The sequence below is a fragment of the Schistocerca americana genome, chromosome 9, assembly GCF_021461395.2.
Source record: "Schistocerca americana isolate TAMUIC-IGC-003095 chromosome 9, iqSchAmer2.1, whole genome shotgun sequence".
Lineage (NCBI taxonomy): Eukaryota > Metazoa > Arthropoda > Insecta > Orthoptera > Acrididae > Schistocerca > Schistocerca americana.
This window is the reverse complement of record NC_060127.1, coordinates 225,074,245-225,218,423: the sequence shown is the minus strand read 5'-3', so window position 1 is coordinate 225,218,423 and position 144,179 is coordinate 225,074,245.

Genomic DNA, 144,179 nt, shown 5'->3' with positions numbered 1-144,179 from the left:
ACTTAAGTAAAAGAGGACTGACACTCTCACTTTCTATGATTTGAACCTCTCCTGTGAGTCCAGTCTTAGATTCCGATGCTTCACTCCAGGTTTACTGTATCCCTTTGACCTTCTTATTGACGATGAAACACAGAAATTGCATCGGAATTTAATTCAAAAATCACAATGCCGACTTAAGTACAAGATGACTGACACTCTAACTTTCTATGATTTGTACTTCTTCTGTGAGTCCAGTTTTAGATTCCGATGCTTCACTTCAGGTTTACTGTATCCCTTGGACCTTCTTATTGACGATGAAACACAGAGTTTGCATCCGAAATTAATACAAAGGGCACAATGCCGACTTAAGTACAAGAAAACTGACACTCTAACTTTCTATGATTTGAACCTCTCCTGTGAGTCCAGTTTTAGATTCCGATGATTTACTTAAGGTTTACTGTATCCCTGGGACCTTCCTATTGACGATGAAGCACAGAAATTGCATCCGAGTTTAATACAAAAGGCACAATACCGAATTAGGTAGAAGAGGAGAGACACTCTAACTTTCTATGATTGGAATCTCTCCTGTGAGTCCAGTTTTAGATTCCGATGCTTCACTTCAGTTTTACTGTATCCTTTGGACCTTCTTATTGACGATGAAACACAGAAATTGCATCGGAATTAAATTCAAAAGGTACAATGCCGACCTAAGTAGAAGAGAACTGACACTTTCACTTTCTATGATTTGAACCTCTCCTGTGAGTCCAGTTATAGATTCCGATGCTTCACTTCAGGTTTACTGTATCCCTTGGACGTTCTTATTGACAATGAAACACAGAAATAGCATCGGAATTAAATTCAAAAGGCACAATGCCGACTTAGGTACAAGAGGACTGACACTCTAACTTTCTATGATTTGAACCTCTCCTGTGAGTCCAGTTTTGGATTCCGATGCTTCACTTCAGGTTTACTGTATCCCTTGGACCTTCTTATTGACGATGAAACACAGAAATTGCATCCGAATTTAATACAAAAGGCGCAATGGCGACTTAAGTACAAGAGGACTGACACTCTCACTTTCTATGATTTGAACATCTACTGTGAGTCCTGTTTTAGATTCCGACGCTTCACTTCTGGTTTACTGTATCCCTTTTACCTTCTTATTGACGATGAAATACAGAAATTGCATCGGAATCAAATTCAAAACGCACAATGCCGACTTAAGTAAAAAAGGTCTGACACTCTCAGTTTCTATGATTTGAACCTCTCCTGTGAGTCCAGTTTTAGATTCCATTGCTTCACTTTAGGTTTACTGTATCCCTTGGACCTTCTTATTGACGATGAAACACAGAAATTGCATCAGAATTAAAATCAAAAGGCACAATGCCGACTTAAGTACAAGAGGACTGACACTCTAACTTTCTATGATTTGAACCTCTCCTAGGAGTCCAGTTTTAGATTCCGATGATTCACTTCGTGTTTACTGTATCCCTTGGACCTTCTTATTGACGATGAAACACAGAGTTTGCATCCGAATTTAATACAAAATGCACAATGCCGACTTAAGTACAAGAGGACTGACACTCTAACTTTCTATGATTTGAACCTGTCCTGTGAGTCCAGTTTTGGATTCCGATGCGTCATTTCAGGTTTACTGTATCCCTTGGGCCTTCTTATTGACGATGAAACTCAGAAATTGCATCCGAATTTAATAAAAAAGGCACAATGGCGACTTAAGTACAAGAGGACTGACACATTCACTTTCTATGATTTGAATCTCTCCTGTGGGTCCAGATTTAGATTCCGATGCTTCACCTCAGGTTTACTGTATCCCTTGGACATTCTTATTGACGATGAAACACAGAAATTGCATCCGAATTTAATACAAATGGCACAATGCCGACTTAAGTACAAGATGGCTGACAATCTCACTTTCTATGATTCGAACCTCTCCTGTGAGGTCAGATTTAGATTCCGATGCTTCACTTCAGGTTTACTGTATCCCTTGGACCTTCTTATTGACGATAAAACACGAAAATCGCATCCGAATTTTATACAAATGGCACAATGCCGACGTAAGTACAAGAGGACTGACACTCGCACTTTCTATGATTAGAACCTCTCCTGTGAGACCGATTTTAAATTCCGATGCTTCTCTTCAGGTTTACTGCTTACCTTGCACCTTCTTATTGACGATGAAACATAGAAATTGCATCGGAATTTAATACAAAAGGCACAATGCCGACTTAAGTAAAAGAGGACTGACACTCTAACTTTCTATGTTTTGAAACACTCCTGTGAGTCCAGTTTTAGATTCCGATGCTTCACTTCAGGTTTACTGTATCCGTTGGACCTTCTTATTGACGATGAAACACAGAAATTGCATCCGAATGTAATACAAATGGCACAATGTCGACTTAAGTACAAGAGGACTGACACTCTCACTTTCTATGATTTGAACCTCTCCTGTGAGTCTAGTTTTAGATTCCGATGCTTCACTTCAGGTTTACTGTATACCTTGCTCCTTCTTATTTACGATGAAACACAGAAATTCCATCCGAATTTTATACAAAAGGCACAATGCCGACTTAAGTACAAGAGGACTGACAGTCTAACTTTCTATGATTTGAACCTCTCCTGTGAGTCCAGTTATAGATTCCGATGCTTCACTTCAGGTTTACTGTATACCTTTGACCTTCTTATTGACGATGAAACACAGAAATTTCATCCGAATTTAATACAAATGGCACAATGCCGACTTAAGTACAAGAGGACTGACACACTCACTTTATATGATTTGAACCTCTCCTATGAGTCCAGTTTTAGATTCCAATGCTTCACTTAAAAAAAAAGAGGACTGACACTCTGACATTCTATGATATGAACCTCTCCTGCGAATCCAGTTTTAGATTCCGATGCTTCACTTAATGTTTACTGTATCCCTTGGACCTTCTTATTGATGATGAAACACAGAAATTGCACCCGAATTTAATACAAAAGGCACAATACCAACTTAAGTACAAGAGGAGTGACACTCTCACTTTCTATGATTTGATCCTCTCCTGTGAGTCCAGTTTTAGATTCCGATGCTTCACTTCAGGTTCACTGTATCCCTTGGACCTTCTTATTGACGATGAAACACAGAAATTGCATCGCAATTAAATTCAAAACGCACAATGCCGACTTAAGTAAAAGAGGACTGACACTCTCACATTCTATGATATGAACCTCTCCTGTTAGTCCAGTCTTAGATTCCGATGCTTCACTCCAGGTTTACTGTATCCCTTGGACGTTCTTATTGACGATGAAACACAGAAATTGCATCGGAATTAAATTCAAAAATCACAATGCCGACTTAAGTACAAGAGGACCGACACTGTAACTTTCTATGACTTGAACTTCTTCTATGAGTCCAGTTTTAGATTCCGATGCTTCACTTCAGGTTTACTGTATCCCTTGGACCTTCTTATTGACGATGAAACACAGAGTTTGCATCCGAAATTAATACAAAAGGCACAATGTCGACTTAAGTACCAGAGGACTGACACTCTAACTTTCTATGATTTGAACCTCTCCTGTGAGTCCAGTTTTAGATTCCGATGATTTACTTAAGGTTTACTGTATCCCTTGGACCTTCTTATTGACGATGAAACACAGAAATTGCATCCGAATTTAATACAAATGCCACAATGCCGACTTAAGTACACGAGGACTGACACTCTCACTTTCTATGATTTGAACCTCTCCAGTGAGTCAGTTTTAGATTCCGAAGCTTCTCTTTAGGTTTACTGTATACCTTGCACCTTCTTATTGACGATGAAACTCAGAAATTGCATCCGAATTTAATACAAAAGGCACAACGGCGGCTAAAGTACAAGAGCACTGACACTCTCACTTTCTATGATTTGAACCTCTCCTGTGAGTCCAGTTTTAGATTCCGATGCTTCACTTCAGGTATACAGTATCCCTTGGACCTTCTTATTCACGATGAAACACAGAAATTGCATCCGAATTTAATACAAATGGCACAATGCCGACCTAAGTACAAGAGGACAGACACTCTCACTTTCTATGATTCGAACCTCTCCTGTGAGTCCAGTTTTAGATTCCGATGCTTCACTTCAGGTTTACTGTATCCCTTGGACCTTCTAATTGACGATGAAACACAGAGTTTGCATCCGAATTTAATACAAAAGGTACAATACCGACTTAAGTACAAGAGGACAGACACTCTAACTTTCTATGATTTGAACCTCTCCTGTGAGTCCAGTTTTAGATTCCGATGCTTCACTTCAGGTTTACTGTATCCCTTGAACCTTCTTATTGACGATGACACTCAGAAATTGGAACGGAATTAAATTCCAAAGGCACAATGCCGACTTAAGTACAAGAGGACTGACAATCTAACTTTCTATGATTTGAACCTCTCCTGTGAGTCCGGTTTTAGATTCCGATGCTTCACTTCAGGTTAACTGTATCCCTTGGACCTTCTTATTGACGATGAAACATAGAGTTTGCATCCGAATTTAATACAAAAGGCACAATGCCGATTTAAGTGCAAGAGGACTGACACTCTCACTTTCTATGATTTCTACCTCTCCTGTGAGTCCAGTTTTATATTCCGATGCTTCCCCTCAGGTTTACTGCATCACTTGGACCTTCTTATTGACGATGAAACACAGAAATTGCATCCGAATTTAATACAAATGGCACAATGCCGACTTAAGTACAAGAGGGCTGACACTCTCACTTTCTATGATTCGAACCTCTCCTGTGAGGTCAGATTTAGATTCCGATGCTTCACTTCAGGTTTACTGTATCCCTTGGACCTTCTTATTGACGATAAAACACAGAAACCGCATCCAAATTTAATACAAATGCCACAATGCCGACTTAAGTACAAGATGACTGACATTCTAACTTTTTATGATTTGAGCCTCTCCTGTGAGTCCAGTTTTAGATTCCGATGCTTCACTTCAGGTTTACTGTATACTTTGCACCTTCTGATTGACGATGAATCACAGAAATTGCATCGGAATTTAATACAAAAGGCACAATGCCGACTTAAGTAAATGAGGACTGACTCTCTAACTTTCTATGATTTGAACCTCTCCTGTGAGTCCCGTTTTAGATTCTGATGCTTCACTTCAGGTTTACTGTATCCCTTGGACCTTCTTATTGACGATGAAACACAGAAATTGAATTCGGAATTTAATACAAAATGCACAATGCCGACTTAAGTAAAAGAGGAACGACACTCTGACATTCTATGATTTGAACCTCTCCTGCGAGTCCAATTTTTAGATTCCGATGCTTCACTTAATGTTTACTGTATCTCTTGGATCTTTTTATTGACGATGAAACACAGGAATTGCATCCGAATTTAATACAAGAGGCACAATACCGATTTAAGTTCAAGAGGAGTGACACTCTAACTTTCTATGGTTTGAATCTCTCCTGTGAGTCCAGTTTTTGATTACGATGCTTCACTTCAGGTTTACTGCATCCTTTGGACCTCCTTATTGACGATGAAACACAGAAATTGCATCGGAAGTAAATTTAAAAGGCACAATGCCGACCTAAGTAGAAGAGGACTGACACTCTCACTTTCTATGATTTGAACCTCTCCTGTGAGTCCAGTTTTAGATTCCGATGCTTCACTTCAAGTTTACTGTATCCCTTGGGCCTTCTTATTGACGATGAAACACAGAGTTTGCATCCAAATTTAATACAAAAGGTACAATGCCGACTTAAGTACAAGAGGACTGACACTCTTACTTTCTATGATTTGAACCTCTCCTGTGACTCCAGTTTTAGATTCCGATGTTTCACTTCAGGTTTACTTTTTCCTTGGACCTTCTTATTTACTATGAAACACAGGAATTGCATCCGAATTTAATACAAATGGCACAATGCGAACTTAAGTACAAGAGGACTGACACTCTCTCTTTCTATGATTTGAACCTCTCCTGTGAGTCCGGTTTTAAATTCCGATGCTTCACTTCAGGTTTACTGTATACCTTGCACCTTCTTATTGACGATGAAACATAGAAATTGCATCGGAATATAATGCAAAAGCCACAATGCCGCCTTAAATAAAAGAGGACTAACACTCTACGTTTCTATGATTTGAACCTCTCCTGTGAGTCCAGTTTTAGATTCCGATGCTTCACTTCAGGTTTACAGTATACCTTGCACCTTCTTATTGACGATGAAACACTGAAATTGCATTCGAATTTAATACAAAAGGCACAATGCCAACTTAAGTACAAGAGGACTGACATTCTAACTTTCTATGATTTGAATCTCTCCTGTGAGTCCAGTTTTAGATTCCGATGCTTCACTTCAGGTTTACTGTATCCCTCGGACCTTCTTATTGACAATGAAACACAGAAATTGCATCCGAATTTAATACAAAAGGCACAATGCCGACTTAAGTAAAAGAGGACTGACACTCTAACATTCTATGATTTGAAACTCTCCTGCGAGTCCAGTTTTAGATTCCGATGCTTCACTTAAGGTTTACTGTATCCCTTGGACCTTGTTATTGACGATGAAACACAGAAATTTCATCTGAATTTAATACAAAAGGCACAATACCGACTCAATTACAAGAGGAGTGACACTCTCACTTTCTATGATTTGAACCTCTCCTGTGAGTAAAGTTTTAGATTCCGATGCTTCACTTCAGTTTTACTGTATCCCTTGGACCTTGTTATTGACGATGAAACACAGAAATTTCATCCGAATTTAATACAAATGCAACAATGCCGACTTAAGTATAAGAGGACTGACACTCTCACTTTCTATGATTTGAACCTCTCCTGTGAGTCCAGTCTTAGATTCCGATGCTTCACTCCAGGTTTACTGTTTCCCTGGGACCTTCTTATCGACGATGAAACACAGAAATTGCATCCGAAATAAATTAAAAAATCACAATGCCGACTTAAGTACAAGAGCACTGACACTCTAACTTTCTATGATTTGCACCTCTCCTGTGAGTCCAGTTTTAGATTCCGATGCTTCACTTAATGTTTACTGTATCCCTTGGACCCTCTTATTGACGATGAAACACAGGAATTGAATTCGAATTTAATACAAAAGGCACAATACCGACTTAAGTACAAGAGCAGTGACACTCTAACTTTCTATGATTTGAATCTCTCCAGTGAGTCCAGTTTTTGATTCCGATGCTTCACTTCAGGTTTACTGTATCCTTTGGACCTTCTTATTGACGATGAAACACAGAAATTGCATCGGAATTAAATTCAAAAGGCACAATGCCGACCTAAGTAGAAGAGGACTGACACTCTCACTTTCTATGATTTGAACCTCTCCTGTGAGTCCAGTTTTAGATTCCGATGCTTCACTTCAGGTTTACTGAATACCTTGCACCTTTTTATTGACGATGAAACATAGTAATTGCATCGGAATTTAATGCAATAGGCACAATGCCGACTTAAGTAAGAGAGGACAGACACTCTAACATTCTATGATTTGAACCTCTCCTGTGAGTCCAGTTTTAGATTCCGATGCTTCACTTCAGGTTTATTGTATCCCTTGGACATTCTTATTGACGATGGAACACAGAAATTGCATCCGAATTTAACACAAATGCCACAATGCCGACTTAAGTACAAGAGGACTGACACTCTCACTTTCTATGATTTGAACCTTTCCTGTGAGTCCAGTTTTTGATTCCGATGCTTCACTTCAGGTTTACTGTATCCCTTGGACCTTCTTATTGACGATGAAACACAGAATTTGCATCGGAATTAAATTCAATACGCACAATGCCCACTTAAGTAAATGAGGACTGACACTCTCATTTTCTATGATTTGAACCTCTCCTGTGAGTCCAGTCTTAGATTCCAATGCTTCATTCCAGGTTTACTGTATCCCTTGGACCTTCTTATTGACGATGAAGCACAGAAATTGCATCGGAATTAAATTCAAAAATCACAATGCAGATTTAAGTACAAGAGGACTGACACTCTAACTTTCTATGATTTGAAACTCTCCTGTGAGTCCAGTTTTAGATTCCGATGCTTTACTTAAGATTAACTGTATCCCTTGGTCCTTCTTATTCATGATGAAACACAGAAATTGCATCCGAATTTAATACAAAAGGCACAATGCCGTCTTAAGTACAAGAGGACTGACACTCTAACTTTCTATGATTTGAAACTCTCCTGTGAGTCCAGTTTTAGATTCCGATGCTTTACTTAAGATTTACTGTATCCCTTGGACCATCTTATTGATGATGAAACACAGAAATTGCATCCGAATTTAATACAAAAGGCACAATACCGACTTAAGTACAAGAGGAGTGACACTCTTGCTTTCTATGATTTGAATCTCTCCTGAGAGTTCAGTTTTAGATTCCGATGCTTCACTTCAGGTTTACTGTATCCTTTGGACCTTCTTATTGACGATGAAACACAGAAATTGCATCGGAATTAAATTCAAAATGCACAATGCCGACCTAAGTAGAAGAGGACTGACACTCTCACTTTCTATGATTTGAACCTCTCCTGTGAGTCCAGTTTTAGATTCCGATGCTTCACTTCAGGTTTACTGTATCCCTTGGACCTTCTTATTGACGATGAAACACAGAAATTGCACCCAAATTTAATACAAATGGCACAATGCCGACTTAAGTACAAGAGGACTGACACTCTCACTTTCTATGATTTGAACCTCTCCTCTGAGTCCAGTTTCAGATTCCGATGCATCACTTCAGGTTTACTGTATCCCTTGGACCTTCTAATTGACGATGAAACACAGAGTTAGTATCCGAATTTAATACAAAAGTCACAATGGCGACTTAAGTACAAGACAACTGACACTCTCACTTTCTATGATGTGAACCTCTCCTGTGAGTCCAGTTTCAGATTCCGATGCTTCACTTCAGGTTTACTGCATACCTTGCACCTTCTTATTGACGATGAAACACAGAACTTGCATCGGAATTAAATTCAAAAGAACCTCTCCTATGAGTCGAGTTTTAGATCCCGATTCTTCACTTCAGGTTTACTGTATCCCTTGGACTTTTTTTTGACGATGAAACACAGAGTTTGCATCCAAATTTAATACAAAAGGTACAATGCCGACTTAAGTACAAGAGGACTGACACTCTTACGTTCTATGATTTGAACCTCTCCTGTGAGTCCAGTTTTAGATTCCGATGTTTCACTTCAGGTTAACTGTATTCCTTGGACCTTCTTATTGACTATGAAACACAGGAATTGCATCCGAATTTACTACAAATGACACAATGCCAACTTAAGTACAAGAGGACTGACACTCTCTCTTTCTATGATTTGAACTTCTCCTGTGAGTCCGGTTTTAAACTCCGATGCTTCACTTCAGGATTACTGTATACCTTGCACCTTCTTATTGACGATGAAACATAGAAATTGCATCGAAATGTAATGCAATATCCACAATGCCGACTTAATTAAAAGAGGACTAACACTCTAACTTTCTATGATTTGAACCTCTCCTGTGAGTCCAGTTTTAGATTCCGATGCTTCACTTCAGGTTTACTGTATTCCTTGGACCTTCTTATTGACGATGAAACACAGAAATTGCATCCGAATTTAATACAAAAGGCACAATGGCGGCTTAAGTACAAGAGCACTGACACTCTCACTTTCTATGATTTGAACCTCTCCTGTGAGTCCAGTTTTAAATTCCGATGCTTCACTTCAGGTTTACAGTATCCCTTGGACCTTCTTATTGACGATGAAACACAGAAATTGCATCCGAATTTAATACAAATGGCACAATGCCGATCTAAGTACAAGAGGACTGACACTCTCACTTTCTATGATTCGAACCTCTCCTGTGAGGTCAGATTTAGATTCCGATGCTTCACTCCGGTTTACTGTATACCTTGCACCTTCTTATTGATGATGAAACACAGAATTTGCATCGGAATGAAATTCAAAAGGCACAATGCCGTCTTAAGTACAAGAGGACTGACACTCTCACTTTCTATGATTTGAACCTCTCCTGTGAGTGCAGTTTTAGATTCCGATGCTTCACTTCAGGTTTACTGTATCCCTTGGACCTTCTAATTGACGATGAAACACAGAGTTTGCATCCGAATTTAATACAAAAGGTACAATACCGACTTAAGTACAAGAGGACAGACACTCTAACTTTCTATGATTTGAACCTCTCCTGTGAGTCCAGTTTTAGATCCCGATGCTTCCCTTCAGGTTTACTGTATCCCTTGGACCTTCTTATTGACGATGAAACACAGAAATTGCATCCGAATTTAATACAAAAATCACAATGGCGACTTAAGTACAAGAGGACTGACTATCTCACTTTCTATGATTTGAACTTCTCCTGTGAGTCCAGTTTTAGATTCCGATGCTTCACTTCAGGTTTACTGTATCCCTTGGACCTTCTTATTGACGATGAAACATAGAGTTTGCCTCCGAATTTAATACAAAAGGCACAATGCCGACTTAAGTGCAAGAGGACTGACACTCTCACTTTCTATGATTTCAACCTCTCCTGTGAGTCCAGTTTTAGATTCCGATGCTTCCCCTCAGGTTTACTGCATCCCTTGGACCTTCTTATTAACGATGAAACACAGAAATTGCATCCGAATTTAATACAAATGGCACAATGCCGACTTAAGTACAAGAGGGCTGACACTCTCACTTTCTATGATTCGAACCTCTCCTGTGAGGTCAGATTTAGATTCCGATGCTTCACTTCAGGTTTACTGTATCCCTTGGACCTTCTTATTGACGATAAAACACAGAAACCGCATCCAAATTTAATACAAATGCCACAATGCCGACTTAAGTAAAAGAGGACTGACACTCTCACTTTCTATGATTTGAACCTCTCCTGTGAGTCCAGTCTTAGAGTCCGATGCTTCACTCCAGGTTTACTGTATCCGTTGGACCTTCTTATTGACGATGAAACACAGAAATTGCATCGGACTTAAATTCAAAAATCACAATGCCGACTTAAGTACAAGATGACTGACACTCTAACTTTCTATGACTTGAAATTCTTCTGTGAGTCCAATTTTAGATTCCGATGCTTCACTTCAGGTTTACTGTATCCCTTGGACCTTCTTATTGACGATGAAACACTGAAATTGCATTCGAATTTAATACAAATGGCACAATGCCAACTTAAGTACAAGAGGACTGACATTCTAACTTTCTATGATTTGAATCTCTCCAGTGAGTCCAGTTTTTGATTCCGATGCTTCACTTCAGGTTTACTGTATCCTTTGGACCTTCTTATTGACGATGAAACACAGAAATTGCATCGGAATTAAATTCAAAAGGCACAATGCCGACCTAAGTAGAAGAGGACTGACACTCTCACTTTCTATGATTTGAACCTCTCCTGTGAGTCCAGTTTTAGATTCCGATGCTTCACTTCAGGTTTACTGAATACCTTGCACCTTTTTATTGACGATGAAACATAGTAATTGCATCGGAATTTAATGCAATAGGCACAATGCCGACTTAAGTAAAAGAGGACAGACACTCTAACATTCTATGATTTGAACCTCTCCTGTGAGTCCAGTTTTAGATTCCGATGCGTCACATCAGGTTTATTGTATCCCTTGGACATTCTTATTGACGATGGAACACAGAAATTGCATCCGAATTTACACAAATGCCACAATGCCGACTTAAGTACAAGAGGACTGACACTTTCACTTTCTATGATTTGAACCTTTCCTGTGAGTCCAGTTTTTGATTCCGATGCTTCACTTCAGGTTTACTGTATCCCTTGGACCTTCTTATTGACGATGAAACACAGAATTTGCATCGGAATTAAATTCAATACGCACAATGCCCACTTAAGTAAATGAGGACTGACACTCTCATTTTCTATGATTTGAACCTCTCCTGTGAGTCCAGTCTTAGATTCCAATGCTTCATTCCAGGTTTACTGTATCCCTTGGACCTTCTTATTGACGATGAAGCACAGAAATTGCATCGGAATTAAATTCAAAAATCACAATGCAGATTTAAGTACAAGAGGACTGACACTCTAACTTTCTATGATTTGAAACTCTCCTGTGAGTCCAGTTTTAGATTCCGATGCTTTACTTAAGATTAACTGTATCCCTTGGTCCTTCTTATTCATGATGAAACACAGAAATTGCATCCGAATTTAATACAAAAGGCACAATGCCGTCTTAAGTACAAGAGGACTGACACTCTAACTTTCTATGATTTGAAACTCTCCTGTGAGTCCAGTTTTAGATTCCGATGCTTTACTTAAGATTTACTGTATCCCTTGGACCATCTTATTGATGATGAAACACAGAAATTGCATCCGAATTTAATACAAAAGGCACAATACCGACTTAAGTACAAGAGGAGTGACACTCTTGCTTTCTATGATTTGAATCTCTCCTGAGAGTTCAGTTTTAGATTCCGATGCTTCACTTCAGGTTTACTGTATCCTTTGGACCTTCTTATTGACGATGAAACACAGAAATTGCATCGGAATTAAATTCAAAATGCACAATGCCGACCTAAGTAGAAGAGGACTGACACTCTCACTTTCTATGATTTGAACCTCTCCTGTGAGTCCAGTTTTAGATTCCGATGCTTCACTTCAGGTTTACTGTATCCCTTGGACCTTCTTATTGACGATGAAACACAGAAATTGAACCCAAATTTAATACAAATGGCACAATGCCGACTTAAGTACAAGAGGACTGACACTCTCACTTTCTATGATTTGAACCTCTCCTCTGAGTCCAGTTTCAGATTCCGATGCATCACTTCAGGTTTACTGTATCCCTTGGACCTTCTAATTGACGATGAAACACAGAGTTAGTATCCGAATTTAATACAAAAGTCACAATGGCGACTTAAGTACAAGACAACTGACACTCTCACTTTCTATGATGTGAACCTCTCCTGTGAGTCCAGTTTCAGATTCCGATGCTTCACTTCAGGTTTACTGCATACCTTGCACCTTCTTATTGACGATGAAACACAGAACTTGCATCGGAATTAAATTCAAAAGAACCTCTCCTATGAGTCGAGTTTTAGATCCCGATTCTTCACTTCAGGTTTACTGTATCCCTTGGACTTTTTTTTGACGATGAAACACAGAGTTTGCATCCAAATTTAATACAAAAGGTACAATGCCGACTTAAGTACAAGAGGACTGACACTCTTACTTTCTATGATTTGAACCTCTCCTGTGAGTCCAGTTTTAGATTCCGATGTTTCACTTCAGGTTAACTGTATTCCTTGGACCTTCTTATTGACTATGAAACACAGGAATTGCATCCGAATTTACTACAAATGACACAATGCCAACTTAAGTACAAGAGGACTGACACTCTCTCTTTCTATGATTTGAACTTCTCCTGTGAGTCCAGTTTTAAACTCCGATGCTTCACTTCAGGATTACTGTATACCTTGCACCTTCTTATTGACGATGAAACATAGAAATTACATCGAAATGTAATGCAAAATCCACAATGCCGACTTAATTAAAAGAGGACTAACACTCTAACTTTCTATGATTTGAACCTCTCCTGTGAGTCCAGTTTTAGATTCCGATGCTTCACTTCAGGTTTACTGTATTCCTTGGACCTTCTTATTGACGATGAAACACAGAAATTGCATCCGAATTTAATACAAAAGGCACAATGGCGGCTTAAGTACAAGAGCACTGACACTCTCACTTTCTATGATTTGAACCTCTCCTGTGAGTCCAGTTTTAGATTCCGATGCTTCACTTCAGGTTTACAGTATCCCTTGGACCTTCTTATTGACGATGAAACACAGAAATTGCATCCGAATTTAATACAAATGGCACAATGCCGATCTAAGTACAAGAGGACTGACACTCTCACTTTCTATGATTCGAACCTCTCCTGTGAGGTCAGATTTAGATTCCGATGCTTCACTCCGGTTTACTGTATACCTTGCACCTTCTTATTGATGATGAAACACAGAATTTGCATCGGAATTAAATTCAAAAGGCACAATGCCGTCTTAAGTACAAGAGGACTGACACTCTCACTTTCTATGATTTGAACCTCTCCTGTGAGTGCAGTTTTAGATTCCGATGCTTCACTTCAGGTTTACTGTATCGCTTGGACCTTCTAATTGACGATGAAACACAGAGTTTGCATCCGAATTTAATACAAAAGGTACAATACCGACTTAAGTACAAGAGGACAGACACTCTAACTTTCTATGATTTGAACCTCTCCTGTGAGTCCAGTTTTAGATCCCGATGCTTCCCTTCAGGTTTACTGTATCCCTTGGACCTTCTTATTGACGATGAAACACAGAAATTGCATCCGAATTTAATACAAAAATCACAATGGCGACTTAAGTACAAGAGGACTGACTATCTCACTTTCTATGATTTGAACTTCTCCTGTGAGTCCAGTTTTAGATTCCGATGCTTCACTTCAGGTTTACTGTATCCCTTGGACCTTCTTATTGACGATGAAACATAGAGTTTGCCTCCGAATTTAATACAAAAGGCACAATGCCGACTTAAGTGCAAGAGGACTGACACTCTCACTTTCTATGATTTCAACCTCTCCTGTGAGTCCAGTTTTAGATTCCGATGCTTCCCCTCAGGTTTACTGCATCCCTTGGACCTTCTTATTAACGATGAAACACAGAAATTGCATCCGAATTTAATACAAATGGCACAATGCCGACTTAAGTACAAGAGGGCTGACACTCTCACTTTCTATGATTCGAACCTCTCCTGTGAGGTCAGATTTAGATTCCGATGCTTCACTTCAGGTTTACTGTATCCCTTGGACCTTCTTATTGACGATGAAACACTGAAATTGCATTCGAATTTAATACAAAAGGCACAATGCCAACTTAAGTACAAGAGGACTGACATTCTAACTTTCTATGATTTGAATCTCTCCAGTGAGTCCAGTTTTTGATTCCGATGCTTCACTTCAGGTTTACTGTATCCTTTGGACCTTCTTATTGACGATGAAACACAGAAATTGCATCGGAATTAAATTCAAAAGGCACAATGCCGACCTAAGTAGAAGAGGACTGACACTCTCACTTTCTATGATTTGAACCTCTCCTGTGAGTCCAGTTTTAGATTCCGATGCTTCACTTCAGGTTTACTGAATACCTTGCACCTTTTTATTGACGATGAAACATAGTAATTGCATCGGAATTTAATGCAATAGGCACAATGCCGACTTAAGTAAAAGAGGACAGACACTCTAACATTCTATGATTTGAACCTCTCCTGTGAGTCCAGTTTTAGATTCCGATGCTTCACTTCAGGTTAATTGTATCCCTTGGACATTCTTATTGACGATGGAACACAGAAATTGCATCCGAATTTAACACAAATGCCACAATGCCGACTTAAGTACAAGAGGACTGACACTCTCACTTTCTATGATTTGAACCTTTCCTGTGAGTCCAGTTTTTGATTCCGATGCTTCACTTCAGGTTTACTGTATCCCTTGGACCTTCTTATTGACGATGAAACACAGAATTTGCATCGGAATTAAATTCAAAAGGCACAATGCCGACCTAAGTAGAAGAGGACTGACACTCTCACTTTCTATGATTTGAACCTCTCCTGTGAGTCCAGTTTTAGATTCCGATGCTTCACTTCAGGTTTACTGTATCCCTTGGACCTTCTTATTGACGATGAAACACAGAAATTGCACCCAAATTTAATACAAATGGCACAATGCCGACTTAAGTACAAGAGGACTGACACTCTTACTTTCTATGATTTGAACCTCTCCTGTGAGTCCAGTTTTAGATTCCGATGTTTCACTTCAGGTTTACTGTATTCCTTGGACCTTCTTATTGACTATGAAACACAGGAATTGCATCCGAATTTAATACAAATGACACAATGCCAACTTAAGTACAAGAGGACTGACACTCTCTCTTTCTATGATTTGAACTTCTCCTGTGAGTCCGGTTTTAAACTCCGATGCTTCACTTCAGGATTACTGTATACCTTGCACCTTCTTATTGACGATGAAACATAGAAATTGCATCGAAATGTAATGCAAAATCCACAATGCCGACTTAATTAAAAGAGGACTAACACTCTAACTTTCTATGATTTGAACCTCTCCTGTGAGTCCAGTTTTAGATTCCGATGCTTCACTTCAGGTTTACTGTATTCCTTGGACCTTCTTATTGACGATGAAACACAGAAATTGCATCCGAATTTAATACAAATGGCACAATGTCGACTTAAGTACAAGAGAACTGACACTCTCACTTTCTATGATTTGAACCTCTCCTGTGAGTCCAGTTTTAGATTCCGATGCTTCACTTCAGTTTTACTGTATCCTTTGGACCTTCTTATTGACGATGAAACACAGAAATTGCATCGGATTTAAATTCAAAAGGCACAATGCCGACCTAAGTAGAAGAGAACTGACACTCTCACTTTCTATGATTTGAACCTCTCCTGTGAGTCCAGTTTTAGATTCCAATGCTTCACTTCTTGTTTACTGTATCCCTTGGACCTTCTTATTGACGATGAAACACAGAAAATGCATCCGAATTTGATACAAATGCCAAAATGCCGACATAAGTACAAGAGGACTGACGCTCTCACTATCTATGATATGAACCTCTCCTGTGAGTCCAGTTTTAGATTCCGATGCTTCACTACAGGTTTACTGTATACCTTGCACCTTCTTATTGACGATGAAACACAGAGTTTGCATCCGAATTTAATACAAAAGGCACAATGCCGACTTAAATACAAGAGGACTGACACTCTAATTTCTATGATTTGAACCTCTCCTGTCAGTCCAGTTTTCGATTCCGATGCTTCACTACAGGTTTACTGTATCCCTTGGACCTTCTTATTGACGACGAAACACAGAAATTGCATCCGAATTTAATACAAATGCCACAATGCCGACTTAAGTACACGAGGACTGACGCTCTCACTTTCTATGATTTGAACCTCTCCAGTGAGTCAGTTTTAGATTCCGAAGCTTCTCTTTAGGTTTACTGTATACCTTGCACCTTCTTATTGACGATGAAACACAGAAATTGCATCCGAATTCAATACAAAAGGCACAATGCCGACTTAAGTACAAGAGGACAGACATTCTAACTTTCTATGATTTGAACCTCTCCTGTGAGTCCAGTCTTAAATTCCGATGCTTCACTCCAGGTTTACTGTATCCCTTGGACCTTCTTATTGACGATGAAACACAGAAATTGCATCCGAATTTAATACAAATGGCACAATGCCGATCTAAGTACAAGAGGACAGACACTCTCACTTTCTATGATTCGAACCTCTCCTGTGAGGTCAGATTTAGATTCCGATGCTTCACTCCGGTTTACTGTATACCTTGCACCTTCTTATTGATGATGAAACACAGAATTTGCATCGGAATTAAATTCAAAAGGCACAATGCCGTCTTAAGTACAAGAGGACTGACACTCTCACTTTCTATGATTTGAACCTCTCCTGTGAGTCCAGTTTTAGATTCCGATGCTTCACTTCAGGTTTACTGTATCCCTTGGACCTTCTAATTGACGATGAAACACAGAGTTTGCATCCGAATTTAATACAAAAGGTAGAATACCGACTTAAGTACAAGAGGACAGACACTCTAACTTTCTATGATTTGAACCTCTCCTGTGAGTCCAGTTTTAGATCCCGATGCTTCCCTTCAGGTTTACTGTATCCCTTGGACCTTCTTATTGACGATGAAACACAGAAATTGCATCCGAATTTAATACAAAAATCACAATGGCGACTTAAGTACAAGAGGACTGACTATCTCACTTTCTATGATTTGAACTTCTCCTGTGAGTCCAGTTTTAGATCCCGATGCTTCCCTTCAGGTTTACTGTATCCCTTGGACCTTCTTATTGACGATGAAACATAGAGTTTGCCTCCGAATTTAATACAAAAGCACAATGCCGACTTAAGTGCAAGAGGACTGACACTCTCACTTTCTATGATTTCAACCTCTCCTCTGAGTCCAGTTTTAGATTCCGATGCTTCCCCTCAGGTTTACTGCATCCCTTGGACCTTCTTATTGACGATGAAACACAGAAATTGCATCCGAATTTAATACAAATGGCACAATGCCGACTTAAGTACAAGAGGGCTGACACTCTCACTTTCTATGATTCGAACCTCTCCTGTGAGGTCAGATTTAGATTCCGATGCTTCACTTCAGGTTTACTGTATCCCTTGGACCTTCTTATTGACGATAAAACACAGAAACCGCATCCAAATTTAATACAAATGCCACAATGCCGACTTAAGTAAAAGAGGACTGACACTCTCACTTTCTATGATTTGAACCTCTCCTGTGAGTCCAGTCTTAAATTCCGATGCTTCACTCCAGGTTTACTGTATCCGTTGGACCTTCTTATTGACGATGAAACACAGAAATTGCATCGGACTTAAATTCAAAAATCACAATGCCGACTTAAGTACAAGATGACTGACACTCTAACTTTCTATGACTTGAAATTCTTCTGTGAGTCCAATTTTAGATTCCGATGCTTCACTTCAGGTTTACTGTATCCCTTGGACCTTCTTATTGACGATGAAACACAGAGTTTGCATCCGAAATTAATACAAAAGGCACAATGCCGACTTAAGTACAAGAGGACTGACACTCTAACTTTCTATGGTTTGAATCTCTCCTGTGAGTCCAGTTTTAGATTCCGATGCTTCACTTCAGTTTTACTGTATCCTTTAGACCTTCTTATTGACGATGAAACACAGAAATTGCATCGGAATTAAATTCAAAAGGCACAATGCCGACCTAAGTAGAAGAGAACTGACACTCTCACTTTCTATGATTTGAACCTCTCCTGTGAGTCCAGTTTTAGATCCGATGCTTGACTTCAGGTTTACAGTATCCCTTGGACCTTCTTATTGACGATGAAACACAGAAATTGCATCCGAATTTAATACAAATGGCACGATGCCGACTTAAGTACAAGAGGACAGACACTCTCACTTTCTATGATTCGAACCTCTCCTCTGAGGTCAGATTTAGATTCCGATGCTTCACTCCAGGTTTACTGTATACCTTGCACCTTCTTATTGATGATGAAACACAGAAATGGCATCGGAATTAAATTCAAAAGGCACAATGCCGTCATAAGTACAAGAGGACTGACACTCTCACTTTCTATGATTTGAACCTCTCCTGTGAGTCCAGTTTTAGATTCCGATGCTTCACTTCTGGTTTACTGTATACCGTGCACCTTCTTATTGACGATGAAACACAGAAATTGCATCCGAATTTAATACAAAAGGCACAATGTCGACTAAAGTACAAGATGACTGACATTCTAACTTTCTACGATTTGAAAATCTCCTGTGAGTCCAGTTTTAGATTCCGATGCTTCACTTCAGGTTTACTGTATACCTTGCACCTTCTGATTGACGATGAAACACAGAAATTGCATCGGAAATTAATACAAAAGGCACAATGCCGACTTAAGTAAATGAGGACTGACTCTCTAACTTTCTATGATTTGAACCTCTCCTGTGAGTCCAGTTTTAGATTCTGACGCTTCACTTCAGGTTTACTGTATCCCTTGGACTTTCTTATTGGCGATGAAACACAGAAATTGCATCGGAATTTAATACAAAATGCACAATGCCGACTTAAGTAAAAGAGGACTGACACTCTGACATTCTATGATTTGAACCTCAGCTGCGAGTCCAATTTTTAGATTCCGATGCTTCACTTAATGTTTACTGTATCCCTTGGACCTTCTTATTGACGATGAAACACAGGAATTGCATCCGAATTTAATACAAGAGCCACAATACCGATTTAAGTACAAGAGGAGTGACACTCTAACTTTCTATGATTTGAATCTCTCCTGTGAGTCCAGTTTTTGATTCCGATGCTTCACTTCAGGTTTACTGTATCCTTTGGACCTTCTTATTGACGATGAAACACAGAAATTGCATCGGAAGTAAATTTAAAAGGCACAATGCCGACCTAAGTAAAAGAGGACTGACACTCTCACTTTCTATGATTTGAACCTCTCCTGTGAGTCCAGTTTTAGATTCCGATGCTTCACTTCAGGTTTACTGTCTCCCTTGGGCCTTCTTATTGACGATGAAACACAGAGTTTGCATCCAAATTTAATACAAAAGGTACAATGCCGACTTAAGTACAAGAGGACTGACACTCTTACTTTCTATAATTTGAACCTCTCCTGTGACTCCAGTTTTAGATTCCGATGTTTCACTTGAGGTTTACTTTTTCCATGGACCTTCTTATTGACTATGAAACACAGGAATTGCATCCGAAATTAATACAAATGGCACAATGCCAACTTAAGTACAAGAGGACTGACACTCTCTCTTTCTATGATTTTAACCTCTCCTGTGAGTCCGGTTTTAAATTCCGATGCTTCACTTCAGGTTTACTGTATACCTTGCACCTTCTTATTGAAGATGAAACAGAGAAATTGCATCGGAATATAATGCAAAAGCCACAATGCCGACTTAAATAAAAGAGGACTAACACTCTACGTTTCTATGATTTGAACATCTCCTGTGAGTCCAGTTTTAGATTCCGATGCTTCACTGCAGGTTTACAGTTTACCTTGCACCTTCTTATTGACGATGAAACACTGAAATTGCATTCGAATTTAATACAAAAGGCACAATGCCGACTTAAGTAAAAGAGGACTGACACTCTAACATTCTATGATTTGAACCTCTCCTGCGAGTCCAGATTTAGATTCCGATGCTTCACTTAAGGTTTACTGTATCCCTTGGACCTTGTTATTGACGATGAAACACAGAAATTGCATCCGAATTTAATACAAAAGGCACAATACCGACTCAAGTACTAGAGGAGTGACACTCTCACTTTCTATGATTAGAACCTCTCCTGTGAGTCAAGTTTTAGATTCCGATGCTTCACTTCAGTTTTACTGTATCCCTTGGACCTTCTTATTGACGATGAAACACAGGAATTGCATCCGAATTTAATACAAAAGGCACAATACCGACTTTTGTACTTCAGGAGTGACACTCTAACTTTCTATGATTTGAATCTCTCCAGTGAGTCCAGTTTTTGATTCCGATGCTTCACTTCAGGTTTACTGTATCCTTTGGACCTTCTTATTGACGATGAAACACAGAAATTGCATCGGAATTAAATTCAAAAGGCACAATGCCGACCTAAGTAGAAGAGGACTGACACTCTCACTTTCTATGATTTGAACCTCTCCTATGAGTCCAGTTTTAGATTCCGATGCTTCACTTCAGGTTTACTGAATACCTTGCACCTTTTTATTGACGTTGAAACATAGTAATTGCATCGGAATTTAATGCAATAGGCACAATGCCGACTTAAGTAAAAGAGGACAGACACTCTAACATTCTATGATTTGAACCTCTCCTGTGAGTCCAGTTTTAGATTCCGATGCTTCACTTAAGGTTTACTGTATCCCTTGGACCTTGTTATTGACGATGAAACACAGAGATTGCATCCGAATTTAATACAAAAGGCACAATACCGACTCAAGTACAAGAGGAGTGACACTCTCACTTTCTATGATTTGAACCTCTCCTGTGAGTCATGTTTTAGATTCCGATGCTTCACTTCAGTTTTACTGTATCCCTTGGACCTTCTTATTGACGAGGAAACACAGAAATTTCATCCGAATTTAATACAAATGCAACAATGCCGACTTAAGTACAAGAGGACTGACACTCTCACTTTCTATGATTTGAACCTCTCCTGTGAGTCCAGTCTTAGATTCCGATGCTTCACTCCAGGTTTACTGTTTCCCTGGGACCTTCTTATCGACGATGAAACACAAAAATTGCATCCGATATAAATTAAAAAACCACAATGCCGACTTAAGTACAAGAGGACTGACACTCTAACTTTCTATGATTTGCACCTCTCCTGTGAGTCCAGTTTTAGATTCCGATGCTTCACTTAATGTTTACTGTATCCCTTGGACCTTCTTATTGACGATGAAACACAGGAATTGCATCCGAATTTTATACAAAAGGCACAATACCGACTTTTGTACTTCAGGAGTGACACTCTAACTTTCTATGATTTGAATCTCTCCAGTGAGTCCAGTTTTTGATTCCGATGCTTCACTTCAGGTTTACTGTATCCTTTGGACCTTCTTATTGACGATAAAACACAGATATTGCATCGGAATTAAATTCAAAAGGCACAATGCCGACCTAAGTAGAAGAGGACTGACACTCTCACTTTCTATGATTTGAACCTCTCCTGTGAGTCCAGTTTTAGATTCCGATGCTTCACTTCAGGTTTACTGAATACCTTGCACCTTTTTATTGACGATGAAACATAGTAATTGCATCGGAATTTAATGCAATAGGCACAATGCCGACTTAAGTAAAAGAGGACAGACACTCTAACATTCTATGATTTGAACCTCTCCTGTGAGTCCAGTTTTAGATTCCGATGCTTCACTTCAGGTTTATTGTATCCCTTGGACATTCTTATTGACGAAGAAACACAGAAATTGCATCCGAATTTTACACAAATGCCACAATGCCGACTTAAGTACAAGAGGACTGACACTCTCACTTTCTATGATTTGAACCTTTCCTGTGAGTCCACTTTTTGATTCCGATGCTTCACTTCAGGTTTACTGTATCCCTTGGACCTTCTTATTGACGATGAAACACAGAGTTTGCATCCGAAATTAATACAAAAGGCACAATGCCGACTTAAGTACAAGAGGACTGACACTCTAACTTTCTATGATTTGAAACTCTCCTGTGAGTCCAGTTTTATCTTCCGATGCTTTACTTAAGGTTTACTGTATCACTTGGACCTTCTTATTAATGATGAAACACAGAAATTGCATCCGAATTTAATACAAAAGGCACAATGCCGACTTAAGTACAAGAGGACTGACACTCTTGCTTTCTATGATTTGAATCTCTCCTGAGAGTTCCGTTTTAGATTCCGATGCTTCACTTCAGGTTTACTGTATCCCTTGGACCTTTTTATTGACGATGAAACACAGAGTTTTCATCCAAATTTAATACAAAAGGTACAATGCCGACTTAAGTACAAGAGGACTGACACTCTTACTTTCTATGATTTGAACCTCTCCTGTGAGTCCAGTTTTAGATTCCGGTGTTTCACTTCAGATTTACTGTATTCCTTGGACCTTCTTATTGACGATGAAACACAGAAATTGCATCCGAATTTAATACAAATGGCACAATGTCGACTTAAGTACAAGAGGACTGAGACTCTCACTTTCTATGATTTGAACCTCTCCTGTGAGTCCAGTTTTAGATTCCGATGCTTCACTTCAGGTTTACAGTATACCGTGCACCTTCTTATTGACGATGAAACACAGAAATTGCATCCGAATTTAATACAAACGGCACAATGCCGACTTAAGTACAAGAGGACTGACATTCTAACTTTCTATGATTTGAACCTCTCCTGTGAGTCCAGTTTTAGATTCCGATGCTTCACTTCAGGTTTACTGTATCCCTTGGACCTTCTTATTGACGATGAAACACAGAAATTGCATCCGAATTTAATACAAAAGGCACAATACCGACTCAAGTACAAGAGGTGTGACACTCTCACTTTCTATGATTTGAACCTCTCATGTGAGTCCAGTTTTAGATTCCGATGCTTCACTTCAGTTTTACTGTATGCCTTGGACCTTCTTATTGACGATGAAACACAGAAATTTCATCCGAATTTAATACAAATGCAACAATGCCGACTTACGTACAAGAGGACTGACACTCTCACTTTCTATGAGTTGAGCCTCTCCTGTGATTCCAGTTTTAGATTCCGATGCTCTACTTCAGGGCTACTGTATCCCTTGGACCTTCTTATTGACGATGAAACACAGATATTGCATCCGAATTTAATACAAAAGGCTAAATGCCGACTTAATTAAAAGAGGACTGACACTCTAACATTCTATGGTTTGAACCTCTCCTGCGAGACCGGTTTTAGATTCCGATGCTTCACTTAAGATTTACTGTATCCCTTGGACCTTTGTATGGACGATGAAACACAGAAATTGCACCCGAATTTAATACAAAAGGCACAATACCGACTTAAGTACAAGAGGACTGACGCTCTCACTTTCTATGATTTGAACCTCTCCTGCGAGTCCAGTTTTAGATTCCGATGCTTCACTTCAGATTTACTGTATCCCTTGGACCTTCTTATTGACGATGAAACACAGAAATTGCATCCGAATTTAATACAGAAAGCACAATGCCGACTGAAGTATGAAAGGATTGACACTCTCACTTTGTATGATTTAACCTCTCCTGTGAGAAAAGTTTTCGATTCCGATGCTTCACTTCAGGTTCACTGTATCCCTTGGACCTTCTTATTGACGATGAAACACAGAAATTGCATTCGAATTTAATACAAAAGGCACAATGCCGACTTAAGTAAAAGAGACCTGACACTCTAACATTCTATGATTTGAACCTCTCCTGCGAGTTCAGTTTTAGATTCAGATGCTTCACTTAAGATTTACTGTATCCCTTGGACCATCTTATTGACGATGAAACACAGAAATTGCATCCGAATTTAATACAAAAGGCACAATACCGACTTAAGTACAAGAGGAGTGACACTCTAACATTCTATGATTTGAATCTCTCCTATGAGTCCAGATTTAGATTCCGATGCTTCACTTCAGGTTTACTGTATCCCTTGGACCTTCTTATTGACGATGAAACACAGATTTTGCATCCGAATTTAATACAAAAGGCACAATACCGACTTAAGTACAAGAGGAGTGACACTCTCACTTTCTATGATTTGAACCTCTCCTGTGAGTCCAGTTTTAGATTCCGATGCTTCACTTCAGTTTTACTGTATGCCTTGGACCTTCTTATTGACGATGAAACACAGAAATTTCATCCGAATTTAATACAAATGCAACAATGCCGTCTTACGTACAAGAGGACTGACACTCTCACTTTCTATGAGTTGAGCCTCTCCTGTGAGTCCAGTTTTAGATTCCGATGCTCTACTTCAGGGCTACTGTATCCCTTGGACCTTCTTATTGACGATGAAACACAGAAATTGCATCCGAATTTAATACAAAAGGCACAATACCGACTTAAGTACAAGAGGAGTGACACTCTAACATTCTATGATTTGAACCTCTCCTGTGAGTCCAGTTTTAGATTCCGAAGCTTCACTTCAGGTTTACTGTATCCCTTGGACCTTCTTATTGACGATGAAACACAGAAATTGCATCCGAATTTAATACAAAAGGCACAATGGCGACATAAGTACAAGACTACTGACACTCTCAATTTCTATGACGTGAACCTCTCCTGTGAGTCCAGTTTCAGATTCCGATGCTTCACTTCAGGTTTACTGCATTCCTTGCACCTTCTTATTGACGATGAAACACAGAAATTGCATCGGAATTAAATTCAAAATGCACAATACCGACTTAAGTACAAGAGGACTGACACTCTCACTTTCTGTGATATGAACCTCTCCTATGAGTCCAGATTTAGATCCCGATGCTTCACTTCAGGTTTACTGTATCCCTTGGACCTTCTTATTGACGATGAAACACAGATTTTGCATCCGAATTTAATACAAAGGGCACAATACCGACTTAAGTGCAGGAGGAGTGAAACTCTAACTTACTATGCTTTGAACCTCTCCTGTGAGTCCAGTTTTAGATTCCGATGCTTAACTTCAGGTTTACTGTATCCCTTGGACCTTCTTATTGACGATGAAACACAGAAATTGCTTCCGAATTTAATACAAATGGCACAATGTCGACTTAAGTACTAGAGGACTAACACTCTCACTTTCTATTACTTGAACCTCTCCTGTGAGTCCAGTTTTAGATTCCGATGCTTCACTTCAGTGTTACTGCATACCTTGCACCTTCTTATTGACGATGGAACACAGAAATTGCATCGGAATTAAATTCAAAAGGCACAATGCCGACTTAAGTGCAAGAGGACTGACACTATAACATTCTATGATTCGAACCTACCAGTGAGTCCAGTTTTAGATTCCGATGCTTCACTTCAGGTTTGCTGTATCCCTTGGACCTTCTTATTGACGATGAAACACAGAAATTGCATCCGAATTTAATACAAAGGGCACAATACCGATTTAAGTGCAGGAGGAGTGACACTCTAACTTTCTAGGATTTGAACCTCTCCTGTGAGTCCAGTTTTACATTCCGATGCTTCACTTCAGGTTTACTGTATCCCTTGGATCTTCTTATAGACGATTAAACACAGAAATTGCATCCGAATTTATACAAATGACACAATGAAGACTTAAGTACAAGAGGATTGACACTCTCACTCTCTATGAGTTGATCCTCTCCTGTGAGTCCAGTTTTAGATTCCGATGCTCTACTTCAGGGCTACTGTATCCCTTGTACCTTCTTATTGACGATGAAACACAGAAATTGCATCCGAATTTAATACAAAAGGCACAATACCGACTTAAGTACAAGAGGAGTGACACTCTAACATTCTATGATTTGAATCTCTCCTATGAGTCCAGATTTAGATTCCGATGCTTAACTTCAGGTTTACTGTATCCCTTGGACTTACCTATTGACGATTAAACAAAGATTTTGCATCCGAATTTAATACAAAGGGCACAATACCGACTTAAGCACAGGTGGAGTGAAACTCTAACTTTCTATGCTTTGAACCTCTTCTGTGAGTCCAGTTTTAGATTCCGATGCTTAACTTCAGGTTTACTGTATCCCTTGGACCTACTTATTGACGATGAAACACAGAAATTGCATCCGAATTTAATACAAAAGGCTCAATGCCGACTTAATTAAAAGAGGACTGACACTCTAACATTCTATAATTTGAACCTCTCCTGCGAGTCCAGTTTTAGATTCCGATGCTTCACTTAAGGTTTACTGTATCCCTTGGACCTTCGTATTGACGATGAAACACAGAAATTGCATCCGACTTTAATACAAAAGGCACAATACCGACTTAAGTACAAGAGGAGTGACAGTCTAACCTTCTATGATTTGAATCTCTCCTGTGAGTCCAGTTTTAGATTCCGATGCTTCACTTCAGGTTTACTGCATCCCTTGGACCTTCTTATTGACGATGAATCACAGATATTGCAACCGAATTTTATACAAATGGCATAATGCCGACTTAGGTACAAGAGGACTCATACTCTCACTTTCTATGTTTTGAACCTCCCCTGTGAGTCCAGTTTTAGATTCCGATGCTTCACTTCAGGTTTACTGCATACCTTGCACCTTCTTATTGACGATGAAACACAGAAATTGCATCGGAATTAAATTCAAAAGGCACAATGCCGACTTAAGTACAAGAGGACTGACACTCTAACTTTCTATGATTTGAACCTCTCCTGTGAGTCCAGATTTAGATTCCGATGCTTCACTTCAGGTTTACTGCATACCTTGCACCTTCTTATTGACGATGAAACACAGAAATTGCATCGGAATTATATTCAAAAGGCACAATGCCGACTTAAGTACAAGAGGACTGACACTCTAACTTTCTATGATTTGAACCTCTCCTGTGAGTCCAGTTTTAGATTCCGATGCTTCATTTCAGGTTTACTGTATCCCTTGGACCTTCTTCTTGACGATGAAACACAGAAATTGCATCCGAATTATATACAAAAGGCACAATGCCGATTTAAGTACAAGAGGACTGACGCTCTCACTTTCTATGATTTGAACCTCTCCTGCGAGTCCAGTTTTAGATTGCGATGCTTCACTTCAGATTTACTGTATCCCTTGGACCTTCTTATTGACGATGAAACACAGAAATAACATCCGAATTTAATGCAGAAAGCACAATGCCGACTGAAGTATGAAAGGATTGACACTCTCACTTTGTATGATTTGAACCTCTCCTGTGAGTCCAGTTTTCGATTCCGATGCTTCACTTCAGGTTCACTGTATCCCTCGGACCTTCTTATTGACGATGAAACACAGAAATTGCATTCGAATTTAATACAAAAGGCACAATGCCGACTTAAGTAAAAGAGGACTGACACTCTAACATTCTATGATTTGAACCTCTCCTGCGAGTTCAGTTTTAGATTCCGATGCTTCACTTAAGGTTTACTGTATCCCTTGGACCTTCTTGTTGACGATGAAACACAGAAATTGCATCCGAATTTAATAAAAAAACCACAATACCGACTTAAGTACAAGAGGAGTGACACTCTAACATTCAATGATTTGAATCTCTCCTATGAGTCCAGATTTAGATTCCGATGCTTCACTTCAGGTTTACTGTATCCCTTGGACCTTCTTATTGACGATGAAACACCGATTTTGCATCCGAATTTATTACAAAGGGCACAATACCGACTTAAGTACAGGAGGAGTGAAACTCTAACTTTCTATGGTTTGAACCTCTCCTGTGAGTCCAGTTTTAGTTTCCGATGCTTCACTTCAGGTTTACTGTATCCCTTGGACCTTCCTATTGACGATGAAACACAGAAATTGCATCCGAATTTAATACAAATGGCACAATGTCGACTTACGTACAAGAGGACTGACACTCTCATTTTCTATGATTTGAACCTCTTCTGTGAGTCCAGTTTTAGATTCCGACGCTTCACTTCAGATTTACTGTATCCCTTGGACCTTCTTATTGACGACGAAACACAGAAATTGCATCCGAATGTAATATAGAAGGCACAATGCCGACTGAAGTAAAAAAGGACTGACACTCTCATTTTCTATGATTCGAACTTCTCCTGTGAGTCCAGTTTTAGATTCCGATGCTTCACAACAGGTTCACTGTATCCCTCGGACCTTCTTATTGACGATGAAACACAGAAATTGCATTCGAATTTAATACAAAAGGCACAATGCCGACTTTAGTAAAAGAGGACTGACACTCTAACTTTCAATGATTTGAACCTCTCCTGCGAGTTCAGTTTTTGATTCCGATGTTTCACCCAAGGTTTACTGTATCCCTTGGACCTTCTTATTGACGATGAAACACAGAAATTGCATCCGAATTTAATACAAAAGGCACAATACCGACTTAAGTACAAGAGGAGTGACACTCTAACATTGTATGATTTGACCTCTCCTATGAGTCCAGATTTAGATTCCGATTCTTCACTTCAGGTTTACTGTATCCCTTGGACCTTCTTATTGACGATGAAACACAGATTTTGCATCCGAATTTAATACAAAGGGCACATTACGACTTAAGTACAGGAGGAGTGAAAATCTAAATTTCTATGATTTGAACCTCTCCTGTGAGTCCAGTTTTAGATTACGATGCTTAACTTCAGGTTTACTGTATCCCTTGGACCTTCTTATTGACGGTGAAACACAGAAATTGCATCCGAATTTAATACAAATGGCACAATGGCGACTTAAGTACAAGAGGACTAAAACTCTCACTTTCTATGACTTGAACCTCTCCTGTGAGTCCAGTTTTAGTTTCCGATGCTTCACTTCAGTGTTACTGCATACCTTGCACCTTCTTATTGACGATGAAACACAAAAATTGCATCGGAATTAAATTCAAAAGGCACAATGCCGACTTAAGTGCAAGAGGACTGACACTCTAAGTTTCTATGATACGAACCTCCCAGTGAGTCCAGTTTTAGATTCCGATGCTTCACTTCAGGTTTGCTGTATCCCTTGGACCTTCTTATTGACGATGAAACACAGAAATTGCATCCGAATTTAATACGAAGGGCACAATACCGATTTAAGTGCTGGAGGAGTGACACTCTAACTTACTAGGATTTGAACCTCTCCTGGGAGTCCAGTTTTACATTCCGATGCTTCACTTCAGGTTTACTGTATCCCTTGGATCTTCTTATAGACGATTAAACACAGAAATTGCATCCGAATTTAATACAAATGGCACAATGCCGACTTAAGTACAAGAGAATTGACACTCACACTTTCTATGATTTGAACCTCTCCTGTGAGTCCAATTTTAGATTCCGATGCTCTACTTCAGGTCTACTGTATCCCTTGGACCTTCTTATTGACGATGAAGCACAGAAATTGCATCCGCATTTAATACAAAGTTCACAATACCGACTTAAGTACAGGAGGAGTGACACTCTAACTTTCTATGGTTTTAACCTCTCCTGTGAGTCCTGTTTTAGATTCCGATGCTTCACTTCAGGTTTACTGTATCCCGTGGACCTTCCTATTGACGATGAAACACTGAAATTGCATCCGAATTTAATACAAATGGCACAATGCCGACTTAAGTACAAGAGAACTGACACTCTAACTTTCTATGATTTGAACCTCTCCTGTGAGTCCAGTTTTAGATTCCGATGCTTCACTTCTAGTTTACTGTATCCCTTAGACCTTCTTATTGATGATGAAACACAGATATTGCTACCGAATTTAATACAAAATGCACAATGCCGACTTAAGTACAAGAGGACTCACACTCTCACTTTCTATGATTTGAACCTTTCCTGTGAGTCCAGTTTCCGATTCCCATGCTTCACTGCAGGGTTACTGCATACCTTGCACCTTCTTATTGACGATGAAACACAGAAATTGCATCGGAATTAAATTCAAATGGCACAATGCCGACTTAAGTGCAAGAGGACTGACACTCTAACTTTCTATGATTCGAACCTCCCAGTGAGTCAAGTTTTAGATTCCGATGCTTTACTTCAGGTTTGCTGTATCCCTTGGACCTTCTTATTGACGATGAAACACAGAACTTGCATCCGAATTTAATACAAAGGGCACAATACCGATTTAAGTGCAGGAGGAGTGACACTCTAACTTTCAATGATTTGAACCTCTCCTGTGAGTCCAGTTTCAGATTCCGATGCTTCACTACAGGGTTACTGCATACCTTGCACCTTCTTATTGACGATGAAACACAGAAATTGCATCGGAATTAAAATCAAAAGGCACAATGACGACTTAAGTACAAGAGAACTGACACTCTCACTTTCTATGACTTGAACCTCTCCTGTGAGTCCAGTTTTAGATTTTGATGCTTCAATTTAGGTTTACTGTACCCCTTGGACCTTCTTATTGACGAATAAATAAAGAAATTGCTTCGGAATTAAATTCAAAAGGCAAAATGCCGACTTAAGTACAAGAGAACTGACACTCTAACATTCTATGATTTGAACCTCTCCTGTGAGCCCAGTTTTAGATTCCGATGCTTCACTTCTGGTTTACTGTACACCTTGGACCTTCTTATTGACGATGAAACACAGAAATTGCATCCGAATTTAATACAAAAGGCACAATGCCGACTTAATTACAAGAGGACTGACACTCTCACTTTCTATGATTTGAACCTCTCCTGTGAGTCCAGTTTTAGATTCCGATGCTTAACTTCAGGTTAACTGTATCCCTTGGACCTTCTTATTGACGATGAAACACAGAAATTGCATCCTAATTTAATACAATAGGCACAATGGCGACATAAGTACAAGACTACTGACACTCTCAATTTCTATGACGTGAACCTCTCCTGTGAGTCCAGTTTCAGATTCCGATGCTTCACTTCAGGTTTACTGCATTCCTTGCACCTTCTTATTGACGATGAAACACAGAAATTGCATCGGAATTAAATTCAAAATGCACAATACCGACTTAAGTACAAGAGGACTGACACTCTCACTTTCTGTGATTTGAACCTCTCCTATGAGTCAGATTTAGATCCCGATGCTTCACTTCAGGTTTACTGTATCCCTTGGACCTTTTTATTGACGATGAAACACTGAGTTTGCATCCAAATTTAATACAAAAGGTACAATGCCGACTTAAGTACAAGAGGACATACGCTCTTACTTTCTATGATTTGAACCTCTCCTGTGAGTCCAGCTTAAGATTCCGATGTTTCACTTCAGGTTTACTGTATTCCTTGGACCATCTTATTGACTATGAAACACAGGAATTGCATCCGAATTTAATACAAATGGCACAATGCCAACTTAAGAACAAGAGGACTGACACTATCTCTTTCTATGATTTGAACCTCTCCTGTGAGTCCAGTTTTAAATTTCGATGATTCACTTCAGGTTTACTGTATACCTTGCACCTTCTTATTGACGATGAAACATAGAAATTGCATCGGAATTTAATGCAAAAGCCACAATGCCGACTTAAATAAAAGAGGACTAACACTCTAACTTTCTATGATTTGAACCTCTGCTGTGAGTCCAGTTTTAGATTCCGATGCTTCACTTAAGGTTTACTGTATCCCTTGGACCTTCTTACTGACGATGAAACACAGAAATTGCATCCGAATTTAATACAAATATCACAAAGCCGACTTAAGTACAAGAAGACTGACACTCTCACTTTCTATGATTTGAACCTCTCCAGTGAGTCCAGTTTTAGATTGCGATGCTTCACTTCAGGTTTACTGTATATCTTGCACCTTATTATTGACGATGAAACACAGAAATTGCATCCGAATTTAATACAAAAGGCTCGATGCCGACTTAATTAAAAGAGGACTGACACTCTAACATTCTATGATTTGAACCTCTCCTGCGAGTCCGGTTTTAGATTCCGATGCTTCACTTAAGATTTACTGTATCCCTTGGACCTTTGTATTGACGATGAAACACAGAAATTGCATCCGAATTTAATACAAAAGGCACAATACCGACTTAAGTACAAGAGGACTGACGCTCTCACTTTCTATGATTTGAACCTCTCCTGCGAGTCCAGTTTTAGATTCCGATGCTTCACTTCAGATTTACTGTATCCCTTGGACCTTCTTATTGACGATGAAACACAGAAATTGCATCCGAATTTAATACAGAAAGCACAATGCCGACTGAAGTATGAAAGGATTGACACTCTCACTTTGTATGATTTGAACCTCTCCTGTGAGACCAGTTTTCGATTCCGATGCTTCACTTCAGGTTCACTGTATCCCTCGGACCTTCTTATTGACGATGAAACACAGATATTGCATTCGAATTTAATACAAAAGGCACAATGCCGACTTAAGTAAAAGAGGACTGACACTCTAACATTCTATGATTTGAACCTCTCCTGCGAGTTCAGTTTTAGATTCCGATGCTTCACTTAAGTTTTACTGTATCCCTTAGACCATCTTATTGACGATGAAACACAGAAATTGCATCCGAATTTAATACAAAAGGCACAATACCGACTTAAGTACAAGAGGAGTGACACTCTAACATTCTATGATTTGAATTTCTCCTATGAGTCCAGATTTAGATTCCGATGCTTCACTTCAGGTTTACTGTATCCCTTGTACCTTCTTATTGACGATGAAACACAGAAATTGCTTCCGAATTTAATACAAATGGCACAATGTCGACTTAAGTACTAGAGGACTAACACTCTCACTTTCTATTACTTGAACCTCTCCTGTGAGTCCAGTTTTAGATTCCGATGCTTCACTTCAGTGTTACTGCATACCTTGCACCTTCTTGTTGACGATGGAACACAGAAATTGCATCGGAATTAAATTCAAAAGGCACAATGCCGACTTAAGTGCAAGAGGACTGACACTATAACATTCTATGAGTCGAACCTACCAGTGAGTCCAGTTTTAGATTCCGATGCTTCACTTCAGGTTTGCTGTATCCCTTGGACCTTCTTATTGACGATGAAACACAGAAATTGCATCCGAATTTAATACAAAGGGCACAATACCGATTTAAGTGCAGGAGGCGTGACACTCTAACTTTCTAGGATTTGAACCTCTCCTGTGAGTCCAGTTTTACATACCGATGCTTCACTTCAGGTTTACTGTATCCCTTGGATCTTCTTATAGACGATTAAACACAGAAATTGCATCCGAATTTAATACAAATGACACAATGCCGACTTAAGTACAAGAGGATTGACACTCTCACTTTCTATGAGTTGATCCTCTCCTGTGAGTCCAGTTTTAGATTCCGATGCTCTACTTCAGGGCTACTGTATCCCTTGGACCTTCTTATTGACGATGAAACACAGAAATTGCATCCGAATTTAATACAAAAGGCACAATACCGACTTAAGTACAAGAGGAGTGACACTCTAACATTCTATGATTTGAATCTCTCCTATGAGTCCAGATTTAGATTCCGATGCTTAACTTCAGGTTTACTGTATCCCTTGGACTTACCTATTGACGATTAAACAAAGATTTTGCATCCGAATTTAATACAAAGGGCACAATACCGACTTAAGCACAGGTGGAGTGAAACTCTAACTTTCTATGCTTTGAACCTCTTCTGTGAGTCCAGTTTTAGATTACGATGCTTAACTTCAGGTTTACTGTATCCCTTGGACCTTCTTATTGACGATGAAACACAGAAATTGCATCCGAATTTAATACAAAAGGCTCAATGCCGACTTAATTAAAAGAGGACTGACACTCTAACATTCTATAATTTGAACCTCTCCTGCGAGTCCAGTTTTAGATTCCGATACTTCACTTAAGGTTTACTGCATTCCTTGGACCTTCGTATTGACGATGAAACACAGAAATTGCATCCGACTTTAATACAAAAGGCACAATACCGACTTAAGTACAAGAGGAGTGACAGTCTAACCTTCTATGATTTGAATCTCTCCTGTGAGTCCAGTTTTAGATTCCGATGCTTCACTTCAGGTTTACTGCATCCCTTGGACCTTCTTATTGACGATGAATCACAGATATTGCAACCGAATTTAATACAAATGGCATAATGCCGACTTAGGTACAAGAGGACTCATACTCTCACTTTCTATGATTTGAACCTCCCCTGTGAGTCCAGTTTTTGATTCCGATGCTTCACTTCAGGTTTACTGCATACCTTGCACCTTCTTATTGACGATGAAACACAGAAATTGCATCGGAATTAAATTCAAAAGGCACAATGCCGACTTAAGTACAAGAGGACTGACACTCTAACTTTCTATGATTTGAACCTCTCCTGTGAGTCCAGATTTAGATTCCGATGCTTCATTTCAGGTTTACTGCATACTTTGCACCTTCTTATTGACGATGAAACACAGAAATTGCATCGGAATTATATTCAAAAGGCACAATGCCGACTTAAGTACAAGAGGACTGACACTCTAACTTTCTATGATTTGAACCTCTCCTGTGAGTGCAGTTTTAGATTCCGATGCTTCATTTCAGGTTTACTGTATCCCTTGCACCTTCTTATTGACGATGAAACACAGAAATTGCATCGGAATTATATTCAAAAGGCACAATGCCGACTTAAGTACAAGAGGACTGACACTCTCACTTTCTATGAGTTGATCCTCTCCTGTGAGTCCAGTTTTAGATTCCGATGCTCTACTTCAGGGCTACTGTATCCCTTGGACCTTCTTATTGACGATGAAACACAGAAATTGCATCCGAATTTAATACAAAAGGCACAATACCGACTTAAGTACAAGAGGAGTGACACTCTAACATTCAATGATTTGAATCTCTCCTATGAGTCCAGATTTAGATTCCGATGCTTCACTTCAGGTTTACTGTATCCCTTGGCCCTTCTTATTGACGATGAAACACCGATTTTGCATCCGAATTTAATACAAAGGGCACAATACCGACTTAAGTACAGGAGGAGTGAAACTCTAACTTTCTATGGTTTGAACCTCTCCTGTGAGTCCAGTTTTAGTTTCCGATGCTTCACTTCAGGTTTACTGTATCCCTTGGACCTTCCTATTGACGATGAAACACAGAAATTGCATCCGAATTTAATACAAATGGCACAATGTCGACTTACGTACAAGAGGACTGACACTCTCACTTTCTATGATTTGAACCTCTTCTGTGAGTCCAGTTTTAGATTCCGATGCTTCACTTCAGATTTACTGTATCCCTTGGACCTTCTTATTGACGACGAAACACAGAAATTGCATCCGAATGTAATATAGAAGGCACAATGCCGACTGAAGTAAAAAAGGACTGACACTCTCATTTTCTATGATTCGAACTTCTCCTGTGAGTCCAGTTTTAGATTCCGATGCTTCACAACAGGTTCACTGTATCCCTCGGACCTTCTTATTGACGATGAAACACAGAAATTGCATTCCAATTTAATACAAAAGGCACAATGCCGACTTTAGTAAAAGAGGACTGACACTCTAACTTTCAATGATTTGAACCTCTCCTGCGAGTTCAGTTTTAGATTCCGATGCTTCACCCAAGGTTTACTGTATCCCTTGGACCTTCTTATTGACGATGAAACACAGAAATTGCATCCGAATTTAATACAAAAGGCACAATACCGACTTAAGTACAAGAGGAGTGACACTCTAACATTGTATGATTTGACCTCTCCTATGAGTCCAGATTTAGATTCCGATTCTTCACTTCAGGTTTACTGTATCCCTTGTACCTTCTTATTGACGATGAAACACAGATTTTGCATCCGAATTTAATACAAAGGTCACATTACCGACTTAAGTACAGGAGGAGTGAAAATCTAAATTTCTATGATTTGAACCTCTCCTGTGAGTCCAGTTTTAGATTACGATGCTTAACTTCTGGTTTACTGTATCCCTTGGACCTTCTTATTGACGATGAAACACAGAAATTGCATCCGAATTTAATACAAATGGCACAATGTCGACTTCAGTACAAGAGGACTAAAACTCTCACTTTCTATGACTTGAACCTCTCCTGTGAGTCCAGTTTTAGATTCCGATGCTTCACTTCAGTGTTACTGCATACCTTGCACCTTCGTATTGACGATGAAACACAGAAATTGCATCGGAATTAAATTCAAAAGGCACAATGCCGACTTAAGTGCAAGAGGACTGACACTCTAAGTTTCTATGATATGAACCTCCCAGTGAGTCCAGTTTTAGATTCCGATGCTTCACTTCAGGTTTGCTGTATCCCTTGGACCTTCTTATTGACGATGAAACACAGAAATTGCATCCGAATTTAATACAAAGGGCACAATACCGATTTAAGTGCTGGAGGAGTGACACTCTAACTTTCTAGGATTTGAACCTCTCCTGGGAGTCCAGTTTTACATTCCGATGCTTCACTTCAGGTTTACTGTATCCCTTGGATCTTCTTATAGACGATTAAACACAGAAATTGCAACCGAATTTAATACAAATGGCACAATGCCGACTTCAGTACAAGAGAATTGACACTCACACTTTCTATGATTTGAACCTCTCCTGTGAGTCCAGTTTTAGATTCCGATGCTCTACTTCAGGTCTACTGTATCCCTTGGACCTTCTTATTGACGATGAAGCACAGAAATTGCATCCGCATTTAATACAAAGTTCACAATACCGACTTAAGTACAGGAGGAGTGACACTCTAACTTTCTATGGTTTTAACCTCTCCTGTGAGTCCTGTTTTAGATTCCGATGCTTCACTTCAGGTTTACTGTATCCCTTGGACCTTCCTATTGACGATGAAACACTGAAATTGCATCCGAATTTAATACAAATGGCACAATGCCGACTTAAGTACAAGAGAACAGACACTCTAACTTTCTATGATTTGAACCTCTCCTGTGAGTCCAGTTTTAGATTCCGATGCTTCACTTCTAGTTTACTGTATCCCTTGGACCTTCTTAATGACGATGAAACACAGATATTGCATCCGAATTTAATACAAAATGCACAATGCCGACTTAAGTACAAGCGGACTCACACTCTCACTTTCTATGATTTGAACCTCTCCTGTGAGGCCAGTTTCAGATTCCCATGCTTTACTTCAGGGTTACTGCATACCTTGCACCTTCTTATTGACGATGAAACACAGAAATTGCATCGGAATTAAATTCAAATGGCACAATGCCGACTTAAGTGCAAGAGGACTGACACTCTAACTTTCTATGATTCGAACCTCCCAGTGAGTCAAGTTTTAGATTCCGATGCTTTACTTCAGGTTTGCTGTATCCCTTGGACCTTCTTATTGACGATGAAACACAGAACTTGCATCCGAATTTAATACAAAGGGCACAATACCGATTTAAGTGCAGGAGGAGTGACACTCTAACTTTCAATGATTTGAACCTCTCCTGTGAGTCCAGTTTCAGATTCCGATGCTTCACTACAGGGTTACTGCATACCTTGAACCTTCTTATTGACGATGAAACACAGAAATAGCATCGGAATTAAAATCAAAAGGCACAATGACGACTTAAGTACAAGAGAACTGACACTGTCACTTTCTATGACTTGAACCTCTCCTGTGAGTCCAGTTTTAGATTTTGATGCTTCAATTTAGGTTTACTGTACCCCTTGGACCTTCTAATTGACGAATAAATAAAGAAATTGCTTCGGAATTAAATTCAAAAGGCAAAATGCCGACTTAAGTACAAGAGAACTGACACTCTAACATTCTATGATTTGAACCTCTCCTGTGAGCCCAGTTTTAGATTCCGATGCTTCACTTCTGGTTTACTGTATACCTTGGACCTTCTTATCGACGATGAAACACAGAAATTGCATCCGAATTTAATACAAATGGCACAATGCCGACTTAAGTACAAGAGGACTCACACTCTCACTTTCTATGATTTGAACCTCTCCTGTGAGTCCAGTTTTAGATTCCGATGCTTAACTTCAGGTTAACTGTATCCCTTGGACCTTCTTATTGACGATGAAACACAGAAATTGCATCCGAATTTAATACAAATGGCACAATGTCGACTTAAGTACAAGAGGACTAAAACTCTCACTTTCTATGACTTGAACCTCTCCTGTGAGTCCAGTTTTAGATTCCGATGCTTCACTTCAGTGTTACTGCATACCTTGCACCTTCTTATTGACGATGAAACACAGAAATGGCACCGGAATTAAATTCAAAAGGCACAATGCCAACTTAAGTGTACGAGGACTGACACTCTAACTTTCTATGATATGAACATACCAGTGAGTCCAGTTTTCGATTCCGATGCTTTACTTCAGGTTTTCTGTATCCCTTGGACCTTCTTATTGACGATGAAACACAGAAATTGCATCCGAATGTAATACAAAGGCCACAATACCGATTTAAGTGCTGGAGGAGTGACACTCTAACTTTCTAGGATTTGAACCTCTCCTGGGAGTCCAGTTTTACATTCCGATGCTTCACTTCAGGTTTACTGTATCCCTTGGATCTTCTTATAGACGATTAAACACAGAAATTGCAACCGAATTTAATACAAATGGCACAATGCCGACTTAAGTACAAGAGAATTGACACTCACACTTTCTATGATTTGAACCTCTCCTGTGAGTCCAGTTTTAGATTCCGATGCTCTACTTCAGGTCTACTGTATCCCTTGGACCTTCTTATTGACGATGAAGCACAGAAATTGCATCCGCATTTAATACAAAGTTCACAATACCGACTTAAGTACAGGAGGAGTGACACTCTAACTATCTATGGTTTTAACTTCTCCTGTGAGTCCTGTTTTAGATTCCGATGCTTCACTTCAGGTTTACTGTATCCCTTGGACCTTCCTATTGACGATGAAACACTGAAATTGCATCCGAATTTAATACAAATGGCACAATGCCGACTTAAGTACAAGTGGACTCACACTCTCACTTTCTATGATTTGAACCTCTCCTGTGAGGCCAGTTTTAGATTCCGATGCTACACTTCTAGTTTACTGTATCCCTTGGACCTTCTTAATGACGATGAAACACAGATATTGCATCCGAATTTAATACAAAATGCACAATGCCGACTTAAGTACAAGTGGACTCACACTCTCACTTTCTATGATTTGAACCTCTCCTGTGAGGCCAGTTTCAGATTCCCATGCTTTACTTCAGGGTTACTGCATACCTTGCACCTTCTTATTGACGATGAAACACAGAAATTGCATCGGAATTAAATTCAAATGGCACAATGCCGACTTAAGTGCAAGAGGACTGACACTCTAACTTTCTATGATTCGAACCTCCCAGTGAGTCAAGTTTTATATTCCGATGCTTTACTTCAGGTTTGCTGTATCCCTTGGACCTTCTTATTGACGATGAAACACAGAACTTGCATCCGAATTTAATACAAAGGGCACAATACCGATTTAAGTGCAGGAGGAGTGACACTCTAACTTTCAATGATTTGAACCTCTCCTGTGAGTCCAGTTTCAGATTCCGGTGCTTCACTACAGGGTTACTGCATACCTTGCACCTTCTTATTGACGATGAAACACAGAAATAGCATCGGAATTAAAATCAAAAGGCACAATGACGACTTAAGTACAAGAGAACTGACACTGTCACTTTCTATGACTTGAACCTCTCCTGTGAGTCCAGTTTTAGATTTTGATGCTTCAATTTAGGTTTACTGTACCCCTTGGACCTTCTTATTGACGAATAAATAAAGAAATTGCTTCGGAATTAAATTCAAAAGGCAAAATGCCGACTTAAGTACAAGAGAACTGACACTCTAACATTCTATGATTTGAACCTCTCCTGTGAGCCCAGTTTTAGATTCCGATGCTTCACTTCTGGTTTACTGTACACCTTGGACCTTCTTATTGACGATGAAACACAGAAATTGCATCCGAATTTAATACAAAAGGCACAATGCCGACTTAAGTACAAGAGGACTCACACTCTCACTTTCTATGATTTGAACCTCTCCTGTGAGTCCAGTTTTAGATTCCGATGCTTAACTTCAGGTTAACTGTATCCCTTGGACCTTCTTATTGACGATGAAACACAGAAATTGCATCCGAATTTAATACAAATGGCACAATGTCGACTTAAGTACAAGAGGACTAAAACTCTCACTTTCTATGACTTGAACCTCTCCTGTGAGTCCAGTTTTAGATTCCGATGCTTCACTTCAGTGTTACTGCATACCTTGCACCTTCGTATTGACGATGAAACACAGAAATTGCATCGGAATTAAATTCAAAAGGCACAATGCCAACTTAAGTGCACGAGGACTGACACTCTCACTTTCTATGATTTGAACCTCTCCTGTGAGTCCAGTTTTAGATTTCGATGCTTCAATTCAGGTTTACTGTACCCCTTGGACCTTCTTCTCTACGATGAAACACAGAAATTGCATCGGAATTAAATTCAAAAGGCACAATGCCGACTTAAGTACAAGAGAACTGACACTCTAACTTTCTGTGATTTGAACCTCTCCTGTGAGTCCAGTTTAAGATTCCGATGCTTCACTTTTGGTTTACTGTATCCCTTGGACCTTCTTATTGACGATGAAACACAGATATTGCATCCGAATTCAATACAAAATTCACAATGCCGCCTTAAGTACAAGAGGATTCACACTCTCACTTTCTATGATTTGAACCTCTCGTGTGAGTCCAGTTTCAGATTCCGATGCTTCACTTCAGTGTTACTGCATACCTTGCACCTTCTTTTTGACGATGAAACACAGAAATTGCATCGGAATTAAATTCAAATGGCACAATGCCGACTTAAGTGCAAGAGGACTGACACTCTAACTTTCTATGATTCGAACCTCCCAGTGAGTCAAGTTTTAGATTCCGATGCTTCACTTCAGGTTTGCTGTATCCCTTGGACCTTCTTATTGCCGATGAAACACAGAAATTGCATCCGAATTTAATACAAATGGCACAATACCGATTTAAGGGCAGGAGGAGTGACACTCTAACTTTCAATGATTTGAACCTCTCCTGTGAGTCCAGTTTCAGATTCCCATGCTTCACTACAGGGTTACTGCATACCTTGCACCTTCTTATTGACGATGAAACACAGAAATTGCATCGGAATTAAAATCAAAAGGCACAATGACGACTTAAGTACAAGAGAACTGACACTCTCACTTTCTATGATTTGAACCTCTCCTGTGAGTCCAGTTTTAGATTTCGATGCTTCAAGTTAGGATTACTGTACCCCTTGGACCATCTTATTGACGAATAAATAAAGAAATTGCTTCGGAATTAAATTCAAAAGGCAAAATGCCGACTTAAGTACAAGAGAACTGACACTCTAACATTCTATGATTTGAACCTCTCCTGTGAGCCCAGTTTTAGATTCCGATGCTTCACTTCTGGTTTACTGTACCCTTTGGACCTTCTTATTGACGATGAAACACAGAAATTGCATCCGAATTTAATACAAAAGGCACAATGCCGACTTAAGTACAAGAGGACTGACACTGTCACTTTCTATGATTTGAACCTCTCCTGTGAGTCCAGTTTTAGATTCCGATGCTTCACTTCAGATTTACTGTATCCCTTGGACCTTCTTATTGACGATGAAACACAGAAATTGCATCCGAATGTAATACAGAAGGCACAATGCCGACTGAATAAAAAAGGACTGACACTCTCACTTTCTATGATTTGAACCTCTCCTGTGAGTCCAGTTTTAGATTCTGATGCTTCACTTCAGATTTACTGTATCCCTTGGACCTTCTTATTGACGATGAAAGACAGAAATTGCATCCGAATGTAATACAGAAGGCACAATGCCGACTGAAGGAAAAAAGGACTGACATTCTCACTTTCTATGATTCGAACTTCTCCTGTGAGTCCAGTTTTAGATTCCGATGCTTCACTTCAGGTTCACTGTATCCCTCGGACCTTCTTATTGACGATGAAACACAGAAATTGCATTCGAATTTAATACAAAAGGCACAATGCCGACTTTAGTAAAAGAGGACTGACACTCTAACATTGTATGATTTGAACCTTTCCAATGAGTCCAGATTTAGATTCCGATGCTTCACTTCAGGTTTACTGTATCCCTTGGACCTTCTTATTGACGATGAAACACAGATTTTGCATCCGAAATTAATACAAAGGGCAAAATACCGACTTAAGTACAGGAGGAGTGAAACTCTAACTTTCTATGATTTGAACCTCTCCTGTGAGTCCAGGTATAGATTCCGATGCTTAACTTCAGGTTTACTGTATCCCTTGGACCTTCTTATTGACGATTAAACACAGAAATTGCATCCGAATTTAATACAAATGGCACAATGTCGACTTAAGTACAAGAGGACTAACACTCTCACTTTCTATTACTTGAACCCCTCCTGTGAGTCCAGTTTTAGATTCCGATGCTTCACTTCAGTGTTACTGCATACCTTGCACCTTCTTATCGACGATGAAACACAGAAATTGCATCGGAATTAAATTCAAAAGGCACAATGCCGACTTAAGTGCAAGAGGACTGACACTCTAACTTTCTATGATTCAAACCTCCCAGTGAGTCCAGTTTTAGATTCCGATGCTTCACTTCAAGTTTGCTGTATCCCTTGGACCTTCTTATTGACGATGAAACACAGAAATTGCATCCGAATGTAATACAAAGGGCACAATACCGATTTAAGTGCAGGAGGAGTGACACTCTAACTTTCTATGGTTTGAACCTCTGCTGTGAGTCCAGTTTTACATTCCGATGCTTCACTTCAGGTTTACTGTATCCCTTGGATCTTCTTGTAGACGAATAAACACAGAAATTGCATCCGAATTTAATACAAAAGGCACAATGCCGACTTAAGTACAAGAGGATTGATACTCTCTTTTTCTATGAGTTGAGCCTCCCCTGTGAGTCCAGTTTTAGATTCCGATGCTCTACTTCAGGTCTACTGTTTCCCTTGGACCTTCTTATTGACGATGAAACACAGAAATTGCATCCGCATTTAATACAAAGTTCACAATACCGACTTAAGTACAGGAGGAATGCCACTCTAACATTCTATGGTTTGAACCTCTCCTGTGAGTCCAGTTTTAGATTCCGATGCTTCACTTAAGGCTTACTGTATCCCTTGGACCTTCCTATTGACGATGAAACACAGAAATTGCATCCGAATTTAATACAAATTGCACAATGTCGACTTACGTACAAGAGGACTGACACTCTACTTTCTATGATTTGAACCTCTCCTGTGAGTCCAGTTTTAGATTCCGATGCTTCACTTCAGATTTACTGTATCCCTTGGACCTTCTTTTTGACGATGAAACACAGAAATTGTATCCGAATTTAATACAGAAGGCACAATGCCGACTGAATTATAAAAGGATTGACACTCTCACTTTCTATGATTTAAACCTCTCCTGTGAGTCCAGTTTTCGATTCCGATGCTTCACTTCGGGTTCACTGTATCCCTCGGACCTTCTTATTGACGATGAAACACAGAAATAGCATGCGAATTTAATACAAAAGGCACAAAGCCGACTTAAGTAAAAGAGGACCGACACTCTAACATTCTATGATTTGAACTTCTCCTGCGCGTTCAGTTTTAGATTCCGATGCTTCACTTAAGGTTTACTGTATCCCTTGGACTTTCTTATTGACGATGAAACACAGAAATTGCATCCGAATTTAATACAAATGGCACAATACCGACTTAAGTACAAGAGGAGTGACACTCTAACATTCTATGATTTGAATCTCTGCTATGAGTCCAGATTTAGATTCCGAAGCTTCATTTCAGGTTTACTGTATCCCTTGGACCTTCTTATTGACGATGAAACACAGATTTTGCATCCGAATTTAATACAAAGGGCACAATACCGACTTAAGTACAGGAGGAGTGAAACTCTAACTTTCTATGACTATGAACCTCTCCTGTGAGTCCAGTTTTAGATTCCGATGCTTAACTTCAGTTTTACTGTATCCCTTGGACCTTCTTTTTGAAGATGAAACACAGAAATTGCATCCGAATTTAATACAAATGGCACAATGTCGACTTAAGTACAAGAGGACTAACACTCTCACTTTCTATGACTTGAACCTTTCCTGTGAGTCCAGTTTTAGATTCCGATGCTCTACTTCAGGTCTACTGTTTCCCTTGGACCTTCTTATTGACGATGAAACACAGAAATTGCATCCGCATTTAATACAAAGTTCACAATACCGACTTAAGTACAGGAGGAATGCCACTCTAACATTCTATGGTTTGAACCTCTCCTGTGAGTCCAGTTTTAGATTCCGATGCTTCACTTCAGGCTTACTGTATCCCTTGGACCTTCCTATTGACGATGAAACACAGAAATTGCATGCCAATTTAATACAAAGGGCACAATACCGACTTAAGTACAGGAGGAGTGACACTCTAACTTTCTATGATTTGAATCTCTCCTGTCAGACCAGTTTTAGATTCCGATGCTTAACTTCATGTTTACTGTATCCCTTGGACCTTCTTATTGACGATGAAACACAGAAATAGCATCCGAATTTAATACAAAGGGCACAATACCGACTTAAGTACAAGAGGAGTGACACTCTAACTTTCTATGGTTTGAATCTCTCCTGTGAGTCCAGTTTTAGATTCCGATGCTTCACTTCAGGTTTACTGCATCCCTTGGACCTTCTTATTGACGATGAAACACAGAAATTGCATCCGAATTTAATACAAAAATCACAATGCCGACTTAAATACAAGAAGACTGACACTCTTACTTTCTATGATTTGAACCTCTCCTGTGAGTCCAGTTTTAGATTCCGTCGCTTCACTTCAGGTTTATTGTATATCTTGCACCTTATTATTGACGATGAAACACAGAAATTGCATCCGAATTTAATACAAAAGGATCAATGCCGACTTAAGTAAAAGAGGACTGACACTCTAACATTCTATGATTTGAACCTCTCCTGTGAGTCCAGTTTTAGATTCCGATGCTTCACTTCAGGTTTACTGCATATCTTGCACCTTCTTATTGACGATGAAAAACCGAAATTGCATTCGAATTTAATACAAAAACCACAATGCCGACGTAAGTAAAAGAGGACTGACACTCTAACATTCTATGATTTGAAACTCTCCTGCGAGTCCAGTTTTAGATTCCGATGCTTCACTTAAGGTTTACTGTATCCCTTGGACCTTCTTATTGACGATGAAACACAGAAATTGCATCCGAATTTAATACAAAAGGCACAATTCTGACTTAGGTACAAGAGGAGTGATACTCTAACATTCTACGATTTGAACCTCTCCTGTGAGTCCAGTTTTAGATTCCGATGCTTCACTTCAAGTTTACTGTATCCCTTGGACCTTCTTATTGACGATGAAACACAGAATTTGCATCCGGATTTAATACAAAGGGCACAATACCGACTTAAGTACAGGAGGAGTGATACTCTAACTTTCTATGATTTGAATCTCTCCTGTGAGACCAGTTTTAGATTCCGATGCTTCACTTCAGGTTTACTGTATACCTCGCACCTTCGTAATGACGATGAAACACAGAAATTGCATTCGAATTTAATAAAAAAGGCACAATGCCGACTTAAGTAAAAGAGGACTTACACTCTAACATTCTATGATTTGAACCTCTCCTGAGAGTCCTGTTTCAGATTCCGATGCTTCCATTAAGGTTTACTGTATCCCTTGGACCTTCTTATTGACGATGAAACACAGAATTTGCATCCGAATTTAATACAAAAGGCACAATACCGACTTAAGTACAACAGGAGTGACACTCTCACTTTCTATGATTTGAACCTCTCCTGTGAGTCCAGTTTTAGATTCCGATGCTTCACTTCAGGTTTACTGTATACCTTGCACCTTATTATTGACGCCGAAACACAGAAATTGCATCCGAATTAAATACAAAAGGCTCAATGCCGACTTAAGTAAAAGAGGACTGACACTCTAACATTCTATGATTTGAACCTCTCCTGCGAGTCCAGTATTAGATTCAGATGCTTCACTTAAGGTTTACTGTATCCCTTGGACCTTCTTATTGACGATGAAACACAGAAATTGCATCCGAATTTAATACAAAAGGCACAATAGAGACTTAAGTACAAGAGGAGTGACACTCTAACCTTCTATGATTTGAATCTCTCCTGTGAGTCCAGTTTTAGATTCCGATGCTTCACTTTAGGTTTACTGCATCCCTTGTACCTTCTTATTGACGATTAAACACAGATATTGCTTCCGAATTTAATACAAATGGCATAATGCCGACTTAAGAACAAGAGGACTGACACTCTCACTTTCTATGATTTGAACCTCTCCTGTGAGTCCAGTTTTAGATTCCGATGCTTCACTTCCGGTTTACTGTATCCCTTGGACATTCTTTTTGACGATGAAAGACAGAAATTGAATCGGAATTAAATTCAAAAGGCAAAATGCCGGCTTAAGTAAAAGAGGACAGACACTCTCACTTTCTATGATTTGAACGTCTCCTGTGAGTCCAGTTTTAGATTCCGATGCTTCACTTCAGGTTTACTGTATCCCTTGGACATTCTTTTTGACGATGGAAGACAGAAATTGAATCGGAATTAAATTCAAAAAGCAAAATGCCGCCTTAAGTAAAAGAGGACTGACACTCTAACTTTTTATGATTTGAACCTCTCCTGTGAGTCCAGTTTGAGATTCCGATGCTTCATTTCAGGTTTACTGTATCCCTTGGACCTTCTTCTTAACGATGAAACACAGAAATTGCATCCGAATTTAAAACAAAAGGCACAATGCCGACCAAAGTACAAGAGGACTGACACTCTCACTTTCTATGTTTTGAACCGCTCCTGTGAGTCCAGTTTTAGATTCCGATGCTTCACTTCAGATTTACTGTATCCCTTGGACCTTCTTATTGACGATGAAACACAGAAATTGCATCCGAATTTAATACAGAAGTCACAATGGCTACTGAAGTAAAAAAGGATTGACACTCTCACTTTCTATGATTTGTACCTCTCCTGTGAGTCCAGTTTTCGATTCCGATGCTTCACTTCAGGTTTACTGTATACCTTCTACCTTCGTAATGACGATCACACACAGTAATTGCATTCGAATTTAATAAAAAAGGCACAATGCCGACTTAAGTAAAAGAGGACTGACAATCAGACATTCTATGATTTGAACATCTCCTGGGAGTCCAGTTTTAGATTCCGGTGCTTCACTAAAGGTTTACAGTATCCCTTGGACCTTCTTATTGACGATGAAACACAGAAATTGCATCCTATTTTAATACAAATGGCACAATGCCGACTTACGTACAAGAGGACTGACACTCTCACTTTCTATGATTTGAACCTCTCCTGTGAGTCCAGTTTTAGATTCCGATGCTTCACTTCAGGTTTACTGTATACCTTGCACCTTCTTATTGACGATGAAACACAGAAATTCCATCGGAATTAAATTCAAAAGGCACAATGCCGACTTAAGTGCAAGAGGACTGACACTGTAATTTTCTATGATTCGAACCTCTCCTGTAAGTCCAGTTTTAGATTCCGATGCTTCACTTAAGGTTTACTGTATCCCTTGGACCTTCTTATTGACGATGAAACACAGAAATTGCATCCGAATTTAATACAAAACGCACAATACCGACTTGAGCACAAGAGGAGTGACACTCTAACATTCAATGATTTGAACCTCTCCTGCGAGTCCAGTTTTAGATTCCGATGCTTCACTTTAGGTTTACTGTATCCCTTGGACCTTCTTATTGACGATGAAACACAGAAATTGCATCCGAATTTAATATAAATGGCACAATGCCGACTTAAGTACAAGAGGACTGACACTCTCAATTTCTATGATTTGAACCTCTCCTGTGAGTCCAGTTTTACATTCCGATGCTTCACTTCAGGTTTACTGCATACCTTGCACCTTCTTATTGACGATGAAACACAGAAATTGCATCGGAATTAAATTCAAAAGGCACAATGCCGACTTAAGTACAAGAGGACTGACACTCTTACTTTCTATGATTTGAACCTCTCCTGTGAGTCCAGTTTCAGATTCCGATGCTTCATTTCAGGTTTACTGCATCCCTTGGACCTTCTTCTTGACGATGAAACACAGAAATTGCATCCGAATTTAAAACAAAAGGCAAAATGCCGACTTAAGTACAAGAGGACTGACACTCTCTTTTTCTATGTTTTGAACCTCTCCTGTGAGCCCAGTTTTAGATTCCGATGCTTCACTTCAGATTTACTGTATCCCTTGGACCTTCTTATTGACGATGAAACACAGAAATTGCATCCGAATTTAATACAAATGACACAATGTCGACCTAAGTACAAGAGGACCTACACTCTCACTTTCTATGACTTGAACCTCTCCTGTGAGTCCAGTTTAAGATACCGATTCTTCACTTCAGGTTTACTGTATCCCTTGGACCTTCTTATTGACGATGAGGCACAGAAATTGCATCCGAATTCAGTATAAGTGACACAATGCCGACTTAAGTACAAGAGGACTGACACTCTCACTTTTTATGATTTGAACCTCTCCTGTGAGTCCAGTTTTAGATTCCGATGCTTAACGTCAGGTTTACTGTATCCCTTGGTCCTTCTTATTGACGATGAAACACAGAAATTGTATTCGAATATAATACAAAAGCCACAATCCCGACTTAAGTAAAAGAGGACTGACACTCTAACATTCTATGAGTTGAACCTCTCCTGCGAGTCCAGTTTTAGATTCCGATGCTTCACTTAAGGTTTACTGTATCCCTTGGACCTTCTTATTGACCATGAAACACAGAAATTGCATCCGAATTTAATACAAAACTCACAATACCGAATTAAGCACAAGGGGAGTGACACTCTAACATTCTACGATTTGAACCTCTCCTGTGAGTCCAGTTTTAGATTCCGATGCTTCACTTCAAGTTTACTGTATCCCTTGGACCTTCTTATTGACGATGAAACACAGAATTTGCATCCGGATTTAATACAAAGGGCACAATACCGACTTAAGTACAGGAGGAGTGAAACTCTAAATATCTATGATTTGAAACTCTCCTGTGATTCCAGTTTTAGATTCCGATGCTTAACTTCAGGATTACAGTATCCCTAGGACCATCTTATTGACGATGAAACACAGAAATGGCATCCGAATTTAATACAAATGGCACAATGTCGAATTAAGTACAAGAGGACTGACACTCTCACTTTCTATGACTTGAACCTCTCCTGTGAGTCCAGTTTTACATTCCGATGCTTCACTTCAGGTTTACTGTATACCTTGCACCTTCGTATTGACGATGAAACACAGAAATTGCATTCGAATTTAATAAAAAAGGCACATTGCCGACTTAAGTAAAAGAGGACTTACACTCTAACATTCTATGATTTGAACCTCTCCTGAGAGTCCTGTTTCAGATTCCGATGCTTCCATTAAGGTTTACTGTATCCCTTGGACCTTCTTATTGACGATGAAACACAGAAATTGCATCAGAATTTAATACAAAAGGCACAATACCGTCTTAAGTACAACAGGAGTGACACTCTAACATTCTATGATTTGAACCTCTAGTGTGAGTCCAGTTTTAGATTCCGATGCTTCACTTCAGGTTTACTGTATCCCTTGGACCTTCTTATTGACGATGAAACACAGAAATTGCATCCGAATTTAATATAAATGGCGCAATGCCGACTTAAGTACAAGAGGACTGACACTCTGACTTTCTATGATTTGAACCTCTCCTGTGATTCCACTTTTAGATTCCGATGCTTCACTTCAGGTTTACTGTATCCCTTGGACCTTCTTATTGACGATGAAACACAGAATTTGCATCCGAATTTAATACAAAGGGCACAATAACGAATTAAGTACAGGAGGAGTGAAACTCTAACTTTCTATGAATTGAACCTCTCCTGTGAGTCCAGTTTTAGATTCCGATGCTTCACTTCTGGTTTACTGTATCCCTTGGACCTTCTTATTGACGATGAAACACAGATATTGCATCCGAATTTAATACAAAAGGCACAATGCCGATTTAAGTACAAGAGGACTTACACTCTCACTTTCTATGATTTGAACCTCTCCTGTGAGTCCAGTTACAGATTCCGATGCTTCACTTCAGGGTTACTGCATACCTTGCACCATCTTATTGACAATGAAACACAGAAATTGCATCGGAATTAAATTCAAAAGGCAGAATGCCGACTTAAGTGCAAGAGGACTGACACTCTAACATTCTATGATTTGAACCTCTCCTGCGAGTCCAGTATTACATCCAGATGCTTCACTTCAGGTTTGCTGTATCCCTTGGACCTTCTTATTGACGATGAAACACAGAAATTGCATCCGAATATAATACAAAGGGCACAATACCGATTTAAGTGCAGGAGGAGTGACACTCTAACTTTCTGAGTTGAACCTCTCCTGTGAGTCCAGTTTTAGATTCCGATGCTTCACTTCTGGTTAACTGTATTCCTTGGACCTTCTTATTGACGATGAAACACAGAAATTGCATTCGAATTTAATACAAATATCACAATGCCGACTTAAGTACAAGAAGACTGACACTCTTACTTTCTGTGATTTGAACCTCTCCTGTGAGTCCAGTTTTAGATTCCGATGCTTCACTTCAGGTTTACTGTATACCTTGCACCTTATTATTGACGCTGAAACACAGAAATTGCATCCGAATTTAATACAAAAGGCTCAATGCCGACTTAAGTAAAAGAGGACTGACACTCTAACATTCTATGATTTGAACCTCTCCTGCGAGTCCAGTATTAGATTCAGATGCTTCACTTAAGGTTTACTGTATCCCTTGGACCTTGTTATTGACGATGAAACACAGAAATTGCATCCGAATTTAATACAAAAGGCACAATAGCGACTTAAGTACAAGAGGAGTGACACTCTAACCTTCTATGATTTGAATCTCTCCTGTGAGTCCAGTTTTAGATTCCGAGTCTTCACTTTAGGTTTACTGCATGCCTTGTGCCTTCTTATTGACGATTAAACACAGATATTGCTTCCGAATGTAATACAAATGGCATAATGCCGACTTAAGTACAAGAGGACTGACACTCTCACTTTCTATGATTTGAACCTCTCCTGTGAGTCCAGTTTTACATTCCGATGCCTCACTTCAGGTTTACTGCATACCTTGCACCTTCTTATTGACGATGAAACACAGAAATTGCATCGGAATTAAATTCAAAAGGCACAATGCCGACTTAAGTACAAGAGGACTGACACTCTTACTTTCTATGATTTGTACCTCTCCTGTGAGTCCAGTTTCAGATTCCGATGCTTCATTTCAGGTTTACTGCATCCCTTGGACCTTCTTCTTGACGATGAAACACAGAAATTGCATCCGAATTTAAAACAAAAGGCAAAATGCCGACTTAAGTACAAGAGGACTGACACTCTCTTTTTCTATGTTTTGAACCTCTCCTGTGAGCCCAGTTTTAGATTCCGATGCTTCACTTCAGATTTACTGTATCCCTTGGACCTTCTTATTGACGATGAAACACAGAAATTGCATCCGAATTTAATACAAATGACACAATGTCGACCTAAGTACAAGAGGACCTACACTCTCACTTTCTATGACTTGAACCTCTCCTGTGAGTCCAGTTTAAGATACCGATTCTTCACTTCAGGTTTACTGTATCCCTTGGACCTTCTTATTGACGATGAGGCACAGAAATTGCATCCGAATTCAGTATAAGTGACACAATGCCGACTTAAGTACAAGAGGACTGACATTCTCACTTTTTATGATTTGAACCTCTCCTGTGAGTCCAGTTTTAGATTCCGATGCTTAACGTCAGGTTTACTGTATCCCTTGGTCCTTCTTATTGACGATGAAACACAGAAATTGTATTCGAATATAATACAAAAGCCACAATCCCGACTTAAGTAAAAGAGGACTGACACTCTAACATTCTATGAGTTGAACCTCTCCTGCGAGTCCAGTTTTAGATTCCGATGCTTCACTTAAGGTTTACTGTATCCCTTGGACCTTCTTATTGACCATGAAACACAGAAATTGCATCCGAATTTAATACAAAACTCACAATACCGAATTAAGCACAAGGGGAGTGACACTCTAACATTCTACGATTTGAACCTCTCCTGTGAGTCCAGTTTTAGATTCCGATGCTTCACTTCAAGTTTACTGTATCCCTTGGACCTTCTTATTGACGATGAAACACAGAATTTGCATCCGGATTTAATACAAAGGGCACAATACCGACTTAAGTACAGGAGGAGTGAAACTCTAAATATCTATGATTTGAAACTCTCCTGTGATTCCAGTTTTAGATTCCGATGCTTAACTTCAGGATTACAGTATCCCTTGGACCATCTTATTGACGATGAAACACAGAAATGGCATCCGAATTTAATACAAATGGCACAATGTCGAATTAAGTACAAGAGGACTGACACTCTCACTTTCTATGACTTGAACCTCTCCTGTGAGTCCAGTTTTACATTCCGATGCTTCACTTCAGGTTTACTGTATACCTTGCACCTTCGTATTGACGATGAAACACAGAAATTGCTTTCGAATTTAATAAAAAAGGCACAATGCCGACTTAAGTAAAAGAGGACTTACACTGTAACATTCTATGATTTGAACCTCTCCTGAGAGTCCTGTTTCAGATTCCGATGCTTCCATTAAGGTTTACTGTATCCCTTGGACCTTCTTATTGACGATGAAACACAGAAATTGCATCCGAATTTAATACAAAAGGCACAATACCGTCTTAAGTACAACAGGAGTGACACTCTAACATTCTATGATTTGAACCTCTAGTGTGAGTCCAGTTTTAGATTCCGATGCTTCACTTCAGGTTTACTGTATCCCTTGGACCTTCTTATTGACGATGAAACACAGAAATTGCATCCGAATTTAATATAAATGGCGCAATGCCGACTTAAGTACAAGAGGACTGACACTCTGACTTTCTATGATTTGAACCTCTCCTGTGATTCCACTTTTAGATTCCGATGCTTCACTTCAGGTTTACTGTATCCCTTGGACCTTCTTATTGACGATGAAACACAGATATTGCATCCGAATTTAATACAAAAGGCACAATGCCGATTTAAGTACAAGAGGACTTACACTCTCACTTTCTATGATTTGAACCTCTCCTGTGAGTCCAGTTACAGATTCCGATGCTTCACTTCAGGGTTACTGCATACCTTGCACCATCTTATTGACAATGAAACACAGAAATTGCATCGGAATTAAATTCAAAAGGCAGAATGCCGACTTAAGTGCAAGAGGACTGACACTCTAACATTCTATGATTTGAACCTCTCCTGCGAGTCCAGTATTAGATTCAGATGCTTCACTTAAGGTTTACTGTATCCCTTGGACCTTGTTATTGACGATGAAACACAGAAATTGCATCCGAATTTAATACAAAAGGCACAATAGCGACTTAAGTACAAGAGGAGTGACACTCTAACCTTCTATGATTTGAATCTCTCCTGTGAGTCCAGTTTTAGATTCCGATGCTTCACTTTAGGTTTACTGCATCCCTTGTGCCTTCTTATTGACGATTAAACACAGATATTGCTTCCGAATTTAATACAAATGGCATAATGCCGACTTAAGTACAAGAGGACTGACACTCTCACTTTCTATGATTTGAACCTCTCCTGTGAGTCCAGTTTTAGATTCCGATGCTTCACTTCAGGTTTACTGTATCCCTTGGACATTCGTTTTGACGATGAAAGACAGAAATTGAATCGGAATTAAATTCAAAAGGGAAAATGCCGGCTTAAGTAAAAGAGGACTGACACTCTCACTTTCTATGATTTGAACGTCTCCTGTGAGTCCAGTTTTAGATTCCGATGCTTCACTTCAGGTTTACTGTATCCCTTGGACATTCTTTTTGACGATGGAAGACAGAAATTGAATCGGAATTAAATTCAAAAGGCAAAATGCCGCCTTAACTAAAAGAGGACTGACACTCTAACTTTTTATGATTTGAACCTCTCCTGTGAGTCCAGTTTGAGATTCCGATGCTTCATTTCAGGTTTACTGTATCCCTTGGACCTTCTTCTTAACGATGAAACACAGAAATTGCATCCGAATTTAAAACAAAAGGCACAATGCCGACCAAAGTACAAGAGGACTGACACTCTCACTTTCTATGTTTGAACCTCTCCTGTGAGTCCTGTTTTAGATTCCGATGCTTCACTTCAGATTTACTGTATCCCTTGGACCTTCTTATTGACGATGAAACACAGAAATTGCATCCGAATTTAATACAGAAGTCACAATGGCGACTGAAGTAAAAAAGGATTGACACTCTCACTTTCTATGATTTGTACCTCTCCTGTGAGTCCAGTTTTCGATTCCGATGCTTCACTTCAGGTTCACTTTATCCCTTGGACCTTCTTATTCACGATGAAACACAGAAATTGCATCCGAATTTAATACAAATGGCACAATGTCGACTTAAGTACAAGAGGACCTACACTCTCACTTTCTATGACTTGAACCTCCCCTGTGAGTCCAGTATTAGATTCCGATGCTTCACTTCAGGTTTACTGTATACCTTCCACCTTCGTAATGACGATGACACACAGTAATTGCATTCGAATTTAATAAAAAAGGCACAATGCCGACTTAAGTAAAAGAGGACTGACACTCTGACATTCTATGATTTCAACATCTCCTGGGAGTCCAGTTTTAGATTCCGATGCTTCACTAAAGGTTTACTGTATCCCTTGGACCTTCTTATTGACGATGAAACACAGATTTTGCATCCTATTTTAATACAAATGGCACAATGCCGACTTACGTACAAGAGGACTGACACTCTCACTTTCTATGATTTGAACCTCTCCTGTGAGTCCAGTTTTAGATTCCGATGCTTCACTTCAGGTTTACTGTATACCTTGCACCTTCTTATTGACGATGAAACATAGAAATTGCATCGGAATTAAATTCAAAAGGCACAATGCCGACTTAAGTGCAAGAGGACTGACAATCTAATTTTCTATGATTCGAACCTCTCCTGTGAGTCCAGTTTTAGATTCCGATGCTTCACTTAAGGTTTACTGTATCACTTGGACCTTCTTATTGACGATGAAACACAGAAATTGCATCCGAATTTAATACAAAAGGCACAATACCGACTTCAGCACAAGAGGAGTGACACTCTAGCATTCAATGATTTGAACCTCTCCTGCGAGTCCAGTTTTAGATTCCGATGCTTCACTTCAGGTTTACTGTATCCCTTGGACCATCTTATTGACGATGAAACACAGAAACTGCATCCGAATTTAATACAAAGGTCACAATACCGACTTAAGTACAAGAGGAGTGACACTCTAACTTTCTATGATTTGAATCTCTGCTGTGAATCCAGTTTTAGATTCCGATGCTTCACTTCAGGTTTACTGTATCCCTTGGAGCTTCTTATTGACGATGAAACACGGACATTGCATCTGAATTTAATATAAATGGCACAATGCCGACTTAAGTTCAAGAGGACTGACACTCTCACTTTCAATGATTTGAACCTCTCCTGTGAGTCCAGTTTTACATTCCGATGCTTCACTTCAGGTTTACTGTATACCTTGCACCTTCTTATTGACGATGAAACACAGAAATTGCATCCGAATTTAATACAAAAGGCACAATGCCGACTTAAGTACAAGAGGACTGACACTCTCACTTTCTATGATTTCAACCTCTCCTGTGAGTCCAGTTTTAGATTCCGATGTTTCACTTCAGGTTTACTGTATACCTTGCACCTTCTTATTGACGATGAAACACAGAAATTGCATCGGAATTAAATTCAAAAGGCACGATGCCGACCTAAGTGCAAGAGGACTGACATTCTAACTTTCTATGATTCGAACCTCTCCTGTGAGTCCAGTTTTAAATTCCGATGCTTCACTTCAGGTTTACTGTATCATTTGGACCTTCTTATTGACGATGAAACACAGAAATTGCATCCGAATTCAATACAAATGTCACAATGTCGACATAAGTGCAAGAGGACTGACACTCTAATTTTCTATGATTCGAACCTCTCCTGTGAGTCCAGTTTTAAATTCCGATGCTTCACTTCAGGTTTACTGTATCATCTGGACTTTCTTATTGACGATGAAACACAGAAATTGCAACCGAATTTAATACAAAGGGCACAATACCGACTTAAGTACAGGGGGAGTGAAACTCTAACTTTCTATGATTTGAACCTCTCCTGTGAGTCCAGTTTTAGATTCCGATGCTTCACTTCAGATTTACTGTATCCCTTGGACCTTCTTATTGACGATGAAACACAGAAATTGCATCCGAATTTAATACAAATGGCACAATGTCGACTTAAGTACAAGAGGACCGACACTCACACTTTCTATGATTTGAACCACTCCTGTGAGTCCAGTTTTAGATTCCCATGCATCACTTCAGGTTTACTGTATACCTTGCACCTTCTTATTGACGATGAAACACAGAAATTGCATCCCAATTTAATTCCAAAGGCACAATGCCGACATAAGTACAAGAGGGCTGACAATCTAACTTTCTATGATTTTAACCTCTCCTGTGAGTCCAGTTTTAGAATCCGATGCTTCACTTCAGGTTTACTGCATCACTTTGACTTTCTTATTGACGATGAGACACAGAAATCGCATCCGAATTTAATACAAATGGCACAATACCGACTTAAGTACAAGAGGAGTGACACTCTAACTTTCTACGATTTGAACCTCTCCTGTGAGTCCAGTTTTAGATTACGATGCTTCACTTCAGGTTTACTGTATCCCTTGGACCTTCATATTGACGATGAAACACAGAAATTGCATCCGAATTTAATACAAATGGCACAATGCCGACTTAAGTACAAGAGGACTGACACTTTCATTTTCTATGATTTGAACCTCTCCTGTGAGTCCAGTTTTAGAATCCGATGCCTCACTTCAGGTTTACTGCATCACTTTGACTTTCTTATTGACGTTGAAACAAAGAAATTGCATCCAAATTTAATACAAAAGGCATAATACCAACTTAAGTACAGGAGGACTGACACTCTCACCTTCTATGATTTGAACCTCTCCTGTGAGACCAGTTTTAGATTCCGATGCTTCACTTCAGGTTTACTGAATACCTTGCACCTTCTTATTGACGATGAAACACAGAAATTGCATCCGAATTTAATACAAAAGGCACAATGCCGACTTAAGTACAAGAGGACTGACACTCTCACTTTCTATGATTTGAACCTCTCCTGTGAGTCCAGTTGTGAATTCCGATGCTTCACTTCAGGTTAACTGTATACCTTGCACCTTCTTATTGACGATGATACACAGAAATTGCATCGGAATTAAATTCAAAAAGCACAATGCCGACTTAAGTGCAAGAGGACTGACATTCTAACTTTCTATCATTCGAACCTCTCCTGTGAGTCCAGTTTTAAATTCCGATGCTTCACTTCAGGTTTACTGTATCCCTTGGACCTTCTTATTGACGATGAAACACAGAAATTGCATCCGAATTTAATACAAAAGGCACAATACCGACTTAAGCACAAGAGGAGTGACACTCTAACATTCTATGATTTGAACCTCTCCTGTGAGTCCAGTTTTAGATTCCGATGCTACACTTGAGGTTTACTGTATCCGTTGGACCTTCTTATTGACGATGAAACACAGAAATTGCATCCGAATTTAATACAAAAGTCACAATACCGACTTAAGTACAAGAGGAGTGACACTCTAACTTTCTATGATTTGAATCTCTCCTGTGAATCCAGTTTTAGATTCCGATGCTTCACTTCAGGTTTACTGTATCCCTTGGACCTTCTTATTGACGATGAAACACAGACATTGCATCTGAATTTAATATAAATGGCACAATGAAGACTTAAGTACAAGAGGACTGACAGTCTCACTTTCAATGATTTGAACCTCTCCTGTGAGTCCAGTTTTACATTCCGATGCTTCACTTCAGGTTTACTGTATACCTTGCACCTTCTTATTGACGATGAAACACAGAAATTGCATCCGAATTTAATACAAAAGGCACAATGTCGATTTAAGTACAAGAGGACTGACACTCTCACTTTCTATGATTTCAACCTCTCCTGTGAGTCCAGTTTTAGATTCCGATGTTTCACTTCAGGTTTACTGTATACCTTGCACCTTCTTATTGACGATGAAACACAGAATTGCATCGGAATTAAATTCAAAAGGCACAATGCCGACTTAAGTGCAAGAGGACTGACATTCTAACTTTCTATGATTCGAACCTCTCCTGTGAGTCCAGTTTTAAATTCCGATGCTTCACTTCAGGTTTACTGTACCATTTGGACCTTCTTATTGACGATGAAACACAGAAATTGCATCCGAATTCAATACAAATGTCACAATGTCGACATAAGTGCAAGAGGACTGACACTCTAACTTTCTATGATTCGAACCTCTCCTGTGAGTCCAGTTTTAAATTCCGATGCTTCACTTCAGGTTTACTGTACCATCTGGACTTTCTTATTGACGATGAAACACAAAAATTGCATCCGAATTTAATACAAAGGGCACAATACCGACTTAAGTACAGGGGGAGTGAAACTCTAACTTTCTATGATTTGAACCTCTCCTGTGAGTCCAGTTTTAGATTCCGATGCTTCACTTCAGATTTACTGTATCCCTTGGACCTTCTTATTGACGATGAAACACAGAAATTGCATCCGAATTTAATACAAAAGGCACAATACCGACTTAAGCACAAGAGGAGTGACACTCTAACATTCTATGATTTGAACCTCTCCCGTGAGTCCAGTTTTAGATTCCGATGCTTCACTTCAGGTTTACTGTATCCCTTGGACCTTCTTATTGACGATGAAACACAGAAATTGCATCCGAATTTAATACAAAAGGCACAATACCGACTTAAGCACAAGACGAGTGACACTCTAACATTCTATGATTTGAACCTCTCCTGTGAGTCCAGTTTTAGATTCCGATGCTTCACTTCAGGTTTACTGTATCCCTTGGACCTTCTTATTGACGATGAAACACAGAAATTGCATCCGAATTTAATACAAAAGTCACAATACCGACTTAAGTACATGAGGAGTGACACTCTAACTTTCTATGATGTGAATCTCTCCTGTGAATCCAGTTTTAGATTCCGATGCTTCACTTCAGGTTTACTGTATCCCTTGGACCTTCTTATTGACGATGAAACACAGACATTGCATCTGAACTTAATATAAATGGCACAATGCCGACTTAAGTACAAGAGGACTGACACTCTCACTTTCAATGATTTGAACCTCTCCTGTGAGTCCAGTTTTACATTCCGATGCTTCACTTCAGGTTTACTGTATACCTTGCACCTTCTTATTGACGATGAAACACAGAAATTGCATCCGAATTTAATACAAAAGGCACAATGCCGACTTAAGTACAAGAGGACTGACACTCTCACTTTCTATGATTTCAACCTCTCCTGTCAGTCCAGTTTTAGATTGCGTTGTTTCACTTCAGGTTTACTGTATACCTTGCACCTTCTTATTGACGATGAAACACAGAAATTGCATCGGAATTAAATTCAAAAGGCACAATGCCGACTTAAGTGCAAGAGGACTGACTTTCTAACTTTCTATGATTCGAACCTCTCCTGTGAGTCCAGTTTTAGATTCCTATGCTTCACTTCAGATTTACTGTATCCCTTGGACCTTCTTATTGACGATGAAACACAGATATTGCATCCGAATTTATTACAAATGGCACAATGTCGACATAAGTACAAGAGGGCTGACAATCTAACTTTCTATGATTTTAACCTCTCCTGTGAGTCCAGTTTTAGAATCCGATGCTTCACTTCAGGTTTACTGCATCACTTTGACTTTCTTATTGACGATGAAACACAGAAATCGCATCCGAATTTAATACAAATGGCACAGTACCGACTTAAGTACAAGAGGAGTGACACTCTAACTTTCTACGATTTGAACCTCTCCTGTGAGTCCAGTTTCAGATTACGATGCTTCACTTCAGGTTTACTGTATCCCTTGGACCTTCATATTGACGATGAAACACAGAAATTGCATCCGAATTTAATACAAATGGCACAATGCCGACTTAAGTACAAGAGGACTGACACTCTCACTTTCTATGATTTGAACCTTTCCTGTGAGTCCAGTTTTAGATTCCGATGCTTCACTTCAGGTTTACTGTATACCTTGCACCTTCTTATTGACGATGAAACTCAGAAATTGCATCGGAATTAAATTCAAAAGGCACAATGCCGACTTAAGTGCAATAGGACTGACACTCTAACTTTCTATGATTCGAACCTCTCCTGTGAGTCCAGTTTTTGATTCCGATGCTTCACTGAGGGTTTACTGTATCCCTTGGACCTTCTTATTGACGATGAAACACAGAAATTGCATCCGAATTTAATACAAAAGGCACAATACCGACTTAAGCACAAGAGGAGTGACACTCTAAAATTCTATGATTTGAACCTGTCCTGCTAGTCCAGTTTTAGATTCCGATGCTTCACTTCAGGTTTACTGTATCCCTTGGACCTTCTTATTGACGATGAAACACAGAAATTGCATCCGAATTTAAAATAAATTGCACTATGCCGACTTAAGTACAAGGGGACTGACACTCTCACTTTCTATGATTTGAACCTCTCCTGTGAGTCCAGTTTTCGATTCCGATGCTTCACTTCAGGTTCACTGTATCAATTGGACTTTCTTATTGACGATGAAACACAGAAATTGCATTCGAATACAATACAAAAGCCACAACGCCGACTTAAGTAAAAGAGGACTGACACTCTGACATTCTATGATTTGAACATCTCCTGGGAGTCCAGTTTTAGATTCCGATGCTTCACTAAAGGTTTACTGTATCCCTTGGACCTTCTTATTGACGATGAAACACAGAATTGCATCCGAATTTAATACAAAAGACACAATACCGACTTAAGCACAAGAGCAGTGACACTCTAACATTCTATGATTTGAACCTCTCCTGTGAGTCCAGTTTTAGATTACGATGCTTAACTTCAGGTTTACTGTATCCCATGGAACTTCTTATTGACGATGAAACACAGAAATAGCATCCGAATTTAATACAAAGGGCACAATACCGACTTAAGTACAGGAGAAATGAAACTCTAAATTTCTATGTTTTGAAACCCTCCTGTGAGTCCAGTTTTAGTTTCCGATGCTTCACTTCAGGTTTACTGTATCCCTTGGACCTTCGTATTGACGATGAAACACAGAAATTGCATCCTATTTTCATACAGAAGGCACAATGCCGACTGAAGTAAAAAAGGATTCACACTCTCACTTTCTATGATTTGAAACGTCTCCTGTGAGTCCAGTTTTCGATTCCGATGCTTCACTTCAGGTTCACAGTATCCCTTGGACTTTCTTATTGACGATGAAACACAGAAATTGCATTCGAATATAATACAAAAGCCACAATGCCGACTTAAGTAAAAGAGGACGGACACTCTATCATTCTATGATTTGAACCTCTCCTGTGAGTCCAGTTTTTGATTCCGATGCTTCACTTAAGGTTTACTGTAACCCTTGGACCTTCTTATTGACGATGAAACACAGAATTTGCATCCAAATTTAATACAAAAGGAACAATACCGACTTAAGCACAAGAGGAGTCACACTCTAACATTCTATGATTTGAACCTCTCCTGTGAGTCCAGTTTTAGATTCCGATGCTTCACTTCAGGTTTACTGTATCCCTTGGACCGTCTTATTGACGATGAAACACAGAAATTGCATGCGAATTTAATACAAAAGGCACAATACCGACTTAAGTACAAGAGGAGTGACACTCTAACTTTCTATGATTTGAATCTCTCCTGTGAGTCCAGTTTTAGATTCCGATGCTTCACTTCAGGTTTACTGTATCCCTTGGACCTTCTTATTGACGATGAAACACAGACATTGCATCTGAATTTAATATAAATGGCACAATGCCGACTTAAGTACAAGAGGACTGACACTCTCACTTTCAATGATTTGAACCTCTCCTGTGAGTCCAGTTTTACATTCAGATGCTTCACTTGAGGTTTACTGTATACCTTGCACCTTCTTATTGACGATGAAACACAGAAATTGCATCCGAATTTAATACAAAAGGCACAATACCGACTTAAGTACAAGAGGAGTGACACTCTAACTTTCTATGATTTGAATCTCTCCTGTGAGTCCAGTTTTAGATTCCGATGCTTCACTTCAGGTTTACTGTATACCTTGCACCTTCTTATTGACGATGAAACACAGAAATTGCATCGGAATTAAATTCAAAAGGCACAATGCCGACTTAAGTGCAAGAGGACTGACACTCTAACTTTCTATGATTCGAACCTCTCCTGTGAGTCCAGTTTTAGATTACGATGCTTCACTTCAGGTTTACTGTATCCCTTGGACCTTCTAATTGACGATGAAACACAGAAATTGCATCCGAATTTAATACAAAAGGCACAGTACCGACTTGAGCACAAGAGGAGTGACACTCTAACATTCAATGATTTGAACCTCTCCTGCGAGTCCAGTTTTAGATTCCGATGCTTCACTTCAGGTTTACTGTATCCCTTGGACCTTCTTATTGACGATGAAACACAGAAATTGCATCTGAATTTAATATAAATGGCACAATGCCGACTTAAGTACAAGAGGACTGACACTCTCAATTTCTATGATTTGAACCCCTCCTGTGAGTCCAGTTTTACATTCCGATGCTTCACTTCAGGTTTACTGTATCATTTGGACCTTCTTATTGACGATGAAACACAGAAATTGCATCCGAATTTAATACAAATGTCACAATGTCGACATGAGTGCAAGAGGACTGACACTCTAACTTTCTATGATTCGAACCTCTCCTGTGAGTCCATTTTAAATTCCGATGCTTCACTTCAGGTTTATTGTATCATCTGGACTTTCTTATTGACGATGAAACACAGAAATTGCATCCGAATTTAATACAAAGGGCACAATACCGACTTAAGTACAGGGGGAGTGAAACTCTAACTTTCTATGATTTGAACCTCTCCTGTGAGTCCAGTTTTAGATTCCGATGCTTCACTTCAGGTTTACTGCATCACTTTGACTTTCTTATTGACGATGAAACACAGAAATTGCATCCGAATTTAATACAAATGGCACAATACCGACTTAAGTACAAGAGGAGTGACACTCTAACTTTCTACAATTTGAACCTCCCTGTGAGTCCAGTTTTAGATTACGATGCTTCACTTCAGGTTTACTGTATCCCTTGGACCTTCATATTGACGATGAAACACAGAAATTGCATCCGAATTTAATACAAATGGTACAATGCCGACTTAAGTACAACAGGACTGACACTTTCATTTTCTATGATTTGAACCTCTCCTGTGAGTCCAGCTTTAGATTCCGATGCTTCACTTCAGGTTTACTGTATACCTTGCACCTTATTATTGACAATATAACACAAAAATTGCATCGGAATTTAATACAAAAGGCACAATGCCGACTCAAGTAAAATAGAACTGATACTCTAACTTTCTATGATAGGAACCTCTCCTGTGAGTCCAGTTTTAAATTGTGATGCTTCACTTCAGGTTTTCTGTATCCCTAGGACTTTCTTATTGACGATGAAACAAAGAAATTGCATCCAAATTTAATACAAAAGGCATAATGCCGACTTAAGTACAGGAGGACTGACACTCTCACCTTCTATGATTTGAAACTCTCCTGTGAGTCCAGTTTTAGATTCCAATGCTTCACTTCAGGTTTACTGTATACCTTGCACATTCTTATTGACGATGAAACACAGAAATTGCATCCGAATTTAATACAAAAGGCACAATGCCGACTTAAGTACAAGAGGACTGACACTCTCACTTTCTATGATTTGAACCTCTCCTGTGAGTCCAGTTTTAAATACCGACGCTTCACTTCAGGTTTACTGTATACCTTGCACCTTCTTATTGACGATGAAACACAGAAATGGCATCGGAATTAAATTCAAAAGGCACAATGCCGACTTAAGTGCAAGAGGACTGAAATTCTAACTTTCTATCATTCGAACCTCTCCTGTGAGTCCAGTTTTAAATTCCGATGCTTCACTTCAGGTTTACTGTATCATTTGGACCTTCTTATTGACGATGAAACACAGAAATTGCATCGGAATTTAATACAAAGGAAACAATACCGACTTAAGTACAGGGGGAGTGAAACTCAAACTTTCTATGATTTGAACCTCTCCTGTGAGTCCAGTTTTAGATTCCGATGCTTCACTTCAGATTTACTGTATCCCTTGGTCCTTCTTATTGACGATGAAACACAGAAATTGCATCCGAATTTAATACAAATGGCACTATGTCGACATAAGTGCAAGAGGACTGACACTCTAACTTTCTATGATTCGAACCTCTCCTGTGAGTCCAGGTTCAAATTCCGATGCTTCACTTCGGGTATACTGTATCATTTGGACCTTCTTATTGACGATGAAACACAGAAATTGCATCGGTATTTAATACAAAGGGCACAATATCGACTTAACTACAGGGGGAGTGAAACTGTAACTTTCTATGATTTGAACCTCTCCTGTGAGTCCAGTTTTAGATTCCGATGCTTCACTTCAGATTTACTGTATCCCTTGGACCTTCTTATTGACGATGAAACACAGAAATTGCATCCGAATTTAATACAAATGTTACAATGTCGACATAAGTGCAAGAGGACTGACACTCTCACTTTCTATGATTTGAATCACTCCTGTGAGTCCAGTTTTAGTTTCCCATGCATCACTTCAGGTTTACTGTATACCTTGCACCTTCTTATTGACGATGAAACACAGAAATTGCATCCCAATTTAATTCCAAAGGCACAATGCCGACATAAGTACAAGAGGGCTGACAATCTAACTTTCTATGATTTGAAACTCTCCTGTGAGTCCAGTTTTTGAATCCGATGCTTCACTTCAGGTTTACTGCATCACTTTGACTTTCTTATTGACGATGAAACACAGAAATTGCATCCGAATTTAATACAAATGGCACAATACCGACTTAAGTACAAGAGGAGTGACACTCTAACTTTCTACAATTTGAACCTCCCTGTGAGTCCAGTTTTAGATTACGATGCTTCACTTCAGGTTTACTGTATCCCTTGGACCTTCATATTGACGATGAAACACAGAAATTGCATCCGAATTTAATACAAATGGTACAATGCCGACTTAAGTACAACAGGACTGACACTTTCATTTTCTATGATTTGAACCTCTAATGTGAGTCCGACTTTAGATTCCGATGCTTCACTTCAGGTTTACTGTATACCTTGCACCTTATTATTGACAATATAACACAAAAATTGCATCGGAATTTAATACAAAGGCACAATGCCGACTCAAGTAAAATAGAACTGATACTCTAACTTTCTATGATAGGAACCTCTCCTGTGAGTCCAGTTTTAAATTGTGATGCTTCACTTCAGCTTTTCTGTATCCCTAGGACTTTCTTAATGACGATGAAACAAAGAAATTGCATCCAAATTTAATACAAAAGGCATAATGCCGACTTAAGTACAGGAGGACTGACACTCTCACCTTCTATGATTTGAACCTCTCCTGTGAGTCCAGTTTTAGATTCCAATGCTTCACTTCAGGTTTACTGTATACCTTGCACATTCTTATTGACGATGAAACACAGAAATTGCATCCGAATTTAATACAAAAGGCACAATGCCGACTTAAGTACAAGAGGACTGACACTCTCACTTTCTATGATTTGAACCTCTCCTGTGAGTCCAGTTTTAAATACCGATGCTTCACTTCAGGTTTACTGTATACCTTGCACCTTCTTATTGACGATGAAACACAGAAATGGCATCGGAATTAAATTCAAAAGGCACAATGCCGACTTAAGTGCAAGAGGACTGAAATTCTAACTTTCTATCATTCGAACCTCTCCTGTGAGTCCAGTTTTAAATTCCGATGCTTCACTTCAGGTTTACTGTATCATTTGGACCTTCTTATTGACGATGAAACACAGAAATTGCATCGGAATTTAATACAAAGGAAACAATACCGACTTAAGTACAGGGGGAGTGAAACTCAAACTTTCTATGATTTGAACCTCTCCTGTGAGTCCAGTTTTAGATTCCGATGCTTCACTTCAGATTTACTGTATCCCTTGGACCTTCTTATTGACGATGAAACACAGAAATTGCATCCGAATTTAATACAAATGGCACTATGTCGACATAAGTGCAAGAGGACTGACACTCTAACTTTCTATGATTCGAACCTCTCCTGTGAGTCCAGGTTCAAATTCCGATGCTTCACTTCGGGTATACTGTATCATTTGGACCTTCTTATTGACGATGAAACACAGAAATTGCATCGGTATTTAATACAAAGGGCACAATACCGACTTAACTACAGGGGGAGTGAAACTGTAACTTTCTATGATTTGAACCTCTCCTGTGAGTTCAGTTTTAGATTCCGATGCTTCACTTCAGATTTACTGTATCCCTTGGACCTTCTTATTGACGATGAAACACAGAAATTGCATCCGAATTTAATACAAATGTTACAATGTCGACATAAGTGCAAGAGGACTGACACTCTCACTTTCTATGATTTGAATCACTCCTGTGAGTCCAGTTTTAGTTTCCCATGCATCACTTCAGGTTTACTGTATACCTTGCACCTTCTTATTGACGATGAAACACAGAAATTGCATCCCAATTTAATTCCAAAGGCACAATGCCGACATAAGTACAAGAGGGCTGACAATCTAACTTTCTATGATTTGAAACTCTCCTGTGATTCCAGTTTTTGAATCCGATGCTTCACTTCAGGTTTACTGCATCACTTTGACTTTCTTATTGACGATGAAACACAGAAATTGCTTCCGAATTTAATACAAATCGCACAATACCGACTTAAGTATAAGAGGAGTGACACTCTAACTTTCTACGATTTGAACCTCTCCTGTGAGTCCAGTTTTAGATTACGATTCTTCACTTCAGGTTTACTGTATCATTTGGACCTTCATATTGACGACGAAACGCAGAAATTGCATCCGAATTTAATACAAATGGCACAACGCCGACTTAAGTACAAGAGGACTGACACTCTCACTTTCTATGATTTGAACCTCTCCTGTGAGTCCAGTTTTAGATTCCGATGCTTCACTTCAGGTTTACTGTATACCTTGCACCTTATTATTGACAATATAACACAAAAATTGCATCGGAATTTAATACAAAAGGCACAATGCCGACTCAAGTAAAAGAGGACTGACATTCTAACTTTCTATGATATGAACCTCTCCTGTGAGTCTAGTTTTAGATTCCCATGCTTCACTTCAGGTTTACTGTATCCCTAGGACTTTCTTATTGACGATGAAACACAGAAATTGCATCCAAATATAATACAAAAGGCACAATGCCGACTTAAGTACAGGAGGACTGACACTCCAACTTTCTATGATTTGAACCTCTCCTGTGAGTCCAGTTTTAGATTCCGATGCTTCACTTCAGGTTCACTGTATACCTTGCACCATCTAATTGACGATGAAACACAGAAATTGCATCCGAATTTAATACAAAAGGCACAATGCCCACTGAAGTACAAGAGGACTGACATTCTAACTTTCTATGATTTGAACCTCTCCTGTGAGTCCAGTTTTAGATTCCGATGCTTCACTTCAGGTTTACTGTTTCCCTTGTACTTTCTTATTGACGATGAAACACAGAAATTGCATCTGAATTTAATACAAAAGGCACAATACCGACTTAAGTGCAAGAGGAGTGACACTCTAACTTTCTATGATTTGAACCCCTCCTGTGAGACCAGTTTTAGATTCCGATGCTTCACTTCAGGTTTACTGTATCACTTGCATATTCTTATTGACGATGAAACACAGAAAGTGCATCCGAATTTTAATACAAATGGCACAATGCCGACCTAAGTACAAGAGGACTGACACTCTCACTATCTATGATTTGAACCTCACCTGTGAGTCCAGTTTTTTATTCCTATGCTTCACTTCAGGTTTACTGTATCCCATCGACCTTCTTATTGACGATGAAATACAGAAATTGGATCCGAATTTAACACAAAATTCATAATGGCGACTTATGTAAAAGAGGACTGACACTCTAACTTTCTATGATTCGAACCTCTCCAGTGAGTCCAGTTTTAAATTCCGATGCTTCACTTCAGGTTTACTGTATCCCTTGGACCTTCTTATTGACGATGAAACACAGAAATTGCATCCGAATTTAATACAAAAGGCACAATACCGTCTTTAGTACAAGAGGAATCACACTCTAACTTTCTATGATTTGAATCTCTCCTGTGAGTCCAGTTTTAGATTCCGATGCTTCACTTCAGGTTTACTGTATCCCTAGGACCTTCTTATTGACGATGAAACACAGAAATTGCATCTGAATTTAATATAAATGGCACAATGCCGGCTTAAGTACAAGAGGACTGACACTCTCACTTTCTATGATTTGAACCTCTCCTGTGAGTCCAGTTTTACATTCCGATGCTTCACTTCTGGTTTACCATATACCTTGCCCCTTCTTATTGACGATGAAACACAGAAATTGCATCCGAATTTAATACAAAAGGCACAATGCCGACTTAAGTACAAGAGGACTGACACTCTCACTTTCTATGATTTCAACCTCTCCTGTGAGTCCAGTTTTAGATTCCGATGCTTCACTTCAGGTATACTGTATACCTTGCACCTTCTTATTGACGATGAAACACAGAAATTGCATCGGAATTTAATTCAAAAGGCACAATGCCGACTTAAGTGCAAGAGGACTGACATTCTAACTTTCTATGATTCGAACCTCTCCTGTGAGTCCAGTTTTAAATTCCGATGCTTCACTTCAGGTTTAGTGTATCATCTGGACTTTCTTATTGACGATGAAACACAGAAATTGCATCCGAATTTAATACAAAGGGCACAATACCGACTTAAGTACAAGGGGAGTGAAACTCTAACTTTCTATGATTTGAACCTCTCCTGTGAGTCCAGTTTTAGATTCCGATGCTTCACTTCAGATTTACTGTATCCCTAGGACCTTCTTATTGACGATGAAACACAGAAATTGCATCCGAATTTAATACAAATGGCACAATGTCGACTTAAGTACAAGAGGACCGACACTCTAATTTTCTATGATTTGAACCACTCCTGTGAGTCCAGTTTTAGATTCCCACGCATCACTTCAGGTTTACTGTATACCTTGCCCTTCTTATTGACGATGAAACACAGAAATTGCATCCCAATTTAATTCCAAAGGCACAATGCCGACATAAGTACAAGAGGGCTGACAATCTAACTTTCTATGATTTTAACCTCTCCTGTGAGTCCAGTTTTAGAATCCGATGCTTCACTTCAGGTTTACTGCATCACTTTGACTTTCTTATTGACGATGAGACACAGAAATCGCATCCGAATTTAATACAAATGGCACAATACCGACTTAAGTACAAGAGGAGTGACACTCTAACTTTCTACGATTTGAACCTCTCCTGTGAGTCCAGTTTTAGATTACGATGCTTCACTTCAGGTTTACTGTATCCCTTGGACCTTCATATTGACGATGAAACACAGAAATTGCATCCGAATTTAATACAAATGGCACAATGCCGACTTAAGTACAAGAGGACTGACACTTTCATTTTCTATGATTTGAACCTCTCCTGTGAGTCCAGTTTTAGAATCCGATGCCTCACTTCAGGTTTACTGCATCACTTTGACTTTCTTATTGACGATGAAACAAAGAAATTGCATCCAAATTTAATACAAAAGGCATAATACCAACTTAAGTACAGGAGGACTGACACTCTCACCTTCTATGATTTGAACCTCTCCTGTGAGACCAGTTTTAGATTCCGATGCTTCACTTCAGGTTTACTGAATACCTTGCACCTTCTTATTGACGATGAAACACAGAAATTGCATCCGAATTTAATACAAAAGGCACAATGCCGACTTAAGTACAAGAGGACTGACACTCTCACTTTCTATGATTTGAACCTCTCCTGTGAGTCCAGTTGTGAATTCCGATGCTTCACTTCAGGTTAACTGTATACCTTGCACCTTCTTATTGACGATGATACACAGAAATTGCATCGGAATTAAATTCAAAAAGCACAATGCCGACTTAAGTGCAAGAGGACTGACATTCTAACTTTCTATCATTCGAACCTCTCCTGTGAGTCCAGTTTTAAATTCCGATGCTTCACTTCAGGTTTACTGTATCCCTTGGACCTTCTTATTGACGATGAAACACAGAAATTGCATCCGAATTTAATACAAAAGGCACAATACCGACTTAAGCACAAGAGGAGTGACACTCTAACATTCTATGATTTGAACCTCTCCTGTGAGTCCAGTTTTAGATTCCGATGCTACACTTGAGGTTTACTGTATCCGTTGGACCTTCTTATTGACGATGAAACACAGAAATTGCATCCGCATTTAATACAAAAGTCACAATACCGACTTAAGTACAAGAGGAGTGACACTCTAACTTTCTATGATTTGAATCTCTCCTGTGAATCCAGTTTTAGATTCCGATGCTTCACTTCAGGTTTACTGTATCCCTTGGACCTTCTTATTGACGATGAAACACAGACATTGCATCTGAATTTAATATAAATGACACAATGCCGACTTAAGTACAAGAGGACTGACAGTCTCACTTTCAATGATTTGAACCTCTCCTGTGAGTCCAGTTTTACATTCCGATGCTTCACTTCAGGTTTACTGTATACCTTGCACCTTCTTATTGACGATGAAACACAGAAATTGCATCCGAATTTAATACAAAAGGCACAATGTCGATTTAAGTACAAGAGGACTGACACTCTCACTTTCTATGATTTCAACCTCTCCTGTGAGTCCAGTTTTAGATTCCGATGTTTCACTTCAGGTTTACTGTATACCTTGCACCTTCTTATTGACGATGAAACACAGAGATTGCATCGGAATTAAATTCAAAAGGCACAATGCCGACTTAAGTGCAAGAGGACTGACATTCTAACTTTCTATGATTCGAACCTCTCCTGTGAGTCCAGTTTTAAATTCCGATGCTTCACTTCAGGTTTACTGTACCATTTGGACCTTCTTATTGACGATGAAACACAGAAATTGCATCCGAATTCAATACAAATGTCACAATGTCGACATAAGTGCAAGAGGACTGACACTCTAACTTTCTATGATTCGAACCTCTCCTGTGAGTCCAGTTTTAAATTCCGATGCTTCACTTCAGGTTTACTGTATCATCTGGACTTTCTTATTGACGATGAAACACAAAAATTGCATCCGAATTTAATACAAAGGGCACAATACCGACTTAAGTACAGGGGGAGTGAAACTCTAACTTTCTATGATTTGAACCTCTCCTGTGAGTCCAGTTTTAGATTCCGATGCTTCACTTCAGATTTACTGTATCCCTTGGACCTTCTTATTGACGATGAAACACAGAAATTGCATCCGAATTTAATACAAAAGGCACAATACCGACTTAAGCACAAGAGGAGTGACACTCTAACATTCTATGATTTGAACCTCTCCCGTGAGTCCAGTTTTAGATTCCGATGCTTCACTTCAGGTTTACTGTATCCCTTGGACCTTCTTATTGACGATGAAACACAGAAATTGCATCCGAATTTAATACAAAAGGCACAATACCGACTTAAGCACAAGACGAGTGACACTCTAACATTCTATGATTTGAACCTCTCCTGTGAGTCCAGTTTTAGATTCCGATGCTTCACTTCAGGTTTACTGTATCCCTTGGACCTTCTTATTGACGATGAAACACAGAAATTGCATCCGAATTTAATACAAAAGTCACAATACCGACTTAAGTACATGAGGAGTGACACTCTAACTTTCTATGATGTGAATCTCTCCTGTGAATCCAGTTTTAGATTCCGATGCTTCACTTCAGGTTTACTGTATCCCTTGGACCTTCTTATTGACGATGAAACACAGACATTGCATCTGAACTTAATATAAATGGCACAATGCCGACTTAAGTACAAGAGGACTGACACTCTCACTTTCAATGATTTGAACCTCTCCTGTGAGTCCAGTTTTACATTCCGATGCTTCACTTCAGGTTTACTGTATACCTTGCACCTTCTTATTGACGATGAAACACAGAAATTGCATCCGAATTTAATACAAAAGGCACAATGCCGACTTAAGTACAAGAGGACTGACACTCTCACTTTCTATGATTTCAACCTCTCCTGTCAGTCCAGTTTTAGATTGCGTTGTTTCACTTCAGGTTTACTGTATACCTTGCACCTTCTTATTGACGATGAAACACAGAAATTGCATCGGAATTAAATTCAAAAGGCACAATGCCGACTTAAGTGCAAGAGGACTGACTTTCTAACTTTCTATGATTCGAACCTCTCCTGTGAGTCCAGTTTTAGATTCCTATGCTTCACTTCAGAATTACTGTATCCCTTGGACCTTCTTATTGACGATGAAACACAGATATTGCATCCGAATTTATTACAAATGGCACAATGTCGACATAAGTACAAGAGGGCTGACAATCTAACTTTCTATGATTTTACCCTCTCCTGTGAGTCCAGTTTTAGAATCCGATGCTTCACTTCAGGTTTACTGCATCACTTTGACTTTCTTATTGACGATGAAACACAGAAATCGCATCCGAATTTAATACAAATGGCACAGTACCGACTTAAGTACAAGAGGAGTGACACTCTAACTTTCTACGATTTGAACCTCTCCTGTGAGTCCAGTTTCAGATTACGATGCTTCACTTCAGGTTTACTGTATCCCTTGGACCTTCATATTGACGATGAAACACAGAAATTGCATCCGAATTTAATACAAATGGCACAATGCCGACTTAAGTACAAGAGGACTGACACTCTCACTTTCTATGATTTGAACCTTTCCTGTGAGTCCAGTTTTAGATTCCGATGCTTCACTTCAGGTTTACTGTATACCTTGCACCTTCTTATTGACGATGAAACTCAGAAATTGCATCGGAATTAAATTCAAAAAGCACAATGCCGACTTAAGTGCAATAGGACTGACACTCTAACTTTCTTTGATTCGAACCTCTCCTGTGAGTCCAGTTTTTGATTCCGATGCTTCACTGAGGGTTTACTGTATCCCTTGGACCTTCTTATTGACGATGAAACACAGAAATTGCATCCGAATTTAATACAAAAGGCACAATACCGACTTAAGCACAAGAGGAGTGACACTCTAAAATTCTATGATTTGAACCTGTCCTGCTAGTCCAGTTTTAGATTCCGATGCTTCACTTCAGGTTTACTGTATCCCTTGGACCTTCTTATTGACGATGAAACACAGAAATTGCATCCGAATTTAAAATAAATTGCACTATGCCGACTTAAGTACAAGGGGACTGACACTCTCACTTTCTATGATTTGAACCTCTCCTGTGAGTCCAGTTTTCGATTCCGATGCTTCACTTCAGGTTCACTGTATCAATTGGACTTTCTTATTGACGATGAAACACAGAAATTGCATTCGAATACAATACAAAAGCCACAACGCCGACTTAAGTAAAAGAGGACTGACACTCTGACATTCTATGATTTGAACATCTCCTGGGAGTCCAGTTTTAGATTCCGATGCTTCACTAAAGGTTTACTGTATCCCTTGGACCTTCTTATTGACGATGAAACACAGAAATTGCATCCGAATTTAATACAAAAGACACAATACCGACTTAAGCACAAGAGCAGTGACACTCTAACATTCTATGATTTGAACCTCTCCTGTGAGTCCAGTTTTAGATTACGATGCTTAACTTCAGGTTTACTGTATCCCTTGGAACTTCTTATTGACGATGAAACACAGAAATAGCATCCGAATTTAATACAAAGGGCACAATACCGACTTAAGTACAGGAGAAATGAAACTCTAAATTTCTATGTTTTGAAACCCTCCTGTGAGTCCAGTTTTAGTTTCCGATGCTTCACTTCAGGTTTACTGTATCCCTTGGACCTTCGTATTGACGATGAAACACAGAAATTGCATCCTATTTTCATACAGAAGGCACAATGCCGACTGAAGTAAAAAAGGATTCACACTCTCACTTTCTATGATTTGAACGTCTCCTGTGAGTCCAGTTTTCGATTCCGATGCTTCACTTCAGGTTCACAGTATCCCTTGGACTTTCTTATTGACGATGAAACACAGAAATTGCATTCGAATATAATACAAAAGCCACAATGCCGACTTAAGTAAAAGAGGACGGACACTCTATCATTCTATGATTTGAACCTCTCCTGTGAGTCCAGTTTTTGATTCCGATGCTTCACTTAAGGTTTACTGTAAACCTTGGACCTTCTTATTGACGATGAAACACAGAATTTGCATCCAAATTTAATACAAAAGGAACAATACCGACTTAAGCACAAGAGGAGTCACACTCTAACATTCTATGATTTGAACCTCTCCTGTGAGTCCAGTTTTAGATTCCGATGCTTCACTTCAGGTTTACTGTATCCCTTGGACCGTCTTATTGACGATGAAACACAGAAATTGCATGCGAATTTAATACAAAGGGCACAATACCGACTTAAGTACAAGAGGAGTGACACTCTAACTTTCTATGATTTGAATCTCTCCTGTGAGTCCAGTTTTAGATTCCGATGCTTCACTTCAGGTTTACTGTATCCCTTGGACCTTCTTATTGACGATGAAACACAGACATTGCATCTGAATTTAATATAAATGGCACAATGCCGACTTAAGTACAAGAGGACTGACACTCTCACTTTCAATGATTTGAACCTCTCCTGTGAGTCCAGTTTTACATTCAGATGCTTCACTTGAGGTTTACTGTATACCTTGCACCTTCTTATTGACGATGAAACACAGAAATTGCATCCGAATTTAATACAAAAGGCACAATACCGACTTAAGTACAAGAGGAGTGACACTCTAACTTTCTATGATTTGAATCTCTCCTATGAGTCCAGTTTTAGATTCCGATGCTTCACTTCAGGTTTACTGTATACCTAGCACCTTCTTATTGACGATGAAACACAGAAATTGGATCGGAATTAAATTCAAAAGGCACAATGCCGACTTAAGTGCAAGAGGACTGACACTCTAACTTTCTATGATTCGAACCTCTCCTGTGAGTCCAGTTTTAGATTACGATGCTTCACTTCAGGTTTACTGTATCCCTTGGACCTTCTAATTGACGATGAAACACAGAAATTGCATCCGAATTTAATACAAAAGGCACAATACCGACTTGAGCACAAGAGGAGTGACACTCTAACATTCAATGATTTGAACCTCTCCTGCGAGTCCAGTTTTAGATTCCGATGCTTCACTTCAGGTTTACTGTATCCCTTGGACCTTCTTATTGACGATGAAACACAGAAATTGCATCTGAATTTAATATAAATGGCACAATGCCGACTTAAGTACAAGAGGACTGACACTCTCAATTTCTATGATTTGAACCCCTCCTGTGAGTCCAGTTTTACATTCCGATGCTTCACTTCAGGTTTACTGTATCATTTGGACCTTCTTATTGACGATGAAACACAGAAATTGCATCCGAATTTAATACAAATGTCACAATGTCGACATAAGTGCAAGAGGACTGACACTCTAACTTTCTATGATTCGAACTTCTCCTGTGAGTCCATTTTAAATTCCGATGCTTCACTTCAGGTTTATTGTATCATCTGGACTTTCTTATTGACGATGAAACACAGAAATTGCATCCGAATTTAATACAAAGGGCACAATACCGACTTAAGTACAGGGGGAGTGAAACTCTAACTTTCTATGATTTGAACCTCTCCTGTGAGTCCAGTTTTAGATTCCGATGCTTCACTTCAGATTTACTGTATCCCTTGGACCTTCTTATTGACGATGAAACACAGAAATTGCATCCGAATTTAATACAAATGGCACAATGTCGACTTATGTACAAGAGGACCGACATTCTCACTTTCTATGATTTGAACCACTCCTGTGAGTCCAGTTTTAGATTCCCATGCATCACTTCAGTTTTACTGTATATCTTGCACCTTCTTATTGACGATGAAACACAGAAATTGCATCCCAATTTAATTCCAAAGGCACAATGCCGACATAAGTACAAGAGGGCTGACAATCTAACTTTCTATGATTTGAACCTCTCCTGTGAGTCCAGTTTTAGAATCCGATGCTTCACTTCAGGTTTACTGCATCACTTTGACTTTCTTATTGACGATGAAACACAGAAATTGCATCCGAATTTAATACAAATGGCACAATACCGACTTAAGTACAAGAAGAGTGACACTCTAACTTTCTACAATTTGAACCTCCCTGTGAGTCCAGTTTTAGATTACGATGCTTCACTTCAGGTTTACTGTATCCCTTGGACCTTCATATTGACGATGAAACACAGAAATTGCATCCGAATTTAATACAAATGGTACAATGCCGACTTAAGTACAACAGGACTGACACTTTCATTTTCTATGATTTGAACCTCTCCTGTGAGTCCAGCTTTAGATTCCGATGCTTCACTTCAGGTTTACTGTATACCTTGCACCTTATTATTGACAATATAACACAAAAATTGCATCGGAATTTAATACAAAAGGCACAATGCCGACTCAAGTAAAATAGAACTGATACTCTAACTTTCTATGATAGGAACCTCTCCTGTGAGTCCAGTTTTAATTTGTGATGCTTCACTTCAGGTTTTCTGTATCCCTAGGACTTTCTTATTGACGATGAAACAAAGAAATTGCATCCAAATTTAATACAAAAGGCATAATGCCGACTTAAGTACAGGAGGACTGACACTCACACCTTCTATGATTTGAACCTCTCCTGTGAGTCCAGTTTTAGATTCCAATGCTTCACTTCAGGTTTACTGTATACCTTGCACATTCGTATTGACGATGAAACACAGAAATTGCATCCGAATTTAATACAAAAGGCACAATGCCGACTTAAGTACAAGAGGACTGACACTCTCACTTTCTATGATTTGAACCTCTCCTGTGAGTCCAGTTTTAAATACCGATGCTTCACTTCAGGTTTACTGTATACCTTGCACCTTCTTATTGACGATGAAACACAGAAATGGCATCGGAATTAAATTCAAAAGGCACAATGCCGACTTAAGTGCAAGAGGACTGAAATTCTAACTTTCTATCATTCGAACCTCTCCTGTGAGTCCAGTTTTAAATTCCGATGCTTCACTTCAGGTTTACTGTATCATTTGGACCTTCTTATTGACGATGAAACACAGAAATTGCATCGGAATTTAATACAAAGGAAACAATACCGACTTAAGTACAGGGGGAGTGAAACTCAAACTTTCTATGATTTGAACCTCTCCTGTGAGTCCAGTTTTAGATTCCGATGCTTCACTTCAGATTTACTGTATCCCTTGGACCTTCTTATTGACGATGAAACACAGAAATTGCATCCGAATTTAATACAAATGGCACTATGTCGACATAAGTGCAAGAGGACTGACACTCTAACTTTCTATGATTCGAACCTCTCCTGTGAGTCCAGGTTCAAATTCCGATGCTTCACTTCGGGTATACTGTATCATTTGGACCTTCTTATTGACGATGAAACACAGAAATTGCATCGGTATTTAATACAAAGGGCACAATACCGACTTAACTACAGGGGGAGTGAAACTGTAACTTTCTATGATTTGAACCTCTCCTGTGAGTCCAGTTTTAGATTCCGATGCTTCACTTCAGATTTACTGTATCCCTTGGACCTTCTTATTGACGATGAAACACAGAAATTGCATCCGAATTTAATACAAATGTTACAATGTCGACATAAGTGCAAGAGGACTGACACTCTCACTTTCTATGATTTGAATCACTCCTGTGAGTCCAGTTTTAGTTTCCCATGCATCACTTCAGGTTTACTGTATACCTTGCACCTTCTTATTGACGATGAAACACAGAAATTGCATCCCAATTTAATTCCAAAGGCACAATGCCGACATAAGTACAAGAGGGCTGACAATCTAACTTTCTATGATTTGAAACTCTCCTGTGAGTCCAGTTTTTGAATCCGATGCTTCACTTCAGGTTTACTGCATCACTTTGACTTTCTTATTGACGATGAAACACAGAAATTGCATCCGAATTTAATACAAATGGCACAATACCGACTTAAGTACAAGAGGAGTGACACTCTAACTTTCTACAATTTGAACCTCCCTGTGAGTCCAGTTTTAGATTACGATGCTTCACTTCAGGTTTACTGTATCCCTTGGACCTTCATATTGACGATGAAACACAGAAATTGCATCCGAATTTAATACAAATGGTACAATGCCGACTTAAGTACAACAGGACTGACACTTTCATTTTCTATGATTTGAACCTCTCCTGTGAGTCCAGCTTTAGATTCCGATGCTTCACTTCAGGTTTACTGTATACCTTGCACCTTATTATTGACAATATAACACAAAAATTGCATCGGAATTTAATACAAAAGGCACAATGCCGACTCAAGTAAAATAGAACTGATACTCTAACTTTCTATGATAGGAACCTCTCCTGTGAGTCCAGTTTTAAATTGTGATGCTTCACTTCAGGTTTTCTGTATCCCTAGGACTTTCTTATTGACGATGAAACAAAGAAATTGCATCCAAATTTAATACAAAAGGCATAATGCCGACTTAAGTACAGGAGGACTGACACTCTCACCTTCTATGATTTGAACCTCTCCTGTGAGTCCAGTTTTAGATTCCAATGCTTCACTTCAGGTTTACTGTATACCTTGCACATTCTTATTGACGATGAAACACAGAAATTGCATCCGAATTTAATACAAAAGGCACAATGCCGACTTAAGTACAAGAGGACTGAAATTCTAACTTTCTATCATTCGAACCTCTCCTGTGAGTCCAGTTGTAAATTCCGATGCTTCACTTCAGGTTTACTGTATCATTTGGACCTTCTTATTGACGATGAAACACAGAAATTGCATCGGAATTTAATACAAAGGAAACAATACCGACTTAAGTACAGGGGGAGTGAAACTCAAACTTTCTATGATTTGAACCTCTCCTGTGAGTCCAGTTTTAGATTCCGATGCTTCACTTCAGATTTACTGTATCCCTTGGACCTTCTTATTGACGATGAAACACAGAAATTGCATCCGAATTTAATACAAATGGCACTATGTCGACATAAGTGCAAGAGGACTGACACTCTAACTTTCTATGATTCGAACCTCTCCTGTGAGTCCAGGTTCAAATTCCGATGCTTCACTTCGGGTATACTGTATCATTTGGACCTTCTTATTGACGATGAAACACAGAAATTGCATCGGTATTTAATACAAAGGGCACAATACCGACTTAACTACAGGGGGAGTGAAACTGTAACTTTCTATGATTTGAACCTCTCCTGTGAGTTCAGTTTTAGATTCCGATGCTTCACTTCAGATTTACTGTATCCCTTGGACCTTCTTATTGACGATGAAACACAGAAATTGCATCCGAATTTAATACAAATGTTACAATGTCGACATAAGTGCAAGAGGACTGACACTCTCACTTTCTATGATTTGAATCACTCCTGTGAGTCCAGTTTTAGTTTCCCATGCATCACTTCAGGTTTACTGTATACCTTGCACCTTCTTATTGACGATGAAACACAGAAATTGCATCCCAATTTAATTCCAAAGGCACAATGCCGACATAAGTACAAGAGGGCTGACAATCTAACTTTCTATGATTTGAAACTCTCCTGTGAGTCCAGTTTTTGAATCCGATGCTTCACTTCAGGTTTACTGCATCACTTTGACTTTCTTATTGACGATGAAACACAGAAATTGCTTCCGAATTTAATACAAATCGCACAATACCGACTTAAGTATAAGAGGAGTGACACTCTAACTTTCTACGATTTGAACCTCTCCTGTGAGTCCAGTTTTAGATTACGATTCTTCACTTCAGGTTTACTGTATCATTTGGACCTTCATATTGACGACGAAACGCAGAAATTGCATCCGAATTTAATACAAATGGCACAACGCCGACTTAAGTACAAGAGGACTGACACTCTCACTTTCTATGATTTGAACCTCTCCTGTGAGTCCAGTTTTAGATTCCGATGCTTCACTTCAGGTTTACTGTATACCTTGCACCTTATTATTGACAATATAACACAAAAATTGCATCGGAATTTAATACAAAAGGCACAATGCCGACTCAAGTAAAAGAGGACTGACATTCTAACTTTCTATGATATGAACCTCTCCTGTGAGTCTAGTTTTAGATTCCGATGCTTCACTTCAGGTTTACTGTATCCCTAGGACTTTCTTATTGACGATGAAACACAGAAATTGCATCCAAATATAATACAAAAGGCACAATGCCGACTTAAGTACAGGAGGACTGACACTCCAACTTACTATGATTTGAACCTCTCCTGTGAGTCCAGTTTTAGATTCCGATGCTTCACTTCAGGTTCACTGTATACCTTGCACCATCTAATTGACGATGAAACACAGAAATTGCATCCGAATTTAATACAAAAGGCACAATGCCCACTGAAGTACAAGAGGACTGACATTCTAACTTTCTATGATTTGAACCTCTCCTGTGAGTCCAGTTTTAGATTCCGATGCTTCACTTCAGGTTTACTGTTTCCCTTGTACTTTCTTATTGACGATGAAACACAGAAATTGCATCTGAATTTAATACAAAAGGCACAATACCGACTTAAGTGCAAGAGGAGTGACACTCTAACTTTCTATGATTTGAACCCCTCCTGTGAGACCAGTTTTAGATTCCGATGCTTCACTTCAGGTTTACTGTATCACTTGCACCTTCTTATTGACGATGAAACACAGAAAGTGCATCCGAATTTTAATACAAATGGCACAATGCCGACCTAAGTACAAGAGGACTGACACTCTCACTTTCTATGATTTGAACCTCTCCTGTGAGTCCAGTTTTTGATTCCTATGCTTCACTTCAGGTTTACTGTATCCCATCGACCTTCTTATTGACGATGAAATACAGAAATTGGATCCGAATTTAACACAAAATTCATAATGGCGACTTATGTAAAAGAGGACTGACACTCTAACTTTCTATGATTCGAACCTCTCCAGTGAGTCCAGTTTTAAATTCCGATGCTTCACTTCAGGTTTACTGTATCCCTTGGACCTTCTTATTGACGATGAAACACAGAAATTGCATCCGAATTTAATACAAAAGGCACAATACCGTCTTTAGTACAAGCGGAATCACACTCTAACTTTCTATGATTTGAATCTCTCCTGTGAGTCCAGTTTTAGATTCCGATGCTTCACTTCAGGTTTACTGTATCCCTAGGACCTTCTTATTGACGATGAAACACAGAAATTGCATCTGAATTTAATATAAATGGCACAATGCCGGCTTAAGTACAAGAGGACTGACACTCTCACTTTCTATGATTTGAACCTCTCCTGTGAGTCCAGTTTTACATTCCGATGCTTCACTTCTGGTTTACCATATACCTTGCCCCTTCTTATTGACGATGAAACACAGAAATTGCATCCGAATTTAATACAAAAGGCACAATGCCGACTTAAGTACAAGAGGACTGACACTCTCACTTTCTATGATTTCAACCTCTCCTGTGAGTCCAGTTTTAGATTCCGATGCTTCACTTCAGGTATACTGTATACCTTGCACCTTCTTATTGACGATGAAACACAGAAATTGCATCGGAATTTAATTCAAAAGGCACAATGCCGACTTAAGTGCAAGAGGACTGACATTCTAACTTTCTATGATTCGAACCTCTCCTGTGAGTCCAGTTTTAAAATCCGATGCTTCACTTCAGGTTAACTGTATCATTTGGACCTTCTTATTGACGATGAAACACAGAAATTGCATCCGAATTTAATACAAATTTCACAATGTCGACATAAGTGCAAGAGGACTGACACTCTATCTTCCTATGATTCGAACCTCTCCTGTGAGTCCAGTTTTAAATTCCGATGCTTCACTTCAGGTTTAGTGTATCATCTGGACTTTCTTATTGACGATGAAACACAGAAATTGCATCCGAATTTAATACAAAGGGCACAATACCGACTTAAGTACAAGGGGAGTGAAACTCTAACTTTCTATGATTTGAACCTCTCCTGTGAGTCCAGTTTTAGATTCCGATGCTTCACTTCAGATTTACTGTATCCCTAGGACCTTCTTATTGACGATGAAACACAGAAATTGCATCCGAATTTAATACAAATGGCACAATGTCGACTTAAGTACAAGAGGACCGACACTCTAATTTTCTATGATTTGAACCACTCCTGTGAGTCCAGTTTTAGATTCCCATGCATCACTTCAGGTTTACTGTATACCTTGCCCTTCTTATTGACGATGAAACACAGAAATTGCATCCCAATTTAATTCCAAAGGCACAATGCTGACATAAGTACAAGAGGGCTGACAATCTAACTTTCTATGATTTGAACCTCTCCTATGAGTCCAGTTTTAGGATCCGATGCTTCACTTCAGGTTTACTGCATCACTTTGACTTTCTTATTGACGATAAAACACAGAAATTGCATCCGAATTTAATACAAATGGCACAATACCGACTTAAGTACGAGAGGAGTGACACTGTAACTTTCTACGATTTGAACCTCTCCTGTGTGTCCAGTTTTAGATTACGATGCTTCACTTCAGGTTTACTGTATCCCTTGGACCTTCATATTGACGATGAAACACAGAAATTGCATCCGAATTTAATACTAATGGCACAATGCCGACTTAAGTACAAGAGGACTGACACTCTCATTTTCTATGATTTGAACCTCTCCTGTGAGTCCAGTTTTAGATTCCGATGCTTCACTTCAGGTTTACTGTATACCTTGCACCTTATTATTGACAATATAACACAAAAATTGCATCGGAATTTAATACAAAAGGCACAATGCCGACTCAAGTAAAAGAGAACTGATACTCTAACTTTCTATGATAGGAACCTCTCCTGTGAGTCCAGTTTTAGATTCCGATGCTTCACTTCAGGTTTACTGTATCCCTAGGACTTTCTTATTGACGATGAAACACAGAAATTGCATCCAAATTTAATACAAAAGGCACAATGCCGATTTAAGTACAGGAGGACTGACACTCTCACTTTCTATGATTTGAACCTCTCCTGTGAGTCCAGTTTTAGATTCCGATGCTTCACTTCAGGTTTACTGTATACCTTGCACCTTCTTATTGACGATGAAACACAGAAATTGCATCCGAATTTAATACAATAGGCACAATGCCGACTTAAGTACAAGAGGACTGACACTCTCACTTTCTATGATTTGAACCTCTCCTGTGAGTCCAGTTTTAAATTCCGATGCTTCACTTCAAGTTTACTGTATACCTTGCACCTTCTTATTGACGATGAAACACAGAAATTGCATCCCAATTTAATTCCAAAGGCACAATGCCGACATAAGTACAAGAGGGCTGACAATCTAACTTTCTATGATTTGACACTCTCCTGTGAGTCCAGTTTTAGAATCCGATGCTTCACTTCAGGTTTACTGCATCACTTTGACTTTCTTATTGACGATGAAACACAGAAATTGCATACGAATTTAATACAAATTGCACAATACCGACTTAAGTACAAGAGGAGTGACACTCTCACTTTCTATAATTTGAACCTCTCCTGTGAGTCCAGTTTTAAATTCCGATGCTTCACTTCAGGTTTACTGTATCCCTTGTACTTTCTTATTGACGATGAAACACAGAAATAGCATCTGAATTTAATACAAAAGGCACAATACCGACTTAAGTGCAAGAGGAGTGACAATCTAAATTTCTATGATTTGAACCTCTCCTGTGAGACCAGTTATAGATTCCGATGCTTCACTTCAGGTTTACTGTATCCCTTGGACCTTCTTATTGACGATGAAACACAGAAATTGCATCCGAATTTTAATACAAATGGCACAATGCCGGCCTAAGTACAAGAGGACTGACACTCTCACTTTCTATGATTTGAACCTCTCCTGTGAGTCCAGTTTTTGATTCCTATGCTTCACTTCAGGTTTACTGTATCCCTTCGACCTTCTTATTGACGATGAAATACAGGAATTGGATCCGAATTTAATAAAAAGGCACAATGCCGACTTAAGTAAAAGAGGACTGACACTCTAACATTCTATGATTTGAACCTCTCCTGCGAGTAGAGTTTTAGATTCCGTTGCTTCACTTAAGGTTTACTGTATCCCTTGGACCTTCTTATTGACGATGAAATACAGAAATTGCATCCGAATTTAATACATAAGGCTCAATGCCGACTGAAGTACAAGAGGACTGAGATTCTTACTTTCTATGATTTGAACCCCCCCTGTGAATCCAGTTTTAGATTCCGATGCTTCACTTCAGGTTTACTGTATCCCTAGGACTTTCTTATTGACGATGAAACACAGAAATTGCATCCAAATTTAATACAAAAGGCACAATGCCGATTTAAGTACAGGAGGACTGACACTCTCACTTTCTATGATTTGAACCTCTCCTGTGAGTCCAGTTTTAGATTCCATTGCTTCACTTCAGGTTTACTGTATACCTTGCGCCTTCTTATTGACGATGAAACACAGAAATTGCATCCGAATTTAATACAATAGGCACAATGCCGACTTAAGTACAAGAGGACTGACACTCTCACTTTCTATGATTTGAACCTCTCCTGTGAGTCCAGTTTTAAATTCCGATGCTTCACTTCAAGTTTACTGTATACCTTGCACCTTCTTATTGACGATGAAACACAGAAATTGCATCGGAATTAAATTCAAAAGGCACAATGCCGACTTAAGTGCAAGAGGGCTGATATTCTAACTTTCTATCATTCGAACCACTCATGTGAGTCCAGTTTTAAATTCCGATGCTTCACTTCAGGTTTACTGTATCATTTGGACCTTCTTGTTGACGATGAAACACAGAGATTGCATCGGAATTTAATACAAAGGGCACAATACCGACTTAAGTACAGGGGGAGTGAAACTCTAACTTTCTATGATTTGAACCTCTCCTGTGAGTCCAGTTTTAGATTCCGATGCTTCACTTCAGATTTACTGTATCCCTTGGACCTTCTTATTGACGATGAAACACAGAAATTGCATCCGAATTTAATACAAATGGTACAATGTCGACATAAGTGCAAGAGGACTGACACTCTCACTTTCTATGATTTGAACCACTCCTGTGGGTCCAGTTTTAGATTCCCATGCATCACTTCAGGTTTACTGTATACCTTGCACCTTCTTATTGACGATGAAACACAGAAACTGCATCCCAATTTAATTCCAAAGGCACAATGCCGACATAAGTACAAGAGGGCTGACAATCTAACTTTCTATGATTTGAAACTCTCCTGTGAGTCCAGATTTAGAATCCGATGCTTCACTTCAGGTTTACTGCATCACTTTGACTTTCTTATTGACGATGAAACACAGAAATTGCATACGAATTTAATACAAATTGCACAATACCGACTTAAGTACAAGAGGAGTGACACTCTCACTTTCTATGATTTGAACCTCTCCTGTGAGTCCAGTTTTTGATTCCTATGCTTCACTTCAGGTTTACTGTATCCCTTCGACCTTCTTATTGACGATGAAATACAGGAATTGGATCCGAATTTAATAAAAAGGCACAATGCCGACTTAAGTAAAAGAGGACTGACACTCTAACATTCTATGATTTGAACCTCTCCTGCGAGTAGAGTTTTAGATTCCGTTGCTTCACTTAAGGTTTACTGTATCCCTTGGACCTTCTTATTGACGATGAAATACAGAAATTGCATCCGAATTTAATACATAAGGCTCAATGCCGACTGAAGTACAAGAGGACTGAGATTCTTACTTTCTATGATTTGAACCTCCCCTGTGAATCCAGTTTAGGATTCCGATGCTTCACTTCAGGTTTACTGTATCCCTTGTTCTTTCTTATTGACGATGAAACAAAGAAAATGCATCTGAATTTAATACAAAAGGCACAATACCGACTTAAGTGCATGAGGAGTGACACTCTAACATTCTATGATTTGAACCTCTCCTGTGGGACCAGTTTTTGATTCCGATGCTTCACTTCAGGTTTACTGTATCCCTTGGACCTTCCTATTGATGATGAAACACAGATATTGCATCCGAATTTTAATACAAATGGCACAATGTCGACTTAAGTACAAGAGGACTGACACTCTCACTTTCTATGATTTTAACCTTCCTGTGATTCCAGTTTTAGATTCCGATGCTTCACTTCGGGTTTACTGTATACCTTGCACCTTCTTATTGACGATGAAACACAGAAATAGCATCCGAATATAATACAAATGGCACAATGCCGACTTAAGTACAAGAGGACTGACACTCTCACTTTCTATGACTTGAGCCACTCCTGTGAGTCCAGTTTTAGATTCTGATGCATCACTTCAGGTTTACTGTATCCCTTGGACATTCTTATTGACGATGAAACACAGAAATTGCATCCGAATATAATACAAATGGCACAATGTCGACTTAAGTACAAGAGGACTGACACTCTCACTTTCTATGACTTAAGCCACTCCTGTGAGTCCAGTTTTAGATTCCGATGCTTCACTTCAGATTTACTGTATCCCTTGGACATTCTTATTGACGATGAAACACAGAAATTGCATCCGAATATAATACAAATGGCACAATGTCGACTTAACTACAAGAGGACTGACACTCTCACTTTCTATGACTTGAGCCACTTCTGTGAGTCCAGTTTTAGATTCTGATGCATCACTTCAGGTTTACTGTATACCTTGCACCTTCTTATTGACGATGAAAAACACAAATTGCATCCGAATTTAATACAAAAGTCATAATTCCGACATAAGTACAAGAGGACTGACATTCTAACTTACTATGATTTGAACCTCGCCTGTGAGTCCAGTTTTAGATTCCGATGCTTCGCTTCAGATTTACTGTATCACTTTGACTTTCTTATTGACGATGAAACACAGAAATTGCATCCGAATTTAATACAAATGGCACAATGCCGACTTAAGTACATGAGGAGTGACACTCTAACTTTCTATGATTTGAACCCCTTCTGTGAGTCTAGTTTTAGTTTCCGATGCTTCACTTTAGGTTTACTGTATCCCTTGGACCTTCATATTGAGGATGAAACACAGAAATTGCAGCCGAATTTAATACAAATGGCACAATGCCGACTTAAGTACAAGAGGACTGACACTCTCACTTTCTATGATTTGAACCTCTCCTGTGAGTCCAGTTTTAGATTCCGATGCTTCACTCCAGGTTTACTGTATACCTTGCACCTTCTTATTGACGATGAAACACAGAAATTGCTTCGGAATGTAATACAAAAGGCACAATGCCGACTTACGTAAAAGAGGACTGACACTCTAACTTTCAATGATATGAACCTCTCCTGTGAGTCCAGTTTTAGATTCCGATGCTTCACTACAGGTTTACTGTATCTCTTGGACTTTCTTATTGACGATTAAACACAGAAATTGCATCCAAATTCAATACAAAGGGCACAATGCCGACTTAAGTACAAGAGGGCTGACACTCTCACTTTCTATGATTTGATCCTCTCCTGTGAGTCCAGTTTTAGATTCCGATGCTTCACTTCAGGTTTACTGTGTACCTTGCACCTTCTTATTGACGATGAAACAGAGAAAGTGCATCCGAATTCAATACAAAAAGCACAATGCCGACTGAAGTACAAGAGGACTGACATTCTAACTTTCTATGATTTGAACCTCTCCTGTGAGTCCAGTTTTAGATTCCGAAGCTTCACTTCAGGTTTACTGTATCCCTTGTACTTTCTTATTGACGATGAAACACAGAAAATTCATCTGAATTTAATACAAAAGGCACAATACCGACTTAAGTGCAAGAGGAGTGACACTCTAAATTTCTATGATTTAAACCTCTCCTGTGAGTCCAGTTTTTGATTCCGATGCTTCATTTCAGATTTACTGTATCACTTTGACTTTCTTATTGACGATGAAACACACAAATTGCATCTGAATTTATTACAAATGGCACAATGCCGACTTAAGTACAAGAGGAGTGACACTTTAACTTTCTTTGATTTGAACCTCTCCTGTGAGTCTAGTTTTAGATTCCAATGCTTCACTTCAGGTTTACTGTATCCCTTGGACCTTCATATTGACGATGAAACACTGAAATTGCATCCGAATTTAATACAAATGGCACAATGCCGACTTAAGTACAAGAGGACTGACACTCTCACTTTCTATGATTTGAACCTCTCCTGTGAGTCCAGTTTTAGATTCCGATGCTTCAGTTCAGGTTTACTGTATACCTTGCACCTTCTTTTTGACGATGAAACACAGAAATTACATCGGAATGTAATACAAAATTCACAATGCCGACTTAAGTAAAAGAGGACTGACACTCTGACTTTCTATGATTTGAACCTCTCCTGTGAGTCCAGTTTTAGATTCTGATGCTTCACTTCAGGTGTACTGTATCCCTTGGACCTTCTTATTGACAACAAAACACAGAAATTGCATCCGAATTTAATTCAAAAGGCACAATGCCGACGTAAGTAAAAGAGGGCTGACCTTCTCACTTTCTATGATTTGAACCTCTCCTGTGAGTCCAGTTTTAGATTCCGATGCTTCACTTCAGGTTTACTGTATCCCTTGGACATTCTTATTGACGATGAAACACAGAAATTGCATCCGAATGCAATACAAATGCCACAATGCCGACTTAAGTACAAGAGGACTGACACTCTCAATTTCTATGATTTGAACCTCTCCTGTAAGTCCAGTTTTAGATTCCGATGCTTCACTTCAGGGATACTGTATACCTTGCACCTTCTTATTGACGATGAAACACAGAAATTGCATCCGAATTTAATACAAAAGGCACAATGCCCACTGAAGTACAAGAGGACTGACATTCTAAGTTTCTATGATTTGAACCTCTCCTGTGAGTCCAGTTTTAGATTCTGATGCTTGTCTTCAGGTGTACTGTATCCCTTGGACCTTCTTATTGACAATGAAACACAGAAATTGCATCCGTATTTAATACAAAAGGCACAATGCCGACTTAGGTAAAAGAGGACTGACACTCTCACTTTCTATGATTTGAACCTCTCCTGTGAGTCCAGTTTTAGATTCCGATGCTTCACTTCAGGTTTACTGTATCCCTTGGACCTTCTTGTTGACGATGAAACACAGAGTTTGCATTCGAATTAAATATAAAAGGCACAATGCCGACTTAAGTATAAGAGGACTGACACTCTAACTTTCAATGATATGAACCGCTCCTGTGAGTCCAGTTTTAGATTCCGATGCTTCACTTCAGGTTTACTGTATCCCTTGGACGTTCTTATTGACGATGAAACACAGAAATTGCATCGGAATTAAATTCAAAAGGCACAATGCCGACTTAAGTACAACAGGACTGACACTCTAACCTTCTATGATTTCAACCTCTCCTGTAGGTCCAGTTTTAGATTCCGATGCTTCACTTCAGGTTTACTGTATCCCTTGGACCTTCTTATTGACGATGAAACACAGAGTTTGCATCCCTATTTAATACAAAAGGCACAATGCCGACGTATGTACAAGTGGACAGACACTCTAACTTTCTATGATTTGAACCTCTCCTGTGAGTCCAGTTTTAGATTCCGATGCTTCACTTCAGGTTTACTGTATCCCTTGGACCATCTAATTGACGATGAAACACAGAAATTGCATCCGAATTTAATACTAAAGGCACAATGCCGACCTAAGTACAAGAGGAGTGACACTCTAACTCTCTATGATTTGAACCCCTCCTGTGAGTCCAGTTTTAGATTCTGATGCTTCACTTAAGGTTTACTGTATCCCTTGGACCTTCTTATTGACGATGAATCACAGAAATTGCATCCGAATTTAATACAAATGGCACAATGCCGACTTAAGTACAAGAGGACTGACACTCTCACTTTCTATGATTTGAACCTCTCCTGTGAGTCCAGTTTTAGATTCCGATGCTTCACTTCAGGTTTACTGTATCCCTTGGACCTTCTTATTGACGATGAAACACAGGAATTGCATCCGAATGTAATACAAATGCCACAATGCCGACTTAAGTACAAGAGGACTGACACTCTCAATTTCTATGATTTGAACCTCTCCTGTAAGTCCAGTTTTAGATTCCGATGCTTCACTTCAGGGATACTGTATACCTTGCACCTTCTTATTGACGATGAAACACAGAAATTGCATCCGAATTTAATACAAAAGGCACAATGCCCACTGAAGTACAAGAGGACTGACATTCTAAGTTTCTATGATTTGAACCTCTCCTGTGAGTCCAGTTTTAGATTCTGATGCTTGTCTTCAGGTGTACTGTATCCCTTGGACCTTCTTATTGACAATGAAACACAGAAATTGCATCCGTATTTAATACAAAAGGCACAATGCCGACTTAGGTAAAAGAGGACTGACACTCTCACTTTCTATGATTTGAACCTCTCCTGTGAGTCCAGTTTTAGATTCCGATGCTTCACTTCAGGTTTACTGTATCCCTTAGTCCTTCTTATTGACGATGAAACACAGAAATTGCATCCGAATTTAATACAAAAGGCACAATGCCGACTTAAGTAAAAGAGGCCTGACACTCTCACTTTCTATGATTTGAACTTCTCCTGTGAGTCCAGTTTTGGATTCAGATGCTTCACTTCAGGCTTACTGTATCCCTTGGACCTTCTTATTGACGATGAAACACAGAAATTGCATCCAAATTTAATACAAATGGCACAATTACGACTTAAGTACAAGAGGACGGAAACTCTGACTTTCTGAGTTTCGAACCTCTCCTGTGACGTCAGTTTTAGATTCCGATGCTTCACTTCAGCTTTACTGTATCCCTTGGACCTTCTTATTGACGATAAAACATAGAAATTGCATCCGAATTTAATACAAAAGGCACAATACCGACTTAAGTACAAGAGGAGTGACACTCTAACTTTCTATGATTTGAACCTCTCCTGTGAGTCCAGTATTAGATTCCGATGTTTCACTTAAGGTTTACTGTATCACTTGGACCTTCTTATTGACGATGAAACACAGAAATTGCATCCGAATTTAATACAAATGCCATAATGCCGACTTAAGTACAAGAGGACTGACACTCTCACTTTCTATGTTTTGAACCTCTCCTGTGAGTCCAGTTTTAGATTCCGATGCTTCACTTCGCGTTTACTGTATCCCTTGGACCTTCTTGTTGACGATGAATCACAGAGTTTGCATTCGAATTAAATATAAAAGGCACAATGCCGACTTAAGTATAAGAGGACTGACACTCTAACTTTCAATGATATGAACCGCTCCTGTGAGTCCAGTTTTAGATTCCGATGCTTCACTTCAGGTTTACTGTATCCCTTGGACGTTCTTATTGACGATGAAACACAGAAATTGCATCGGAATTAAATTCAAGAGGCACAATGCCGACTTAAGTACAACAGGACTGACACTCTAACCTTCTATGATTTCAACCTCTCCTGTAGGTCCAGTTTTAGATTCCGATGCATTACTTCAGGTTTACTGTATCCCTTGGACCTTCTTATTGACGATGAAACACAGAGTTTGCATCCCAATTTAATACAAAAGGCACAATGCCGACGTATGTACAAGAGGACAGACACTCTAACTTTCTATGATTTGAACCTCTCCTGTGAGTCCAGTTTTAGATTCCGATGCTTCACTTCAGGTTTACTGTATCCCTTGGACCTTCTAATTGACGATGAAACACAGAAATTGCATCCGAATTTAATACTAAAGGCACAATGCCGACCTAAGTACAAGAGGAGTGACACTCTAACTCTCTATGATTTGAACCCCTCCTGTGAGTCCAGTTTTAGATTCTGATGCTTCACTTAAGGTTTACTGTATCCCTTGGACCTTCTTATTGACGATGAATCACAGAAATTGCATCCGAATTTAATACAAATGGCACAATGCCGACTTAAGTACAAGAGGACTGACACTCTCACTTTCTATGATTTGAACCACTCCTGTGAGTCCAGTTTTAGATTCCGATGCTTCACTTTAGGTTTACTGTATCCCTTGGACCTTCTTATTGACGATGAAACACATAAATTGCATCCGAATATAATACAAATGGCACAATGCCGACTTAAGTACAAGAGGACTGACACTCTCACTTTCTATGATTTGAACCTCTCCTGTGAGTCCAGTTTCAGATTCTGATGCTTCACTTCAGGTGTACTGTATCACTTGGACCTTCTTATTGACAATAAAACACAGAAATTGCATCCGAATTTAATACAAAAGGCACAATGCCGACGTATGTAAAAGAGGACTGACACTCTCACTTTCTATGATTTGAACCTCTCCTGTGATTCCAGTTTTAGATTCCGATGGTTCACTTCAGGTTTACTGTATCCCTTGGACCTTCTTATTGACGATGAAACACAGAAATTGCATCCGAATGTAATACAAATGCCACAATGCCGACATAAGTACAAGAGGACTGACACACTCAATTTCTATGATTTGAACCTCTCCTGTAAGTCCAGTTTTAGATTCCGATGCTTCACTTCAGGGATACTGTATACCTTGCACCTTGTTATTGACGATGAAACACAGAAATTGCATCCGAATTTAATACAAAAGGCACAATGCCCACTGAAGTACAAGAGCACTGATATTGTAAGTTTCTATGATTTGGACCTCTCCTGTGAGTCCAGTTTTAGATTCTGATGCTTCTCTTCAGGTGTACTGTATCCCTTGGACCTTCTTATTGACAATGAAACACAGAAATTGCATCCGTATTTAATACAAAAGGCACAATGCCGACTTAGGTAAAAGAGGACTGACACTCTCACTTTCTATGATTTGAACCTCTCCTGTGAGTCCAGTTTTAGATTCCGATGCTTCACTTCAGGTTTACTGTATCCCTTGGTCCTTCTTATTGGCGATGAAACACAGAAATTGCATCCGAATTAAATACAAAAGGCACAATGCCGACTAAAGTAAAAGAGGACTGACACTCTCACTTTCTATGATTTGAACCTCTCCTGTGAGTCCAGTTTTGGTTTCAGAAGCTTCACTTCAGGTTTACTGTATCCCTTGGACCTTCTTATTGACGATGAAACACAGAAATTGCATCCAAATTTAATACAAATGGCACAATAACGACTTAAGTACAAGAGGACGGACACTCTGACTTTCTGAGTTTCGAACCTCTCCTGTGACGTCAGTTTTAGATTCCGATGCTTCACTTCAGCTTTACTGTATCCCTTGGACCTTCTTATTGACGATAAAACATAGAAATTGCATCCGAATTTAATACAAAAGGCACAATACCGACTTAAGTACTAGAGGAGTGACACTCTAACTTTCTATGATTTGAACCTCTCCTGTGAGTCCAGTTTTAGATTCCGATGTTTCACTTAAGGTTTACTGTATCACTTGGACCTTCTTATTGACGATGAAACACAGAAATTGCATTTGAATTTAATCCAAATGCCATAATGCCGACTTAAGTACAAGAGGACTGACACTCTCACTTTCTATGATTTGAACCACTCCTGTGAGTCCAGTTTTTGATTCCGATGCTTCACTTTAGGTTTACTGTATCCCTTGGACCTTCTTATTGACGATGAAACACATAAATTGCATCCGAATATAATACAAATGGCACAATGCCGACTTAAGTACAAGAGGACTGACACTCTCACTTTCTATGATTTGAACCTCTCTTGTGAGTCCAGTTTTAGATTCTGATGCTTCACTTCAGATTTACTGTATCCCTAGGACCTTCTTATTGACGATGAAACACAGAAATTGCATCCGAATTTAATACAAATGGCACAATGTCGACTTAAGTACAAGAGGACCGACACTCTAATTTTCTATGATTTGAACCACTCCTGTGAGTCCAGTTTTAGATTCCCATGCATCACTTCAGGTTTACTGTATACCTTGCCCTTCTTATTGACGATGAAACACAGAAATTGCATCCCAATTTAATTCCAAAGGCACAATGCTGACATAAGTACAAGAGGGCTGACAATCTAACTTTCTATAATTTGAACCTCTCCTATGAGTCCAGTTTTAGGATCCGATGCTTCACTTCAGGTTTACTGCATCACTTTGACTTTCTTATTGACGATAAAACACAGAAATTGCATCCGAATTTAATACAAATGGCACAATATCGACTTAAGTACGAGAGGAGTGACACTCTAACTTTCTACGATTTGAACCTCTCCTGTGAGTCCAGTTTTAGATTACGATGCTTCACTTCAGGTTTACTGTATCCCTTGGACCTACATATTGACGATGAAACACAGAAATTGCATCCGAATTTAATACTAATGGCACAACGCCGACTTAAGTACAAGAGGACTGACACTCTCATTTTCTATGATTTGAACCTCTCCTGTGAGTCCAGTTTTAGATTCCGATGCTTCACTTCAGGTTTACTGTATCCCTTGGACCTTCTAATTGACGATGAAACACAGAAATTGCATCCGAATTTAATACTAAAGGCACAATGCCGACCTAAGTACAAGAGGAGTGACACTCTAACTCTCTATGATTTGAACCCCTCCTGTGAGTCCAGTTTTAGATTCTGATGCTTCACTTCAGGTTTACTGTATCCCTTGGACCTTCTTATTGACGATGAATCACAGAAATTGCATCCGAATTTAATACAAATGGCACAATGCCGACTTAAGTACAAGAGGACTGACACTCTCACTTTCTATGATTTGAACCACTCCTGTGAGTCCAGTTTTAGATTCCGATGCTTCACTTTAGGTTTACTGTATCCCTTGGACCTTCTTATTGACGATGAAACACATAAATTGCATCCGAATATAATACAAATGGCACAATGCCGACTTAAGTACAAGAGGACTGACACTCTCACTTTCTATGATTTGAACCTCTCCTGTGAGTCCAGTTTCAGATTCTGATGCTTCACTTCAGGTGTACTGTATCACTTGGACCTTCTTATTGACAATAAAACACAGAAATTGCATCCGAATTTAATACAAAAGGCACAATGCCGACGTATGTAAAAGAGGACTGACACTCTCACTTTCTATGATTTGAACCTCTCCTGTGATTCCAGTTTTAGATTCCGATGGTTCACTTCAGGTTTACTGTATCCCTTGGACCTTCTTATTGACGATGAAACACAGAAATTGCATCCGAATGTAATACAAATGCCACAATGCCGACATAAGTACAAGAGGACTGACACACTCAATTTCTATGATTTGAACCTCTCCTGTAAGTCCAGTTTTAGATTCCGATGCTTCACTTCAGGGATACTGTATACCTTGCACCTTGTTATTGACGATGAAACACAGAAATTGCATCCGAATTTAATACAAAAGGCACAATGCCCACTGAAGTACAAGAGGACTGATATTGTAAGTTTCTATGATTTGGACCTCTCCTGTGAGTCCAGTTTTAGATTCTGATGCTTCTCTTCAGGTGTACTGTATCCCTTGGACCTTCTTATTGACAATGAAACACAGAAATTGCATCCGTATTTAATACAAAAGGCACAATGCCGACTTAGGTAAAAGAGGACTGACACTCTCACTTTCTATGATTTGAACCTCTCCTGTGAGTCCAGTTTTAGATTCCGATGCTTCACTTCAGGTTTACTGTATCCCTTGGTCCTTCTTATTGGCGATGAAACACAGAAATTGCATCCGAATTAAATACAAAAGGCACAATGCCGACTAAAGTAAAAGAGGACTGACACTCTCACTTTCTATGATTTGAACCTCTCCTGTGAGTCCAGTTTTGGTTTCAGATGCTTCACTTCAGGTTTACTGTATCCCTTGGACCTTCTTATTGACGATGAAACACAGAAATTGCATCCAAATTTAATACAAATGGCACAATAACGACTTAAGTACAAGAGGACGGACACTCTGACTTTCTGAGTTTCGAACCTCTCCTGTGACGTCAGTTTTAGATTCCGATGCTTCACTTCAGCTTTACTGTATCCCTTGGACCTTCTTATTGACGATAAAACATAGAAATTGCATCCGAATTTAATACAAAAGGCACAATACCGACTTAAATACTAGAGGAGTGACACTCTAACTTTCTATGATTTGAACCTCTCCTGTGAGTCCAGTTTTAGATTCCGATGTTTCACTTAAGGTTTACTGTATCACTTGGACCTTCTTATTGACGATGAAACACAGAAATTGCATTTGAATTTAATACAAATGCCATAATGCCGACTTAAGTACAAGAGGACTGACACTCTCACTTTCTATGATTTGAACCGCTCCTGTGAGTCCAGTTTTAGATTCCGATGCTTCACTTTAGGTTTACTGTATCCCTTGGACCTTCTTATTGACGATGAAACACATAAATTGCATCCGAATATAATACAAATGGCACAATGCCGACTTAAGTACAAGAGGACTGACACTCTCACTTTCTATGATTTGAACCTCTCTTGTGAGTCCAGTTTTAGATTCTGATGCTTCACTTCAGATTTACTGTATCCCTAGGACCTTCTTATTGACGATGAAACACAGAAATTGCATCCGAATTTAATACAAATGGCACAATGTCGACTTAAGTACAAGAGGACCGACACTCTAATTTTCTATGATTTGAACCACTCCTGTGAGTCCAGTTTTAGATTCCCATGCATCACTTCAGGTTTACTGTATACCTTGCCCTTCTTATTGACGATGAAACACAGAAATTGCATCCCAATTTAATTCCTAAGGCACAATGCTGACATAAGTACAAGAGGGCTGACAATCTAACTTTCTATAATTTGAACCTCTCCTATGAGTCCAGTTTTAGGATCCGATGCTTCACTTCAGGTTTACTGCATCACTTTGACTTTCTTATTGACGATAAAACACAGAAATTGCATCCGAATTTAATACAAATGGCACAATACCGACTTAAGTACGAGAGGAGTGACACTCTAACTTTCTACGATTTGAACCTCTCCTGTGAGTCCAGTTTTAGATTCCGATGCATTACTTCAGGTTTACTGTATCCCTTGGACCTTCTTATTGACGATGAAACACAGAGTTTGCATCCCAATTTAATACAAAAGGCACAATGCCGACGTATGTACAAGAGGACAGACACTCTAATTTTCTATGATTTGAACCTCTCCTGTGAGTCCAGTTTTAGATTCCGATGCTTCACTTCAGGTTTACTGTATCCCTTGGACCTTCTAATTGACGATGAAACACAGAAATTGCATCCGAATTTAATACTAAAGGCACAATGCCGACCTAAGTACAAGAGGAGTGACACTCTAAATCTCTATGATTTGAACCCCTCCTGTGAGTCCAGTTTTAGATTCTGATGCTTCACTTAAGGTTTACTGTATCCCTTGGACCTTCTTATTGACGATGAATCACAGAAATTGCATCCGAATTTAATACAAATGGCACAATGCCGACTTAAGTACAAGAGGACTGACACTCTCACTTTCTATGATTTGAACCACTCCTGTGAGTCCAGTTTTAGATTCCGATGCTTCACTTTAGGTTTACTGTATCCCTTGGACCTTCTTATTGACGATGAAACACATAAATTGCATCCGAATATAATACAAATGGCACAATGCCGACTTAAGTACAAGAGGACTGACACTCTCACTTTCTATGATTTGAACCTCTCCTGTGAGTCCAGTTTCAGATTCTGATGCTTCACTTCAGGTGTACTGTATCACTTGGACCTTCTTATTGACAATAAAACACAGAAATTGCATCCGAATTTAATACAAAAGGCACAATGCCGACGTATGTAAAAGAGGACTGACACTCTCACTTTCTATGATTTGAACCTCTCCTGTGATTCCAGTTTTAGATTCCGATGGTTCACTTCAGGTTTACTGTATCCCTTGGACCTTCTTATTGACGATGAAACACAGAAATTGCATCCGAATGTAATACAAATGCCACAATGCCGACATAAGTACAAGAGGACTGACACACTCAATTTCTATGATTTGAACCTCTCCTGTAAGTCCAGTTTTACATTCCGATGCTTCACTTCAGGGATACTGTATACCTTGCACCTTGTTATTGACGATGAAACACAGAAATTGCGTCAGAATTTAATACAAAAGGCACAATGCCCACTGAAGTACAAGAGGACTGATATTGTAAGTTTCTATGATTTGGACCTCTCCTGTGAGTCCAGTTTTAGATTCTGATGCTTCTCTTCAGGTGTACTGTATCCCTTGGACCTTCTTATTGACAATGAAACACAGAAATTGCATCCGTATTTAATACAAAAGGCACAATGCCGACTTAGGTAAAAGAGGACTGACACTCTCACTTTCTATGATTTGAACCTCTCCTGTGAGTCCAGTTTTAGATTCCGATGCTTCACTTCAGGTTTACTGTATCCCTTGGTCCTTCTTATTGGCGATGAAACACAGAAATTGCATCCGAATTAAATACAAAAGGCACAATGCCGACTAAAGTAAAAGAGGACTGACACTCTCACTTTCTATGATTTGAACCTCTCCTGTGAGTCCAGTTTTGGTTTCAGATGCTTCACTTCAGGTTTACTGTATCCCTTGGACCTTCTTATTGACGATGAAACACAGAAATTGCATCCAAATTTAATACAAATGGCACAATAACGACTTAAGTACAAGAGGACGGACACTCTGACTTTCTGAGTTTCGAACCTCTCCTGTGACGTCAGTTTTAGATTCCGATGCTTCACTTCAGCTTTACTGTATCCCTTGGACCTTCTTATTGGCGATAAAACATAGAAATTGCATCCGAATTTAATACAAAAGGCACAATACCGACTTAAGTACTAGAGGAGTGACACTCTAACTTTCTATGATTTGAACCTCTCCTGTGAGTCCAGTTTTAGATTCCGATGTTTCACTTAAGGTTTACTGTATCACTTGGACCTTCTTATTGACGATGAAACACAGAAATTGCATTTGAATTTAATACAAATGCCATAATGCCGACTTAAGTACAAGAGGACTGACACTCTCACTTTCTATGATTTGAACCACTCCTGTGAGTCCAGTTTTAGATTCCGATGCTTCACTTTAGGTTTACTGTATCCCTTGGACCTTCTTATTGACGATGAAACACATAAATTGCATCCGAATATAATACAAATGGCACAATGCCGACTTAAGTACAAGAGGACTGACACTCTCACTTTCTATGATTTGAACCTCTCCTGTGAGTCCAGTTTCAGATTCTGATGCTTCACTTCAGGTGTACTGTATCACTTGGACCTTCTTATTGACAATAAAACACAGAAATTGCATCCGAATTTAATACAAAAGGCACAATGCCGACGTATGTAAAAGAGGACTGACACTCTCACTTTCTATGATTTGAACCTCTCCTGTGATTCCAGTTTTAGATTCCGATGGTTCACTTCAGGTTTACTGTATCCCTTGGACCTTCTTATTGACGATGAAACACAGAAATTGCATCCGAATGTAATACAAATGCCACAATGCCGACATAAGTACAAGAGGACTGACACACTCAATTTCTATGATTTGAACCTCTCCTGTAAGTCCAGTTTTAGATTCCGATGCTTCGCTTCAGGGATACTGTATACCTTGCACCTTGTTATTGACGATGAAACACAGAAATTGCATCCGAATTTAATACAAAAGGCACAATGCCCGCTGAAGTACAAGAGGACTGATATTGTAAGTTTCTATGATTTGGACCTCTCCTGTGAGTCCAGTTTTAGATTCTGATGCTTCTCTTCAGGTGTACTGTATCCCTTGGACCTTCTTATTGACAATGAAACACAGAAATTGCATCCGTATTTAATACAAAAGGCACAATGCCGACTTAGGTAAAAGAGGACTGACACTCTCACTTTCTATGATTTGAACCTCTCCTGTGAGTCCAGTTTTAGATTCCGATGCTTCACTTCAGGTTTACTGTATCCCTTGGTCCTTCTTATTGGCGATGAAACACAATAATTGCATCCGAATTAAATACAAAAGGCACAATGCCGACTAAAGTAAAAGAGGACTGACACTCTCACTTTCTATGATTTGAACCTCTCCTGTGAGTCCAGTTTTGGTTTCAGATGCTTCACTTCAGGTTTACTGTATCCCTTGGACCTTCGTATTGACGATGAAACACAGAAATTGCATCCAAATTTAATACAAATGGCACAATAACGACTTAAGTACAAGAGGACGGACACTCTGACTTTCTGAGCTTCGAACCTCTCCTGTGACGTCAGTTTTAGATTCCGATGCTTCACTTCAGCTTTACGGTATCCCTTGGACCTTCTTATTGACGATAAAACATAGAAATTGCATCCGAATTTAATACAAAAGGCACAATACCGACTTAAGTACTAGAGGAGTGACACTCTAACTTTCTATGATTTGAACCTCTCCTGTGAGTCCAGTTTTAGATTCCGATGTTTCACTTAAGGTTTACTGTATCACTTGGACCTTCTTATTGACGATGAAACACAGAAATTGCATTTGAATTTAATACAAATGCCATAATGCCGACTTAAGTACAAGAGGACTGACACTCTCACTTTCTATGATTTGAACCACTCCTGTGAGTCCAGTTTTAGATTCCGATGCTTCACTTTAGGTTTACTGTATCCCTTGGACCTTCTTATTGACGATGAAACACATAAATTGCATCCGAATATAATACAAATGGCACAATGCCGACTTAAGTACAAGAGGACTGACACTCTCACTTTCTATGATTTGAACCTCTCTTGTGAGTCCAGTTTTAGATTCTGATGCTTCACTTCAGATTTACTGCATCCCTAGGACCTTCTTATTGACGATGAAACACAGAAATTGCATCCGAATTTAATACAAATGGCACAATGTCGACTTAAGTACAAGAGGACCGACACTCTAATTTTCTATGATTTGAACCACTCCTGTGAGTCCAGTTTTACATTCCCATGCATCACTTCAGGTTTACTGTATACCTTGCCCTTCTTATTGACGATGAAACACAGAAATTGCATCCCAATTTAATTCCAAAGGCACAATGCTGACATAAGTACAAGAGGGCTGACAATCTAACTTTCTATAATTTGAACCTCTCCTATGAGTCCAGTTTTAGGATCCGATGCTTCACTTCAGGTTTACTGCATCACTTTGACTTTCTTATTGACGATAAAACACAGAAATTGCATCCGAATTTAATACAAATGGCACAATACCGACTTAAGTACGAGAGGAGTGACACTCTAACTTTCTACGATTTGAACCTCTCCTGTGAGTCCAGTTTTAGATTACGATGCTTCACTTCAAGTTTACTGTATCCCTTGGACCTTCATATTGACGATGAAACACAGAAATTGCATCCGAATTTAATACTAATGGCACAATGCCGACTTAAGTACAAGAGGACTGACACTCTCATTTTCTATGATTTGAACCTCTCCTGTGAGTCCAGTTTTAGATTCCGATGCTTCACTTCAGAATTACTGTATTCCTTGCACCTTATTATTGACAATATAACACAAAAATTGCATCGGAATTTAATACAAAAGGCACAATGCCGACTCAAGTAAAAGAGAACTGACACTCTCACTTTCTATGATTTGAACCTCTCCTGTGAGTCCAGTTTTGGTTTCAGATGCTTCACTTCAGGTTTACTGTATCCCTTGGACCTTCTTATTGACGATGAAACACAGAAATTGCATCCAAATTTAATACAAATGGCACAATAACGACTTAAGTACAAGAGGACGGACACTCTGACTTTCTGAGTTTCGAACCTCTCCTGTGACGTCAGTTTTAGATTCCGATGCTTCACTTCAGCTTTACTGTATCCCTTGGACCTTCTTATTGGCGATAAAACATAGAAATTGCATCCGAATTTAATACAAAAGGCACAATACCGACTTAAGTACTAGAGGAGTGACACTCTAACTTTCTATGATTTGAACCTCTCCTGTGAGTCCAGTTTTAGATTCCGATGTTTCACTTAAGGTTTACTGTATCACTTGGACCTTCTTATTGACGATGAAACACAGAAATTGCATTTGAATTTAATACAAATGCCATAATGCCGACTTAAGTACAAGAGGACTGACACTCTCACTTTCTATGATTTGAACCACTCCTGTGAGTCCAGTTTTAGATTCCGATGCTTCACTTTAGGTTTACTGTATCCCTTGGACCTTCTTATTGACGATGAAACACATAAATTGCATCCGAATATAATACAAATGGCACAATGCCGACTTAAGTACAAGAGGACTGACACTCTCACTTTCTATGATTTGAACCTCTCCTGTGAGTCCAGTTTCAGATTCTGATGCTTCACTTCAGGTGTACTGTATCACTTGGACCTTCTTATTGACAATAAAACACAGAAATTGCATCCAAATTTAATACAAAAGGCACAATGCCGACGTATGTAAAAGAGGACTGACACTCTCACTTTCTATGATTTGAACCTCTCCTGTGATTCCAGTTTTAGATTCCGATGGTTCACTTCAGGTTTACTGTATCCCTTGGACCTTCTTATTGACGATGAAACACAGAAATTGCATCCGAATGTAATACAAATGCCACAATGCCGACATAAGTACAAGAGGACTGACACACTCAATTTCTATGATTTGAACCTCTCCTGTAAGTCCAGTTTTAGATTCCGATGCTTCGCTTCAGGGATACTGTATACCTTGCACCTTGTTATTGACGATGAAACACAGAAATTGCATCCGAATTTAATACAAAAGGCACAATGCCCACTGAAGTACAAGAGGACTGATATTGTAAGTTTCTATGATTTGGACCTCTCCTGTGAGTCCAGTTTTAGATTCTGATGCTTCTCTTCAGGTGTACTGTATCCCTTGGACCTTCTTATTGACAATGAAACACAGAAATTGCATCCGTATTTAATACAAAAGGCACAATGCCGACTTAGGTAAAAGAGGACTGACACTCTCACTTTCTATGATTTGAACCTCTCCTGTGAGTCCAGTTTTAGATTCCGATGCTTCACTTCAGGTTTACTGTATCCCTTGGTCCTTCTTATTGGCGATGAAACACAATAATTGCATCCGAATTAAATACAAAAGGCACAATGCCGACTAAAGTAAAAGAGGACTGACACTCTCACTTTCTATGATTTGAACCTCTCCTGTGAGTCCAGTTTTGGTTTCAGATGCTTCACTTCAGGTTTACTGTATCCCTTGGACCTTCGTATTGACGATGAAACACAGAAATTGCATCCAAATTTAATACAAATGGCACAATAACGACTTAAGTACAAGAGGACGGACACTCTGACTTTCTGAGCTTCGAACCTCTCCTGTGACGTCAGTTTTAGATTCCGATGCTTCACTTCAGCTTTACTGTATCCCTTGGACCTTCTTATTGACGATAAAACATAGAAATTGCATCCGAATTTAATACAAAAGGCACAATACCGACTTAAGTACTAGAGGAGTGACACTCTAACTTTCTATGATTTGAACCTCTCCTGTGAGTCCAGTTTTAGATTCCGATGTTTCACTTAAGGTTTACTGTATCACTTGGACCTTCTTATTGACGATGAAACACAGAAATTGCATTTGAATTTAATACAAATGCCATAATGCCGACTTAAGTACAAGAGGACTGACACTCTCACTTTCTATGATTTGAACCACTCCTGTGAGTCCAGTTTTAGATTCCGATGCTTCACTTTAGGTTTACTGTATCCCTTGGACCTTCTTATTGACGATGAAACACATAAATTGCATCCGAATATAATACAAATGGCACAATGCCAACTTAAGTACAAGAGGACTGACACTCTCACTTTCTATGATTTGAACCTCACTTGTGAGTCCAGTTTTAGATTCTGATGCTTCACTTCAGATTTACTGCATCCCTAGGACCTTCTTATTGACGATGAAACACAGAAATTGCATCCGAATTTAATACAAATGGCACAATGTCGACTTAAGTACAAGAGGACCGACACTCTAATTTTCTATGATTTGAACCACTCCTGTGAGTCCAGTTTTACATTCCCATGCATCACTTCAGGTTTACTGTATACCTTGCCCTTCTTATTGACGATGAAACACAGAAATTGCATCCCAATTTAATTCCAAAGGCACAATGCTGACATAAGTACAAGAGGGCTGACAATCTAACTTTCTATAATTTGAACCTCTCCTATGAGTCCAGTTTTAGGATCCGATGCTTCACTTCAGGTTTACTGCATCACTTTGACTTTCTTATTGACGATAAAACACAGAAATTGCATCCGAATTTAATACAAATGGCACAATACCGACTTAAGTACGAGAGGAGTGACACTCTAACTTTCTACGATTTGAACCTCTCCTGTGAGTCCAGTTTTAGATTACGATGCTTCACTTCAAGTTTACTGTATCCCTTGGACCTTCATATTGACGATGAAACACAGAAATTGCATCCGAATTTAATACTAATGGCACAATGCCGACTTAAGTACAAGAGGACTGACACTCTCATTTTCTATGATTTGAACCTCTCCTGTGAGTCCAGTTTTAGATTCCGATGCTTCACTTCAGAATTACTGTATTCCTTGCACCTTATTATTGACAATATAACACAAAAATTGCATCGGAATTTAATACAAAAGGCACAATGCCGACTCAAGTAAAAGAGAACTGATACTCTAACTTTCTACGATAGGAACCTCTCCTGTGAGTCCAGTTTTAGATTCCGATGCTTCACTTCAGGTTTACTGTATCCCTAGGACTTTCTTATTGACGATGAAACACAGAAATTGTATCCAAATTTAATACAAAAGGCACAATGCCGATTTAAGTACAGGAGGACTGACACTCTCACTTTCTATGATTTGAACCTCTCCTGTGAGTCCAGTTTTAGATTCCGATGCTTCACTTCAGGTTTACTGTATACCTTGCACCTTCTTATTGACGATGAAACACAGAAATTGCATCCGAATTTAATACAATAGGCACAATGCCGACTTAAGTACAAGAGGACTGACACTCTCACTTTCTATGATTTGAACCACTCCTGTGAGTCCAGTTTTAGATTCCCATGCATCACTTCAGGTTTACTGTATACCTTGCACCTTCTTATTGACGATGAAACACAGAAATTGCATTCCAATTTAATTCCAAAGGCACAATGCCGACATAAGTACAAGAGGGCTGACAATCTAACTTTCTATGATTTGAAACTCTCCTGTGAGTCCAGTTTTAGAATCCGATGCTTCACTTCAGGTTTACTGCATCACTTTGACTTTCTTATTGACGATGAAACACAGAAATTGCATACGAATTTAATACAAATTGCACAATACCGACTTAAGTTCAAGAGGAGTGACACTCTCACTTTCTATGATTTGAACCTCTCCTGTGAGTCCAGTTTCAGATTCTGATGCTTCACTTCAGGTGTACTGTATCACTTGGACCTTCTTATTGACAATAAAACACAGAAATTGCATCCGAATTTAATACAAAAGGCACAATGCCGACGTATGTAAAAGAGGACTGACACTCTCACTTTCTATGATTTGAACCTCTCCTGTGATTCCAGTTTTAGATTCCGATGGTTCACTTCAGGTTTACTGTATCCCTTGGACCTTCTTATTGACGATGAAACACAGAAATTGCATCCGAATGTAATACAAATGCCACAATGCCGACATAAGTACAAGAGGACTGACACACTCAATTTCTATGATTTGAACCTCTCCTGTAAGTCCAGTTTTAGATTCCGATGCTTCGCTTCAGGGATACTGTATACCTTGCACCTTGTTATTGACGATGAAACACAGAAATTGCATCCGAATTTAATACAAAAGGCACAATGCCCACTGAAGTACAAGAGGACTGATATTGTAAGTTTCTATGATTTGGACCTCTCCTGTGAGTCCAGTTTTAGATTCTGATGCTTCTCTTCAGGTGTACTGTATCCCTTGGACCTTCTTATTGACAATGAAACACAGAAATTGCATCCGTATTTAATACAAAAGGCACAATGCCGACTTAGGTAAAAGAGGACTGACACTCTCACTTTCTATGATTTGAACCTCTCCTGTGAGTCCAGTTTTAGATTCCGATGCTTCACTTCAGGTTTACTGTATCCCTTGGTCCTTCTTATTGGCGATGAAACACAATAATTGCATCCGAATTAAATACAAAAGGCACAATGCCGACTAAAGTAAAAGAGGACTGACACTCTCACTTTCTATGATTTGAACCTCTCCTGTGAGTCCAGTTTTGGTTTCAGATGCTTCACTTCAGGTTTACTGTATCCCTTGGACCTTCGTATTGACGATGAAACACAGAAATTGCATCCAAATTTAATACAAATGGCACAATAACGACTTAAGTACAAGAGGACGGACACTCTGACTTTCTGAGCTTCGAACCTCTCCTGTGACGTCAGTTTTAGATTCCGATGCTTCACTTCAGCTTTACTGTATCCCTTGGACCTTCTTATTGACGATAAAACATAGAAATTGCATCCGAATTTAATACAAAAGGCACAATACCGACTTAAGTACTAGAGGAGTGACACTCTAACTTTCTATGATTTGAACCTCTCCTGTGAGTCCAGTTTTAGATTCCGATGTTTCACTTAAGGTTTACTGTATCACTTGGACCTTCTTATTGACGATGAAACACAGAAATTGCATTTGAATTTAATACAAATGCCATAATGCCGACTTAAGTACAAGAGGACTGACACTCTCACTTTCTATGATTTGAACCACTCCTGTGAGTCCAGTTTTAGATTCCGATGCTTCACTTTAGGTTTACTGTATCCCTTGGACCTTCTTATTGACGATGAAACACATAAATTGCATCCGAATATAATACAAATGGCACAATGCCGACTTAAGTACAAGAGGACTGACACTCTCACTTTCTATGATTTGAACCTCTCTTGTGAGTCCAGTTTTAGATTCTGATGCTTCACTTCAGATTTACTGCATCCCTAGGACCTTCTTATTGACGGTGAAACACAGAAATTGCATCCGAATTTAATACAAATGGCACAATGTCGACTTAAGTACAAGAGGACCGACACTCTAATTTTCTATGATTTGAACCACTCCTGTGAGTCCAGTTTTACATTCCCATGCATCACTTCAGGTTTACTGTATACCTTGCCCTTCTTATTGACGATGAAACACAGAAATTGCATCCCAATTTAATTCCAAAGGCACAATGCTGACATAAGTACAAGAGGGCTGACAATCTAACTTTCTATAATTTGAACCTCTCCTATGAGTCCAGTTTTAGGATCCGATGCTTCACTTCAGGTTTACTGCATCACTTTGACTTTCTTATTGACGATAAAACACAGAAATTGCATCCGAATTTAATACAAATGGCACAATACCGACTTAAGTACGAGAGGAGTGACACTCTAACTTTCTACGATTTGAACCTCTCCTGTGAGTCCAGTTTTAGATTACGATGCTTCACTTCAAGTTTACTGTATCCCTTGGACCTTCATATTGACGATGAAACACAGAAATTGCATCCGAATTTAATACTAATGGCACAATGCCGACTTAAGTACAAGAGGACTGACACTCTCATTTTCTATGATTTGAACCTCTCCTGTGAGTCCAGTTTTAGATTCCGATGCTTCACTTCAGAATTACTGTATTCCTTGCACCTTATTATTGACAATATAACACAAAAATTGCATCGGAATTTAATACAAAAGGCACAATGCCGACTCAAGTAAAAGAGAACTGATACTCTAACTTTCTACGATAGGAACCTCTCCTGTGAGTCCAGTTTTAGATTCCGATGCTTCACTTCAGGTTTACTGTATCCCTAGGACTTTCTTATTGACGATGAAACACAGAAATTGTATCCAAATTTAATACAAAAGGCACAATGCCGATTTAAGTACAGGAGGACTGACACTCTCACTTTCTATGATTTGAACCTCTCCTGTGAGTCCAGTTTTAGATTCCGATGCTTCACTTCAGGTTTACTGTATACCTTGCACCTTCTTATTGACGATGAAACACAGAAATTGCATCCGAATTTAATACAATAGGCACAATGCCGACTTAAGTACAAGAGGACTGACACTCTCACTTTCTATGATTTGAACCACTCCTGTGAGTCCAGTTTTAGATTCCCATGCATCACTTCAGGTTTACTGTATACCTTGCACCTTCTTATTGACGATGAAACACAGAAATTGCATTCCAATTTAATTCCAAAGGCACAATGCCGACATAAGTACAAGAGGGCTGACAATCTAACTTTCTATGATTTGAAACTCTCCTGTGAGTCCAGTTTTAGAATCCGATGCTTCACTCAGGTTTACTGCATTCACTTTGACTTTCTTATTGACGATGAAACACAGAAATTGCATACGAATTTAATACAAATTGCACAATACCGACTTAAGTTCAAGAGGAGTGACACTCTCACTTTCTATGATTTGAACCTCTCCTGTGAGTCCAGTTTTAAATTCCGATGCTTCACTTCAGGTTTACTGTATCCCTTGTACTTTCTTATTGACGATGAAACACAGAAATAGCATCTGAATTTAATACAAAAGGCACAATACCGACTTAAGTGCAAGAGGAGTGACACTCTAACTTTCTATGATTTGAACCTCTCCTGTGAGACCAGTTTTAGATTCCGATGCTTCACTTCAGGTTTACTGTATCCCTTGGACCTTCTTAATGACGATGAAACACAGAAATTGCATCCGAATTTTAATACAAATGGCACAATGCCGGCTTAAGTACAAGAGGACTGACACTCTCACTTTCTATGATTTGAACCTCTCCTGTGAGTCCAGTTTTTGATTCCTATGCTTCACTTCAGGTTTACTGTATCCCTTCGACCTTCTTATTGACGATGAAATACAGGAATTGGATCCGAATTTAATAAAAAGGCACAATGCCGACTTACGTAAAAGAGGACTGACACTCTAACATGCTATGATTTAAACCTCTCCTGCGAGTAGAGTTTTAGATTCCGTTGCTTCACTTAAGGTTTACTGTATCCCTTGGACCTTCTTATTGACGATGAAATACAGAAATTGCATCCGAATTTAATACATAAGGCTCAATGCCGACTGAAGTACAAGAGGACTGAGATTCTTACTTTCTATGATTTGAACCTCCCCTGTGAATCCAGTTTTAGATTCCGATGCTTCTCTTCAGGTTTACTGTATCCCTTGTTCTTTCTTATTGACGATGAAACAAAGAAAATTCATCTGAATTTAATACAAAAAGCACAATACCGACTTAAGTGCATGAGGAGTGACACTCTAACATTCTATGATTTGAACCTCTCCTGTGAGACCAGTTTTTGATTCCGATGCTTCACTTCAGGTTTACTGTATCCCTTGGACCTTCCTATTGATGATGAAACACAGATATTGCATCCGAATTGTAATACAAATGGCACAATGCCGACTTAAGTACAGGAGGACTGACACTCCCACTTTCTATGATTTTAACCTCTCCTGTGAGTCCAGGATGCTTCACTTCAGGTTTACTGTATACCTTGCACCTTCTTATTGACGATGAAACACAGAAATTGCATCGGAATTAAATTCAAAAGGCACAATGCCGACTTAGGTGCAAGTGGACTGACACACTAACTTTCTATGATTCGAACCTCTCCTGTGAGTCCAGTATTAAATTCCGATGCTTCACTTCAGGTTTACTGTATCATTTGGACCTTCTTATTGACTATGAAACACAGAAATTGCATCCGAATTTAATACAAGGGGCACAATACCGACTTAAGTACAGGAGGAGTGAAACTCTTACTTTCTATGATTTGAACCTCTCCTGTGAGTCCAGTTTTAGATTCCGATGCTTCACTTCAGATTTACTGTATCCCTTGGACATTCTTATTGACGATGAAACACAGAAATTGCATCCGAATTTAATACAAATGGCACAATGCCGACTTAAGTACAAGAGGACTGACACTCTCACTTTCTATGATTTGAACCTCTCCTGTGAGTCCAGTTTTAGATTCCGATGCTTCACTCCAGGTTTACTGTATACCTTGCACCTTCTTATTGACGATGAAACACAGAAATTGCTTCGGAATGTAATACAAAAGGCACAATGCCGACTTACGTAAAAGAGGACTGACACTCTAACTTTCAATGATATGAACCTCTCCTGTGAGTCCAGTTTTAGATTCCGATGCTTCACTTCAGGTTTACTGTATCTCTTGGACTTTCTTATTGTCGATTAAACACAGAAATTGCAACCAAATTCAATACAAAGGGCACAATGCCGACTTAAGTACAAGAGGGCTGACACTCTCACTTTCTATGATTTGATCCTCTCCTGTGAGTCCAGTTTTAGATTCCGATGCTTCACTTCAGGTTTACTGTGTACCTTGCACCTTCTTATTGACGATGAAACACAGAAAGTGCATCCGAATTTAATACAAAAAGCACAATGCCGCCGGAAGTACAAGAGGACTGACATTCTAACTTTCTATGATTTGAACCTCTCCTGTGAGTCCAGTTTTAGATTCCGAAGCTTCACTTCAGGTTTACTGTATCCCTTGTACTTTCTTATTGACGATGAAACACAGAAATTGCATCTGAATTTAATACAATAGGCACAATACCGACTTAAGTGCAAGAGGAGTGGCACTCTAAATTTCTATGATTTGAACCTCTCCTGTGAGTCCAGTTTTTGATTCCGATGCTTCATTTCAGATTTACTGTATCACTTTGACTTTCTTATTGACGATGAAACACAGAAATTGCATCTGAATTTATTACAAATGGCACAATGCCGACTTAAGTACAAGAGGAGTGACACTTTAACTTTCTTTGATTTGAACCTCTCCTGTGAGTCTAGTTTTAGATTCCAATGCTTCACTTCAGGTTTACTGTATCCCTTGGACCTTCATATTGACGATGAAACACAGAAATTGCATCCGAATTTAATACAAATGGCACAATGCCGACTTAAGTACAAGAGGACTGACACTCTCACTTTCTATGATTTGAACCTCTCCTGTGAGTCCAGTTTTAGATTCCGATGCTTCAGTTCAGGTTTACTGTATACCTTGCACCTTCTTTTTGACGATGAAACACAGCAATTACATCGGAATGTAATACAAAAGGCACAATGCCGACTTAAGTAAAAGAGGACTGACACTCTTACTTTCTATGATTTGAACCTCTCCTGTGAGTCCAGTTTTAGATTCTGATGCTTCACTTCAGGTGTACTGTATCCCTTGGACCTTCTTATTGACGATGAAACACAGAAATTGCATCCGAATGCAATACAAATGCCACAATGCCGACTTAAGTACAAGAGGACTGACACTCTCAATTTCTATGATTTGAACCTCTCCTGTAAGTCCAGTTTTAGATTCCGATGCTTCACTTCAGGGATACTGTATACCTTGCACCTTCTTATTGACGATGAAACACAGAAATTGTATCCGAATTTAATACAAAAGGCACAATGCCGACGTAAGTAAAAGAGGACTGACACTCTCACTTTCTATGATTTGAACCTCTCCTGTGAGTCCAGTTTTAGATTCCGATGCTTCACTTCAGGTTTACTGTATCCCTTGGACCTTCTTATTGACGATGAAACACAGAAATTGCATCCGAATGTAATACAAATGCCACAATGCCGACTTAAGTACAAGAGGACTGACACTCTCAATTTCTATGATTTGAACCTCTCCTGTAAGTCCAGTTTTAGATTCCGATGCTTCACTTCAGGGATACTGTATACCTTGCACCTTCTTATTGACGATGAAACACAGAAATTGCATCCGAATTTAATACAAAAGGCACAATGCCCACTGAAGTACAAGAGGACTGACATTCTAAGTTTCTATGATTTGAACCTCTCTTGTGAGTCCAGTTTTAGATTCTGATGCTTGTCTTCAGGTGTACTGTATCCCTTGGACCTTCTTATTGACAATGAAACAGAGAAATTGCATCCGTATTTAATACAAAAGGCACAATGCCGACTTAGGTAAAAGAGGACTGACACTCTCACTTTCTATGATTTGAACCTCTCCTGTGAGTCCAGTTTTAGATTCCGATGCTTCACTTCAGGTTTACTGTATCCCTTGGTCCTTCTTATTGACGATGAAACACAGAAATTGCATCCGAATTTAATACAAAAGGCACAATACCGACTTAAGTAAAAGAGGCCTGACACTCTCCTTTTCTATGATTTGAACTTCTCCTGTGAGTCCAGTTTTGGATTCAGATGCTTCACTTCAGGTTTACTGTATCCCTTGGACCTTCTTATTGACGATGAAACACAGAAATTGCATCCAAATTTAATACAAATGGCACAATAACGACTTAAGTACAAGAGGACGGACACTCTGACTTTCTGAGTTTCGAACCTCTCCTGTGACGTCAGTTTTAGATTCCGATGCTTCGCTTCAGCTTTACTGTATCCCTTCGACCTTCTTATTGACGATTAAACATAGAAATTGCATCCGAATTTAATACAAAAGGCACAATACCGACTTAAGTACATGAGGAGTGACACTCTAACTTTCTATGATTTGAACCTCTCCTGTGAGTCCAGTTTTAGATTCCGATGTTTCACTTAAGGTTTACTGTGTCACTTGGACCTTCTTATTGACGATGAAACACAGAAATTGCATCCGAATTTAATACAAATGCCATAATGCCGACTTAAGTACAAGAGGACTGACACTCTCACTTTCTATGTTTTGAACCTCTCCTGTGAGTCCAGTTTTAGATTCCGATGCTTCACTTCACGTTTACTGTATCCCTTGGACCTTCTTGTTGACGATGAAACACAGAGTTTGCATTCGAATTAAATATAAAAGGCACAATGCCGACTTAAGTATAAGAGGACTGACACTCTATCTTTCAATGATATGAACCGCTCCTGTGAGTCCAGTTTTAGATTCCGATGCTTCACTTCAGGTTTACTGTATCTGTTGGACCTTCTTATTGACGATGAAACACAGAAATTGCATCCGAATTTAATACAAATGGCACAATGCCGACTTAAGTACAAGAGGACTGACACTCTCACTTTCTATGATTTGAGCCTCTCCTGTGAGTCCAGTTTTAGATTCCGATGCTTGCCTTCAGGTTTACTGTATCCCTTGGACCTTCTTATTGACGATGAAACACAGAAATTGCATCCGAATTTAATACAAATGCCACAATGCCGACTTAAGTACAAGAGGACTGACACTCTCAATTTCTATGATTTGAACCTCTCCTGTAAGTCCAGTTTTAGATTCCGATGCTTCACTTCAGGGATACTGTATACCTTGCACCTTCTTATTGACGATGAAACACAGAAATTGCATCCGAATTTAATACAAAAGGCACAATGCCCACTGAAGTACAAGAGGACTGACATTCTAAGTTTCTATGATTTGAACCTCTCCTGTGAGTCCAGTTTTAGATTCTGATGCTTGTCTTCAGGTGTACTGTATCCCTTGGATCTTCTTATTGACAATGAAACACAGAAATTGCATCCGTATTTAATACAAAAGGCACAATGCCGACTTAGGTAAAAGAGGACTGACACTCTCACTTTCTATGATTTGAACCCCTCCTGTGAGTCCAGTTTTACTTTCCGATGCTTCACTTCAGGTTTACTGTATCCCTTGGACCTTCTTATTGACGATGAAACACTGAAATTGCATCCAAATTTAATACAAATGGCACAATAACGACTTAAGTACAAGAGGACGGACACTCTGACTTTCTGAGTTTCGAACCTCTCCTGTGACGTCAGTTTTAGATTCCGATGCTTCACTTCAGCTTTACTGTATCCCTTGGACGTTCTTATTGACGATGAAACACAGAAATTGCATCGGAATTAAATTCAAAAGGCACAATGCCGACTTAAGTACAACAGGACTGACACTCTAACCTTCTATGATTTCAACCTCTCCTGTAGGTCCAGTTTTAGATTCCGATGCATTACTTCAGGTTTACTGTATCCCTTGGACCTTCTTATTGACGATGAAACACAGAGTTTGCATCCCAATTTAATACAAAAAGCACAATGACGACGTATGTACAAGAGGACAGACACTCTAACTTTCTATGATTTGAACCTCTCCTGTGAGCCCAGTTTTAGATTCCGATGCTTCACTTCAGGTTTACTGTATCCCTTGGACCTTCTAATTGACGATGAAACACAGAAATTGCATCCGAATTTAATACTAAAGGCACAATGCCGACCTAAGTACAAGAGGAGTGACACTCTTACTCTCTATGATTTGAACCCCTCCTGTGAGTCCAGTTTTAGATTCTGATGCTTCACTTAAGGTTTACTGTATCCCTTGGACCTTCTTATTGACGATGAATCACAGAAATTGCATCCGAATTTAATACAAATGGCACAATGCCGACTTAAGTACAAGAGGACTGACACTCTCACTTTCTATGATTTGAACCACTCCTGTGAGTCTAGTTTTAGATTCCGATGCTTGACTTTAGGTTTACTGTATCCCTTGGACCTTCTTATTGACGATGAAACACATAAATTGCATCCGAATATAATACAAATGGCACAATGCCGACTTAAGTACAAGAGGACTGACACTCTCACTTTCTATGATTTGAACCTCTCCTGTGAGTCCAGTTTCAGATTCTGATGCTTCACTTCAGGTGTACTGTATCACTTGGACCTTCTTATTGACAATAAAACACAGAAATTGCATCCGAATTTAATACAAAAGGCACAATGCCGACGTAAGTAAAAGAGGACTGACACTCTCACTTTCTATGATTTGAACCTCTCCTGTGATTCCAGTTTTAGATTCCGATGCTTCACTTCAGGTTTACTGTATCCCTTGGACCTTCTTATTGACGATGAAACACAGAAATTGCATCCGAATGTAATACAAATGCCACAATGCCGACATAAGTACAAGAGGACTGACACTCTCAATTTCTATGATTTGAACCTCTCCTGTAAGTCCAGTTTTAGATTCCGATGCTTCACTTCAGGGATACTGTATACCTTGCACCTTCTTATTGACGACGAAACACAGAAATTGCATCCGAATTTAATACAAAATGCACAATGCCCACTGAAGTACAAGAGGACTGATATTCTAAGTTTCTATGATTTGAACCTCTCCTGTGAGTCCAGTTTTAGATTCTGATGCTTCTCTTCAGGTGTACTGTATCCCTTGGACCTTCTTATTGACAATGAAACACAGAAATTGCATCCGTATTTAATACAAAAGGCACAATGCCGACTTAGGTAAAAGAGGACTGACACTCTCACTTTCTATGATTTGAACCTCTCCTGTGAGTCCAGGTTTAGATTCCGATGCTTCACTTCAGGTTTACTGTATCCCTTGGTCCTTCTTATTGGCGATGAAACACAGAAATTGCATCCGAATTAAATACAAAAGGCACAATGCCGACCTAAGTAAAAGAGGACTGACACTCTCACTTTCTATGATTTGAACCTCTCCTGTGAGTCCAGTTTTGGTTTCAGATGCTTCACTTCAAGTTTACTGTATCCCTTGGACCTTCTTATTGACGATGAAACACAGAAATTGCATCCAAATTTAATACAAATATCACAATAACGACTTAAGTACAAGAGGACGGACACTCTGACTTTCTGAGTTTCGAACCTCTCCTGTGACGTCAGTTTTAGATTCCGATGCTTCACTTCAGCTTTACTGTATCCCTTGGACCTTCTTATTGACGATAAAACATAGAAATTGCATCCGAATTTAATACAAAAGGCACAATACCGACTTAAGTACAAGAGGAGTGACACTCTAACTTTCTATGATTTGAACCTCTCCTGTGAGTCCAGTTTTAGATTCCGATGTTTCACTTAAGGTTTACTGTATCACTTGGACCTTCTTATTGACGATGAAACACAGAAATTGCATCCGAATTTAATACAAATGCCATAATGCCGACTTAAGTACAAGAGGACTGACACTCTCACTTTCTATGATTTGAACCACTCCTGTGAGTCCAGTTTTAGATTCCGATGCTTCACTTTAGGTTTACTGTATCCCTTGGACCTTCTTATTGACGATGAAACACATAAATTGCATCCGAATATAATACAAATGGCACAATGCCGACTTAAGTACAAGAGGACTGACACTCTCACTTTCTATGATTTGAACCTCTCCTGTGAGTCCAGTTTTAGATTCTGATGCTTCACTTCAGGTTTACTGTATCCCTTGGACCTTCTTATTGACGATGAAACACAGAAATTGCATACGAATTTAATACAAAAGGCACAATGCCGTCTTAAGTACAAGAGGACTGACACTCTCACTTTCTATGATTTGAACCTCTCCTGTAAGTCCAGTTTTAGATTCCGATGCTTCACTTCAGGGTTACTGTATACCTTGCACCTTCTTATTGACGATGAAACACAGATATTGCATCGGAATTAAATTCAAAAGCACAATGCCTACTTAAGTGCAAGAGGACAGACTTTCTCACTTTCTATGATTTGAACCTCTCCTGTGAGTCCAGTTTTAGATTCCGATGCTTCACTTCAGGTTTACTGTATCCCTTGGACCTTCTTATTGACGATGAAACACAGAAATTGCATCGGAATTAAATTCAAAAAGCACAATGCCGACTTAAGTACAACAGGACTGACACTCCAACCATCTATGATTTCAACCTCTCCTGTTGGTCCAGTTTTAGATTCCGATGCTTCACTTCAGGTTTAGTGAATCCCTTGGATCTTCTTATTGACGATGAAACACAGAAAATGCATCGGAATTAAATTCAAAATGCACAATGCCTACTTAAGTAAAAGAGGACAGACACTCTCACTTTCTATGATTTGAACCTCTCCTGTGAGTCCAGTTTTAGATTCCGATGCTTCACTTCAGGTTTACTGTATACCTTGCACCTTCTTATTGACGATGAAACATAGAAATTGCATCGGAATTTAATACAAAAGCCACAATGCAGACGTAAATAAAAGAGGCCTGACTCTCTAACTATCTATGATTTGAACCTCTCCTGTGAGTCCAGTTTTAGATTCCGATGCTTCACTTCAGGTTTCCTGTATACCTTGCACCTTCTTATTGACGATGAAACACTGAAATTGTATCCGAATTTAGTACAAAAGGCTCAATGCCGACTTAAGTACAAGAGGACTGACATTCTAACTTTCTATGATATGAACCTCTCCTGAGAGTCCAGTTTTAAATTCCGATGCTTCACTATTGGTTTACTGTATCCCTTGGACCTTCTTATTGACGATGAAACACAGAGTTTGCATCCGAATTTAATACAAAAGGCACAATGCCGACGTAAGTACAAGAGGACAGACACTCTACCTTTCTATGATTTAAACCTCTCCTGTGAGTCCAGTTTTAGATTCCGATGCTTCACTTCAGGTTTAGTGAAACCCTTGGGCCTTCTTATTGACGATGAAACACAGAAATTGCATCGGAATTAAATTCAAAAGGCACAATGCCTACTTCAGTAAAAGAGGACAGACACTCTCACTTTCTATGATTTGAACCTCTCCTGTGAGTCCAGTTTTAGATTCCGATGCTTCACTTCAGGTTTACTGTATACCATGCACCTTCTTATTGACGATGAAACATAGAAATTGAATCGGAATTTAATACAAAAGCCGCAATGCCAACGTAAGTAAAAGAGGCCTGACACTCTAACTTTCTATGATTTGAACCTCTCCTGTGAGTCCAGTTTTAGATTCCGATGCTTCACTTCAGGTATACTGTATCCCTTGGACCTTCTTATTAACGATGAAACACAGAAATTGCATCCGAATTTAATACAAATGGCACAATGTCGACTCAAGTACAAGAGGACTGACACTCTCACTTTCTATGATTTGTACCTCTCCTGTGAGTCCAGTTTTAGATTCCGATGCTTCACTTCTGGTTTACTGTATGCCTTGGACTTTCTTATTGTCGATGAAACACAGAAATTGCATCCGAGTTTAATACAAATGGGACAATACCGACTTAAGTACAAGAGGAGTGACACTCTAACATTCTATGATTTGAACCTCTCCTGTGAGACCAGTTTAGGTTCTGATGCTTCACTTCAGGTTTACTGTATCCCTTGGACTTTTTATTGACGATGAAACAACAGTCATTGCATCCGAATTTAATACAAAAGGCACAATGCAGACTTAAGTACAAGAGGACTGACACTCTCACTTTGTATGGTTTGAACCTCTCCTGTAAGTCCAGTTTTAGATTCCGATGCTTCACTTCAGGGTTACTGTATGCCTTGCACCTTCTTATTGACGATGAAACACAGAAATTGCATCGGAATTAAATTCAAAAGGCACAATGCCTACTTAAGTAAAAGAGGACAGACACTCTCACTTTCTATGATTTGAACCTCTCCTGTGAGTACAGTTTTAGATTCCGATGCTTCACTTCAGGTTTATTGTATCCCTTGGACCTTCTTATTGACGATGAAACACAGAAATAGCATCGGAATTAAATTCAAAAGGCACAATGCCGACTTAAGTACAACAGGACTGACACTCTAACTTTCTATGATTTCAACCTCTCCTGTGAGTCCAGTTTTAGATTCCGATGCTTCACTTCAGGTTTACTGTATACCTTGGACCTTCTTATTGACGATGAAACACAGAAATTGCATCCGAATTTAATACTAAAGGCACAATACCGACTTAAGTACAAGAGGAGTGACACTCTAACCCTCTGTGATTTGAACCTCTCCTGTGAGTCCAGTTTTAGATTCTGATGCTTCACTTAAGGTTTACTGTATCCCTTGGACCTTCTTATTCACGATGAAACACAGAAATTGCATCCGAATTTAATACAAATGGCACAATGCCGACTTAAGTACAAGAGGACTGACACTCTCACTTGCTATGATATGAACGCCTCCTGTGAGTCCAGTTTTAGATTCCGATGCTTCACCTTAGGTTTACTGTATCCCTTGGACCTTCTTATTGATGATGAAACACAGAAATTGCATCCGAATATAATACAAATGGCACAATGCCGACTTAAGTACAAGAGGACAGACACTCTAACTTTCTATGATTTGAACCTCTCCTGTGAGTCCAGTTTTAGATTCCGATGCTTCACTTCAGGTTTAGTGAAACCCTTGGGCCTTCTTATTGACGATGAAACACAGAAATTGCATCGGAATTAAATTCAAAATGCACAATGCCTACTTCAGTACAAGAGGACTGACACTCTAACTTTCTGTGATTTGAACCTCTCATGTGAGTCCAGTTTTAAATACCGATGATTCACTTCTGGTTTACTGTATACCTTGCACCTTATTATTGACGATGAAACATAGAAATTGCATCGGAATTTAATACAAAAGCCACAGTGCCGACGTAAGTAAAAGAGGCCTGACACTCTAACTTTCTATGATTTGAACCTCTCCTGTGAGTCCAGTTTTAGATTCCGATGCTTCACTTAAGGTATACCGTATCCCTTGGACCTTCTTATTAATGATGAAACACAGAAATTGCATGCGAATTTAATACAAATGGCACAATGTCGACTTAAGTACAAGAGTACTGACACTCTCACTTTCTATGATTTGAACCTCTCCTGTGAGTCCAGTTTTAGATTCCGATGCTTCACTTCAGGGTTACTGTATACCTTGCACCTTCTCATTGACGATGAAACACAGAAATTGCATCGGAATTAAATTCAAAAGGCACAATGCCTAGTTAAGTAAAAGAGGACAGACACTCTCACTTTCTATGATTTGCACCTATCCTGTGAGTCCAGTTTTAGATTCCGATGCTTCACTTCAGGTTTACTGTATCCCTTGGACCTTCTTATTGACGATGAAACACAGAAATTGCATCGGAATTAAATTCAAAAGGCACAATACCGACTTAAGAACAACAGGACTGACACTCTAACCTTCTATGATTTCAACCTCTCCTGTAGGTCCAGTTTTAGATTCCGATGCTTCACTTCAGGTTTACTGTATCCCTTGGACCTTCTTATTGACGATGAAACACAGAGTTTGCATCCGAATTTAATACAAAAGGCACAATGACGACGTAAGTACAAGAGGACAGACACTCTAACTTTCTATGATTTGAACCTCTCCTGTGAGTCCAGTTTTAGATTCCGATGCTTCACTTCAGGTTTATTGTATCCCTTGGACCTCCTTATTGACGATGAAACACAGAAATTGCATCGGAATTAAATTCAAGATGCACAATGCCTACTTAAGTAAAAGAGGACAGACACTCTCACTTTCTGTGATTTGAACCTCTCCTGTGAGTCCAGTTTTAGATTCCGATGCTACACTTCAGGTTTACTGTATACCTTGCACCTTCTTATTGACGATGAAACATAGAGATTGCATCGGAATTTAATACAAAAGGCACAATGCCGACGTAAGTAAAAGAGACCTGACACTCTAACTGTCTATGATTTGAACCTCTCCTGTGAGTCCAGTTTTAGATTCCGATGCTTCACTTCAGGTATACTGTATCCCTTGGACCTTCTTATTAACGATGAAACACAGAAATTGCATACGAATTTAATACAAATGGCACAATGTCGACTTAAGTACAAGAGGACTGACACTCTCACTTTCTATGAGTTGTACCTCTCCTGTGAGTCCAGTTTTAGATTCCGATGCTTCACTTCAGGTTTCCTGTATACCTTGCACCTTCTTATTGACGATGAAACACAGAAATTGTATCTGAATTTAATACAAAAGGCACAATGCCGACTTAAGTACAAGAGGACTGACATTCTAACTTTCTATGATTTGAACCTCTCCTGAGAGTCCAGTTTTAGATTCCGATGCTTCACTTCTGGTTTACTGTATCCCTTGGACTTTCTTATTGTCGATGAAACACAGAAATTGCATCCGAGTTTAATACAAACGGCACAATACCGATTTAAGTACAAAAGGAGTGACACTCTAACTTTCTATGATTTGAAACTCTCCTGTGAGTCCAGTTTTAGATTCCGATGCTTCACTTCAGGTATACTGTATCCCTTGGATTTTCTTATTAACGATGAAACACATATATTGCATCCGAATTTAATTCAAATGGCACAATGTCGACTTAAGTACAAGAGGACTGACACTCTCAGTTTCTATGATTTGTACCTCTCCTGTGAGTCCAGTTTTAGATTCCGATGCTTCACTTCAGGTTTCCTGTATACCTTGAACCTTCTTATTGACGATGAAACACAGAAATTGTATCCGAATATAATACAAAAGGCTCAATGCCGACTTAAGTACAAGAGGACTGACATTCTAACTTTCTATGATTTGAACCTCTCCTGAGACTCCAGTTTTAGATTCCGATGCTACACTTCTGGTTTACTGTATCCCTTGGACTTTCTTATTGTCGATGAAACACAGAAATTGCATCCGAGGTTAATACAAATGGCACAATACCGACTTAAGTACAAGAGGAGTGACACTCTAACTTTTTATGATTTGAACCTCTCCTGTGAGTCCAGTTTTAGTTTCCGATGTTTCACTTCAGGTTTAGTGTATCCCTTGGACCTTCTTATTGACTATGAAACACAGGAATTGCATCCGAATTTAATACAAATGGCACAATGCCGACTTAAGTACAAGAGGACTGACACTCAAACTTTCTTTAATTTGAACCTCTCCTGTGAGTCCAGTTTTAAATACCGATGCTTCACTTCAGGTTTACTGTATACCTTGCACCTTCTTATTGACGATGAAACATAGAAATTGCATCGGAATTTAATACAAAAGCCACAATGCCGACGTAAGTAAAATAGGCCTGACACATTACCTTTCTATGATTTGAACCTCTCCTGTGAGTCCAGTTTTAGATTCCGATGCTTCGCTTCAGGTATACTGTATCCCTTGGACCTTCTTACAAACGATGAAACACAGAAATTGCATCCGAATTTAATACAAATTGCACAATGCCGACTTAAGTACAAGAGGACTGACACTCTCACTTTCTATGATTTGAACCTATCCTGTGAGCCCAGTTTTAGATTCCGATGCTTCACTTCAGGTTTACTGTATCCCTTGGACCTTCTTATTGACGATGAAACACAGAGTTTGCATCCGAATGTAATACAAAAGGCACAATGCCGACGTAAGTACAAGAGGACAGACACTCTATCTTTCTATGATTTGAACCTCTCCTGTGAGTCCAGTTTTAGATTCCGATGCTTCACTTCAGGTTTAGTGTATCCCTTGGACCTTCTTATTGATGATGAAACACAGAAATTGCATCGGAATTAAATTCAAGAGGCACAATGCCGACTTAAGTACAAGAGGACTGACACTCTAACATTCTATGATTTGAACCTCTCCTGTGAGTCCAGTTTTAAATACCGATTCTTCACTTCTGGTTTACTGTATACCTTGCACCTTCTTATTGACGATGAAACATAGAAATTGCATCGGAATTTAATACAAAAGCCACAATGCCGACGTAAGTAAAAGAGGCCTGACACTCTAACTGTCTATGATTTGAACCTCTCCTGTGAGTCCAGTTTTAGATTCCGATGCTTCACTTCATGTATACTGTATCCCTTGGACCTTCTTATTAACGATGAAAGGCAGAAATTGCATCCGAATTTAATACAAATGGCACAATGTCGACTTAAGTACAAGAGGACTGACACTCTCACTTTCTATGATTTGTACCTCTCCTGTGAGTCCAGTTTTAGATTCCGATGCTTCACTTCAGGTTTCCTGTATACCTTGCACCTTCTTATTGACGATGAAACACAGAAATTGTATCTGAATTTAATACAAAAGGCACAATGCCGACTTAAGTACAAGAGGACTGACATTCTAACTTTCTATGATTTGAACCTCTCCGGAGAGTCCAGTTTTAGATTCCGATGCTTCACTTCTGGTTTACTGTATCCCTTGGACTTTCTTATTGTCGATGAAACACAGAAATTGCATCCGAGTTTAATACAAACGGCACAATACCGATTTAAGTACAAAAAAAGTGACACTCTAACTTTCTATGATTTTAACCTCTCCTGTGAGTCCAGTTTTAGATTCCGATGCTTCACTTCAGGTATACTGTATCCCTTGGATTTTCTTATTAACGATGAAACACATATATTGCATTCGAATTTAATTCAAATAGCACAATGTCGACTTAAGTACAAGAGGACTGACACTCTCACTTTCTATGATTTGTACCTCTGCTGTGAGTCCAGTTTTAGATTCCGATGCTTCACTTCAGGTTTCCTGTATACCTTGAACCTTCTTATTGACGATGAAACACAGAAATTGTATCCGAATATAATACAAAAGGCTCAATGCCGACTTATGTACAAGAGGCCTGACATTCTAACTTTCTATGATTTGAACCTCTCCTGAGAGTCCAGTTTTAGATTCCGATGCTACACTTCTGGTTTACTGTATCCCTTGGACTTTCTTATTGTCGATGAAACACAGAAATTGCATCCGAGTTTAATAGAAATTGCACAATACCGACTTAAGTACAAGAGGAGTGACACTCTAACTTTTTATGATTTGAACCTCTCCTGTGAGTCCACTTTTAGTTTCCGATGTTTCACTTCAGGTTTAGTGTATCCCTTGGACCTTCTTATTGACTATGAAACACAGGAATTGCATCCGAATTTCATACAAATGGCACAATGCCGACTTAAGTACAAGAGGACTGACACTCTAACTTTCTATAATTTGAACCTCTCCTGTGAGTCCAGTTTTAAATACCGATGCTTCACTTCAGGTTTACTGTATACCTTGCACCTTCTTATTGACGATGAAACATAGAAATTGCATCGGAATTTAATACAAAAGCCACAATGCCGACGTAAGTAAAATAGGCCTGACACTCTAACTTTCTATGATTTGAACCTCTCCTGTGAGTCCAGTTTTAGATTCCGATGCTTCGCTTCAGGTATACTGTATCCCTTGGACCTTCTTACTAACGATGAAACACAGAAATTGCATCCGAATTTAATACAAATGGCACAATGTCGACTTAAGTACAAGAGGACTGACACTCTCACTTTCTAATATTTGAACCTCTCCTGTGAGTCCAGTTTTAGATTCCGATGCTTCACTTCAGGTTTAGTGTATCCCTTGGACCTTCTTATTGATGATGAAACACAGAAATTGCATCGGAATTAAATTCAAGAGGCCCAATGCCTACTTAAGTAAAAGAGGACAGACACTCTCACTTTCTATGGTTTGAACCTCTCCTGTGAGTCCAGTTTTAGATTCCGATGCTTCACTTCAGGTTTACTGTATACCTTGCACTTTCTTATTGACGATGAAACATAGAAATTGCATCGGAATTCAATACAAAAGCCACAATGCCGACGTAAGTAAAAGAGGCCTGACACTCTAACTTTCTATGATTTGATCGTCTCCTGTGAGTCCAGTTTTAGATTCCGATGCTTCACTTCAGGTATACTGTATCACTTGGACGTTCTTATTGGCGATGAAACACAGAAATTGCATCGGAATTTAATACAAAAGCCACAATGCCGACGTAAGAAAAAGAGGCCTGACACTAACTTTCTATGATTTGAACCTCTCCTGTGAGTCCAGTTTTAGATTCCGATGCTTCGCTTCAGGTATACTGTATCCCTTGGACCTTCCTATTAACGATGAAACACAGAAATTGCATTCGAATTAAATACAAATGGCACAATGTCGACTTAAGTACAAGAGGACTGACACTCTCACTTTCTATGATTTGAACCTCTCCTGTAAGTCCAGTTTTAGTTTCCGATGCTTCACTTCAGGGTTACTGTATACCTTGCACCTTCTTATTGACGATGAAACACAGAAATTGCATCGGAATTAAATTCAAAAGGCACAATGCCTACTTAAGTAAAAGAGGACAGACACTCTCAGTTTCTATGATTTGAACCTATCCTGTGAGTCCAGTTTTAGATTCCGATGCTTCACTTCAGGTTTACTGTATCCCTTGGACCTTCTTATTGACGATGAAACACAGAAATTGCATCGGAATTAAATTCAAAAGGCACAATGCCGACTTAAGTACAACAGGACTGTCACTCTAACCTTCTATGATTTCAACCTCTCCTGTGAGTCCAGTTTTAGATTCCGATGCTTCACTTCAGGTTTACTGTATCCCTTGGACCTTCTTATTGACGATGAAACACAGAGTTTGCATCCGAATTTAATACAAAAGGCACAATGCCGACGTAAGTACAAGAGGACAGACACTCTATCTTCCTATGATTTGAACCTCTCCTGTGAGTCCAGTTTTAGATTCCGATGCTTCACTTCAGGTTTAGTGTATCCCTTGGACCTTCTTATTGATGATGAAACACAGAAATAGCATCGGAATTAAATTCAAGAGGCACAATGCCTACATAAGTAAAAGAGGACAGACACTCTCACTTTCTATGATTTGAACCTCTCCTGTGAGTCCAGTTTTAGATTCCGATGCTTCACTTCAGGTTTACTGTATACCTTGCACCTTCTTATTGACGATGAAACATAGAAATTGCATCGGAATTTAATACAAAAGCCACAATGCCGACGTAAGTAAAAGAGGCCTGACACTCTAACTTTCTATGATTTGATCGTCTCCTGTGAGTCCAGTTTTAGATTCCGATGCTTCACTTCAGGTATACTGTATCCCTTGGACATTCTTATTAACGCTGAAACACAGAAATTGCATCCGAATTTAATACAAATGGCACAATGCCGACTTAAGTACAAGAGGACTGACACTCTAACATTCTATGATTTGAACCTCTCCTGTGATTCCAGTTTTAAATACCGATTCTTCACTTCTGGTTTACTGTATACCTTGCACCTTCTTATTGACGATGAAACATAGAAATTGCATCGGAATTTAATACAAAAGCCACAATGCCGACGTAAGTAAAAGAGGCCTAACACTCTAACTTTCTATGATTTGAACCTCTCCTGTGAGTCCAGTTTTAGATTCCGATGCATCACTTCTGGTTTACTGTATCCCTTGGACTTTCTTATTGTCGATGAAACACAGAAATTGCATCCGAGTTTAATACAAATGGCACAATACCGATTTAAGTACAAAAGGAGTGACACTCTAACATTCTATGATTTGAAACTCTCCTGTGAGTCCAGTTTTAGATTCAGATGCTTCACTTCAGGTATACTGTATCCCTTGGACCTTCTTATTAACGATGAAACACAGATATTGCATCCGAATTTAATTAAAATGGCACAATGTCGACTTAAGTACAAGAGGACTGACACTCTCACTTTCAATGATTTGTACCTCTCCTGTGAGTCCAGTTTTAGATTCCGCTGCGTCACTTCAGGTTTCCTGTATACCTTGAACCTTCTTATTGACGATGAAACACAGAAATTGTATCCGAATATAATACAAAAGGCTCAATGCGGACTTAAGTATAAGAGGACTGACATTCTAACTTTCTATGATTTGAACGTCTCCTGAGAGTCCAGTTTTAGATTCCGATGCTTCACTTCTGGTTTACTGTATACCTTGGACTTTCTTATTGTCGATGAAACACAGAAATTGCATCCGAGTTTAATACAAATGGCACAATACCGACTTAAGTACAAGAGGAGTGACACTCTAACTTTTTATGATTTGAACCTCTCCTGTGAGTCCAGTTTTAGTTTCCGATGTTTCACTTCAGGTTTAGTGTATCCCTTGGACCTTCTTATTGACTATGAAACACAGGAATTGCATCCGAGTTTAATACAAATGGCACAATACCGACTTAAGTACAAGAGGAGTGACACTCTAACTTTCTATGATTTGCACCTCTCCTGTGAGTCCAGTTTTAGATTCCGATGCTTCACTTCAGGTTTACTGTATATCTTGGACCTTCTTATTGACGATGAAACACAGAAATTGCATCCGAGTTTAATACAAATGGCACAATACCGACAGAAGTACAAGAGGAGTGACACTCTATCATTCTATGATTTGGACCTCTCCTGTGAGTCCAGTTTTAGATTCCGATGCTTCACTTCAGCTTTACTGTATACCTTGCAACTTCTGATTGACCATGAAACACAGGAATTGCATCGGAATTTAACACAAAAGGCACAATGCCGACTTAAGTAAAAGATGACCGACACTCTAATTTTCTATGATTTGAACCTCTCCTGTGAGTCCAGTTTTAGATTCTGATGCTTCACTGAAGGTTTACTGTATCCCTTGGACCTTCTTATTGACGATGAAACACAGAAATTGCATCCGAATTTAATGCAAATGGCACAATGCCGACTTAAGTACAAGAGGACTGACACTCTCACTTTCTATGATTTCAACCTCTCCTGTGAGTCCAGTTTTAGATTCCGATGCTTCACTTCAGGTTTACTGTATCCCTTGGACCTTCTTATTGACGATGAAACACAGAGTTTGCATCCGAATTTAATACAAAAGGCACAATGCCGACGTAAGTACAAGAGGACAGACACTCTATCTTCCTATGATTTGAACCTCTCCTGTGAGTCCAGTTTTAGATTCCGATGCTTCACTTCAGGTTTAGTGTATCCCTTGGACCTTCTTATTGATGATGAAACACAGAAATTGCATCGGAATTAAATTCAAGAGGCACAATGCCTACATAAGTAAAAGAGGACAGACACTCTCACTTTCTATGATTTGAACCTATCCTGTGAGCCCAGTTTTAGATTCCGATGCTTCACTTCAGGTTTACTGTATCCCTTGGACCTTCTTATTGACGATGAAACACAGAGTTTGCATCCGAATGTAATACAAAAGGCACAATGCCGACGTAAGTACAAGAGGACAGACACTCTATCTTTCTATGATTTGAACCTCTCCTGTGAGTCCAGTTTTAGATTCCGATGCTTCACTTCAGGTTTAGTGTATCCCTTGGACCTTCTTATTGATGATGAAACACAGAAATTGCATCGGAATTAAATTCAAGAGGCACAATGCAGACTTAAGTACAACAGGACTGACACTCTAACCTTCTATGATTTCAACCTCTCCTGTAGGTCCAGTTTTAGATTCCGATGCTTCACTTCAGGTTTACTGTATCCCTTGGACCTTCTTATTGACGATGAAACACAGAGTTTGCATCCGAATGTAATACAAAAGGCACAATGCCGACGTAAGTACAAGAGGACAGACACTCTATCTTTCTATGATTTGAACCTCTCCTGTGAGTCCAGTTTTAGATTCCGATGCTTCACTTCAGGTTTAGTGTATCCCTTGGACCTTCTTATTGATGATGAAACACAGAAATTGCATCGGAATTAAATTCAAGAGGCACAATGCCTACTTAAGTAAAAGAGGACAGACACTCTCACTTACTATGATTTGAACCTCTCCTGTGAGTCCAGTTTTAGATTCCGATGCTTCACTTCAGGTTTACTGTATACCTTGCACCTTCTTATTGACGATGAAACATAGAAATTGCATCGGAATTTAATACAAAAGCCACAATGCCGACGTAAGTAAAAGAGGCCTGACACTCTAACTTTCTATGATTTGATCGTCTCCTGTGAGTCCAGTTTTAGATTCCGATGCTTCACTTCAGGTATACTGTATCCCTTGGACATTCTTATTAACGCTGAAACACAGAAATTGCATCCGAATTTAATACAAATGGCACAATGCCGACTTAAGTACAAGAGGACTGACACTCTAACATTCTATGATTTGAACCTCTCCAGTGAGTCCAGTTTTAAATACCGATTCTTCACTTCTGGTTTACTGTATACCTTGCACCTTCTTATTGACGATGAAACATAGAAATTGCATCGGAATTTAATACAAAAGCCACAATGCCGACGTAAGTAAAAGAGGCCTAACACTCTAACTTTCTATGATTTGAACCTCTCCTGTGAGTCCAGTTTTAGATTCCGATGCTTCACTTCAGGTATACTGTATCACTTGGACCTTCTTATTAACGATGAAACACAGAAATTGCATCCGAATTTAATACAAATGGCACAATGCCGACTTAAGTACAAGAGGACTGACACTCTAACATTCTATGATTTGAACCTCTCCTGTGAGTCCAGTTTTAAATACCGATTCTTCACTTCTGGTTTACTGTATACCTTGCACCTTCTTATTGACGATGAAACATAGAAATTGCATCGGAATTTAATACAAAAGCCACAATGCCGACGTAAGTAAAAGAGGCCTGACACTCTAACTGTCTATGATTTGAACCTCTCCTGTGAGTCCAGTTTTAGATTCCGATGCTTCACTTCATGTATACTGTATCCCTTGGACCTTCTTATTAACGATGAAAGACAGAAATTGCATCCGAATTTAATACAAATGGCACAATGTCGACTTAAGTACAAGAGGACTGACACTCTCACTTTCTATGATTTGTACCTCTCCTGTGAGTCCAGTTTTAGATTCCGATGCTTCACTTCAGGTTTCCTGTATACCTTGCACCTTCTTATTGACGATGAAACACAGAAATTGTATCTGAATTTAATACAAAAGGCACAATGCCGACTTAAGTACAAGAGGACTGACATTCTAACTTTCTATGATTTGAACCTCTCCGGAGAGTCCAGTTTTAGATTCCGATGCTTCACTTCTGGTTTACTGTATCCCTTGGACTTTCTTATTGTCGATGAAACACAGAAATTGCATCCGAGTTTAATACAAACGGCACAATACCGATTTAAGTACAAAAAAAGTGACACTCTAACTTTCTATGATTTTAACCTCTCCTGTGAGTCCAGTTTTAGATTCCGATGCTTCACTTCAGGTATACTGTATCCCTTGGATTTTCTTATTAACGATGAAACACATATATTGCATTCGAATTTAATTCAAATAGCACAATGTCGACTTAAGTACAAGAGGACTGACACTCTCACTTTCTATGATTTGTACCTCTGCTGTGAGTCCAGTTTTAGATTCCGATGCTTCACTTCAGGTTTCCTGTATACCTTGAACGTTCTTATTGACGATGAAACACAGAAATTGTATCCGAATATAATACAAAAGGCTCAATGCCGACTTATGTACAAGAGGCCTGACATTCTAACTTTCTATGATTTGAACCTCTCCTGAGAGTCCAGTTTTAGATTCCGATGCTACACTTCTGGTTTACTGTATCCCTTGGACTTTCTTATTGTCGATGAAACACAGAAATTGCATCCGAGTTTAATAGAAATTGCACAATACCGACTTAAGTACAAGAGGAGTGACACTCTAACTTTTTATGATTTGAACCTCTCCTGTGAGTCCACTTTTAGTTTCCGATGTTTCACTTCAGGTTTAGTGTATCCCTTGGACCTTCTTATTGACTATGAAACACAGGAATTGCATCCGAATTTCATACAAATGGCACAATGCCGACTTAAGTACAAGAGGACTGACACTCTAACTTTCTATAATTTGAACCTCTCCTGTGAGTCCAGTTTTAAATACCGATGCTTCACTTCAGGTTTACTGTATACCTTGCACCTTCTTATTGACGATGAAACATAGAAATTGCATCGGAATTTAATACAAAAGCCACAATGCCGACGTAAGTAAAATAGGCCTGACACTCTAACTTTCTATGATTTGAACCTCTCCTGTGAGTCCAGTTTTAGATTCCGATGCTTCGCTTCAGGTATACTGTATCCCTTGGACCTTCTTACTAACGATGAAACACAGAAATTGCATCCGAATTTAATACAAATGGCACAATGTCGACTTAAGTACAAGAGGACTGACACTCTCACTTTCTAATATTTGAACCTCTCCTGTGAGTCCAGTTTTAGATTCCGATGCTTCACTTCAGGTTTAGTGTATCCCTTGGACCTTCTTATTGATGATGAAACACAGAAATTGCATCGGAATTAAATTCAAGAGGCCCAATGCCTACTTAAGTAAAAGAGGACAGACACTCTCACTTTCTATGGTTTGAACCTCTCCTGTGAGTCCAGTTTTAGATTCCGATGCTTCACTTCAGGTTTACTGTATACCTTGCACTTTCTTATTGACGATGAAACATAGAAATTGCATCGGAATTCAATACAAAAGCCACAATGCCGACGTAAGTAAAAGAGGCCTGACACTCTAACTTTCTATGATTTGATCGTCTCCAGTGAGTCCAGTTTTAGATTCCGATGCTTCACTTCAGGTATACTGTATCACTTGGACGTTCTTATTGGCGATGAAACACAGAAATTGCATCGGAATTTAATACAAAAGCCACAATGCCGACGTAAGAAAAAGAGGCCTGACACTAAATTTCTATGATTTGAACCTCTCCTGTGAGTCCAGTTTTAGATTCCGATGCTTCGCTTCAGGTATACTGTATCCCTTGGACCTTCCTATTAACGATGAAACACAGAAATTGCATTCGAATTAAATACAAATGGCACAATGTCGACTTAAGTACAAGAGGACTGACACTCTCACTTTCTATGATTTGAACCTCTCCTGTAAGTCCAGTTTTAGTTTCCGATGCTTCACTTCAGGGTTACTGTATACCTTGCACCTTCTTATTGACGATGAAACACAGAAATTGCATCGGAATTAAATTCAAAAGGCACAATGCCTACTTAAGTAAAAGAGGACAGACACTCTCAGTTTCTATGATTTGAACCTATCCTGTGAGTCCAGTTTTAGATTCCGATGCTTCACTTCAGGTTTACTGTATCCCTTGGACCTTCTTATTGACGATGAAACACAGAAATTGCATCGGAATTAAATTCAAAAGGCACAATGCCGACTTAAGTACAACAGGACTGTCACTCTAACCTTCTATGATTTCAACCTCTCCTGTGAGTCCAGTTTTAGATTCCGATGCTTCACTTCAGGTTTACTGTATCCCTTGGACCTTCTTATTGACGATGAAACACAGAGTTTGCATCCGAATTTAATACAAAAGGCACAATGCCGACGTAAGTACAAGAGGACAGACACTCTATCTTCCTATGATTTGAACCTCTCCTGTGAGTCCAGTTTTAGATTCCGATGCTTCACTTCAGGTTTAGTGTATCCCTTGGACCTTCTTATTGATGATGAAACACAGAAATTGCATCGGAATTAAATTCAAGAGGCACAATGCCTACATAAGTAAAAGAGGACAGACACTCTCACTTTCTATGATTTGAACCTCTCCTGTGAGTCCAGTTTTAGATTCCGATGCTTCACTTCAGGTTTACTGTATACCTTGCACCTTCTTATTGACGATGAAACATAGAAATTGCATCGGAATTTAATACAAAAGCCACAATGCCGACGTAAGTAAAAGAGGCCTGACACTCTAACTTTCTATGATTTGATCGTCTCCTGTGAGTCCAGTTTTAGATTCCGATGCTTCACTTCAGGTATACTGTATCCCTTGGACATTCTTATTAACGCTGAAACACAGAAATTGCATCCGAATTTAATACAAATGGCACAATGCCGACTTAAGTACAAGAGGACTGACACTCTAACATTCTATGATTTGAACCTCTCCTGTGATTCCAGTTTTAAATACCGATTCTTCACTTCTGGTTTACTGTATACCTTGCACCTTCTTATTGACGATGAAACATAGAAATTGCATCGGAATTTAATACAAAAGCCACAATGCCGACGTAAGTAAAAGAGGCCTAACACTCTAACTTTCTATGATTTGAACCTCTCCTGTGAGTCCAGTTTTAGATTCCGATGCATCACTTCTGGTTTACTGTATCCCTTGGACTTTCTTATTGTCGATGAAACACAGAAATTGCATCCGAGTTTAATACAAATGGCACAATACCGATTTAAGTACAAAAGGAGTGACACTCTAACATTCTATGATTTGAAACTCTCCTGTGAGTCCAGTTTTAGATTCAGATGCTTCACTTCAGGTATACTGTATCCCTTGGACCTTCTTATTAACGATGAAACACAGATATTGCATCCGAATTTAATTAAAATGGCACAATGTCGACTTAAGTACAAGAGGACTGACACTCTCACTTTCAATGATTTGTACCTCTCCTGTGAGTCCAGTTTTAGATTCCGCTGCGTCACTTCAGGTTTCCTGTATACCTTGAACCTTCTTATTGACGATGAAACACAGAAATTGTATCCGAATATAATACAAAAGGCTCAATGCGGACTTAAGTATAAGAGGACTGACATTCTAACTTTCTATGATTTGAACGTCTCCTGAGAGTCCAGTTTTAGATTCCGATGCTTCACTTCTGGTTTACTGTATACCTTGGACTTTCTTATTGTAGATGAAACACAGAAATTGCATCCGAGTTTAATACAAATGGCACAATACCGACTTAAGTACAAGAGGAGTGACACTCTAACTTTTTATGATTTGAACCTCTCCTGTGAGTCCAGTTTTAGTTTCCGATGTTTCACTTCAGGTTTAGTGTATCCCTTGGACCTTCTTATTGACTATGAAACACAGGAATTGCATCCGAGTTTAATACAAATGGCACAATACCGACTTAAGTACAAGAGGAGTGACACTCTAACTTTCTATGATTTGCACCTCTCCTGTGAGTCCAGTTTTAGATTCCGATGCTTCACTTCAGGTTTACTGTATATCTTGGACCTTCTTATTGACGATGAAACACAGAAATTGCATCCGAGTTTAATACAAATGGCACAATACCGACAGAAGTACAAGAGGAGTGACACTCTATCATTCTATGATTTGGACCTCTCCTGTGAGTCCAGTTTTAGATTCCGATGCTTCACTTCAGCTTTACTGTATACCTTGCAACTTCTGATTGACCATGAAACACAGGAATTGCATCGGAATTTAACACAAAAGGCACAATGCCGACTTAAGTAAAAGATGACCGACACTCTAATTTTCTATGATTTGAACCTCTCCTGTGAGTCCAGTTTTAGATTCTGATGCTTCACTGAAGGTTTACTGTATCCCTTGGACCTTCTTATTGACGATGAAACACAGAAATTGCATCCGAATTTAATACAAATGGCACAATGCCGACTTAAGTACAAGAGGACTGACACTCTCACTTTCTATGATTTGAATCTCTCCTGTGAGTCCAGTTTTAGATTCCGAAGCTTCACTTCGGGTTTTCTGTATAACTTGCACCATCTGATTGACGATGTAACACAGAAATTCCATCGGAATTTAATACAAAAGGCACAATGCCGACTTAAGTAAAAGAGGACAGACCCTCTAACTTCCTATGTTTTTAACCTCTCCTGTGAGTCCAGTTTTAGATTCCGATGCTTCACTTCAGGTTTCCTGTATACCTTGCACCTTCTTATTGACGATGAAACACAGAAATTGTATCTGAATTTAATACAAAAGGCACAATGCCGACTTAAGTACAAGAGGACTGACATTCTAACTTTCTATGATTTGAACCTCTCCGGAGAGTCCAGTTTTAGATTCCGATGCTTCACTTCTGGTTTACTGTATCCCTTGGACTTTCTTATTGTCGATGAAACACAGAAATTGCATCCGAGTTTAATACAAACGGCACAATACCGATTTAAGTACAAAAAAAGTGACACTCTAACTTTCTATGATTTTAACCTCTCCTGTGAGTCCAGTTTTAGATTCCGATGCTTCACTTCAGGTATACTGTATCCCTTGGATTTTCTTATTAACGATGAAACACATATATTGCATTCGAATTTAATTCAAATGGCACAATGTCGACTTAAGTACAAGAGGACTGACACTCTCACTTTCTATGATTTGTACCTCTGCTGTGAGTCCAGTTTTAAATTCCGATGCTTCACTTCAGGTTTCCTGTATACCTTGAACCTTCTTATTGACGATGAAACACAGAAATTGTATCCGAATATAATACAAAAGGCTCAATGCCGACTTATGTACAAGAGGACTGACATTCTAACTTTCTATGATTTGAACCTCTCCTGAGAGTCCAGTTTTAGATTCCGATGCTACACTTCTGGTTTACTGTATCCCTTGGACTTTCTTATTGTCGATGAAACACAGAAATTGCATCCGAGTTTAATAGAAATTGCACAATACCGACTTAAGTACAAGAGGAGTGACACTCTAACTTTTTGTGATTTGAACCTCTCCTGTGAGTCCACTTTTAGTTTCCGATGTTTCACTTCAGGTTTAGTGTATCCCTTGGACCTTCTTATTGACTATGAAACACAGGAATTGCATCCGAATTTCATACATATGGCACAATGCCGACTTAAGTACAAGAGGACTGACACTCTAACTTTCTATAATTTGAACCTCTCCTGTGAGTCCAGTTTTAAATACCGATGCTTCACTTCAGGTTTACTGTATACCTTGCACCTTCTTATTGACGATGAAACATAGAAATTGCATCGGAATTTAATACAAAAGCCACAATGCCGACGTAAGTAAAATAGGCCTGACACTCTAACTTTCTATGATTTGAACCTCTCCTGTGAGTCCAGTTTTAGATTCCGATGCTTCGCTTCAGGTATACTGTATCCCTTGGACCTTCTTACGAACGATGAAACACAGAAATTGCATCCGAATTTAATACAAATGGCACAATGTCGACTTAAGTACAAGAGGACTGACACTCTCACTTTCTAATATTTGAACCTCTCCTGTGAGTCCAGTTTTAGATTCCGATGCTTCACTTCAGGTTTAGTGTATCCCTTGGACCTTCTTATTGATGATGAAACACAGAAATTGCATCGGAATTAAATTCAAGAGGCCCAATGCCTACTTAAGTAAAAGAGGACAGACACTCTCACTTTCTATGGTTTGAACCTCTCCTGTGAGTCCAGTTTTAGATTCCGATGCTTCACTTCAGGTTTACTGTATACCTTGCACTTTCTTATTGACGATGAAACATAGAAATTGCATCGGAATTTAATACAAAAGCCACAATGCCGACGTAAGTAAAATAGGTCTGACACTCTCACTTTCTATGATTTGAACCTATCCTGTGAGTCCAGTTTTAGATTCCGATGCTTCACTTCAGGTTTACTGTATCCCTTGGACCTTCTTATTGACGATGAAACACAGAAATTGCATCGGAATTAAATTCAAAAGGCACAATGCCGACTTAAGTACAACAGGACTGTCACTCTAACCTTCTATGATTTCAACCTCTCCTGTAGGTCCAGTTTTAGATTCCGATGCTTCACTTCAGGTTTACTGCATCCCTTGGACCTTCTTATTGACGATGAAACACAGAGTTTGCATCCGAATTTAATACAAAAGGCACAATGCCGACGTAAGTACAAGAGGACAGACACTCTATCTTCCTATGATTTGAACCTCTTCTGTGAGTCCAGTTTTAGATTCCGATGCTTCACTTCAGGTTTAGTGTATCCCTTGGACCTTCTTATTGATGATGAAACACAGAAATTGCATCGGAATTAAATTCAAGAGGCACAATGCCTACATAAGTAAAAGAGGACAGACACTCTCACTTTCTATGATTTGAACCTCTCCTGTGAGTCCAGTTTTAGATTCCGATGCTTCACTTCAGGTTTACTGTATACCTTGCACCTTCTTATTGACGATGAAACATAGAAATTGCATCGGAATTTAATACAAAAGCCACAATGCCGACGTAAGTAAAAGAGGCCTGACACTCTAACTTTCTATGATTTGATCGTCTCCTGTGAGTCCAGTTTTAGATTCCGATGCTTCACTTCAGGTATACTGTATCCCTTGGACATTCTTATTAACGCTGAAACACAGAAATTGCATCCGAATTCAATACAAATGGCACAATGCCGACTTAAGTACAAGAGGACTGACACTCTAACATTCTATGATTTGAACCTCTCCTGTGATTCCAGTTTTAAATACCGATTCTTCACTTCTGGTTTACTGTATACCTTGCACCTTCTTATTGACGATGAAACATAGAAATTGCATCGGAATTTAATACAAAAGCCACAATGCCGACGTAAGTAAAAGAGGCCTAACACTCTAACTTTCTATGATTTGAACCTCTCCTGTGAGTCCAGTTTTAGATTCCGATGCATCACTTCTGGTTTACTGTATCCCTTGGACTTTCTTATTGTCGATGAAACACAGAAATTGCATCCGAGTTTAATACAAATGGCACAATACCGATTTAAGTACAAAAGGAGTGACACTCTAACATTCTATGATTTGAAACTCTCCTGTGAGTCCAGTTTTAGATTCAGATGCTTCACTTCAGGTATACTGTATCCCTTGGACCTTCTTATTAACGATGAAACACAGATATTGCATCCGAATTTAATTAAAATGGCACAATGTCGACTTAAGTACAAGAGGACTGACACTCTCACTTTCAATGATTTGTACCTCTCCTGTGAGTCCAGTTTTAGATTCCGCTGCGTCACTTCAGGTTTCCTGTATACCTTGAACCTTCTTATTGACGATGAAACACAGAAATTGTATCCGAATATAATACAAAAGGCTCAATGCGGACTTAAGTATAAGAGGACTGACATTCTAACTTTCTATGATTTGAACGTCTCCTGAGAGTCCAGTTTTAGATTCCGATGCTTCACTTCTGGTTTACTGTATACCTTGGACTTTCTTATTGTCGATGAAACACAGAAATTGCATCCGAGTTTAATACAAATGGCACAATACCGACTTAAGTACAAGAGGAGTGACACTCTAACTTTTTATGATTTGAACCTCTCCTGTGAGTCCAGTTTTAGTTTCCGATGTTTCACTTCAGGTTTAGTGTATCCCTTGGACCTTCTTATTGACTATGAAACACAGGAATTGCATCCGAGTTTAATACAAATGGCACAATACCGACTTAAGTACAAGAGGAGTGACACTCTAACTTTCTATGATTTGCACCTCTCCTGTGAGTCCAGTTTTAGATTCCGATGCTTCACTTCAGGTTTACTGTATATCTTGGACCTTCTTATTGACGATGAAACACAGAAATTGCATCCGAGTTTAATACAAATGGCACAATACCGACAGAAGTACAAGAGGAGTGACACTCTATCATTCTATGATTTGGACCTCTCCTGTGAGTCCAGTTTTAGATTTCGATGCTTCACTTCAGCTTTACTGTATACCTTGCAACTTCTGATTGACCATGAAACACAGGAATTGCATCGGAATTTAACACAAAAGGCACAATGCCGACTTGAGTAAAAGATGACCGACCCTCTAATTTTCTATGATTTGAACCTCTCCTGTGAGTCCAGTTTTAGATTCTGATGCTTCACTGAAGGTTTACTGTATCCCTTGGACCTTCTTATTGACGATGAAACACAGAAATTGCATCCGAATTTAATACAAATGGCACAATGCCGACTTAAGTACAAGAGGACTGACACTCTCACTTTCTATGATTTGAATCTCTCCTGTGAGTCCAGTTTTAGATTCGGAAGCTTCACTTCGGGTTTTCTGTATAACTTGCACCATCTGATTGACGATGTAACACAAAAATTCCATCGGAATTTAATACAAAAGGCACAATGCCGACTTAAGTAAAAGAGGACAGACCCTCTAACTTCCTATGTTTTTAACCTCTCCTGTGAGTCCAGTTTTAGATTACGATGCTTCAATTCAGGTTTACTGTATACCTTGGACCTTCTTATTGACGATGAAACACAGAAATTGCATCGCAATTAAATTCAAAAGGCACAATCCCGACTTATGTACAACAGGACTGACACTCTAACCTCCTATGATTTCAACCTTTCCTGTAGGTCCAGTTTTAGATTCCGATGCTTCACTTCAGGTTTCCTGTATACCTTGCACCTTCTTATTGACGATGAAACACAGAAATTGTATCTGAATTTAATACAAAAGGCACAATGCCGACTTAAGTACAAGAGGACTGACATTCTAACTTTCTATGATTTGAACCTCTCCAGAGAGTCCAGTTTTAGATTCCGATGCTTCACTTGTGGTTTACTGTATCCCTTGGACTTTCTTATTGTCGATGAAACACAGAAATTGCATCCGAGTTTAATACAAACGGCACAATACCGATTTAAGTACAAAAAAAGTGACACTCTAACTTTCTATGATTTTAACCTCTCCTGTGAGTCCAGTTTTAGATTCCGATGCTTCACTTCAGGTATACTGTATCCCTTGGATTTTCTTATTAACGATGAAACACATATATTGCATTCGAATTTAATTCAAATGGCACAATGTCGACTTAAGTACAAGAGGACTGACACTCTCACTTTCTATGGTTTGAACCTCTCCTGTGAGTCCAGTTTTAGATTCCGATGCTTCACTTCAGGTTTACTGTATACCTTGCACTTTCTTATTGACGATGAAACATAGAAATTGCATCGGAATTTAATACAAAAGCCACAATGCCGACGTAAGTAAAAGAGGCCTGACACTCTAACTTTCTATGATTTGATCGTCTCCTGTGAGTCCAGTTTTAGATTCCGATGCTTCACTTCAGGTATACTGTATCACTTGGACGTTCTTATTGGCGATGAAACACAGAAATTGCATCCGAATTTAATACAAATGGCACAATACCGACTTAAGTACAAGAGGACTGACACTCTAACATTCTATGATTTGAACTTCTCCTGTGAGTCCAGTTTTAAATACCGATTCTTCACTTCTGGTTTACTGTATACCTTGCACCTACTTATTGACGATGAAACATAGAAATTGCATCGGAATTTAATACAAAAGCCACAATGCCGACGTAAGAAAAAGAGGCCTGACACTAACTTTCTATGATTTGAACCTCTCCTGTGAGTCCAGTTTTAGATTCCGATGCTTCGCTTCAGGTATACTGTATCCCTTGGACCTTCCTATTAACGATGAAACACAGAAATTGCATCCGAATTTAATACAAATGGCACAATGTCGACTTAAGTACAAGAGGACTGACACTCTCACTTTCTATGATTTGAACCTCTCCTGTAAGTCCAGTTTTAGTTTCCGATGCTTCACTTCAGGGTTACTGTATACCTTGCACCTTCTTATTGACGATGAAACACAGAAATTGCATCGGAATTAAATTCAAAAGGCACAATGCCTACTTAAGTAAAAGAGGAAAGACACTCTCACTTTCTATGATTTGAACCTATCCTGTGAGTCCAGTTTTAGATTCCGATGCTTCACTTCAGGTTTACTGTATCCCTTGGACCTTCTTATTGACGATGAAACACAGAAATTGCATCGGAATTAAATTCAAAAGGCACAATGCCGACTTAAGTACAACAGGACTGTCACTCTAACCTTCTATGATTTCAACCTCTCCTGTAGGTCCAGTTTTAGATTCCGATGCTTCACTTCAGGTTTACTGTATACCTTGCACCTTCTTATTGACGATGAAACATAGAAATTGCATCGGAATTTAATACAAAAGCCACAATGCCGACGTAAGTAAAAGAGGCCTGACACTCTAACTTTCTATGATTTGATCGTCTCCTGTGAGTCCAGTTTTAGATTCCGATGCTTCACTTCAGGTATACTGTATCCCTTGGACATTCTTATTAACGCTGAAACACAGAAATTGCATCCGAATTTAATACAAATGGCACAATGCCGACTTAAGTACAAGAGGACTGACACTCTAACATTCTATGATTTGAACCTCTCCTGTGATTCCAATTTTAAATACCGATTCTTCACTTCTGGTTTACTGTATACCTTGCACCTTCTTATTGACGATGAAACATAGAAATTGCATCGGAATTTAATACAAAAGCCACAATGCCGACGTAAGTAAAAGAGGCCTAACACTCTAACTTTCTATGATTTGAACCTCTCCTGTGAGTCCAGTTTTAGATTCCGATGCATCACTTCTGGTTTACTGTATCCCTTGGACTTTCTTATTGTCGATGAAACACAGAAATTGCATCCGAGTTTAATACAAATGGCACAATACCGATTTAAGTACAAAAGGAGTGACACTCTAACATTCTATGATTTGAAACTCTCCTGTGAGTCCTGTTTTAGATTCAGATGCTTCACTTCAGGTATACTGTATCCCTTGGACCTTCTTATTAACGATGAAACACAGATATTGCATCCGAATTTAATTAAAATGGCACAATGTCGACTTAAGTACAAGAGGACTGACACTCTTACTTTCAATGATTTGTACCTCTCCTGTGAGTCCAGTTTTAGATTCCGCTGCGTCACTTCAGGTTTCCTGTATACCTTGAACCTTCTTATTGACGATGAAACACAGAAATTGTATCCAAATATAATACAAAAGGCTCAATGCGGACTTAAGTATAAGAGGACTGACATTCTAACTTTCTATGATTTGAACGTCTCCTGAGAGTCCAGTTTTAGATTCCGATGGTTCACTTCTGGTTTACTGTATACCTTGGACTTTCTTATTGTCGATGAAACACAGAAATTGCATCCGAGTTTAATACAAATGGCACAATACCGACTTAAGTACAAGAGGAGTGACACTCTAACTTTTTATGATTTGAACCTCTCCTGTGAGTCCAGTTTTAGTTTCCGATGTTTCACTTCAGGTTTAGTGTATCCCTTGGACCTTCTTATTGACTATGAAACACAGGAATTGCATCCGAGTTTAATACAAATGGCACAATACCGACTTAAGTACAAGAGGAGTGACACTCTCACTTTCAATGATTTGTACCTCTCCTGTGAGTCCAGTTTTAGATTCCGCTGCGTCACTTCAGGTTTCCTGTATACCTTGGACTTTCTTATTGTCGATGAAACACAGAAATTGCATCCGAGTTTAATACAAATGGCACAATACCGACTTAAGTACAAGAGGAGTGCCACTCTAACTTTTTATGATTTGAACCTCTCCTGTGAGTCCTGTTTTAGATTCAGATGCTTCACTTCTGGTATACTGTATCCCTTGGACCTTCTTATTAACGATGAAACACAGATATTGCATCCGAATTTAATTAAAATGGCACAATGTCGACTTAAGTACAAGAGGACTGACACTCTCACTTTCAATGATTTGTACCTCTCCTGTGAGTCCAGTTTTAGATTCCGCTGCGTCACTTCAGGTTTCCTGTATACCTTGAACCATCTGATTGACGATGTAACACAGAAATTCCATCGGAATTTAATACAAAAGGCACAATGCCGACTTAAGTAAAAGAGGACAGACCCTCTAACTTCCTATGTTTTTAACCTCTCCTGTGAGTCCAGTTTTAGATTACGATGCTTCAATTCCGGTTTACTGTATACCTTGGACCTTCTTATTGACGATGAAACACAGAAATTGCATCGCAATTAAATTCAAAAGGCACAATCCCGACTTATGTACAACAGGACTGACACTCTAACCTCCTATGATTTCAACCTTTCCTGTAGGTCCAGTTTTAGATTCCGATGCTTCACTTCAGGTTTCCTGTATATCTTGCAACTTCTTATTGACGATGAAACACAGAAATTGTATCCGAATTAAATACAAAAGGCTCAATGCCGACTGAAGTACAAGAGGACTGACATTCTAACTTTCTATGATTTGAACCTTTCTGAGAGTCCAGTTTTAGATTCCGATGCTTCACTTCTGGTTTACTGTATCCCTTGGACTTTCTTATTGTCGATGAAACACAGAAATTGCATCCGAGTTTAATACAAATGGCACAATACCGACTTAAGTACAAGAGTAGTGACACTCTAATTTTCTATGATTTGAACCTCTCCTGTGAGTCCAGTTTTAGATTCCGATGCTTCACTTCAGGTTTACTGTATCCCTTGGACGTTCTTATTGGCGATGAAACACAGAAATTGCATCGGAATTAAATTCAAAAGGCACAATGCCGACCTAAGTAGAAGAGGACTAACACTCTCACTTTCAATGATATGAACCTCTTCTGTGAGTCCAGTTTTAGATTCCGATGCTTAACTTCAGGTTTACTGTATACCTTGCACCTTCTTATTGACGATGAAACCCAGAAATTGCATCGGAATTAAATTCAAAAGGCACAATGGCGACCTAAGTACAAGAGGTGTGACACTCTCACTTTCTATGATTTGAACCTCTCCTGTGAGTCCAGTTTTAGATTCCGATGCTTCACTTCAGGTTTACTGTATCCCTTGGACCTTCTAATTGACGATGAAACACAGAGTTTGCATCCGAATTTAATACAAAAGGTACAATGCCGACTTAAGTATAAGAGGACTGACACTCTAACTTTCTATGATTTGAACCTCCCCTGTGAGTCTGGGTTTAGATTCCGATGCTTCACTTCAGGTTTACTGTATCCCTTGGACCTTCTTATTGACGATGAAACACAGATATTGCATCTGAATTTAATACAAATATCACAATAGCGACTTAAGTACAAGAGGAGAGTCACTCTAACTTTCTATGATTTGAACCTCTCCTGAGAGTCCAGTTTTAGATTCCGATGCTTCACTTCTGGTTTACTGTATCCCTTGGACTTTCTTATTGACGATGAAACACAGAAATTCCATCCGAGTTTAATAGAAATGGCACAATACCGACTTAAGTACAAGAGGACTGACACTCTCACGTTCTATGATTTGAGTCCCTCCTGTGAGTCCAGTTTTAGATTCCAATGCTTCACTTCGGGTATACTGTATACCTTGCAACTTCTGATTGACGATGAAACGCAGAAATTGCAACGGAATTTAATACAAAAGGCACAATGCCGACTTAAGTAAAAGAGGACAGACCCTAAATCTTTCTATGATTTGAACCTCTCCTGTGAGTCCGATTTTAGATTCCGATGCTTCACTTCAGGTATACTGTATCCCTTGGATCTTCT